Consider the following 118,789-nt stretch of genomic DNA (forward strand, 5'->3'; position numbering starts at 1 on the left):
TCATGCCAGAAAGTTGCTTCACATTCTTTCCATGTCGAATACTTCCCATGCGTGAGCTTGCTTAATCTGCACTAGTATCCTTGTTTAAAGAATTTAGCAGGTTCTGTAGGTATTTTGGGAGTTTGGTAAGTTTTATAGGTGTAAAGGTGACAAATTTCGAACATGAATTAAAGGATACAAGGAACATGAAATGAATCTAAATGTACATTGAATACTTGAGATTTTCTCCTCCATACAATTCAAATTATTTAAGCCAGTGGCCACAGCTTTGTGAATTTCTTAGTGATTTTAGTTTTTGATATATTTTTGTCCAGGCCCAAAATATAAATCAGTTGGGTTTGAATCAAACCAAAACTGACTGTAATACACTAACAGTCTATAACTAAAGTTATCAGTTCGACAATTTTGATTTGGCAATGGTTTCAGATTTGGACTAACCCACGTGTCGACCCAAGCCCAAAAGTTCAGTTACCTAGCCACAGCCAGTCCTAAGCAATCTCTAGTACTTATAAGTTATAAACGATCTAGTATTTTATTCAAACCCTGAAACAATTACTAAACTCACTTTGTAATCTTATTTACAATTTCTAAAATGCCTCAATTTTACCAACAAAAAAATGCCCGACGAAGTCATAAAGCCTCAAGTTTAGTGAATAAAGTTGATTTGGATAAAATGCCTATTGGACATAATTTTTTGACTAAAAGGCCTTTAGAGCAAGTCCACCGATTTGTTTTTGACCAGTCACCAGCTAGATTTGGTGAGGTGGTGACCAGCCAAACACCAGAACTTGCTTCCACCGGGCCTTCCTTGACCAACCAATATCTGGCCTTTCTTGACTGAGGCGAAGAAAAAGGGCAAAGCCCTGACCAAAATTATGACCAGTAGAAGGAGACGCCAGCTCGGCCCAAAGCCGGACATGGCCGACGTCAGAGATAGACAAGCAGAGAGAGACGCGGAGGAGAGGACGCGTGGAGGCGACGCACAAATGAAGAAGCACCAGCGAGCAGACCACTTCTGCCCCAATCGTCGAGAGGATGCCGGAAAACTAGAATTTCAGCCGGGTCATGTCGCACGGCTGTGGGAGGCCTTCGATCTCCTTTTGGGTTGAGTGGTGAGGTGAGGCACCATCGTGGGGAGGACGAGCGGGCCGAGGCCAGCCCGTACAACCCGGGTCCGCTGTTGGAGGACGCACGACCGCACCGGAAAACTCGGGTTGGGTCGGTTGGGACCCGGCGGGTTTGAGGAGACGCGGAGGAGAGAAAAGAGAGAGTTTCAGGGGTGAAAGTGAAGAAAAGAGGAAAAATCTGTCCTTATGAAAAAATGACCATAAATTTTTGCTTTTTATAGAAAAATTTTAAATTTTCAAAAATTCATAACTAATTCATACGAACTCCGATTTTTGTATTCCACATATGCACGAACTCGTATCGACGATCTCTATAACTTTTATGAAGTTTTCCCAAATTATGTATGTATAAAAAGTCAATTTTTGAGACCCCCCTAAATAACGTCATTTTCAAAAATGAACAGTAAAAATAAACAGTTAAACACATTATGAACAATGAAAATAAACAGTTGAAAAAAATAATGAACAGTGAAAAATAAATAGTCTTGATATGTCAAGAAAAAAAAAGGGTGGAAACCTATGTCCAGTGACAGTGAACAGTTACTTGACTGGTCGACGCCTTAACTTTTTGACCTTGACATTTCTTGACTAGGGGTGAACTTGCTCTAAGTTTTCTGGGTCTGAAACTAATAAGTCATATACCAGGCCTTTGTCATCGATAAGTTTTTGCACCCTCCATTAAACATTGAAAATTATATTGACTGTCTTGATGAGCAGAAGAGAATCACCGTCAACCTCCACGTCGGTGAGTTGAAGTCGTATTATTGGGTTAACAACGGGTTTAATAGAATTTGTCATCAGGAACATCAATATTCGAGTATTTTGAATAAATATCGTAACAAATATGGTGATCTTAGAATTACCCCAAAAAAAAAAAAAATTTGAACAGAAAAATGTCAAAATCCCAAGCCGCATTCATGGACTGATCATTTGTGTTTCTCAATGCATTTTGATTATCAGATCAATAAAAATTTGGGACCATCCTTAAGGGGTTAAACAATTTCAGAAGTCTCCAAGAGATTTAAAGTAGTCTATAAGCATCAATAAAAATTTGGGACCATCCTTAAGGGGTTAAACAATTTCAGAAGTCTCCAAGAGATTTAAAGTAGTCTATAAGCATCTGTCTAACTTCAATTAATCAGACAAGAAGCCGGACAAATGATGCAGCAACTTGTGATTTTCTGACTATATATGCAACAAAGTTCAAAGCTGAATATCCTCGTCAATATATTGCTTGAGACTTTGGGATTAGTCCATGATACTTAATTATCAGCTTCCAGCAAAGTCAAAATGCTAGTAGGTTAGAATCGGGAACATAACCAGAGAGTCTCAACTGCACAAGCATGTTTTCCAACATCAGATATATATGATCTGTTTCGGAATGTGATTTGTCAAACGCAGCGAACTCGAACATTGCACCATTGACTTCTATCCAGCTATACCCTGGTATTTTTTCAACGCCTTTCCCTTTCATGAGCTTCCTGATGCCAGCAGCTACTTTCCATTTTTTCCAAGTGGAATACAAGTTTGCCAGCAGTACGTATCTTCCACTGTGATTGGAATCTAGCTTGATCAAATGACTTCCCGCAAGTTCACCTAGCTCAAAATTCTTGTGAATCACGCAAGCACCAAGGAAAGTTCCCCATATACCAGCTGTAGGCAACATTGGCATGTCCTCGATCATTTGTCTGGCTTCCTCCAAGTACCCAGCCCTACCAAGTAAATGAACCATACAGCCGTAGTGATCTACATTTGGCTCCAAATGGAAAACTTGCTTCATTGATCCAAAAGCCTTGCGTCCCTCATCTACAAGGCCACTATAAGCACACGCACTAAGAACACCCATGAAGGTTACTTCATTGGGTAGAACACCATTCTGTAACATCCGCGAGAATAAGTTCAAAGCGCCTAAAGCATCCCCATGTGACGCCAACCCATTAATTATAGCAGTCCATGTAATGACATCCTTGCTGGGCAGCTTGCTGAAAATCAATAAACCCTTAACAATGCACCCACATTTTGCATACATATCTACTAACCCCGTTCCAAGCAACATGTTCACTTGTACTTTATGCCTATATATATAGCCATGGATCAACTTTCCTTGATCCAATGCCCCTAGGTGCGCACAAGAGGTAAGTACACTCGACAATGTAGATTGGTTAGGCTTGACATCCTCTGAAACCATACATTTCAAGACAAGCAGTGCATCTTTATATTTCTCACATTGCACATAACCTGCTATCAACGCAGTCCAAGATACCACATTTTTACTCGGCATGGCATTAAACACTTTTCGAGCATCGTCATGGCAGCCACACTTCATGTACATATCAACAAGAGCACTACCAACAAAGACATCCCATTTTACTCTGACTGCTTCCACATAGAACCCATGAACGCACCGCCCGAACCAAACATCACCGGCCATTCCAGCAGCACAAAGAGCACTAACAACAGTCACCTCATCGACCCTAATTCCCACCAATCTCATCTCAACAAAACACTTCATTGCTTCCAAAGCATGACCATTCTTAACATACCCATCAACCAACGCTGTCCAAGCAATTACATCCTTTTGAGGACTTTCAACAAACACCTGGTGTGCAGCCTCCAAGTACCCACAACCAGACAACACAGATATAAACGAATTCCCCACAAACTGATCCAAATTCCATCCAAATTTCACTGTATGAGCATAAAACTGAAATGGGTCTTTGTTTTCCAACTTGGGAAAGGCCTTGAGTAGCAATGGGAAGGTGTGCTGGTCCGGAACGACCCCGTTTCGGCGCATTGTTGAATACGAAACAAGGGATCTGTGAGGCTCTGAAGTGGTAGAAAATGCTCTGATGATGGAGTTCCATAGGTGAGTGGAGGTGGGTGCTTGTACATGGTCAATGAGGAAGGAAGCGTAGGCAAGATGGGTAGGCTTAGAGGTGGGTGCAATGGAAGTGAGAAGCTTGGGGAGCAAGCAATCGTTTTGTGATGGGCCAAGGGTAATGAGGAGGGAGTGAATTTGCTTCAAATGGTTAAAGGTTGTGTCTTTGTGGCACAGAGACAAGATGGTGCTACCCATCATGCTACCTCATAGTCTTGTATCAGTTTCCTAATCTGGCTTGGGAAGTGTTCTAGTGGTTACCCAAAACCAAAAGGCTAAAGTTTGGTCCTTTGAGAGTTTTGAGATATGCTAGAAGGGCAGGCCTCGATTTATTTGAGACAAAAAATCTCTTCAGTTTCTGCCTACTAGCTAGTTTGTGCCAAATCTTGATTCTATTTATTTTTTTTGGTTAATATGTTGATACTCATAAGCAGAAGAAGTTATAAATTCTTTGTTTGGGGCTCATTTCAAACATCTCACCATTTGAAGTTTATCCTCCACAGTTACACTGCGTTATTAATTCATCGGAAAATTTTCCGTCACGGTGTCGAACTAGTTGAGTTCTGGCGGAACAATGTCACAAGACTTGGTGCAGCTTATAAATAATTCTCTTAACAATCGCAGAATCTCATTTTCTAAATATATTCAAAACAAATGAGTGCCAAAGAGTAGGGGTGTTTACTTTTCTATTAGAAATGTAACAAAAGAAGAGTACAGGTTGATACAAACATTTTCTCACTATTTTGGTCGAGTACAGTGCTGCCTGCTTGTGAACTACCCCAAAACAGTTGAGAAAGCGTATTGTCCAATTAGAATCAAATGTTACATGACCTACAAATCAAGAAAAGAATGATACTAGCACCACACGTTGATGGGAACATCAAAGTGCCATGCCTGAGGGTCTAGGAACCAGTTTGGCAAAGCCCATTGTTAGAACTTTTTAAATTCTGAACTTTACAAATGCCTGAGCTAGCTAACCTATAAGATCTAGAACTAGCTGCCCCAACAAAACAATAAGCCCCATACATCTTGTGCAAGCTTCAACAAAAGTTGTATCTTTTCCCCAATATGATACCTAACCACCTGCATGCAAAAGGAGTCATTCGTTAGCCCCAATTCAAAGAATAATGAGGACAAAGATTAAACTTGTAATCATCAAGTATCTTCCTACAGACATTTTCATACAGATACCAAAACTTACTCAAAATACCAAGTTAGTTTTGAGCATGTCTTTTTGACATAATGTTCACCTACTATTCCATAACAAGCTGTATCTTTGAATAAAAAGGTCTAAACTCTTAAGATAACATCTTGATCTGTCAGCACTAATAATACAGCTATGAATGTTTAATAAACCCACCCCACCCTACTGGGCTATCTATCTCTAGCATTGCATATGGGAGAATGAAAATTAAAGAGAGAAATTTACTCTGCAATCATTTGGTAGGAAGGTACACCCTGATGGTGTCTTTCATTCTAAGCTTTTTACGACAAGTTGGGCATTTGTGCTGAACTTTTATTGATGCTTCAATACACATCTTGCAGAAGATGTGACCACATTTTGTTGATGTTTCTTCACTTAAAGGGCCCAAACATATTGGGCAGCTGAAGGAAGGTATCTCTTGAGGTGGTGTGCTCTCAGGAAGCTCAGGAGAAGGTACTTCCTCTATCTGCATTAAAACAAACTTCCAGTCTTTAGTTTCAAACTTCAAGAGTCTCTTAAAATAATAATTAAGAGTGAGAAGCTTAGGAAACCCCGAGTTTATAACTGAAATAATTGTAGGGCACAGTAAGGCACTGTCAATATCAAGATGAGGTGTTCATAGTAAACCATATATCAGACACAGTTTCTACTCTTCTACAGAACTTCTCTTCTATCTAATTTCAACTTCTTCACCACCTATGCCCATAGCTAAAACATGTAGGTAGGAATATTCAACGTTATTACACCTTTTCACCAAACCTATATGGTATGCATTGAGGAAAGCAAATGTTATATGTTAAGCTTACGAACCTTAAGCCTATCATGTATTCATTTGAACTTCTAGCAACTTCTTTCTAATTTAACTAATTAAAGATAACAATTGAGTCTAGTATTGCAGTTCCAGCATTCAAGTAGACAAAGCTTGTCACCCAGAGGTTAAAAAGGGCAAGCCTGTACCAATTTTCTTTCCCTAACAGTACTTCAATAGAAAGCAAATGTAGAATTATTAATTTACTTCGTGAAACAAATATCTGTGATGTTATGACTATCTAAAATACAAGCTACCAATGGACCTTCTGCCCCCATCTAACTGAAAGAAGACAAACATCTGAAAAGGTTTTATTACTAATATAAACAAAAGAAGGGATAACTATTGATGCCAATCAATAGCAATCAAAAATAAGATAAAATTGTGCAAAAGGAAATATAATGAATGAAATTTTCCAATCACCTTGTTCTTGTCACCATCGTCTGAGCTAAAGTGAAGCTCCCAATTCAAAACTGCTTGATTTCGTAAAGTTCTTTTGCGCTTGTGGCAATGAAGGGGAATTTGAGCAATCTGAGCACCCCAGTCTGAAGATTATACATGAAAAATTTAAGGCAATCAAATAAAAGCCAAGTGTAAATTCAGAAGTGTACAGTCAGAAGAAGGTCTAAGAACTCCTTTTTAAAAGTGTTTCTTTAAAAGCATTGTCCTTTGAAATAGGAGTTAACAAAAAAGTATCACAAGTATCAAACAAAGCACACGCAAAACATGTATATCCAAATTCAATTTGAAATAATAACTTGAATTGCAAAATTGACTTGACTAAGACCTTTAGTAAATAGAAAATGTAAAAAGGAGAGAGAATCAGTAAAACTGCAAAACAGTCAGAATGCTCTCTATCATGCCATACACAATTCCAACTGCATTTCCTCTATTCCATTGCAAAATTAACCATCACCTAGTTATTTCCAGAGGAGGGATTTCAATTTTCAATGTCTAGTTATTTATCCTAGATGAAAATGTAGAAATGATATCAGATTCAAGGATCCTGAAAAATTAGAACGAAAAGCACCAACATGCTAGATAAACCATAAAACATCGATTTTGCAATTACGTATTTCAAATTTGAATGTTATCATATTTACATTTTTTATATGGAAAGGTTCTCTTACCAAACATATCTGCTAGATATTACCACCCTCTAATATAATGCATACAATCATAGACAGGGATAATCATTACTCTATATTGTAAATGGCTTAGACAAAGAATCATGACAGTGTAATGAGTGTCAACAACCTACTTCCAAGCATCAGAAGTGCCAGGCATAACTGAAGAACTATCTATCTATAAATCGTTTCTCCTGAATTCAGTGGGATCCTAAGGTCTTAAAAGACTGCACTGGAGGTTAGAGGAAGCAATGTTCGAAGATAATTGGTCTGCTATAAATTAGTAGGCATCCTTTTTCTTTCTAGAAAAGAAAAATAATGAAATCCTTTCAGGCACAAGCTTCACAATTATTATTTATATCGAACAATATGACAATCAACTACATAAGAATGGGCGGCCATATAAATCATGTCCAAACAAACCTGAATGGCTACTATGCATTTCTGTATTGGTAGCTACGACGTCCCTCACCTCAAGGTTTCTTCTGGAACTATTCTTGGACTGAAAGGAAGGAGAAAAGATAAGGTAAGTATGCTAATAAGAGAATCATTACAAATAGGAAATTTAAAAATATCAAATCACAGAAGAAAATCTTCATACTTGGGCATATATCACCGGGGATATGAAAGCAATGTCCTCATCAATGACCTCACAATCATTTGAAGTTTGTGGTGCTAACCGACCATGTCCTTCATCTTGACCTTGTTGGCTATTGGCCCAGGCAAATCTGGTATTTAGAACCACCTCCTCACACGGAGCTGGATAGTTGAGGTCTATAGTTAGTGGCCTCTTCCCCTTTTGAGAACATTCCTCTGAAGTGTGTGAGGCCATGCAGCTGTTGGTAAAATCCTACAAGTCCAGAAAGATGAAGAATATTAAACATTACCAAAGGACATCTACATTCTCTATGCCAGAGCTTAAAATCTGTAAAACCAAAAGGTTGATCAAATGAACCAAAGGCAGGGATGAAATATAACATAAGCACATAAGCTTTAGGATCTCCAATATCAAAACAATATACAAAAGCCTGCCGGATTATTCAAGTTTACGATATCAAAAGATAAAGCCAAAGGAGAACTCTTGTAGTTTTGCTTGGAAATTAGAAACTCAAGTAAGAGAAATATACAACACATGACAACATCAGTAATGCTTCAATAACATATACTTATTAAGAGAGCTTTCTTTCAAGCATTGCTCTACATATTATACACATACATAGGATGCGTCTGAGTAAACTGCCTGACCATTCATGAAGTCAAGCAATTTCCTTTATACATGGAGACATCAACCCATCAGTGATTATACATCTATGGTTTCAAATGCAATTTTCAGCTGCGCAATCGAGTGTGATTGAATCCAAATCAAAGATCAAATCTTTTCTTGAAAAAGGAAAAATCAAATCTTGAAACACACCTAAAACAACCCATCCAATATCATCATTACCAGATAAAACTTAGCAATACGCTCTCTTACAAAAACCCAATCCATAAACCGAGTGCTACCCAAATGAAATCCCATTAAACCCTTCTTGTTTCATTGATTAAATCGATTGGGTTTTAACAGAAACATGTTCCTTCAAAACCATCATTATTTGATCTAATACACAAACACCCACATACATATTCAAAGATTCCAACTTTTCAATCAAAAACCCATATATTCTCACATGATAATCCAGAACCCAGAACCCAGAAATCAGAAAGAAACAATATTCAACGCAAGAAATGACAAAAAAAAAAAACCCAGAACCGAAACAAGAAAATCCGTACCTAAACCTGAAGGAAAAACCCAGAAAAAAAACGAGTCTTTCGGTGCAAAGAAGATGATGGGTTTGAATCAAATTTAAAGACAAGAGGGAGAGGAGAGGAGAGAAGCCGAAAGAAGATAAAGACAGTAAGGGCAATGATGATAGCAAATTCTATGTATCCTTCTCTTCCTGTATTCTTTATGACTTGTTTTTTTCTTGTTCTGGAAATCTCTCACAGTGAAAATGAGAAATGAAGGTCTTGTCTCTCCAATCCAAAATGGGACTTTTATGAGCGATTTCCTGGAAATTCTTGTATTCCCAATTGATTGTTGGCCAAAATTTGATATATGCAAAAGTACTTTCTGTCTTTAGGGGGGTCTCTTTTTTCCAGCATTGCCATTACGTGGACTTGCAATTTTGGAAATGGTCAAAACAATGGGTCAACACAAAACCAAAGTGCTTTGCTTTGCTTTGCCATGGTGGGTGAGAGTGTGAACCGGACCACTAACTCGAGAGCTGTGTTTTTCTTTCCTTTTACACCTAGAATCGAAGAATTTATGCAATGGGAAAGGTTGTATTGTGAAAAATTGGTGTCCCAGAAAAAGGTTCTATTGTTCTTTCGAAATTTGGACTAAAAACACCATTTGACCCCATCTCGATTGTTTCCAAATGTATAAAATTTGAATATTGTTCCCAAATTATGTTAAAGAATCGATGTCTCCAAAGGTGAGCTCAATGTTTAAACAGAAAGGTAATTTTCAATTATAGACATATACATTTTGGTAGATTAACATCTATTTCAACCGCATTGCTTTCAAAGATATCGTTGAATTCAGAAAAGTTGGTGGATGACATTACAAATTTACAATATAACAAATTAACGACAGTCATTTCATGCAGGGGTGGAATCGGGTATAATATTTTGACAGCGAAGACATATATATCTTTTTTTTAGTTTTTTTTTTTTTTTTCATACACTTCAATTATAACTATGAGCGATACAAAAAAATATGGTCACATATTAAAGACAGATTTATTTTGTTTTTGAAGTTTTTTCTTATCATCAAGATTTTGTTTTTGAATTTTTTTTTCAAATATTTCATTAATTCTCAAGTCAGAATTATCATTACATATAATTTTGTTGTCATCTACAAACAGAACAAAGAATATGTGATACATAGGAATATGCTCATTCATTAGGCAACCAATGCTCACTTATTAAAGCATAGTAGTACGCAAAGTTTGAAACAAAAAAAAACTAAATTTTCTCCTTACCCTTAGAGCTAAGGCTAGGAGGTTTGCAAGGATGGGTTAACTTTTTTTTTTTTGGTAAGATGGGGGCCTAAAAACACCCAAAAACAAGAACACTAACTTAAGGCATTACAAACTTTCCTAGATCTAGGAACTTCACTCAAATCATCAAGGAAGGCATTGATAACTTGAGGAGGAGGTTGCTCCATGTAGATAGTGCCTATGTCAATGTCCAAACTACACTTAGATAGCACATCTGCAACCATGTTAACTGCTCGATACACATGAGCCACAGTACAATCTTCAAATCCAACTTTCATTTGTAGGCAGCTATCGATAACACTCTTAAGAGGATGAAGGTTATCAACACCATTGTTCAACAACTGAACAATAAGTTCTAAATCGCATTCAACTATAATTTTAGGGATATTCAATTGATAAGCCATCTGCAAACCAAGAAGCATCCCCCAAGCCTCAGCCTCAATGACTTTGCCATATCCCATGTATGAAGAAAAACCTTTTATCCAGGTTCCATTATGATCTCTAAGCACACCCCCAGCACAATGTTACCCGAATTGGATTTAGCTCCATTAACATTGAGTTTTACCCATCCTACATCAGGTTTTGCCATTTTAAATCAATAACAGACCTCACATTTGAATCAGGTGGTATGGCTTGGGCTAAAGACTATTCAGTAACAGCGTTAGTGATAATCTTCAAGGGAAGCAGTGGCCATTGGAAGTTTTCCTCAAACACCCCTTTATAAGGATGGGTTAACTTTAGCACATCATCAGCAACATTCTTCTTTGCTTTGGGATTTTTATTTTTTAATCCCAAAGTCTTCCATGTTTCTTATGTGGCTCAAAATATTCCAAAGACCATTATACCACCTAGGGTTTCCACAAGACCAACAGATGTAGCTGTAAAACGTAATAAGAATTTAGGCTTCTTGACCTTCTTGGTTGGAGCAGAGAGACCCTTTGCAGTGTCAACTAAATTAGGTACCATAACCTTCAGCTTCTTTGGGTATACGGTATAGCACATTAGGCACACACAAAATTTATAATGTGCCTTTATAACGAGCCATAATTGATACTCATTTACAACATTCATTATTTGTGGCCTATAAATAAAGTGCCTCTTTGGTAAGTGCGAGCATTTCATGTATATTATAAATAACATACCTCTCTTAAAAGAGATGATACCTAATTGTGTGAGCCTAATTTTACAAATCCATAACTATAAGTGCCTTGGGATTAGTGGACCAACACCTGTGTTCCAAAAATTAGTCTGTTTTTATTCTAGCCTGTTATGACTCTAAGTTTCGTACCCTTTAAGGAATTAAAGGTTAGCTACATGTGTTTAATGATAAAAAATTTCATGAATATTTGTGTTCAGACCCTATTAAGAAAGATTCTAGCAAACTTCTAATAGGAGAGTCCTGGAAAAATTCATGTTGAGGTTTACTTGATTACCAAGTAATTAAGTGGCTTGTATATAAAGAGGCTAGGGCAAAGAATGAAAAAACACAATCAATATAGATTAAGACGATAGAACTTGGCATAGTTCTCCTTAAGCGTGGACAAAGCTTCCCTTGAGCTTGGGCATAGTTCTTCGCTGAACTCGGGACAAGTTCAAAAATCTCTCATTCTATTAATAGCTCTGCTAAATCACTGTGGTTTAGTATCGATTTGCTATTGACTACGCGATGCCAATAGTTGGTTAGGCCTTCTGTGGTCTTTGATGAACTTACAGGCCTGTTGAAGGAGTAAAAGTCTTTTGTCAAGCAGTCAAGGAAAGCATAAAAACCTTGCCTGGAGTTAATCCTACTCCAGATCAGTACTAGTTTGGAGAAGAGGTCAAGACACGCAAACGCATCAGCGAAGCTCCAGCGAAGTTATACCACCAAAAGGCGTCGGCATGCCCGCAGAAGCAACAAACTACAACTAGTGACCAAAAGCGACAGTTTGTTGCCTGTCAAATAACACGTCAAACACTAATTATTCAAGCTTTTACATATAATCTCATAATATTTGTTGGTTGAACTACATAAAGAATACCATTTCTTTCTAAATAATGATATCACAGTTGGAAGTTGAGTGAAGGGGAGATTCTAAAGTTTTTAAACACCAACAACAAATTACTGATCGAGTAAATCTTATTCAAAAATAATACTTCCCTACAAAGAATAAAACCATGAGAACACCTCCATATAAATTGTAATAAGTACATAGTCTCCATTTGAGATTACTTACTATAACGTAAGACTTGAGGTGTTTCTTTCAAAAACACACATGCGGAAATGCTATTCAACAACAACCAAACAACTATTTTTATTTTTAATTCGTCTACGGTATATTAATATACAGATACATCATCTATATTAGTTCAATATAGAGATAAACTAGCTATATAGTCTACACGATATAGAAATAGACTAATTTGAGATCAAGTCAAGTTAGTCTACTACTCTACTTATGCATGGAGCAGTCTATGTCTGTATCAAATCTAGTCTACTCTCGATGTATTGGTACATTAATATACGGTAATTTTTTTTTTTTACTTGAAAAACTAGTCAAATTTTACTGAAAGTTGAAGACTGTTGGAGATTACGTGGGAGGCGAAGTGTCAAATTTAAAAAGCGCAACAGACGCATCCAACAACCGGATAGCTACAACGTCTCTATCCCCCCTCCAAAAATCACCAATTTCCACGCCCCTCTTTCTTTGCTCACTCCGATACTTCCCACTCTCTCTCTCTCTCTGTGACTATGCTCCGGCTCCGATGCCTCCTTCTCTGCCTCACTATCCACTTCGCCGCGGTTGCCGCTGCGTTCTTCAAGCCGTTCAACGTCAGCTACGACCACCGCGCTCTCATCATCGATGGCAACCGCCGCATGCTCATCTCCGCCGGCATCCACTACCCTCGCGCCACTCCCCAGGTACCTCAATTCCCCCCACACACTCTCTCTTCTCATCTTCCCCTCGTTTTTCAACCTCAATTTCAAGCACAATCACTGCACACTATTCTTTGCTAGCCTGAACTCAATTTGATCAACTGCTTCTAAAAATCGAATAACATCAATCAATCAATCAGTCTTGTTTCTCTGAAAATGTAGCTTCTTAGAGGAAAATGTTGCTAGGCTTAACTGCTTAAGGTCTCTGTAATAATCAGGATTGTTTCTAATTTTCTGCTGTTGATAATTTTAACATTTATGTCAGATGTGGCCTGATTTGATTGCAAAGAGCAAGGAAGGCGGGGCGGATGTGATCCAGACCTATGCATTTTGGAGCGGCCACGAGCCGCAGAGAGGACAGGTGTGCCATGAGTTTTTGTCCTCAGCTAGTCCGGTGGCGATTGCGATATGTCTTGAATTGAATTTATTTGTTTTGTTTTTTCTTGGTGAAGTATTGATGTTTCGTTCTGTACAACTTGTTCAGTACTATTTTGAAGGGAGATATGATATCGTCAAGTTTGTGAAGTTAGTGGGAGCTAGTGGACTCTATCTCCATCTTCGCATAGGGCCTTACGTCTGCGCTGAGTGGAACTTTGGGTCTCAACTTCTTCCTTGTTATGTTTGATACAAGTTCTCTTCCTATTTACAATAACTCTTTTCCTGTCTGTTTGAGGAATACTATGCAATTTCTCTATGTCTCTATTTGTGTGTTGCATGATATACAACAGTTTTTTTTTTGTACTTTTAGTGTCATCTAGGTTCTTTGAACATATGGTAGTGGTTGGTTTATTAGTTATTTATCCCAGGATTATTGGGACACATTTCTTTTCTTGTCATTGGGTTTACACCTAAATAGAGTGCTATACTTGTAGTTGGAGGGTATTAAGTAAATGTCTGAAGTATCCAGTGGAAACATCATAATTGGGAGACTTGCATGAAAATTTTACTTAACTTTGAGTGCAGATAAGAACTTTGTCTAATGTATTAATTTGATTACCGGTATAATAGTTCTTTAAAAATTTCATCTTATAAGGACTGACTATGTTGCAGTGGCTTCCCGGTGTGGTTGCGGGACATACCTGGAATAGAATTCCGAACAAACAATGCACCTTTTAAGGTACAATCCACCCAAGAAAATGCTTCTGTACTTCAACATATGTATACTCAACATATGTATATTTCTTGTGCTTTTGCAATATCTTGTCTTGTTTATTTTAGTTGAATATTTTGCCGTATCCTGTGTATCAAAACCTATACCCAACCACATAATGTGAAAAAGAACTAACTGTTAGAGCTATTTCTAGATTTCTATTTCCATCCCTTAATAATCATCTGTTCTTTTCTGCCCTTTGTTTGTTTGTTTTTTTCTTTTTCTTTTTTTTGGTTTTGGTGGTTAAAGTGGATCACATTTTTTTCCCATATGTCTATGTACATATGTTAATTTTTGCTCTAATTTAATTTACATTCTAGCCCGGGCAAGACAAATTGGTCCCCAGGAACTGTTACTTCATTTTCAATGAATTCTTTATGGGAGGGTATTGAAGAATAGGGCTGCCAAACCGAAGCTGTATTGTTTTGGCAGCTGTATGGGTGGTCTGGTGAGAAAGGAACAAAGAAGGTATGATAAGAAGAGTTGGAGTCATTTGGTACAGGATCATATTTTGCTTCCTGTGGGCATCTTTGTCCAGTCCTAAGGATTCCCCGGAGTGTGATCCTTCTGGATTTTTTTTTGCTAAGTTACAGCAAGTACCCATGTTTGACTGGGTGGTCTTGGTGTCTTTGGCTGGTTGAAGGTGTCGTATTTTTGAAGCTGATAACATAGTGATTTGTAGTTGCTCTCCTGTCTATTTTGGCTTGGGACAAAGCGAAGATATTTTATGGTGTCATAGTGGTCAAACCAAAGTGACTGAATTTTCTCTGGTATTGTTGGGGTTTATGTAGCATCATGATTGACTTTTGTTGACTATTTAACTTACTGTTGTATTTTATATTGGTGTTTGTGTCATCTTGATGTATGTTTGTTATTCTCCAGGAAGAGATGCAGCGGTTTGTTAAAAAGATGGTGGATCTGATGCAAGAGGAAGAGCTGTTTTGTTGGCAAGGTGGTCCAGTAATTATGCTACAGGTTGTAAGCATACTTTGAATTTCAATCGAAACATCACATCACATAAATAGTTTGACAGTTTCAACTAATTTAGCTTATGAGATCTTAGCGCCTAGTTTGGACTGTGGTAGTTGTAAGTTAAAGTAGAAATATAGAAGGAATGCGATTGCTATAAATTTTCGATGTCTTATTTTCTCACTCCTTAGTATTCTCCCCCCCCCCCCCCCCCCCGGCTCCCTCCCTCCCTTTCCTTTCTGGAAAGAAATTATTCTCCTTTTCTTTTTTCTAATAAAATTCTTGTTTCTTACTTAAAGAAAGAACTACGTTTGGGTTCATACATGTAAAGGCACTATCCTCCCACTATAATTCTCAATGAGCATATTCCCTTGCTGTATTATATATTTAGCTTTCTCCAGTAATACCTCCTTGGTTCAATGCAGATAGAGTATTTCTTTAGATTAGCTTTTTGTTGTCTGCAATCTGTAATCATGTATTCCACTGCTGCAATGAATCTTATCAGATTGAAAATGAATATGGAAATATGGAAAGCTCATATGGACAGAGAGGGAAGGAATATGTTAAGTGGGCTGCTGAGATGGCTCTAGGTCTCGGTGCTGGGGTCCCATGGGTCATGTGCAAGCAAGTTGATGCTCCAGGAAGTATTGTAAGGCCTTTAACTTGTATTTGTGTCCGTGTTTGTCATGCGAGCATGCATGAATAATGGCATACATAAGTTTCTGTAACAAATGTTTATAAATATAAAATGCAATAAGGCAATTAGTGAAAAACTGAAAATCAACTAGCAACAGTGGCTAGGATAACTTGTTAAATGCATTTCCATTTTGTGGAAGACCCTAAGATGGTAACATTGCAGTTACGCTGTCTTACTTATATATGTATGTTTTGGTTGTCACAGATAGATGCATGCAATGGATACTACTGTGATGGATACAAGTCAAATTCATATAATAAGCCAATTCTTTGGACAGAAGACTGGGATGGATGGTATGCTTTATGTAGCTGTCCCGACTTCTGTATCTCTCTATTTATGGATATAAACTGCTATAACAAAGATATATAGATCTTTGTATTTCGCATTTTTTCTTCTAATTAACAGAAAAGTTTTATTAAAGTGCTATAACTAAAGGTATAAACATAGTGCCACACTGTCCAAGTGAATGCAAGCAAGAACCCTGACCATTGAATTACTATAAAAATCATACATTTTCCAACGGTAAAGTAGTTTCCCAAAACAGCTGACTAAAAACGAGAATGCAAAAGAGTTTTTTTTTTTTTTTTGACAAAAGAATGCACAAGAGTTCAGTACCTTCCAGACTTCATGAATAAGGAAAAGTGGTATATGTCCTATTTTTAGGAAATTAAGCCTACATGATCCTAACGGCTAGAGTGATCTTGTATCCAACAACCCCTCCATCTTCTCTAACTAAATTTTCAAAAATCGTTTTGTTTCACTCCATTCATGCTACTTATACTCATTTTCCATTACACAGCCCTGCAAAGTTTTCTTTCAAATTTTAGGTCAGTGACTTAAAACCGGAAAAAAAAAAAAAAATCATATTGTATTCGATGACTAGTTTCCACAGATCTAGAACAAGCACATGTCATGGAATGTCTTCAATATGCTAAATGCATCTCAAAGAAAAGCTAAAACTTAATTCTACATCTATCCCAGAGAAACTCTGCTATCATCCCCGTGCCCTCAAAGAATCTCTTACTCTTCCAATCAAACAATCCATAAAGGAGCCAAAACAACATTATTCAAAGGATCATTATCTTTTTCTTGGCCAGGACACTTTATGAGTCCAGGATCAAATCCGGGTTTTTCATAATGTGTGTTGAAATGGTACTAACCTTTTATCTTGACTTTTTAAAGGTATGCATCATGGGGTGGAAGATTGCCTCACAGGCCTGTTGAAGATCTTGCATTTGCAGTAGCACGCTTTTTCCAACGTGGAGGGAGCTTTCAGAATTATTATATGGTATAAAGACAGTCCATATACACTGCTGATTCTGCTTCATAAAACTTGAGTGGCAGAATATATTTCTATCAAGTGCAAGATAATGAATTTTGAAGCGAAACTCTATCTCACATCTACTTTAGTGGTTTTGTGGGTAAAACTTGAGATTTAGTTACTTTTCTATGACTGAAATGTACTGGTTACTCGGGGGCCATAGTTGATTCCATACTTTTGTTAAATGTTGTATATGTTAGCCAACACAGTTCATGTTTAGGAGCCTGTAGTTGATAGATTATGAATAAATAGTCATCAGGGATAATAATCAAGCTTCTAGTACAAGCCAGATAGGGTTTAGAATATATTAAAAGTAAAAGTAACCAATGAAATTGAGACTGATATCAGTTCAATGTCAAATGACAAGCCATTTTAGTATATTGACAAGCCTGCTACTTGGATGCAGTATTTTGGTGGTACGAACTTTGGCCGGACTTCTGGGGGGCCATTTTATATTACCAGTTATGATTATGATGCTCCAATTGATGAATATGGTAAGTTTAAGCTGAGCCTCAAAGAACATGTATTAATCTGGCTGCTTCAGTTTCCATCTATTCATGTCCATGTCTCCTCTTATTGAGTCATAACAGTTTCCTACAGATATATTATGATGAAAAGTTAACACAGTTCAGGCCATTAGTGATGTTTAATCAGTGGATTCAATGGTTTTTTAACTAGGACTGCTGAGTGAACCTAAATGGGGACATCTGAAGGATCTACATGCTGCTATAAAGCTGTGTGAGCCTGCTCTTGTTGCTGCTGATTCACCGGATTACATTAAATTGGGACCAAAACAGGAGGTTTGAGCCAAAACCTTTTAGTTATGTATTAATTTTGCTACACTTTTATATTTGCTACTCAACATTATTTTCTCTTTGAAAACGTGAGGTAGTAACTATTTGTATCTTCATTTAAGTGGGAGTCACTGTGACTTGCCACCTGTAGTAATGTTCTTTTTTTCTGACAACTTTTTATACATGTCTCTCAACCACTACAGCTGACCATGGTTGTGACTAATATTAGTTTGAATCAATTCTCTACTGGTCACTTCAAGTTTTGTTTCTACCTCTTAAATAATTTCTATTTTGCACAACTATTTTCAGGCACATGTATACGGTTCAACAGTTCACACTAAAGGCTTAAACTTTACTTGGTTTGGTAGAAGTCAAAGCCAGTGTTCTGCATTCCTCGCAAACATTGATGAACATAGATCAGCTTCTGTAACATTCCTAGGTCAAACATATAATCTGCCACCATGGTCAGTCAGTATATTGCCAGACTGTAGGAACGTTGTGTTCAACACTGCCAAGGTATGGTTATATTATTTGATGATTTGCTTATTGATAAGCAGAATGTTAAGCACTTCGTAGCCTAATATCAGTGCAACATGACTTGTATCATCTGCTTTTATTATGTGATAGTTTATGACCCCCTGTACAAAATAATCCTATTATTTTGAGGCTACACTCTTTGGTTTTTATTCTTAGTTTTAGCCCTATGGTTCTTAGATATAAAAACTCCAAACAAAAACATAAATAATTAACTGCACTTCATCCTTATGTAACTAACTACTCTACATTTCCATTGCTATTGTGTAAAATTCTTCTAAAGCTTTCATAATTGGCTCTGCATTTTTGTCTCAAACTGGGATTTTCATGTTCTTCCACAAGTCTTATATATTTACCAGCACTGTATACCATGGTTTGCTCCCATGTGCTCTGGGCCTTTGGGGTTTGAATCCCTCAAGGCTCAAGGTACCTATTTACCTATTTGCTAGAGTTCCCTGCCTCCTAAAGATTCTAGGGTTCAGCGGGAGGCTCCCCACCCCGCAATTTCGTGCTTGGGTTGCGCAGTGGATTTAAGCTATTAACGTTTATAAAAAGAAAAAAGAAAAAAGAAAAAAATTCATGTATTTGTAATTAATAGCGATTGTGTAGTCTTTATTAAAATATCATTGGGTTCCCTCTGTTTTTTCTCAAGGGAAGCTATTTTGCTTCAATCATTTTAGTGCTGAATCTGTAGTAGGTTGGTATTTCTGAAATTGCAGAAAGTTTAGTGATGTCTTGTTTGTTCTTTCAATGGGAAACCCAGCAGAACTTAATAATGATTGCAAGCATTCATTAATGTCAATGTGATTTTTTTTTTTTGGGCGAAACATCTCATACTGGGATGAGTCCTGAAACTCCTTAGAATCTGGGTGTTTCAGCTGTATATGGAAGAAATTTTTATTGTGACAGTTTTTAATTTTCTGATTAGCAAACTGGGAGGTTTAGTTTTACTCACATATAAAATTAACTGGGAGGTTTAGTTTTACTCGCATATAAAATTAACTCTTAAGTGGGTTTTATCTGTTTTTTTTATTTGTGCAAATGTGAAGAATTTTAGTTTTTTTACCATCCTAGTGTTTTTCTGAGTCTTTTAATTTTTGTTTTTCTTCTCCATGAATGAGAGCAGGTTGGGGCGCAAACTTCCATAAAAAGAGTAAACTCTGATTTGCCTCTTCCAGTTATTTCCGAGAACAAAAATTTGTATACCATGAAACCCTGGATGACTTTAGAAGAGCCAATTGGTATTTGGAGTGAGAATAATTTTACAGTCCGAGGAATATTGGAGCATTTAAATGTGACAAAGGACCATTCTGATTACCTGTGGCATATAACCAGGTACATCTTTATAATTGAAGAAGTTCCAATTGTATGAGATTGTTAGATGAGAATGATCTATTTATTTCCTATAAAAAAAATAGACCAAGTTTAGTACGGCATAAACATCTTATCTGTAGTCGGTTGTCTAGTTTTCAAAAAGTTCAAGTCCTTGTTCAGTTGAGACTTGAGACCAACGGATGTGGAGTCATAATTTGGGATAAAAACATGAGACTTCTGCGTTAATTTTTGTGACTTCTTATCTCTTGAGAGTCACTACTTGTGTTCAGTTCAATTGTTTTATTAACACTATAAGCTTAGTAGGAAACAATACGAAGCTATCACGGAATGCAGAGATACTGGGATGAACAGAAACTCTATAGCCACCTATTCATTAGGGATTTTACCTTTCTAATCTACTATTTCGTTCATTAATCGTTTCTATACTATTTAGTTGCAGTAGTCATTTGTAAGTTGTAACTAATATTATACTTCCAATTGTCTGAGTTGAACCCTATGTAACATAGTGCACTAGTCTAAATTCAGTATTTTGAATTTCTAGTATGTGATGGTCATCGTGAAGGTTTAATGACCTCACTGTTCTTTGTTCAACTCTTGTCAATTTCTATATTTATGTTTTTCAATACCTAAATAATGCCCTTGTGCTATGTAGAATATTTGTTTCAGATGAGGATATCTCTTTTTGGGAGGAAAGCAATATTAGTCCAGCAATTACAATCGATAGCATGCGAGATGTGTTGCGTGTATTTGTTAATGGCCAGCTTACAGGTGATGGATGTTTTGAATATAGTTATGATGCATCATCTCATGAGTAGTTTTAGGCTTTTAGCCATTGGTGAAGAAGATCAATATGGTTCTCATATTTTCTGCTGGGAGTTTCTTAATTATAAGCAACATCATGGTATATGACTTTTGCAATGTTATGTAGCCAGAGCAGGTGCTAATTATCCTGTGCTTATATATGTATTAAATATATGAATTTTCATTTATATGATCTGCAATTATTAATTACTATTATTTTCTCTACATATGATTGCATCCTTTTCTACATTGAAGGCAGTGTGATCGGTCATTGGGTCAAGGTAGTGCAGCCTGTTAGGTTTGTCAAGGGATATAATGACTTGTTGCTGTTAACTCAGACAGTTGGCTTGCAGGTAAAACAATATAGTTATGTTCAAAACTGTAGAAGTTGGAGAGTTTCTGCGTGTCTGTTCATCTTTTTAGAGAGGTCTTTAAGTAGGCCTTATATTTTCCATCCCCTTACTGTTTTGTCATTTTCAGATACGCGCTTCTGTCTATTGTAGGTTGTGGGCTCCTTCGATCTACAATAGACAACACGTCTTCTTTCCTTCTCTTATTGATATGATTTATCTTCTTCTGTTTTCTGTCAAAACAAAGTTGCCTTCGATTTGCACACATATGCTGTATGTTTTACATATATTGGCTTTGAATTTTTATGTTTCTTCTTTTTTATTGAGAAAATGTGAAAATTAAGTGCAAATTCATCACTTTTCTTGCTTGCTTATATTCAATGACAGCATTGCCTCTCATTCAGCCAACTTTGATCATATCTCCCTTGCCTTCAAGCTGATTTGGTTTTATTGTTAGATGACTATACCTCAACGAATGGTTTTACTGACTCTCCTCAATGTCATATTGTTTGCAAATGATTATACAGAACTATGGTGCTTTCCTTGAGAAAGATGGGGCAGGATTTAGAGGACATGTCAAACTGACTGGGTTTAAAAATGGGGATATCGACCTCTCAACATCGTTATGGACTTACCAGGTATGCATAAGAATTACAAAGTATAGCTCCTGCTCACTTTTGACTTAATTTACCCATAAAGGGAGGTTCTATTTGCACAAGGATAAAATGGGATTTAATTAATTCCAAGAATTTTGGGAGGTGTATATGCCAAATTTGGAGGTCTCGGAGTGGATTTGTATTCTATTGTCTCTTATCATCTTTCCTAACCTATTGTTTTTATTATATATGAGCACTTTTCAATGGAAATAGTGTGTTTGTATGTCTTCACAAAAATTAGTCTCTCTTATTTTTTTTTTTTTTTTGAGAGGACCAAAATTATTATGTAATTGATATATTTTGCTTCAATAAATTGTTATATTTTGCTGAACACTTTAGTCACTGCTTCCAAAATGAAATTGGATGACGATTTAGAATTATAACATTCTTTAAATAGCATGGCTATGAAACTTATTACCTTGATCTTTTCATAGTATGTTATCTCTCAAGAGCAAAAATTTTTCAGATGATACTAATTTCATTGATTATCCTAGGTTGGGCTTAAAGGAGAGTTTTTCAAAATATACACCGTAGAAGAAAATGAGAAGGCAGGTTGGGCTGAGTTGTCACTAGATGCTGATCCATCCACTTTTACCTGGTACAAGGTAAAATTTTCTCAGAAAAGTTCAATTTTGATAATTATTATGCTAAGCATCTATAACCGTCCTTTGCCAATCTTTTTGTTGTTTGTTGGGGTAATTTCCTTTTCATTTATAATGATAGATTGACTGATCTTGTCTTATCTTTGAGTGCATCACTTCCTGATCGTTGTTTTGCTGTAATACGACTTGTGTTCATTTATGTGTGATAAGTTTCTTGTTCCTGGTGAAGCACATTATAACAATATTATAGTTTGATTTAATACTAATTAAGCCTGTAGTACGTCGGAAAAGTATAATTAATGTATTAAAGTGCAGTTAAAGTATTATTTGTAAGAGAACCAGTTGAACACAGAGAGTTGCATAGAAGCTGAAGATGTTTTATGTATGACTAAGGGAGAAACGGAAAAATGTGGGTTCACAGTGATTTGTCAATTCTCAGTGTATATTAGATGATTGTTGGAAACTGGAATTACTGGCATATTTTGTCTCTTAGATTTGTGTTTCTCTTGTCTAGTACTGCTCTCCTATATCATCACTCGTCTGTTTCATATAATGCTATTTATTTACAAATGTTCCTTATGTCTAAGCAGACATACTTTGATAGCCCTGCTGGCACAGATCCAGTGGCTCTAAATTTAGGAAGCATGGGAAAGGGCCAGGCTTGGGTCAATGGCCACCATATAGGAAGGTATTGGACACTTGTTGCTCCAAAAGATGGATGCCAAGAAATCTGTGATTATCGAGGGGCATACAACTCCGATAAGTGCACAACAAATTGTGGGAAGCCTACTCAAACCTGGTATGTTTCTGTCTACATAAACTGCAGAAACAATTGTAGTTTTAGCCTGAAGAAATGTACATCGCTGTTAAGCATTGGTTGCAAGTCATGCGGTCAAATATTTCACTTTGCTTTAAGAATCTACCCTCATAATTTGTACTTGAAATCAAATAGGAATTGAGTGCAGTTGCCTAATATTGCCTGTATTGGCATTCTCCAGGTACCATATTCCACGGTCATGGTTGCAGGCTTCAAGTAATTTACTTGTTATCTTTGAGGAAATTGGAGGGAATCCATTTGAGATTTCAATCAACTCGCGTGCAGTTGGAACCATCTGTGCTCAAGTGTCAGAATCTCACTACCCACCTGTCCAGAAGTGGTTCAGTCCAAGTTTTATTGATGAAAAAGGCAGAATAAATGATCGGACACCAGAAATTCACTTGCAATGTCAAGACGGGTTTATAATATCTTCCATAGAATTTGCTAGCTATGGAAGTCCTCAAGGTCGTTGCCAGAAGTTTTCTCAAGGGAATTGCCATGCTTCGAATTCTTTCTCCATAGTTTCTGAGGTAATGTGGTTATTGATCCTTCCCGGTATTTGTCAGAAAAATGATTGACAATAATATGTAGAAACATGGCATCTGCTTCACAGTGGGCGTTGCCCTAGCCTCTAGTAGTACTTACAAGTTTCACCTCATGCGTTCACTGATAATCCTACTTTCTAATATTTCCCTTCTGCAGGCTTGCCTGGGAAAGAATAGCTGTTCAGTCAGAGTATCAAATCTTGTATTTGGAGATGACCCATGCCGGGGTATTGTTAAGACGTTGGCTGTTGAGGCGAGATGCAGGTCACTACCAACCTTTGGTTTTTCTCAGCTCTGAATAAGTCGAGCAGCTGCTGTAAAGAATGGAGTGGTCAGCATTTGCAACTAACAATATGGCTAACAAGTAGCCTGGTTTGATCTGATTCTCAGGGGTTAAGTGCATGCATAGATGTTGGCACTAGGCTAATTAGTCGATTTGAAGGTGTAAATAAGAATAAACAGCGATTTGGCCGAACAGTCATACCAGGTGGTGTTGAGCAACTCCATGAACCATAAAGTTCTGGCTTCCTATAACAACCTGTAGCTGGAAATATTGATTTGTATATATCTATAAAGGAATTTTTTGCTGTAGTTCCATTTATGTCTATAGTAATAAAGGAAAAATAAAGGTTCATTTCCACAACAGTTCTCTGTATATTTTAGTTTTCTGGTAGCTCATGCTCCTTGATATTTATCCCCCTATCCCCCCCCCCCCCCCCCCCCAGTCCCAAATTTCTAAATCCTGTGTTTCGTTAAGGGTAAGTTCATCACTCCTTTTCTTAGAGGCAACATGTCTGGTGAGGTCAATTAAATTAAAAGGAAAAAAATTACAAGTTCAATTTGTTTTCTATTTGGAATTAATCATTCCTATTTGAACTCATCTCATATAACATGGAGCATATCATAAAGCTTATGAAATGAAATCATATCAACACAGATTTATGTATTTGCATGCATCAGTAACAGCAACCATACCAAAATAAATAATTGGTTGATATTGAAGTATGTCTGCTTAGACTTAAGGAACATTTGTAAATAAGAAATTCGGATTCAAATTTGCTCACCACTTCAGTAATTGAAAGTGGCAACACTAGGCTTTATGCCTTTCATTGTCATGTATTCAAACAGAGAGAGTGCTTCTTTGACTTTTCCTTCCTTTCATTTACTGCTGATTAGGGCATTGTAGGTATATGCATTTGGGGAAATTCCACTATCAACCATGCAAGACAAGAATTTCCGGGCATTTTCCCACTTGCCTGATCGGCAAAGTCTATATATTAGGGTGTTGAAGGTGACAGCATTTGGGGTGGTTCCTCGATCCTTCATTGTTTCAAACAGAGTACGTGAGTACACTATCCCAATAACCCATGTTGCATAATCCATTAGTAGTTTCCCCAGCATTGCTCATCTCCTGAAATAGGGTCAAGACCTCATCTATTCGTCTTTCTTTAAAAAGGCTCATCTCTTGGAAGTGAGTCCTGGAACATCCTCACCCTCTGAGCCAGCAATACATATGCACCAGGCGGTGTGGAAGTGGGGTACTGAAGTTACGGAGAATAACAAGGTTACAAAAGGTGGTTTTTTTTTTTTAATCAGATAAACAACTTAAATACTATAATTAGTTTTTTATGAGTCAAATTCACAATTTACCATGTACGAATGAGAGACTATGCCACTAGACCAAATAATACTATGACAAAAAGTGATTTTATATTTCCTTGGACTTTATTTATTTATTAATTTATGCTCACATATTATACAAATTTTTGTATAAAATAAAATAAAAAGAGATACTTTTATATAAAAAAAATTTATAATGATTTTGAGAAAGAAAAAAAAAAATTTGTCAAGGCATTCAACTGCGGGTGGTGGCTCTGGCTCAATATCCTTTGAAGGTCTCAACGTGCACCGGGATGTGGTATTGTTATCTTAGTCTTACTCTTGGTTCGGCAAGTGCTCAGGCTTGGTCCCAAACTGGGCTCCAGCTTTAGAGCATTGCTTCGGCTTCATGGGGGTTTGAATGGTTTGTTGGATTCTTGGATATTGACAAGGGTTGGGCTAGGTGTTATGTTTTATTTTCTTGCACTATTAGAATAAGAGTTTTTGTCCATTTACCTTATTTCTAAAAAAAAAATTCCCACACGGCCACACCCCATTAAGATTTTTTTTTGTTTTTTATTTTTTTAATACAATTTTACCCTCACTCCTTTGTTACTTAGAGAGAGAGAAATCATAGGAGACTTCGCCGGATTCCGGTCACCGACCGCAGCCCACCGGATTTTTCTGAAAACCTCACCGGAAATGTTTATTGCCCCCAATAGACATCTATTGCCCCCAATAAAGGGGCAATAGAGGCCTATTGCCCCCCAATAGATGTCTATTGCCCCAATAGTCTATTGTCCCCTAATAGACGTCTATCAGCCATGTATTGCCCTCCAATAAACGTCTATTACCCCTCAATATATGTCTATTGTCCCCCAATAGAACTTTCGGTTGCCAGAATATGAACTAATTTCCCTAAATTTAGACAAATAAAACTTTGTTTAAAGAAAAAAACGAAGAGATTATATCAATTTAAAAATGTCTATTGCCCCCCAATATGCGCTTATTGCCCCCCAATATACTTTTAACACACTTCTATTGCCCCAATAGAACTTTTTTTCTTTCTTTCATTTTTTCTTCCATTCTGGGCCTTCTGCAGTTCTGCCCCCATTTAACCAAAAAAAAAAATACCAAAAATTGATTTGGGCACCCAGAGAAAAGCTCTGGGCACCCAATCATCTTTCTCCTCTGCCACAAGAATTGAATGGGGTTGAGAGATTCACGGCGTCGTCTTCATCCAGGTTGGCGACCCTGCTCCGACCACAACTGCTGGGAGAGGCCGGAAGACATGGACACGCGTCGCACGATGTACAAAATCGACCAGAACAACCCGGGATCTGACATGGCAGGCGAAACCGCCGCTGCCTCCATCGTGTTCAAGTCACGTGACTGCCGATCCACCAACGTCGGTGACGATCGATGGCGCCGGATCTACACCTTCACCGAGAATCACAGCCATCGACATCATCATCGTCCTCGCCGCCGGCCATCTAGACCAGAGAACGGAGCTGAAGGTCGTGCACTGGTTCGGAGCCTCTGTGTGTGTGTGTGTGTGTGAGAGAGAGAGAGAGAGAGAGAGAGAGAGAGAGAGAGAGAGAGAGAGAGAGAGAGAGAGAGAGAGAGAGAGAGAGAGAGAGAGAGCATTAATTAGACTAAGGGTAAAATTGTTATTTCAATTCAAATTGGATTAGTGGGAATAAAAATCTGTTGCTGAAGTAAGTGGGATAACTTTGGCTCATTTTGGGGCTTTTGGTCAAGAACCCTTAGAATAAAGCTACCGAACATCGTTTTTATGGGTGTAAAGAAAGATAAAAAATTTAGACATCTATTATTAGCCGATGTTAAGAATGACGCTAAGTGTAGCTTTTATATGCAACCAATGTATAATTTGAGTTTTAACATCAGTTTCTTAATGTGGAATTGATTTATTTTTTAATTATGACATTGTCTTAGCATAAGGAATAGCTTTACTTCCTTGTATATGATATAGACAATTCTTATATAACCGATGTACTTATTCTTCTGTGACATCAGTTATTATTATTATTATTTTTTTGAAGAGTCTGTTATTATTTCGTAAGATTTTTTTTTTCTTTAAATAGAAGTTGAATTCATTAAATCAACAGCAAAATAATTGAAGTTTACCAAAACTTACATAAGAAATCCGGCAAGAAAATTTGAAGTAACCTACCTAACCTAAAACAAACCTTTAAAGATCACTGTGGTACTCACATTTAAGCGAGCCTATACAAGAATGGAAAAACCTCGCCTCCTATGGAAAAGAAATCATTCAACTAGTCCGCACTTGCCAATCATGCAATTGTGGTACAAGCAATACACTAGAAACGTCATAGAAGACTTACAGAAGTTAATCCAACTCTCAATACGCTAATACATTAGGGCCCAGATTGCCTTGACCTGAGCCCAAGCTTGTAGGCCCGAACCCAAATCAAATCTTGCCTAGCAGGAAAGCTCCCCTACCCCACCAACCCAAGATTGAGCCCAGGCCCAAGCCTAAGCAAACAGAGGAGGAGCCTCACCGCACTGCTCCTTTGCCTTCGCCGCCGTCATGTCCTCCGGCGGCAACCCTTTGGACCACAACATCGGATTGAGAGCAGCAATTCGCCGGACTCGCCGCCTTGCCTCCCTGACTTGAACCACGCCGCTTCCTCGACCACCAACGACCAGTGATCGATCTGCCAAGAACAATCTAGAAACCAGAATCGATCGACCAACGACCTACAACGGATCGACCCTACGCCGGCCGGAATTCAAGCCGCTGCACTACGGACTACGACCTAGAAGCCCAGATCAGAGCAATCCAATCGAAGCCTCTTAGCCCGAATCCACTAACACGACCGCAACCCCTCCGACACCATCGAGCTGAACACGACTAGTCTTGCCGCGACTGCATTGTTTTGTTTTTGTTTCTTTTGCTTTAATTTCAAAGTCAAAAATGATTTGCTTTCCTTTTCATACATTAGTTCTTCATGAAAAACATCAAAATGAGCATACATATTGTAAGCCATCCAGACCCCCAAAAAAAAATATATATATTGTAAGGAAAACAATTTTCATTAATATTGATGCTTAAAGTGCATAACAACATCCCAAGTATTTCTATGAGTTTTTCTATTGGAACATCCAAATTTGCTCATTTGACCTTTATGCTTTTTACACCTCTTATCAAATTTTCAAATACTAAATTTACTCACTAAACCTCACTAAATAGTCTAAACTTTCTCAAATAATCTCACTCATATAATTTGCAAACAAATTATTATCTTTAAAATAAAAAATTTAGTCATTTCAATGATTTAATCACTCGATAAATCTTAACTAAATATACATTTCTTAATCAAACTTGAGTTTCAAAAATTAATGTCTAATCAATAAGAAAATGCCATGAACTATTATTTAAAAATTCTATTTTAGCTGTGCAAAAAAAAAATGAAGAAATCATTTGTTTTTATTCAAAAAAAAAAAATCATTCGTTTTTTTAATGTTTATTTTTCTGTATTTTTTGTACCACATGATTAATTATTTAAATATTTTATTTATTTTTTATTTTTTACAAATATAATGGATTGACTTAGATTTAAGTCATAAATCATAAGAGGAATTATTTTGCTTTCCCTCACCAATATGCGTTCAACATTTATATCATACATTTTTATGTCACATGATCTTAATACATTTTTATATATTTAATTCTTATTAAATATATATGAATGTTTTAATGAGTATGTAGTGAAATTGGAAAATGAAAATAGATAAGGAATACAATCTAATATTATTGAATTGGAAAGTCTACATAAAATAAATGTAATATTTTTTTGGTATAATTATTGTCCTTAATAGTCATTTTATAGTAGATTATATATGTCATTTAATAATTCATAATAGAGTGAGGTCAAGTGAGCAGATTTGGAGGTCCCAATAGAAACTCTATTTCTATTCATAAAATGTGGAAATGAGACAAAAGTTCTAAATCTATAACAGTTCATAAATATCTAGAACTAATTCACTAGAAACATAAAAGAAGGTGAGCCTTTGCCAAGACTTCATATCCGGTTTGTCCTACATTTCTCCTTCACTGCAGCTAATTTAGATTGCTCCTTCGCATGCTAATTTAGATTGCTCCTTTCATTCCTACACTCCTAAGCATCACAAACAAAGAGTATCAATTAATTAGCTGAACCAAAGTTCTCTCAACAAAATCAAAAACAAAACAATGGTTGAGAATCCACTATCATGAACCTCTGTTGTGTAAATAAACTAGTCAAAACAAAACACAACACAAGCAAGAACAAACTATACAGTCCTACCGGCATCATTTTCTCCTAACAGAGCAGTAACGATGTAAACAATACTAACAATAATTTCATACTACACAATAATGATGTAAACAATACTAACAGAGTAGAAGAGCAAGCCTAACCTTCAATTTTCTCCTTTACACACCCCACCTGTTTCGCATGCTTCTCATGAATCAGGTAAACCACCTCATAGTAGCACACTACACAACAAGGAAAACAGTAAGTTGTAAGACTATCCAACCCCCTTAAGAACCAAATACTTACCCTATGCCCTATACAGAAACATAGAGACAAATTACCTATTATCTCACGTATAAATTTGTACCTCCGAAAGAACCACTGTCTGAACTTCGGACAGAAACCTCAAGGCAATTAACCTCTTCTGAAATTATACAAAATATAAATACAAAGACGCGGTCCACAAATCCAATATAGGGAACCCAGTTCACTGACCTGGCAAATACATATCACAAATCCAATCCAAAATTTCAACTTATTTGTGGGGTAGATCCATAGATGTGCTCCTGTTAGAGTTGCCCACCAAATTAACAAATTGACAAAGAAACACAAACACACAATCGATGCAAAAAGGATGAATCGCTCCATAAAGGAATCTATTGATTCTCTCCTCAAATTTGATAAGAAGTTAGTCTATGATGCTCGAGCATGTACTTGATTTGAGTGCCTAGCTAAAGAAAAACACAGGAGGTAAATTACACTCGGTGAATTAAACATAATATCACTATCTGATGCGCTATACTTCTAAAACAAAATAAAAAATCCTTCCACATCAACACATGTACAGGTCCCAACATCTCCACACAAAAAAAACTTTGAGAACGAACATAAAAGGCAAGTGTAGTTGCTTTCCATATACATAACAAATTAGCATATAAAAGCTGAGAACAACAAATACGCAGAGTTTTAATTACCATCTCAAAAGGGGAGGTGACTAGCCATGGCTGGACAATTACATTACTGTGAGATCAAATCCCAAGCCATAACCTAAATCTTGTGTTTAGCAAAATGAGCAAAAACTTCTAGTCAATTCTTTTATTTGCGTGATCGTTACAAAATCATTCCTTACAAATACAGAAGGAAAAACTTTAGCAACTCTCGACTAATACAATGAACAATAAACTTATTGCCTGACCTTTTTAATTATCTCATAGATTCACTCTGCAGATGCAGCATGTCTTTTAGGACTGAAACTTCTCAAAGTTTTCAGCGTTTGCAGATCAGGCATCAATCCCTTTTGGATCATTTCCTTAACAAGCCTCAAAGCTTCATGTATTCTGTTAACTTTTATATAGCTATTGACCAAGGTTGTATAGGAAGCCATATCAGGAATATGACCCTTCAACACCATAAAACTAAAGACCTTCTCTGCCTTGTCAATTTTTCCATGCAAACAATAATCATGAAGTAGCATGTTGAATGAGATCTTGCTAACCTCCATACCATATTGAAATCTTTCTTCAAATGCTTTGCGAGCCTCTTCTGTCATCCCTTCTTTGGAGAGAGCATCAAACAGGTCTGTCAAAGTTAATATATTGGGCAAGATGCCCAGCCCTACCATTTCATCAAACAACCTTGTCGCTTCACCCCATTGTGATGTATTGCACATGCCATAAATTAGACAGCTGTAAGTGATATGGTCAGGATTTAGATCTCTTTGAGTCATTACCTGCAAAACAGTGAGGGCGTCCTTGGTCCTTCCCTTCTTGCAAAGAGCATCTATTACAGAGTTAAAGGTTACAACATCTGGTGGGACTTCTTCATCCTTCATTCTATTAAGCAAGCTTGTTGCCCCTCTCCATTGGCCAGAAAGGCACAATCCATGAAGTAATGAATTGTAGGTGACAAGATCAGGTTTTACACCTCTATGGATCATTTGTTCCACAAGATTAAGTGCCTCTGTTGTTTTTCCTCCCTTGCATAAAGCATCCAACACAGCATTGAATGTAACAATATTGGGCAAGATTCCACATTCAATCATACTTTTAAATAACTGTACAGCCTTTTCCCATTGACCAGACTTGCAATGACTGCTGATTAGGGCATTGTAGGTATACACATCTGGTGAAATTCCACTCTCAACCATGCAAGACAAGAATCTTTGGGCCTTTTCCCACTTCCCTGATTGGCAAAGTCCGTATATTAGGGTGTTGAAGGTGACAACATCGGGGGCAATTCCTTGATCCTTCATTGTTTCGAACAGATCGAGAACTTTATCCCAATCACCCATATTGCATAATCCACGAATTAATGAATTATAAGTGTAGGCATCCGGTACTACACTTCTGCTGATCATATCTTCAAATAGGGTCAAGGCCTGCTTGATATTTCTTTCTTTACAAAGGCTGTCAATGATTGGATTGTAGCAATCCGAATTCGGCTTAAACCTTCCATTACCATACATCTGCTCAAGTATCTTGATTGCATTAGTAGTCTTCCCAGCTTTGCATAACCCATTAATTACGATACCATAAGTGAATACATCACATGTGTATCCCTTATCTTCCATTTTCTGGACCAGCTTCACTGCTTCAGCAAGACAGCTATTCTTGCAAAGCCCGTGAAGCAAAGGATTCAGAGAATAACCACCAAGTTGAAAACCATGTTTAAGAGCAATTCCTAAAGCAGAGAAACCCAAGTCCACCCGATTCAGACGGCACAAGCAATTAATGATAATACTTATTGTACAAACATCAGGTTGGAAGTGAGCAGTACTCATCAGCTGCTTACACATAGAAACAACAGTGGAGTAATGCTTCATCTTGGAGAGTACCCCCAACAAACCATTAAAAGCCCTGATGGAGGGGATGGGTTTCATTTGAATCATGGAATTGAAGTAACCCAATGCTTCATCTAACCTAAGACAACCAGATTTATAACGAATGTCTACCAATTCCTCAAAATTAGTGGCGTCAATGTGAGAATGATTGACAGCAAAAGAAGAGCGACACTGGGTTCTGACAGACCCAAAAAGAGAATGGAAAGGAGGCTTACATTTGTAGAGAAGCGCTGGGGCTCTTACAGAGACAATTGTAGAGAACATCCTCGCCTTCAAAGGCATCGTGGGACTCTCTCAAGCTCTCAGCTAAAGTGGCAGAGATCACCCTCACTCTCTGGGAAGCAATTCATATGCAGCGTTCGACTAAGAAATCCAGGGGCATCTTCAACCCTTTCATGAATTTGACACTTCTAGTGTCATTACTATTCATTCAGATTTTACATCTTCAACCTCATTTGGTCAAAAGTTATAGTCATTTTAGAATTATCTCAATGAACAATAGGGTCCACCTCCTCTCCCACCAAAGTTATTTTGGTTTTCGTTCTACAAAGCTTAGCCATTTTAACTAAGCAAATGCCTCAAGGATCAATTTGACTACAGTTTCTAGTGGATTGGAGATGCTACATTTGAATTGGGAAAGCCAAAATGACTTTTGACACTAGGTGTTGAGGGTGTCCTCAACAATAACTTACCTTCTTACTGCAAATTACTGCTAGCCCATCTTCTTTGTATTCTGTAACCGACCCATTTTCATTTTGTACCTTCAGTTCATCAGTTGTGGTCCTAAACTTATGCTAGACAACTGTTATGTTTGGACTGTTGCTGGAATGCTGGTGCAACCACCTAGCTATATATTTTGTTATGGGTTAATTCATGTTTACCCAAAAATCACATTTATTGTGTCCATTTGCACCAACAAGTTTGTATTGTGCCCATTTACACAAATCTTAGAGGAAAAGACCTATAGGGCTAGTCTTTTCTAAACTAGTGCCTAATATGTCATATGCTGACTTTTGGGTTTAACCCTTGCTTTTTCCTAAAAAAAACTATTCACACTTTTGAGAAAAACAAAACTAGCCTTCAACATGCCCAAGTTTTTCACCTAACGGTTACTTTAACATGCAGAATCACTGCTGCTTGTTTCTATCTTAAGCTGAGTCAATTTTTTCTGAGAAATAGAAAGTCTAAGCCTAAAAATAGTACAGGAATAAGGCAGAAATAGATTAAATACTAAAACATCGAACTTAAAATAATGACAAGGTGGATGAGCAATCTGGAATTATTTATTCAAACATAATTACAGACTAAAAACTTCAGAGCCTCATTCTCAGGTAAACAGCTAAGAAGCTGTTTAGCTATCCATAAGAATGATTACAGATACTTACTTGTAATGAAAGCACACTACTTCATACTAGACAAGGAAGGAAGGAGCACACTGCTACTATGACATTCTTAAGAGAAGACTCTTCTGCTCAAGTTTTTTATCTAGAATTTTTCTGATGGTGGAAATTTTTCGATGCTTTACAAATGAAAATTAAGGCTCCTTATATAGGGAGCGGAACTCAAACTGGAATTCAAAACATCAAAATGTACAAAACAATTCCATGATTTTCTGCTTTCGTGAATGCTCCTGATGATGGAGGTCGGATAGGGAAAAGCAGATTTATTTAGGTGAAATGTTTTTCACCTTTCTTTTTGAAAAGCAAAAGCAGTCTTTTGGAAAAATCCAAAATTGCTTTCGGTGCTTTCTATACCTGCTGCTTCACATGTTCTCGTCTGTTTCTGAGTTGTGGCCAATGACAAGAGAGTTGTTATCCATCCGGGCCATTCAAGCAATAGTCTCATTGTCTTCGACATCTGTATCTACATACATCTTGTAGTGGTTGTCATTTTCAAGCTTTTTAACCCACTGTAAGCATGTCAGTGTCGAATCTATTTCTTTTCTCGTGAGAGATAGGAAAAGGTCACTGCTGATTACGTCAGGATGATCGTAGGCAGTGATTATTGTTTTCTCTCCTGCTGCCAGGAATGTATTTCTTGTGTCTTCTATGATGATCTTTTTGATATATTCTAGAGACATGGCCTTCATCCATGGGATGCTTGAGTTTGGTTGGCCATTGTATCCAACACAGGCGGGCTGAAGATATCTCCTTTGAATAATTCTCACATAATGATAGGGAGAAATGTATTCAACTTCACCGTTTGCCTTTTGAATCCATTCTGGAGGAGTGGATCTGAACTTTAGTCTGAGCATGTAGTCATTTTTCCTAACATTTTGGACTGTGTTGACGATGATAGGGGCCAAGCCTTTGAGATCATCATTCGTTTTGGTCCATAGATTATGGACAAAACCATTTTCAACAAGCCAAAGCTTGTGTTCTTGAGGATGTTCACTCTGAACAATTACTCCGTACCTTCCAATGTAAGGTCCTGCAATAATGAAGAGGGTTGGAGGAATACACGCCTCAGAATTATGACTTCCAATCAGATTATGGAATTCAAACCAATCTGATTCTTTTAATGTTATGATAGAAATTCTAGCACTTTGTGGATCTTCAAGATAATGAATTTTTCCACTTTGAACAGCACTCTGCTGTGTATGAGTTTCTTCAAACTGTGGTCTAGCATTTTCATAGAGTTCTTCAGCTAATGCGAAGAGAGCTGGGAACATCAGACCACTATTTCTTTCTTGAAAGGCAAATAACAGATTATCAAGGATTGCCTTCTTGTGGTAAGTTAGCCTCTCGCCAGTTCTGAACACAGGATCATCAAATGTTTGAAGTTCATAATTAAAAACATTTATTACTTCAGTTGGAGTAGGTTTGCTTTTTGGCAAAGCAACAGCCTTCAACGGTGACAGGACCCGCCCCGGATTTCATCCTGAAATCCGAAGAGGCCATGCGGGGCCCACCTTAGAAGAAATTCTACCAAAAATTTGACAGAATTTCCCCTAAAAATGGACAACCCAAAACCTGTAGAAAAACAATTACACTTCTAAATCATCCATCCTTATTCTCCTGAAGCCACCCTGCTCCCTATATCACAACATCTCTCATATCACAAAACAATTCTGAAACTTAAGAATATTAATCTCAAGAGTTATCAGAGCAATCTATTTCTCAGGCGTACAAGAAGGTAGAATACAAGATAAACGACCAATACTTTTATAATGCGGAAGCTATGACAGCTATGCCTCAACCCCAAGTACGCTCGACCTCAAGCTAAACTGGCCTGCAAACTGGGCAGTTAAAACCGAAGGGCCCAGGGGAAAACATTTAAAATCTGTTAGAGTGAGTGGACGAAAAATAAGTGATTTCAAATGAATAAATAAAACTTAATGCTTTCCCAAGTTATTCTCTAAAACCTCGCATGCAGTAACAATCTTGGAAATACTTTTAATCATCCTCTTTACTGAAATCTCAATCACGTAACAAGAACATCTTGAAATCTCTTAAAATCTCATCCTCAATCCTTATAAAAACATCATTTTCATGAGGCTCGTTTGATGACTAGAAAGGACTGCTGTCTAGTCATCTCATGCCATCTAAGAGGGACTGCCACCCAGATGACGCATCGGAAGGGACTGCCAACCGGAATAGGAGGCGGTGGATAGATGGGACTGCCAACTAGCCACATGTAGTAGACGGGACTGCCGACTAACCACAGGTAGTAGACGGGACTGCCGACTAACTACCTCATGTCATCTGGAAGGGACTGCCAACCAGGTGACGCATCGGATGGGACTGCCAACCGAGCTGTAGTCTAGAAGGGACTGCCAACCAGACTATTACCTAGAAGGGACTGCCAACTAAGTAAGATACGCATGCGCCAAAACTGGCCTCCTTAATAAACTGAATAGCCTCCTCAAGAACTGAAAATAACCTCTTTCAATCACTTGCTTTCGGAAAGAAACTCGATATTACCTCAATAAATCAATAATAATTCACCGAAAGCATAACTCAGTAATAACTCACTAACTCAATCCTCGATATCTCAATAAATCCTCGAAAGCATAATCACATACTCTATAATTCAATAATTGCTTTCGGAAAGAAAGCTCCATCTAACCCAAGTCTGATAAGTGTGGAATTCAAAACCCAATAAATCTCGATAAATCAATCATGCTCAAATATTTGCTAAATCCCTCGCACTCGTATATCTTCATAAAAACTGATATTCGAAAACAATAATTCTCATAATATTTTTCCGAATCAGTCACTTCCCGAAAATCATTTCTCAACTCAATAACTCATGAATGACTATCTCAAAAATCTACTAAAAGCCCTCGGGAAGGAATTTCAATACTAATCTCGTAATCCATAAATAAATCTCGATAAACTAAATCTCAAATATTCAAAACATAATTAAATCTCAATTGGAAGAAAATAATAATAATAATACTGCATGCGGAATTAATTTAAAAACAAATGTCCACTCACATTACTATTTAGGCGACCATGCATACGAGTTCCTTCGTCGAGCAATAGCTCGGTACATCGCCCTGTACACAATTATAATTCGCGAATAACAATCCGGAAATTAAATACAATTCCCACATCAATTCCTCATAAATCAACATTTTCATTTCTACTCCAATTTAACCCAAACTTCACCATTAGTACCAATTCATTAATTGAAGGTTTTTAGGGCAAAACTGAGAGAAATCCGATAGTGGAATTTCTCATAAACCAATAACCAAACTATTGAACTTCAGAAATTCTGATTAACATCCAAACCTCCTCCAATTTCCACCAAACACATATCCATAAATTCATAACAATATATACTAGTCAATAGACCAAAACAACTCACCAGGATAGGCCGGACGCGCTCTCACGCGCCGCCACAGGCAACTGCGCCTGGCCCACGAGCCGCCGGTCAACCACCATATCTGGCTACCAAATTTTACCAGCATCAACAACTCAATATTCTAAGAATCTTTCATAACTGTGGCCAAGTCAGAAAATACCTCTAAGTGGCCGAACAATTAAGCAAACCGAAGTAGAGTAAAATTTTCTAATTATGCTTTCTTCCTCCACGCTGCAAATCTCTTCAAGATATTTGGGGAGCTTCAAGTACGCCTCAAGACGCTTCTAAAAAGCCTGACTTTGTCGCCAGAGGTGGCCGGAATTTAGGTCAACGGTCACCTGCTACAGTAAACTTCAAGGACCCGATACGTCGTTTTCCGGCCAAGCCGCCGTGAGCCACCACCGTAGGGGCCAAGAGGAGGTCAAGACGAGTCTGTAGCCACTGATTTGACGCTTTTTGGTGGTCGGAAAGAGAAAGCAACCGGAGTTGCAGAGGAGAGAGAGAGAGAAAATGCGTAGAGGAGAAAGAGAGAGCGTGCGGGAGGAGAGAGAAGGAGAAAAGAAAGTTACCTGGCCCAACAGTAAAAATTTCAAATATATACTACTTACTGTGAACAGTAACTTTTACATTTTCGCTTATAACTTCCACATACGAGCTCCGATTTTTACGTACCACATATGCACGCGCTCGGTTTAACGTCCTCTACAACTTTCATGAAGGAAATTTTCTCAAATTTTGACCCGAACAAAAAGTCAACTTTTAGGGCCCCCTAAAAACATTGAAACGACAGTAAAAGTGAAAGTAAAAGTTATTTACCGTCCAAATGACTAGTAAACCGGTGAATTCGGGTTCGGGACGTCACAAACGGTCTTGATGAGCCTTTACCGTCTGCCATTTGAGACGGACTAGCCAATCCTTTACCCTGGGATTGATCAGTTGTGGCTAGTCCTTTTGGACTTAGCAGAAACCTTTTGAGGATTTTTTCTTTAGGATCCTCAACAGCTTCACGTTCTTTCCCAGTTCTTCTGTTTTTGGGATTGCGACCTTCGTCGTTATCTTTTCGGCTGAACATCACCATTTCTCTGGTTAAGGCATTTGAAAGATAGTTCTCGTTTCCTGCAATTAATTCAACATTATAATCATATTGGTTAAGAAATAATTGACAATTTGCTAGTCTTCCTCTATCAGCAGCTTTATCAAGTTTAAAATTTTTAAAGTTTTTTACTCTAGCACAATCGGTGCGTACAGTAAAGGGTTTTCCAAGAAAATTTGGAGAATTTAAAATTGTTTTCTTGACAGCCAAGATTTCTTTTTCCCCTGTGGGATAATTTAGTTCTGCAGGGTTGAATTTGCCGCTACAAAATTTACAGATCTTTTCGATGTTAGTTTCAGGTTACCAGAACTACACCGGACCAGTAATTATCACTCGCATCTGTTTGGAGGATAATTTCATCATTTTCCTCTGGTTGTGGTAGAGGAGGGAGATTTTTGCATAGATTTTTTATCTGCTTCACAATTTTTTCATCATCTTCTGTGAAGTTCCATTTTCTCTTTGAACTTGTTTTAGGAGATAACATTGCTGTTAATCCTGAGATTTTGGGAATGAAATCTCTCCCATAATTGATAACTCCTAAGAATCTTTCTAGACTCTTAGCATTAGGAATTCTATCTGGGAATTTCCAGATTTTCTCAAGGATATGGGGTTGGAGTTTTATCACTCCATTCTTGATGTTTATTCCTAGGAAATCAACTTCATCGAGGATAAAGAAGATTTTCTTTTCACCTAAGATAATTCCATGCTGAACTATCAGCTTTACAACCTCGTGGAGGTGTTTCATGTGTTCTTCTCTGTTTTTGGAGAAGACCAGGATGTCATCAATGTAGACGACGCAGAATTCAGCCACATGTTTAAAGATGTTATCCATCTTTCTCTGGAAGATTGAAGGGGCTTATTTTAGACCAAAAGGCATTACTAACCATTCGTAATGACCTTGTGGTGTTCCAAATGCAGTGAGAGGAATACTCTCAGGATGCATCTGGTTGATCAGTACTCTTACTTGAGCAATTTGATAACCGTCCTTGACAGTTTTTTTGTTGACATCTCTATAGTCAATCACCATTCTAGATTTTCCTCTAAGGTTTTCTGCATGATTTCTCACATAGAATGCTGGAGTATGATGAGGGCTAGTGGATGGTTGAATTAATCTCTTGTTCAGGAGATCTTCAATATCTTTTCTGAATTCCTTTTGATCTTCCTCTTTGTACTGAGGAATTGCTTTGACATGACAGATGACATTCATGTCATGCAATCTTAATTCACAGACCACTGGGTCTTTTTCTCAAAATTTCTGGGGATCTACATCGATATTTTGTTCGAGTAGTTTCTTGATTTTATCAAGAGTAGGAATTTTCTTAGATTCAAGCTTATTCTGGAAGTGCTTGAGGTTATGCTCATGTATGAAACTAGTTTCTTCTTCTTCACTAGTTTCTTCTTCTTCGTCAGAAGATTCTTCAACAAGTAATTCTTCTTGTTGTTTGATTTGGAGTATATATGGTTTCGAATTTGGGCTTGTAGGTAAGATCACCACTATTCTGTTGCCATTTCTAATATTGTGCAGTAAAGTTTGGACCTACTACACTTTTTCCTTGTGTAAGTCGGTCTGCTCAGAACACCCGTTCTCTTTTTCTGAAGCCTATTGCTTCTTCATCCTGGATGAATATCTGTTGGAGAATAAAATCATTTCCCAACAAGAAATCAGATCCTTGGGCTTTAGATTGCCAAACATTGTGGATGATAAATGTTCCTCCACTAATGGTGATATGAACATTTTTTGCTACTTTGTTCATTGTAAGGTGACTTCCATCAAACGTGACACCAGTAGCTATTCTCTTCTTTTCTTCTTTCCAGAGTTCTTCTGGAATTGCAAATTTCTTTGAAACAGTAAATCCCTATCCATTATCTACAAATGCATGTAGATGATATTTCTTGTGGTCAGGGAATTTTAATCCAATCTATATGTAGTTGCTGTATCTACTAGTAGAGACGATTTTCGACTGTTGAAGCTCATGTCCTTGAGCTTGTTCCTGTGGTATAAATGGTTTGCATTCTTCTGGAACAATTTCTGGTGATTCAACCAGTTCTATTTCTTCATCGATTTTTTCTTCCTTTAATTTTGAGGAAGATGGTTTCATAATTTCTTGGAACAAGGGCTCTAGTTCTTTCTCTTTTTGTTCAGAGAAATATTCTTCGTATTCTTGTTCAACCAATTGGCTGATAAGGCCATGCTTGGTTTTTCTTCTTGCTTCAGCTATGAAGCATTCTTTGTGATAAGTCTTTTTTGACTCTTCACAAAACATAGGGAGTCCATTCTTTTCGTGACATAGGCAGTAGTCACAAACAAATGTACCAGGGTTCACCTGATAAGAAGACATTAGTGATTCTGTCTTACTTTCTTCCCAATTTTTGACTTTAAGAACATTCATCTGTCTAGATTCTAAGTACTCTACTTCAGAATTTGTTTCAGAGTCAGATGATGATTCTTCTTCTTCATACCAGGCAGAGTATACTAACCTGTCGTCTTCTTCATCATCAGAATAAGCTATTTCGTAGCCCTTCCTATTTGTCATTTCTACTATATGCTCATATTCTTCAAAGAGAGCCTTAGTAGATCTTTTACCCTTTTCCGGGCATTCATTGGCATAGTGCCCTTCAGCTGTACATAACCAGCATCTACAAGCTTTCTTGTTCGACTGTTTATTCTGATGGTTACCTTGGTGATTCTTCTTTTTCTTGAAGAATTTCTTTTTAGGATCTTCATCTTGCTGTTTCTTGAAGTTGGAACTCTTTTTGAATGTCCAATCTCTTTTCTTATTACTCCTTTTGAATCTTTTCGAGTAATATTTTTCTTTTTTCTTTCTGTAGAACTTAGATTCATGACATCCCCAGTTGGTTGGCATATCTAGTATTCCATAACAGAAATTTTCAACTCCTTTGAGTTGTTTCGTAGCCATCTTTGCTCTAAGGTTGGCTTTGCATTGTTCTTTTAGTAATTGCCTGATTTGATAGGAGCATTTTAATGCGACGTTTTACTTGCTTTTCCCTGCATTTTCTACGTTATTTCCTTAATAAAACCCTGTTTAGGAAAGTTTCCATTCTTTGATTGGGAAAGTTCCTATTTGTAGAAAGTTTCTATTTTTGTAGTTTCTATTTATCATTTTTAGTAAGTTTCCATTTTCAGTAGTTTCTATTTTTCATTTTTAGAAAGTTTCCATTTGTCAGTTTAGGAAAGTTTCTATTTTTCATTTTTAGTAAGTTTCTATTTTCATTTTTAGAAAGTTTCTATTTTAAGTTTAGTTTCTATTTTCAGGACCTCCGAGCTAGAAAGTGGAAATGAACGCACGAATGGAAAGAGGAGCTTGCGAACATCAAGACGAACGAACATGAGAGAAAATGGCCCACACATTTGAGCAGAAATGAAGAAACAAGCTTTCCTAGTCCAACCAGGAAATCCTACAAAATGGAGGAAGGCTTCCCTAGCAAGTTTCCAACGCAACCATGAAAAAAAGAAATGGAAAAATAATGTGTTTTGCGTTGGAAAATGAGAAGGCTTGAAGATGAAGCAACGAGGCCCAAGAACTCTTTGGATTTTCGGCAAATTGGATAAAGGCCCATCAAAGCCCATGACATTAGGGTTTGTGACGCAAACCCTAGCACTAAAGTTGTTGTTGCCGTGAAATCCTAGAGAGAAACAAGGAAGATGACGTGGAAAATCAGAAAATAATAAGAAGATTTTGGTGGAGATTTTCTAGGGAGATTTTCTTGGAATGAGATATTCTTGGAAGAGTTATCTTGAGCCTTTGCCGTTTAAAGAGAGAGAGAAGCTAGGGATTGCCGTGAGAAATACAAGGAAGGAGAGAGAATTGCCGTGTGAATCAAGAAGTAAACAAAGAGATTTCGGCAAAAAGATTTCCTAGAGAGTTTTAAGGAAAGAGAAAAAGGTGGAAACCAAGAAACGGCTAAAAAGGAGTCTAGATTCATTCCTAGAATTCCTAAAGGAAGTTGGCCGAAATTAAATAAGAAAAATCAGAAATTATCTCAAGGAATTTCGGCAATATTTCTAGGGAATTAAAAGAGAATTTTGTGATTGGTTGCACCACCTCATAGGGCTTATGTGGCAAGCAAGCATTGGAGGAAATTATGTGGAGTTATGTCATTGTGCCGTGAGATTACTAGGGTTACACGGCTTGGAGAACAAAGGAAGCCGTGCTCCTATATATTCATCTCTTCTCTCAACGTCAAGGGTTCGAAGTTCCATTTTTACGTTCTACACTTTGAGAAAATAATTCAGAAATCTCTTTAGACTAGCCGTGCTCCTCTCCATCCTCTAGGGCAACCACGAAGTGCAAGCAAGGCCAAGGAAGAAGAAGACAAGCCGTGCATACCATCCACCCTCCACCTTGAAGATTGCTTTCGAAATTCAAGAGACCACATCATCATTTCATCCATCTCATCTTCATCACGGTGTAATCCGATTCTCCTTGTACCTTTGCTTTGTAATTTTCGTTGGTTTGCCTTAGTTGACACTTATGTATGAACAAGTATTGATTTCTGAAATTTTATGATTAATTGTTAATTTTCAGATTCATATATTGCGATTTATGGTTGCTTTTGTGTGAGTGTTTGATTAAATTTGCTCTATAGATAACTTTTATATTTTAATCTTATGTGGTTGCAAACACTTAGGGTTTTGATATAATTGATGCTAGGTTTAAGAACATGAAATCGACTTTTCGTTTTGTGTAAACTTAAATCAAAGTAGTAAAGGTTTTGTACAAGAACCGAATTTAATCAAAGAAGATTGCAATTAGGTGGACTTTTTCATACTAAGTTGCACATTTGAGTTGATAGCCTTTCTAGGTGCTTAATGCGTTAAACATGACATGATTGACTAGCTTTCTAGGGTTTGATTGCATGTTTGATAGGATTAATCTAGGTGCTTTCGCTTAGGTTAATTAGCATTGAAAGTAAAATATGGGAAATTGTTTGCTTTTGAACGTTTCACATGATCAACTCCTCTTGCATGACTATGATGAACAATGATGAACTTGAATCAATTTTAATCATGAGTTTCGACTTTGATCTTTGTTCTTGCATTCCATTTGTACTTTTATGTTTTTGCATTTTAATTATTTAGGTAACTTAGATTTTATTTTCGAAAATTAAAACCAAAAACCAAAAATCCCCCCTTTTTCGTAAATATGTCTATATTTTGTTATATTTTTGTAAATATTATACTTTGTTTTAATTTTAATAGTTTAATTGTTTGATAATGACAGGTGTACCCTCAATCCCCGGAATAGAACGATCCCTATTTACTTTATACTACTAATGACATTTCAGGGTTAAATTGTGCGCTTCCCAAGAGCGACATCATGATTCTGTCAGCAATTCCTCCAACTGAAAATCCTTCAATTGGTTTTTCAGCTATGCTTTCTCTCACAGCTGTTCTCCATGGTTCAGGGAGTTTTCTGTGCAACAGGTTGACTAGATCAGTATTTTCTAGTTCATCGATCGTACAGTAATATTCTTGAAATTCATTCAAGTATTCTTCAAAATATCTCATGTCACAAATTTTGAGAGCATAGATATTTGATTTGGCCATTTCTTTAGCCTTTTCACTCATATTTGAAAGGGCTCCACAAAACTGATTGTACAGGGGTACTGCAAAATCATATGGAGATTTCGAGGTTTTGATTTCTTCTAGCCAGTCTTTTCCTCTGGCAGTCTCTTTAAAACAGAAGTAATACTTTTTTGCTACTCTGGTGAGAGTAGTTTCGTAGTACACCTGAAGATATGGTGCTTCAAATTTTCCAAGGGTGAGAGCAGAAGCCATCATCAGGCTATCCACCCATTCGTCAAGATTTTTTCTCTTGTCTAGAGCTTTGTCTAGATTTAACCAGATACCATGAGAGAAAATTGGTACTCTGGGTATATTGTCCTATGGGACAAATCTTTGAGAATTTCTTTCTCCATTTTTTCCCATAGGGGCTTTCTGTATAGGGAGTTTTATTTTTCCCTTTTCTCTTATGATGGAAGTTTTGGAGCTTTCTCCTTCATCCATTTCAATATCTTGGTAGGGAAGGAGTTTTCTTTCCTTTCCTAGATTGAAGTTTTTCATTTCTTCGATTAGTTTTTCTAATCGTTCAGGATTTTCGAAAAATTCTGCTTCATCATAGAGATCATAGAGCTTTTGTGCTCTAAGCATATTTACTGGTCTGTTCAGATCAGCTTCTAATTCTTCTTCAGTGATGGGCTCTGTTGGTTCTTCAACAAAGAATTTGGAACCACTAACACTAGCTTCTCTAGTGTTGTAGCTTCTTCTAAGAAGATTTTTGTTTATCTTGACATTTTCAGGACAAATGTCATTTTTTCTGTGATCGTCGAATTTGAGACTGATATCTCCAGTCTTTCTGCTTTCATAAATTGCAGCTTTGGCATTTTCTGCTGGTTTTTTCGGACCAGATAATTTCCATTCAATAGGAAAAGTTACTTCATTCCAAGTAACCTTGTGAATCTGTTGTGAATGGTTCTTCTGACTGGTGAGGAATCTAGTAGTAAGACCCGGGATATTTGATATCCTTGTCTTAGGTTCTACTGTGGTACTTATCAGTTTATAGTATATTCTGTATACTATAGTGAGTTCTTGCATATCCTTTTTCATAGATATGCCATCTGTCTTGATTCTTAGTTTTAAACAGTGAGCTGCATCTTTCAAGCTGGTAGAGAAATTTGGGAAGCAGTTGAAATAAGCCACTTGATTGCATAAGGATGCTTCAAGTGTTCCCAACAGACTATCTTGAAAATCTGTTAGTCTATTGTCTTGTAAGACAAATAGAACTTAACAGTTTATGACTTCTCGGGAAAGAAGTTTTATGCCTACTTGGACTGCTCCAATGTGCATAAATTGATAATTTTTTGTTCTTGATCTGGCAACTTCATCAAGAGTGATCATCAAGAGATCTGTTTCTCCTGTTGTAGAGGGGGTTGTAAATTCCAATAATTTGAAGTGATGGCTGTCCATCATATCAAACTTTCCCCTTTTGTAGATTTGTTTAAAATCTAACTTTGAAATTGAGGATTTTTTTACCTCCTGTTTAATTTCGTTGAATTCGAATTCTTCAGTATTTGGGAGTTGTACTCCTTTCTTTTTCCCAAAGATGCTCATCATTTTGACATATCTTGTTTCTTTCGGGTTTTCATACCGAATACTAGTATGACTAGTAGATGGTTCCAGAAAAATCATATTTGGAACAGGATTATTTTCTGGTCTTTCTAATGGTTTGAATCCATTAGTTTTCTTTGTTTTTACTGTAGGCACTTTCTTGTCCTTCAGTATATTTTTCATAGGATCCAACATTTTTTGCTGTTCATTGATTTTTTCTACTAACACTTGTTATCCTTTCTTCTTCCGTTTTTGGAAGTTATTTGATATAATCTATTTTTTGCTCCAATTTTTCTAATTGGGCGATTATATCTGGTAGTTGTTCTAGATGATTTTGACATCTAGACAATTCTTTCTACAGAATCTGATGTTTCTCATAAGAGGATATAAGTGGAGAATCCAACTTTTCTAATATTAATTCAGACATTGTCCCCATTGGGGATTCCCCTTTGAGCTCTTTGCAAGCCCTGATACCAGTGATTTGCGGATCTAACCAATGCTCAAATAGTCAAGAGGTTTTTGTTCCTCTTTAAGAGTATATAAGAGATTTTCAATATTTTGCTCAGCTTTATAGATTCTTTTCTGAACTATAAAGATGATATCCCAGTAGTCGGGAGTTTCTCTTTTAAGCCTCGATCTATAGTCTTTCAATTTTCTCAATTTTTCTTTTTCTTCAGTCAGTTCTTTGCTAGTAATATTACAAATAGCAATTAACTCAAGTCTATCGATGATTGGTATTATGAATAGTAAAATTTAACTGCTTACCTTTGAATATAGAGGATGAATTTTGATATGCAATTATAGTCTAGACAAATAAATTCAAGATGGGTCCACCACGCTTGATCAAAAAATAATAATTATGTAAGAAAAAAGAAAAAGGATGATGGAGGAAGGAATAGTGAGTGGTTTTGAAAAGTAAGGAGAAAAAGTGGAAAGTTTTGTGTGAATGGGAATAAAAATAAGTTTGTGGGGTGTATGAGAAGTATATTGGTGGATTTGGGGTGTATGAGAATTTCCCTTTTTATTATCTCAGCCATTTCTAGCATGATATGAATGAAAGATGTTTTAGTCAATTTTCTTCTGCATTTCAATTTCCTTTTCTTTTCATTGTGTACTCCATCACTAGGGTTGGAGTTGCCCTAATGACCATCGGAGAAGTGGCGGTTCCATTGCTTTATTTTAACTCCTGAATTTTATTTTATTTTACACCCTCTTTTCCTATGCCAACAGACCATTCTCCCTTAATAATTCAGCAATTACACTAATGACACATTTACTTCTCAAGAATGGGAATGGAAAGAAATGGAATGATTCTGGTATATGAGATTTTCTGCATTTACTAACATATACTAGACTCCAAACACACCCCTATGGGTGTGGATAATTATGTGGGAAGTTATTCTACAGAATATGGAGAAAATTACTGCACATATTTTGTTTTTTATTTTTGATTTTTTTTGGTTAAATTTCTTTTGATTTTCTTTTATTGGTGAATTGACCATTTTGTCTTTGATTTGCCAGCCCTAGGAAAGATAATAGAGTGAGAGGGAAAAATATATATGGAGTATGAAATTAGATGTGGGCAAATCTACAATAACTTTGTAAACTCGTCAATGCCCAATAATTAAAATCCACCTAAAAAAAAAAGTAAATATCAATTGGACATATCCGTCTTTTCGGGTTATATAACAAAAAAAAAAAGAGGATTGAGACCGAACTGGAAAAAATCCGATTTAAACCGGATCAGACTAAATAGCAAAGTTAATGAAAATCAAACCAAACCGATCGGTTCAGGCCAAATTTTGGGTTTCTGGTCTTTTTTGCCCACCCCTATTTAAGGTCCGAACCAGGCTCTAAATTTGAAGCATATCTTCGATTCAGGCCATTGGCTCCGGGGATGTTTGCATGGTTGTCGGATATGGGGCTTGCTCCCTTAAGGGTCGGGTTTTGGTGGTATGTTTTCATCATGCATGTGACAGGGCCAAACTAGGAAGAGGCCTAAGAGGTTGCTGTCATCTCTGTAGCTACACTAACTGCTGTCACATAAAGTAAGATAGATGCTACCCATGGTTCTCTTCGAAAAAAAACAAAAACAAAAAAATAGAGATATATGCCTTAATTGTCTTGGCAGAATAGGCTGAACACCAATGACATTCAAATCAATAACTCTGTAGCATACATAAACTAGTGAAAGCCTACGCTCTACAAAGCTACTGATGTATCAATAAACTGACTAAAATTTCATAAACTGTTTGGCAAACATTTTGCATTCACTCATCATTTCAATTGCATAATCCATTAAACCTTGTAGTTCTTGTTACCATAATTGATGAAGACCTAGTGTGGATAGACCTCGTAGCTCCGTTGAGGTACCTTTTTGATGATGGCCCTCATGAGATCAAAGTAGAGTGGCAGCTGTGCAAGAGCGAAAAACGTAACTGGCAAGCAAGTTGCTGCATACAATGGATATGCCACATATCTCAGTTGATGATTTAGGAGAAAGATATGCCCTGTGCAGAACGAGACTAACATGGAAGCTATGGATGCAAACAGTGATGTCAATCCCATTAAGAGTTTTCGGGGCAAGTCCATGGAAAAATCACTTTCTTCGTATCGAGAAGTGAGGATTGAAAGAAAGAAGACCAGGGAAGTTATTGAGAAGCAGAGAGCAACTAGTGATGAAATGGTGAAGGCACTGAATGCTGTCTTGTCTTTGAGAATTGGCTCGCCTGTATGCTGATTCAGTCCTCCTGGTACAGTTGCTGAAGTAGCAAATGCAACCGTTGCAATGAGGGCTGCAACCACAGAGCATGATTCCGAGGTTTTGGTTAGCCATTTGCTTCCTTCTTTTATAAGATGTTTGTGTGTATCTATGAATATTTCCTTTGGTGTCTGGCCTCTTTTGTTGTAGCGAACAAAGTAACGATGCGGCATGGAGTTTTTGACAAACTGAGGTACACATCAAAGTTACTAGTAGAAGATTATGTTCCAAGTTTTTTAAACATATTAACAGATTATGTTACAATTAGCTGATTACACCATTAAATCAACAATATGACATACCTTATACCACTTGATTTCCCATTGCATTTGCAATGCCGCGCCTGGAATAAGCCAAGGTCGGTACCGTCCACATGTAGCAGCAAGATGTAAGGCACTGTTACCTTCGTTGTCCAACTGACGCAACAGGCTTTCTTTTAGTATCTTTCTCTTCTGAAGAAGATTGTAAACATGGGGTTGCCTGTTCTCAACTGCTAAGAGTATAACATTCTTGTTATCAGAGTCAACATCCTGGATGGCCACTGGAAATTTGTCTAGGATTTTCTCCACCATTTCAGTTACTCCCATCTTTGCTGCAATTAAAACAGGTGACTGATTTTTCCCTGCTACAAGAACTCCATTCTTCTTACCTCCCAAGGCATTATTGTTCTTTCTCTCTGTGCAATTAGTAGCATGATGAGTGTGGAAATCTCTAAGTCTTGTGATGTCAATGAAGAATGCAGCGTCAACAAGAAAAGGGCGAAGAAGTTAACTCACCTTGTTCATTCTGATCACTCCCTATCGTATAATTGTTCTGGTTTGAGGACAAGATAGTCGTCTCAATACTTGTATCTCTACTTTTAAGTGCCGCATGATCAGATGATAAGGGTGAAGCTTGCTGTAGCATTGTAGGATTAGGCACTTCACATTCTTCTTTATCTTTGCAGCTGGGTTGAGTTTCTTGGGGATTTTTCCCAGTATTTCGATATTTGTATAAAGAAGTACGGTCAACCAATTCATTCATGACCTGATTTGCCCATATATGTCTCTTTTTCTTTTCTTGGATTTTTCTTATCCCCCAAATTCCTAAATGACATTAATTAAACACACAGTTAGGGATACTGAGACAATGTTACATTGATTTTCTTTTGGTTAGAAAATGATGCTGGGATGGGAAAGTGATGATTGTAAAGAAGTTTCCACATCTAACTAGGATGTATGTTGATTGGGGAATGGAACATAATTAACAGTGTGCGATTGGATTCAATACATAATTAAGTTTGATACTGACCAATTCCCAGAATGATTAGCAAGGCCTTCATCATAAACTTGAAGAACAGAACAAATGAGACATAATTGGGAGGAAACAGGTGATTTTCTCTCCCCTTTCCCTCTGGATGGTTTGCCTCTGATAAGAAAAAGAAAAACGGACGCTCAAAGTCATGATATCTCAGCATAGTTAAGATGCTAACACTCATAAACAGATATAACTAAAAAAAGTTGAATAGTAGATGTCCCCGTGTTCATATTTCTAGAACATAATAAATAACTGGTATTGAGTTCTTAAAATATGCATATTTAATACCTCCAAAAGCTTACTGCGGAAGAAATGATTGAAGTTCCAGTTTTTTACCAAATGATATAAATCCAAAGATTATCTCACCATTGTCTTATATACTTTCTTTCTGTAAGACATGTGGGAATGATTCTTCTCAACGAGCTCGTGACAGTTCCATCAGTCGTAAATTTCAAACTGTAATTTACAATAGACAATTTCTCAGTAAGGAAATTACCGTTGGTTGATCTTGAACTCTTTGCATTTGATATTTCTTTTGTAGCATCTCTTGCGGAAGTTGATGCTCCTGGAGTAGCCTCTGCGATAATTAGGCTAATCATATGACTATATAACTTCACATCAACATCGAAAGGTTTCCAGAAGAGGTTATACCTTTTTGCGGATTCTCTTCGTCGTCGGCAGGACCATTAGTACCCTTTCCATTTCCTCCATTAGCTTGAAAGAGGGAGCTGTGCTTCTTATGCCAGTATTCGTGCCACACTTGCATACAGTTCTTATCTCCCCTCTTTTTACCTAAAATGGAGAAACTAAATTAAATTTGATGGGCATATTGTTGGTGAAAAGTGAAAACTGAACTATAAATAAAAATTTGAAATGTTTAACATTAACTCACTTAACACTTGAAACAAACTTCTGAAAACTTGGAAGAAGTTCATGCATGTTTCGTAGTTTTCTGGGTATGAAGAACTGTCTCCGTCTCCTGCCTTAGAAAGACACGCTTCATGGTTATATGCTTCCACTTCGAGTTCTTCAACCATCAAACCTGACCGTTAAAATGTAAAATTCTTTTCAAAAACGAAGCACGAACAACTTGAAGAACATGAAATACTATTCCTAACCAGAATAGGAATTTAAGATTATTCTAACAACACATGCATATGCATATCCATAATCCAGGTGAGTATAAAATTGATAAGAGTAGAGATTTCTTACATTTGTATATAAGAAGATCACAGAGTCCAAGTCGACAGCTGCTTTTGAATGCATTGGGCTTACTAGCTAGAATATGCAGCGGAGACGAACCATTTTGATTGATAGAGTTCACAAGTTCCGGGTACAACCGAATTATCTGAAATGCCAAACCTATCAAAACCAAATCAAACAATTAATCAGCCCTGCTCCTTCTAGTTTCAACATTGAACCACTTTCATCATGTGGTATCACTTTGTTTCAATGACCCACAAAAAAAAAAAAAAAAAAAAAAAACTGACTCCATCATAACAGAACACAAACCGAACAGACCCCAAGCAATCCAGTTTCGGGTTTCGTTCTCAAATGGCGGTTCGGTTTCCGGCCGGTTTCTATATTTCTCGGTTCTGATGAAAATTCAAGTTTGTTTAATTTCGTTTGTTGTTAATCTGCAGTAACATAGACGAGATGGGAATTCATTCATGGGAATGAGACAGTGATTTCAGAACTGAGTAGTTAGGAGATTGAGCTTTGGATCAAAGATTAGGAGGTGAAAATCAAAAACCCGAAAAAACCGACCCGACTCATTTCGGTTCTGCTTACATCGGTTTCACATTTTTCACGACGTGAAACCCGAACCGAACCGTAGACCTGTTCGGGTTTTGTTTCGGTTCCACCTATTTCTGACCCAACCGGACTTCTCACCCATCCCAGGCCTTCTTCGATTTGTGGAGATCGAAGTTGAATACAGATGTTCAAAAAAAATTGAAACCAAATGACCAAAGTGAACGGAGAACCCATTCGGGTTCAAAGCATTTAACCCGAACCGAACCGAACCGAGAACCCATTTCGGGTGCGGGTTTCGGTTCCACCTATTTTCTGAGACCAAATAACCAAAGTAAGAAACAGAAACAGATGAAGGAGTTGCACTTACTGAAGTATTCACCGGAGATTGCAGCGTGAAGGATGGTATCACCATTGTTGTCTCTGATAGAGGAATGGGGTTTTTCTTGGCAATGGAGATGAAGGCAAAGAAAAGCCTTTGTGTTACCATTAAGAGCTGCCAAGAAGAGAGGTGTCTCACCCTCCACATTTCGAACGGAGACGAGGCTCCCCGCCTTGGCCGCAATGCTGTGGCACACTCGTACATTCCCGAGCCAAGCAGCTAGATGTAGAGGCGTGTTGCCTCTATCATTTGCTAAGCTGAGTATTGCGGTTGTTGCATTGTCATCTCCTTTACTGAGAATAATGCTCACCAAGTCTAGTGCGATTTCGGTTCGGTCATCTGCTATAGCTATGTGCAGAGCAGTCTCCTTGGATCTGGTTATCTTGGCTACTTGAGCAGTAATACTTTTTTTGTAGGCCTCCATGACCTTTTCCCATTGTCCTTTCATTGCGTATTCGAACAAGCTATCTATTTCCTCATCTGAAGCCATAGTAGCTGCTCTCTAATCTAGTGAACTGATCATATGAGTGAGCTATTATATATGTTATGTAGCGAGGAAGATGAATCTGAATGGAGTGTTGAGCAAGTATGCCAACCATTTTTCTAGTGTTATTGCATAGTGTTTCACTATTAATCAAATATTTGCAATGCCTTCACTGTTAGAGAAAAGAAGATTAAAGAACAAAATCTAGATCTGCTTGATTCTTATTTGGCCCTTGTTTTATTATAAAAACCACTCCAGATAAAGCTGGTGGAGGAAGAATGGAACACGTGAAGATATACAGATAAAGTGGAGTATACTGCTCCAGCTCTATGTTAAACTAATTTCTTCCTCCTCAAGTTATCTTTTGGTTACTTTCAAGTCCTCGTACTTTAATCAAACACACTCTTTGTTAACACTCCTTTTTCTTTTCAAAATTCTTTTCACCCTGTAGGACATGCCTAGAGTGAGCTATTATTATATATGTTATGTAGTGAGGAAGATGAATCTGAATCTCTAACCTAGCTTTTATAGAGATTAAAGACTACATGCCAACTTGAGTATTCCTTGTCCCTTGAAGAATTAGTCTATAAGTTTAATATGGATTAGTATTTAACTATGGGAATTGATACTTGAACCAAATGCCAAAATATGAGATTCGTGAGGCTGAACTTTTTTTTGGCCAATGGTTGCATCAGCTTTTGAATTTCGACTTGTGCAGGTGTATTGACTGTGCAGTGCGGTGCGGTTCAGTGTAAGAGCAGGATTCATTAAAAATGAAATCAAGGATGTTAGAGAATTTTCCAACACCTATAAAAATAAAATAAATGTTTGTAGTGAGAAACTGAGAATGTAGAAATTTGAAAATACTTCACCCAGTCTTTCATAGCACAAAAAAATTAGGAAGGATAGTTTAGCTTATACATTATCACTCGTAAGTAATTCTACATGTTACAATTCGAGAGGTTTGTAAAATATGGGCAGATTTCATGCACCTCGTATGTCTATATCCAAATTTTCTATGTAGATCCAATGCAACTCTTTTTTTTGGTCAGAAGATCCAATGCACCTCTAATACAAGCTACAGATAACATTCTCATGAAGATCATGATAGGTTGAGTGACCCAAGCAACCATTGAAACACCTGAACAAGAGAGAGATCCAGTGCACATTTTCTCTCCGCCTTTCAGTCACAACTACCTATCTGAGAAAACCTGCTCTGAGCCTCAGATAGATATATTCGTAAATGGCATCGCTCCTAAGAATACTGGAGGTCTTCGAGAAATGGAGTCACTTCAGATGTCTTATCTTCTTTGTAGCATCTATAATGCTTTGGCTTATCTCCGGGTGCTCCAATTTTAACAATTTCTCAAGTTGAAGAGTGGCTTTGGTGAAGCCATCCTCCTTGATACAGGAAGCTGAAGGAAGGGCAAAAATAACTTCATTGACATCTTCTTCAAGCTGGAGGCAGAAGAGATGGCTAAACACCTGAAGATAAAGATCAAATTGCAAGTCAGAGCTACTGGCATGTGATATTTCATGAGAACAATGCACACTGGTTACTATGAAAACAAAGTTCCGATTGTAACAACAATTGTAGATGTTCTCAAATGTGGATTTACGTTGCTGCCAATGTTGCATGGACATCCAATATGGTTTGAGAATTCCAGTCATTTAAGAAGAAAAATCTATTAACATAAATAAATTCCAGTCAATTAAAGGTGCACAAACTGTAACAACACAATACTAATGACCCAGAGAAAACCTACAAACCTACAAAAAATCGAACTTGTGCAAGTTTTTGTTCAAGTGAATTAAAGGAGTCCCAAAGCACAGATATGTACACAAATCTTCCAGATGTAAGAGATATATAGTAGGTATAATGAAAAATAACACATTAGTTTCCTTTTCTTACCATTTGCATCCTTGAAATAACAGTGTCTTTAATGTCTTGGGACCGTGAAACCAAATTTATAATAAATAGACCCTTCTCAGTAAGGGCATCCTTCACAGTCCGAAGAAACGACTCGTCCACAAAATCAGCTGCAGGGCAGGTCATTCCAGAACTGTACGCAAAATGTTAAAGTAATTTAAAATACGTCCATCTTTAAAACCAATATTGCTTCTTACTTGAAATTAAGTGTAGTCATTATTCACCTTGAGTCGGCAGAATCCACATCAATAATGACTATGTCTACCTTCGAAATTCCCTGGCCTTCTACATGAAATGCCAAATGGCTTCCATTAGAAGATGGGGGGTCAGAATTGCAGTGACCATCCTCATTTCCTCGAACAGCACACTTTTCATCCTCCGCAGCAAAATGTACAGCTTTTGTGAGATACTGAATCCCATCAGCAATGTGCACCTGATACACCGAATGAAATATAAAAAGTGGTGTATGTTGAATTCAATACCATATCAGCAAAAGAACAATCTAAAAGGACAACCTTAGTTAAGCAAGTTTGTTATGTTGTTGAATGTCGAGTAACGCTGCCTAAACTTACATCCAAGTTTTTCTCAACATTCGAAAAGACACGCATAAAATTTGAGAGTTCTCTTTTATTCAATTGCTTTGATACGCTTCTCCATCAGTTGTTTGCACTCTCCTTTAGGTGTTTTATTGTCATATTCTATTGAAAATGCAGTAAAAAGAGATTAATTTGAGGCATACAAGTCAACATCGTGACACTAATTTATTATCAAAACCTGAATGAGCAATCTATTTCCACCCAAACAAGGAAAGTTTTTATACTGAAAGAAAATGAATAGGTATACTCCATTCAGCTATCATTTTGAAACACCATTGCACAGGAACATTCTTCCTTATATTGCCCAGGCAAGGTCTAGCACACAGTTACATCTGTTTAGCTTCTCCAGAATTATTCTTGGTGGCCAAAGAACCATACTCAATTCAACTAAGACCTATAGTTAACAGTTCTCTAGACTACTCTAACAGTATAGATAGCACACTAGTCTGCTCGAAATGCTTATTAGATAGTATGAAAAGAAGGAAGCACGATGTACAAAAAAATTACCTGCAAGTGATCATCTTCGATGAAACTAAAGTATTCTTCTGCAAGTTTGATGACTATGGGATCCAACTCCACCGCCTGTAAATATAACTTTTAGTTACTGCATTTGTGCTAAAGTAAATTCATGATTGTAGTCTTGTAAAAAGAATTTAAAAAAATTATGGGAGATGATTGGAAACTCTTTCTTCTTCTTTTTCTGGGAGATTTGGATCAAGTCTAAAATTACCTCAATGTGCATAAAGGGCATACATTTATGAAGGAACATAGGAAGTAAACCTGCTCCAAGACCAATAACAACTGTTTTGACCTGAGAAAGCATTCATAGTGTTAAACAAAGAAACCACCATATAATAGAGAAAGAAGGAGACAGTTGGAATAATCATTCAAACATTCAAATGCAACAAAGTATTAAACACAAATGATATGCAGCTATTGATAGACAAACAGAACTGGACATTGTGCTTAACATCAGGTCAAGTTTTCAGACACAGTATTAAAATTCATTCATTTAACTAAAGCTTTATGCCAAGCATACATAAAAACTTCTAACCATTAGAATATGCAAAGGGGATCAAAACTCTATTGAAAAAACATGTGACAAATGAAAGGAGATGAACAACAAAACCACCTAGGACAAGCTTACTACAAATGACCATGCAAAAACTCCCACCTGATTGAGATCAATAACACCAGAACAGAAGAGTGTCCCTATTTTGCAGGAACCTAAAACTGTCACAAATTCACATCTCCTTTTGCCTATCGTGGAAAAAATTCAAACGCTTTTTTTTTTTTCAATTTTCAACCAGAATTCTAGAGAGAACCAAAAACTACACAATACCAAAGAGTAGCAATCCTCTTGTTGACCTCAACCACAAATTGAGATCACTCGACAAGAAATAAAAGTCTCTTATCCACACCACAATCAACTACAGCCTACTCAAACCTTGCAAAGTAAATGGGAAATGTGTCTGATATGTTCAGCCGACTAATATTCAGCTTTACAAAACATGCAGCACTCGGGAGAAAAAGTATACAACATCCTTTTGGTAGCATAATACAATTCAGAAGTATTGAAGTTACTGTAGTCCATGAGCCACTGACTGAGACAAGAATTTGAACCTTAGTAGGTATACTTTCAAAATATTCTACAAGGAACAAAATGAAACATCTGCCATAGAAAGAAAAAAGAAAATGAACAAAAAGACCCAAGAGCCATTAATACACTGACATCCTTTGTTTGAAGAGGTTAAACTTAACAAACATTACAAATTCTAGAACAAATTAACAAAATTCTTTAAATTCCATATCATTAAGATTCCTCATAAAGATTAAACTCCTACAGTTGAAGAGAACCAAGGGGTTAACTATAATAGCACCTAAAGAATTTAACTCTCATTTTATTTGTGTCAAAAATTTAGTGCTTAAAGCTACCAGATATTGACCCATTAGAAAATCACCAAAAACCATACACACACACACACACACACATTCTCATCTTAGACCAGGCAAACTTTTCATTTCCCTACCCACCACAGTAATTTCTGTGCAGTATTTACTGTAAGAAAATAGATTGCATACACCATAATTTGCGGGAAAAAAAAAAATCATGGTCTAAATGGGATAAAGATCCCATTGAATGACCTCAAAAAGAATTAACCCTTGATTTTAACAGCAAACAACACCTAGGGCATAAAGGTAGTAAGAAATACAGTGCTTACTGATTTTTGTGTTGACACCATGCTTTCCAAATAAGATGAAATCAACATTAATCCAGAAATAATCCCTGTATGATAAGAACTAGCCAAATACCCATGATACACCTTCAGCTGGTGACTCGTCCCTGAAAAAGTTAAAATAACTGAATAATTCTGAATGACAATAATTAGGCAAGCATAAGCACAACACAAGCAGCAACAAGGATGTTCCTTTATTATAATGGTGCAATACAGTATACAGTTATAAAACTACAATGAGTTGGAAAAATAAAATTAGATGTAAGAAGTGTATAGGAAAGTGTTGAGCAGTGAAATGTTGACTTTTATGAATTTGCATTTTGTGTGCAATTTTGAACATAACTGAATATTGTACTGCGGAGAATATCAAGTTTATGAGGTCATAATTTTAAGCACTGCACATGGGTTCAAATGTTTGAGAACTGCAAAGCTATAACGGGAACAAAGACCAGTTATCCATTTTCTACAGAAGTGCAGGATGTTTTCTTCCCAACTAAGAAGCTAATAGTGTAGCAAATAGCATGCACAAACTTCATGATATAAGCAAAACGAAAGGAACTTAAATTAAATTTACAACAGTAAAGACATATATTACCATCACTTTGTCTCTGGATTCCTCTTTTTTTAGATTTGGAAGATGAATTTGTTTTTTTCTTCTCACCCTGACCAACAATTTTATATTTCGATCCTTCCTCTGACAGAAGAGCTTCAGACTGAACCAGACCCTCACTTCTTTGGAAGACAAGGCGACGAAATGTCAAATCTCTGGATGGTAGAATGCGACTGATATCACCATTATCAGTTTCATAAATCACGTCCTCAACTATTATTGGTCCAGTTATTGAGGATGTGACCTGCAAATGGATGCAAGCAGGCAAGGATAATGAAAATGCTGAGCATCTTTTCATTTTTTTTTTTTTTATAGACCAAGAAAGAAAATGAAAGTTATGAAATTTTCGTACTTTGAAGTTTAAACTACAAAAATGACAGCATTTAAAAAGAAAAAGAACCTGGTGCACAATATCTCGTTGTTTGATCCCATCACTTGCCATCATGAATCTGCAGAAGTAACCGGCCAATATAAACATATAAGAGAAATGATTTGAACCATAGAGTAATCAAATGTGTCATGAACAAAAATATATCTGCTTAAACTTTTATATTGCGCTTAACATATAAAATCAATCAGAAATAACAACTTAATCAGTACTAGAAAATCCCCAATGTCAACAGTGTTGGATGACATTGAGTTCTGCATAATCAAAACCCAAAGCCTATGCTTGAGAAGAAGTAACAATCCTTATGGAATAGGGGTAATAATAATTTTCTGTTTTTGTTTAGAAGAAGAGGGAAGTAATGATCTTGTATAAGCAAGCCGCAGACCACCAAAAAAATTCAAAAATAATTGGCAGGGAAAAAGCTGTATCTAATGGGCTTCATACCATTTGAAAATTTTCCACCATGCAGTTTAAGTGTTTTTGCAGTTGTGACTTGTGAGTCTTTAGCAAATATATGGACTAGTAATGTAAAAATTCATCTCCAGCTGTTAATTTTTCTGTCATGAAATCTTTAAAAACATGCTTTAGTACAGTATTAACATCAATCAACAGCCTTAAGCCGAGGGCTTCAACCCTAAGTTGTGAGGAATTTTATTGAGAGAAATATAAGATCTTATGATGATAACTATGTTGTATAAAATCAAGCTGACATTCTGGAAAATTAAAAGAAAAGAAAAGGGCTGCAAGTAACACACGGAATTTGAGCTCCATTGTCATCTTTTCCAGGCGCCAATTGTTTAACCAAAGGCGATAATTCCTTCTGAAAGAGACAGACAAAAAAGAATTAATTAAAAACACAAAATTAATAGCTAAACCGCCAAAATTAATAATGCTTAATATATACAATAAGAAAAAGAAACATTACCTGAATATCATCCATGCTCGCACTAACATGGCTGGCATCTAATAAAACCTTAATTCAGCAGATAACACACATTAGAGGAGCAAAATGAAAAAGAGAGAGAAAGAACCCTGGAAAATAAGGATCATAAAGGAAATGTGATGAAGAGGTACCATTACTAGACGAGCTGCCTTTGAGCTTTCTACTACCATCCATTGTCCTTCTTCAGAAGAGAACAGCCATTCATGAGCCCGAGTCTGCAATCAAAGATTGCAGAACTGATTTTTAAATATATGACAAACCCTTATGAACAAGTGGAGAATATGGAGAAACTAATAAGTGACACATGTATCAGGCAGATCAGAAAGTGTTCTGAATATGTTTGAGCCCCCCATGCATATCAATACAAAACCCAATGAATCATACCAGATAAATAACTGATTCTCATATAATAGACAAAAAAAAAAAACAGATAAATAAGTAAATAACTTTGTCCTCTACATGTAAGAAATGAAATCTATAAAACTCAGTGAATTTTCATTTTCATAAAACTTCTTTTCCTCTTCTTTGATATGTAGAAATGCTCCCTCTAGTGCAGAAAAATTTCCATTTCCTTTCTGGTGTGTGTATGGGCAACTAAGGAACTATAGAATGCATCAACCAGAGAAGTTCAGTAGACATACCTTAGGCACAATAAAAACCCCACAGTGATATACAAAGGGGCCAGAGTTTTCCTTAGCATCAAGAACTACAGCTCTGCAACTGAAGTGGGAGCCCCCACACAAAGTAAGCTGAAAACAACGACCCGGGCGAAGCTTAGTTAAATCTCCTCTAGCTCCAAGTTTTAAGTCTTCAAGAGAGTGCTGTATATCTGAAGCAGAGGAGTATTCTCTACGAATTTGATTCTCATTTTCAACAGCTTCAAGAAGTCCACGACCCTAAACCCACAACCAGCACTTCATGTCAATCTTTTGAGAGACTAGGCCCCCAAGTTCTAAGTAACCTAGTGTTACATCATAAAAAAGAAAGAAATTAACAAAGGATGGAATCTGTTTGATAGCCTAAAAAGTAAACACTCTTCCTTAGCAACTAGTTATTCAATTGGGACTGTCTACTGTGTTAAGATACAGGCAATTAGGATGTATTATTACTAAATAGAATATGTTTATCTTCAGGAAATACATACACACAAGATATTTTACCTGACTTCCTCTACAAGCAAGAGAAGACTTATTGAATGAGGATGTGATCTCCTGCAACTCAGAGGACATCTCTTTTACAGCAACCACCATAAACGCTTGAAGACTTGGCTTACTAGACGGTTTGTGAGGTATTGCATGGACACTAATTTTCCACCCAAACCGGAACTTCGGGAAAAGCAGAGCTGGAATCAGTAACCGAGACAATTAGCAGTTATTAATTTCCTTCAATTGAACTAAAGTGGAAGATCAAGATAGTACCCAGAACATGCGACTCCGCCAATGTAAGGCAAATAAATTTCCCTCCAGACTTCAAAACTCTTCTAACCTGAACAATGCAAATACAGTTCCACTCAAAACAAACACTTCTCTACAAAAAAGAAAAAAGAAAAAAGGAAGTAAGCTATTGACAGCATAAAGCTAAATTCCATCGCACCTCTGATAAATATTGATCCCCTAACTTAGGGCCAAGCTCCGGCTCCATTAACGCATCCAATCCACCTTTGTCAACCACAGCATCAAATGCCTCATCCTCAAGCTGTAAATTCGCAACAACAAGCCAAAGCACTCAATTCAATTGAATTCCTAAACCCTAAGCATTCAAATGCAGTAGAAGAAGCTGAAAAAGATACCTGCATGGCGGTCATGTCCATGACGCGCCACCGCATTAGGGGCCTGAGGCGCACATTGCGGCGGAGGCAATCGGAAATGGCGACCTTGGAGAAGTCGATGTTGGTGATGGAGGTGAAGCCGGCGTCGTAGAGGTGCTCGGAGAGGCGGGAGCTGCCGCAGCCGGGGACGAGGATTTGGGGTTTTGGCGGGAGGTGGGAGAGCAAAGGGTCTCGGAGCTCGGACCACCCGGCGTACCACTCGAAGGCGTCTTCGGTGCCTCGGATGGTGAAGAACTTGTCCCAGTTCTCTTTGCTTGTGAAGTCGCCTAGGGTTTCCAGAAGCTCCGCTAGCTGCTCCTCCTTGGCCATTTTTTGCTTCTGTGATTTTGTCACTGCCGGGTTTCTTTGGGGCTTTTCAGGAGGGTTTTTGGTTTGCTTTTTCAATAATCGCACTAATGCCACTGAGTTTTGAGACTTGTTACACTTTGGTCCTTAAGACCTCTTATGGGCCAAGCAGCCAAGGACCCTATCTCTAATTTTTCTCTCTTCCAAATAATTTTTCCTTAACTTTCAAGACTTGGATCCTCTATTATATATTTTTAATAAGCAGTGCTACGATCTACTTAAAAATGAATTCGTAAGTTGTTACATTATTTAAAATCAATCCAAAAGCTAACTGTGGAAGTTTTCCTAAACACAAATCAAATACTAGCAATTAATAGCCAACAACAACGGCTTTGAACAAAACAGAGAAATCAATTTCACCTCTGACGGTCATTATCACCGTTACTGATGCATTTTTTGTCATCATGAAAGTGGAATTTCTCTCATCATCTAGAAAGTACAGACACGATGACACGACATGATAACATTTAGAATATTAGAACACGTCACATTGTTGACACAATAATCAAAATAACATATAACATTTATAAAATAATTTTAAAACATTTTATATGAAAAAGTTCACAAAATAACACACGAATGAATTGAAATATTACATTCATAATACAAAGATCAAAAATAGTATGGTTTATCTACCGTACCAAATAATTAAATAAAATAACCATAAGCAAATGTTAGAAGCGAAAGAAACAAAATATGCAAAGAAGGAAAACATCCTCCCATATCGTAACTGCTTCATTGATTGGCATTACATCTGCCCTCAATTATGACATCTGTTTCGCATGGTGTGTCAAAAAAAGTGTTCAAAAGTCACAGTCAATTGGACTTCATTCTAAAACTCTCAAGTCTCTCAAGTAGAATTGTTTCAGTTGGATTTGATAATGTAGTTTTGTACCACAGCAAATCCCCAAAAGATTGTTCACATTCGCAGTCTACTAATTTATCCTCCAAGATGATGAAATTAACGGAAGTGAATCAAGGGCCCAATTATCCCACCCCTATCTCCTTTACATTTCTACTTTCTACCAATTTGGTTATTTTAAGTTCACAGAATATTGGTTTTGCAGGTGATATGATATTGGGCGGTTATGAATTCCATCTGTTGGTTATGGTTGTCTGAATAGACAACACATCACCCACGTTCGCTCCCTCAGGGAGATAGTGTTCAGTCTCTGAACAGTGTTCTGTTATAAATTGTTCACTGTTAATATTCTCAAAATATCGTTTTGATCTCTTCATCATGAATGAAACAGAAGAACAGACAAGTACGGAATCTTTTCTCAATCTAATTGAGAAAACTGGAATTTGAGGCTCTCAATCAGTCCTAGACGACCTCAGTAAGGATTTCAGTTCTGTCTAGTTGCGAAGGTGGTTACGGGAAGAGGATATGGCAAAGGCCTATGATAGGGTGGAATGATGCTTTTTGGAGGCAATGATGTTAAGGTTGGGGTTTCATCTCTTATGGGAGAAACGTATTATGGATTGCTTGATAACGGTTTCCTTTTCAGTGCTGTGGAAAGGGAATCCTTGAGGGTACTTTGTTCCATCACGAGGAATCAAGCAGGGCTGTCCTTTGTCACCATGCTTGTTTCTCTTTGTGGCAGAAGGCTTCTCACGGCTGCTCCAGCAGGCAAAGGCTGCAGGAAAGATTTATGGTGTTTGAATTTCAAGGTTTGCGCCCTCAATATCTCATTTATTTCACGTTGATGATAGTCTTTTTTTTTTAAGAAGCGAATCAGGCCTCTCCACGTACAAGTCATAAAAGATATTCTTAGCATTTATGAAGAAGTCTTAGAGCAGCAGATAAATCTTCAAAAATCAGCTTTGTCTTTCAGCCCAAATGTGAGGGAAGATTATCAGGAGTTTAATTCTAAGTGGTTTTCCGGGAATTCCAGTAGTAGCCTACCACGAGAAATATTTGGGTTTGCCAACTCTAGCGGGAAGAGGCAAAAGATGTTTGTTTAAGACTGTTCAGGACGGAATTTGGCACAAGATAAATGGCTGGAAGGAAAAGATTCTTTCTCAGGCGGGTAAAGAGATTATTCTAAAATCAGTGGTTCAAGCTATTCCATCTTCCTCAATGAGTGTGTTTTGGATGCCTGTGACTTTGAGTCATGAACTATCAAGTTTATCAGCCAGGTTTTGGTGGGGGAGGCAGAAAGGTAAACGTGGTCTTCATTGGCTGCGGTGGGATTCTTTATGTAGAAACAAGTTGAAAGGTAGGCTAGGCTTTCGAGATTTTGTTAAGTTCAGTCAAGCACTCTTGGCCCAACAATCTTGGAGATTGTTCTCTCTTCTTGATTTGTTGGTCACGAAGGTGTATAAAGGGCGTTATTATCTTTCTTCCTCTCTTCTATCTACACCTGTTGGGAGGTCAAGTTCACTGATATGGAGGTCCCTCCTTTGGGGTAGGGAACTATTAGCTTCTGGTTTGCGATGGAGGGTGGGTGATGGTAGGTCAATTTTCATCTATCGTGATGCTTGGATTCTTATTCCATACACATTTCGCATTTACTCCCCACCAAATTTGCTTTTCAGTTCTCTTGTTTCTGAGTTGATTACTCTAGATTAGAGGTGGCAAACGAGCCACTAAGCACGAGCACGGCACGGGCCCGGCATGCTTAAAAGTGGCACGACACGGCCCAAGCCCATTAGTGGCCTGGCACGACCTGAGCACGTTAGAATAACGGGTCAGGCTAGGCCTAAGAATATTGGTCCATTGGCCCAGCCCGGCCCGAGCACGACATATTGTGGGCCGGCCCGTTACAAACACAAAATTTCATTTTGTTTTTAAAAATATTAAAAAAACTACAATGATGAGATTTGAATATGAGACCTTTTTATTTAAAATCTCATGACAATTCCACCAATGCTTTCTTTTATATTGTCAAAATAATGAAACAAAACATTATATCCTTGTTTTGACATAAGTATTTTTTCTAAATATTAAATATATGTTTATTAATAAAGACTAATCTCATAATAATACAACTATAGAATGAAGCAAAGAATAATAGATACTAAATTTTCATTATATTAATAAAGATTAATCTCACAATAATATACTAAAAACAATAAATTTTGAGTTTTTTTTTTCTTTCTTTCTTATAGTGGAATATAAAAAATTATTAGAAATCTAATCTTAAAGAGTTTTTCTATTGGAACCTCCAAATTTGCTCACTTGACCTCTATGCTTTTTACACCTCTTATCAAATTTTCAAATACTAAATTTACTCACTAAACCTCACCAAACTTCCTCAAATACCCTCAATCATATAATTTGCAAACAAATTGTTATCTTTAAAATAAAAAATTTAGTCATTTCAATGATTTAATCACTCTATAAATCTTAACTAAATATACATTTCTTAATCAAACTTGGGTTTCAAATATTGTTTTCCTATTTTATAGATGCGTTTGTGCATCTTGTTATGCTTTTTTGTTTTTCTTTCGATGTGTTTGCATCGCTCTATGTACTTCTCAATTTCAATTAATATAGTTTGTCATCTTTCCCTTCAAAAAAAAAAAAATAAGAAAATGCCATGAACTATTCTGTTTTTTTTTTTTTTAATTTTTTTTTCTATTAAAAAATAAATCATTTTTTTTTATTCTAAAAAAAAAATCACTTGTTTTTAATGTTTTTTTTTTCTCTATTTTTTTTGTACCACTAGGTCATAAATCATAAACTCACCAATATGCGTTCAACATATATATCATACATTTTTATGTCATATGATCTTAATCATATTTTTAATTCTTATTAAATATATATGAATGTTTTAATGAGTATGTAGTGAAATTGGAAAATGAAAATAGATAAGGAAAATAATAAGAAATACAATATAATATTATTGAATTGGAAAGTCTACATAAACTAAATATAATATTTTTTAGTATAATTATTGTCCTTAATAGTCATTTCATAGTAGGTTATATATGTCATTTAATAATTCATAATAGAGTGAGGTCAAGTGAGTAGATTTGAAGGTCCCAATAGAAACTCTCAATCTTAAAAAGCTAAGATTAAGATAAACGTTGAAGAACTTAATTTATTTTAATTTTCTAAATAGTTGAATAAAATTAATTTTTATTTGTTCAAATTAAGATTTTAAAATCGTATTTTATAGTGGGTAGGCACGAGCACGGCTCGTTATTGACCCGGCACGAGCACGGCCCGGCAAGATATGGGCTCAGGCCATGGGCCGGGCGAGGCTTAATGTTTAAGTAAATGGGCCGGCCCAAGCACGGCACTAAGTACGACTAGGCCCGCTTAAAATGGACCAGGCCGGACCTGGCCGGCCCGTTTGCCACCTCTACTCTAGATGGCTATTGGAACATTGAGTTATTACATCACAGCTTTTGGCCAATAGAGGTTGAAGCAATTTTCTCTAGGGCTGGGCACGGGCCGGAACAGATAGGGATTGAGCTGAAACCGAGCCCGATCCCGAATTTTCTTTTCGGTACGAGACGGGTCGGGATAGGCAATTTTCAGAGTTGAAACCGATTGGGACCGAACCGATCGGTTTCGGTATGGGACGGGATCGGTTTCGGTTTCGGTTTAGGTTTCGGTATTTGAAGCTGTAAAAAGAAAAAAGAAAAAATGATCGAACCCAGATACATTTGGTCGAGATCTGCACCTTCTCTCTTCTTTTTCTTCTCTGCTTTGACGGTTACAAAACCGACGGAAGACTAAAGATTGAGGGAGATTATGGTTGGATTTATGAATTAATGGTGATGAAAGTCCCTCGTTAAACTGTAAAGAAATCGTTGATGGATTGGTGAAGGTGATTAGGGAATGATGGTTGAATTGAGAATTACATTTTCTGGGTTTATCAAAATGAAAAAGAGAGAGATAAGAGACGTCTGAGAAAGAGAGGAGAGAGAGAGAGAGAGTCTGGAGACTCGGGTCTGAGAGAGATGAGAGATTGAGATTAGGTAGAATTTGGTGTGGTAGAGTCTATAATAGAAGTATAGGCTTAACCAAAAATGATTACACTCTCTGACTCTCATCTCATCATGCTTGCTGTAGGGAAATTTAAAAGAAATTGGGGATCAAGTGTGGTTAGTCCTCTATGTTCCCACATATTTGACTAAACTAGCTACCCAATCAAAATCAGCCAAGTAATATAAAAAAATTAAAGATTTAATTTAATTAATTTAAACTGGACGGGACAGGACTAACCGGCATTGATTGAGCTAGTACCGGTACCGGGTCCGTTTGGGACGGGACGGGCCCAAACAGTAAATTTCAGATTTTGATCCCGGCCCGTACCGACGGATTTCGGGACGGTTTCAGGATGGGACCGGGATTTCTGTTTTGAGTGCCCAGCCCTAATTTTCTCCATTCCTTTGCCGATAGCTCCTATTCCAAATAGATTATGCTGGCACTTAGAGGTGGCAAACGGGCCGGCCCGGCCCATTTTAAGCGGGCCTAGTCATGCTTCGTGTCGTGCTTGGGCAGACTCATTTATTCTCGTGCCGGCCCATTTACTTAAACATTAAGCCCAGCCCGCCCATGGCCGGAGCCCATATCGTGCCGGGCCGTGCTCGTGCCGGGTTAATAACGGGCCGTGCTCTTGCCTACCCACTATAAAGCACGATTTTAAAATATTAATTTGAACAAATAAAAATTAATTTTATTTAACTATTTACAAATTAAAATAAATTAAGTTCTACAACGTTTTTCTTAATCTTAGTTTTTTAAGATTAGATTTCTAATAATTTTTTATATTCCACTATAAGAAAGAAAGAAAAAAAACCTCAAAATATATTGTTTTTAGTATATTATTGTGAGATTAATCTTTATTAATATAATGAACATTTAGTATCTATTATTTTTTTCCTTCATTCTATAGTTGTATTATTATGAGATTAGTCTTTATTAATAATATATTTAATATTTAGAAAAAATACTTATGTCAAAACAAGGATATAATGTTTTGTTTCATTATTTTGACAATATAAAAAAAATCATTGGTGGAATTGTCATGAGATTTTAAATAAAAATGTCTCATATTCAAATCTCATCATTGCAGTTTTTTAATATTTTTAAAAACAAAATGAAATTTTGTGTTTGTAACGGGCCGGCCCACAATATGTCGTGCTCGGGCCGGACCGGGCGAATGTGCCAATAACCAGCCCGACCCGTTATTCTAACACGCTCGGGTCGTACCGGGCCACTAACAGGCTTGGGCCGTACCGGGCCGCTTTTAAGCTTGCCGGGCCCGTGCCGTGCTCGTGCTTAGTGGCCCATTTGCCACCTTTACTGGCACTACACCAGACATGGAATTTATACAATCAAGAGTGGTTATCAATTGGCACAAAAATGCAGATTTGGAAATGAGGGGGGTGAAGCCAGTTCTAACCCACAGGAAGACCCGGTTTGGAAGTGTGTGTAGAATCTGAAAGCTCCAACTGCTGCAAAGGTCTTTTTTAGTGCGCAATTCATGACATCTTGCCTTGTGCCTTTAATTTACATTGACGACATTTATTATCTTCTCCGTTTTGTTCTCGCTGCAAAATGGGCTATGAAACTACTATTCATGCCTAACGGTCCTGCTCTAAGCCAAAGAGGTTTGGTTGCTCACTTCTTTTCGTACTACCGTGGGAGGGTGGAAACATGGTTCTTTTCAAGATTTATTCAGATTTAGTATTTCTATTCTTTCTAAATTTGAATTGATCTTTGTTTTGATGTGTTGTTGTCGAATCTGGCAAGCACGGAATGAAGAAATTTTTCAAAACAAATATATCCCTGCTTCTGTTCTCTTCTCACAGCTTCAAGCTTCAGTTTCAGAGTGGGTTTCCCTACACACTCGGCCTCCTCAACATCCACTTTCAACAGGTGATTCTTACAGATGGGTAACACCAAGCTTCCATTTCCTCAAATTAAATGTAGATGCTACTTTGGATGATGTACATAGTGTTAGAGGTATGAGAGTAGTCTTACGCAATGAAAGAGGTGATCTCCTGATTGCTACTTCTAAAGGATTTCGCGGAAGATTTGGTGTTAAGGCAGCTGAGATTTATGTGGCTGCGTTGGGTTTGCAGGTCCTATCCCAATCTGATTTTCACATTTTTCATCTCATTATGGAATTAGCCACTTTATCTGTAGTTAATGATCTTTGCAAGACAAGTGATGACTGGTCTGTGGAGGCAATGCTAATTAAAGAGGTCAAAGACTTGTTTCACATTTTTTCCTCTGTTATTTGTACATATTGCCCTAGGAAATGTAATCAGGCAATGCATGCTTTAGCTAGAAACGTGCTTTTGTTTCTTGCATTTCAAATTTGGGTAGAAGACCGGCCACAATGGCTCTCTGATGTACTTCAAGTTGATGTATCTATCTAATTTGCTTATCAATGAAAGTTCAGAGTGTTGAGGGATGCAGTGTGTCAAACACAAGACACACCACCATCTTGAAGTGTAGGTGCTTTGGAGCTCATCGTTGTTTTAACTAATGAATTTTTCAATGATGGCAGCATTCTATAAAAATAACACAAGATTTATGTTGGCGATTACATGATGGTTCTCTAGAGCAGGGAAAAAAAAAGGGATAACATGATAGTTCTCTATGAGCTTTTTTCTTTTCTCATGAACTATGGTGGCATCCCAAATCCGATTCTCACCACTACATTATGGGTCTATGGTGGCATCTCCAATATAGGTTTGTCTCCAAAATGAGTCCGTAATGGAGAAATGACTTTTGATTTAAGCTTCTAAATTTTTCTTGTTCTTTCCTAAGGAGGCGTGAAGTTCTAGAGAGAATGGGTTATCTACTATATATGGATGGTTAAAGATTTGATTTGTCAACCTTCCACCCTTGAGCCTTGGCCTTTGTATTGATTTTAAATGGGGTCTTTCATAAATCCACGTGCTAAGGTCCATAATACCAAAGCACGGGTAAGCTGCAGCATACTGAGGACACTACCAAAATATGTATACTCAAGGTCGGCACTTCCTTCCTATGAGTATAATAGTGCACTATCTGAAGGGACTAGAGCCCACATCTAACTTCCACATAAAACACTTTACCAGTAATTCACTTAAGCACGGGGTAGTACTAATCACCCGACTTCACAACTTCTCAGACATAATCAAATTCGCAAAATACAATCTTTATGAATTATAGATCGTAACATATGTATATGTATGCACACACATACTTAGGAATAATCTCATATATATGAAAACATATGTAACATAATCGTATAACACAAATAAGTAAATTCACTAGCAAACAACATAATTAAAATAAGCTTATACATAACTGAAATGAAGTATAATATGTAATAATAAAGCACAAGCATTAAATGAGTAACTATATACAATTTAAGAACATTATATTAGTCAGTATTTCAGTTCTTATGTCCAAATCCAATGAAGTTCATCAAAGGTGTTCATGTTTCTCCGATTAGAGTCATCAAACTTCAAAATGTATTATGTTGTCCATCATAAATCCGAATTAATCAAATGAGTACACCATTTCAAAGGGTTTTTCACAAGGAATTCAATAGTGAAGTCCATGTCTAGTCAAATAGAGCAAGGTTGAGAATGAATTTTCAGATATCTTATTCATCTCACAATGGAGGTATATTAAGAGGATTAGAGGAATATAATTGACTTACGTCTCTACTCTCTACTACATATAGAAAAGGTAAGTACTAAATAAGATATAATTATAATATATTATATTCCTAATATTAAGCTATGACTCACGCTAACACTCCCCCTCAAGTTGGCGCATACACATCAACCATGCCCAACTTGCTTAGTGAGCCATAAAACACCTTCTTGGAAACTCTTTTGGTAAGTATATCTATAAGTGAGCTTCAGTTGGAACAAAAGGAAAGCTAATAATCTTGGCATCTAGCTTCTCCTTTATAAAGTGACGATCAACCTCCACGTGCTTAGTACGATCACGTTGTATTGGATTCTGTGATATGTCAATAGCTGCCTTGTTGTCGCAATATAACTGCATGGTACTTTTGAGTTTGAAACCTAGATCGTGTAACAGATTCCTCAGCCACAGCAATTCACACACTCCGTGAGCCATACCTCTATACACAGCCTCAGCACTAGAACGTGCCACAACTTTCTGTTTCTTACTCTTCCATGTAACCAAATTACCTCCCACAAAGGTAAAGTAACCAGATGTCGACCTCCTGTCTGTAATATTTCCAACCCAATCTGCATATGTGAAGCCATAAACCTCAAGAATATTGTTGTGTTTAGTAAACAGTACTCCCCTTCCTGGAGCTGACTTTAAGTATTTCAAAATCCTCATAACAGCAACCATGTGACTCTCACTCAGGTTATGCATGAACTGACTCACCATACTTACTGCATATGCAACATCTGGTCTAGTATGAGCTAAATAAATCAAGCGCCCAACCAACCTCTGATAGCGAGCTCGATCAGTAGGAACCTAATCTGGATACTCAGCTAAACAATGATTCTGCTCAATAGGAGTATCAATAGGTCTGCAATCCAACTGACCTGGCTCTGTTAGCAAGTCAAGAACGTACTTCCTCTGGCACAAGTAGATCCCTTCTCTCCCCCTGGCTACCTCCATTCCTAAGAAGTACTTAAGTTCACCCAAGTCCTTCATCTCAAATTCAAAGGCTAGCTGTCTCTGTAGTCTATCCATCTCAACAGTATCATTGCCAATGATTACCATATCATCCACATAAATAATTAGAGTTGTTACCTTCCCTTGTTGATGCTTGAGAAACAAGGTATGGTCTGAATTGCTCTGTCTGTAACCAACCTTCCGCATGAATTGTGAAAATCTTCCAAACCAAGCACGAGGTGACTGTTTGAGACCATACAGAGATTTTCTCAATCTGCAGACAAAATCACCAGGAGGAGCAACTACATACCCAGGTGGAAGGCTCATGCACACTTCCTCGGCTAACTCTCCATGAAGAAATGCATTCTTGACATCAAACTGTCGGAGTGGCCAGTTTAAATTAGCAGCAAATGAGAGCAGAACCCGAATAGTGTTCATCTTGGCAACATGGGCAAACGTTTCATCATAGTCTATACCATACGTCTGAGTAAACCCCTTTGCTACAAGGCGTGCTTTGTACCGATTCACTGATCCATCTGCATTATGCTTCACGGTAAACACCCAACGACAACCTACAGCCTTCTTGCCTTGTGGTGGAGGCACAAGCAGCCAAGTATTGTTCTTTTGCAACGCCTCCATTGCCTTCCTCCACTTTGGATTTCCCAACGTATCTTGCACTTTGTTAGGTACTGACACAACAGATATTTGATTCACAAATGATTCATATGACTTAGACAACTTCCTAGTGGACATATAATTGGCTACTGGGTATTTTGATTTGGCAGCAAGAGTAGGTTCATATCTTTTGGCTGATTGACCCTGAGTAGTCCTATTTGGTAACACATATTGCTCAACATTAGACTCACTACTGCTAGTACTAGTGGGTGGACATACCTCAAATGAGTGATCTTCAGTACCAGGAAGCTATGGGTCAGGGGTAGAAGCGATGGCAGGAGGGACAGTTGTGTCTTCAACTTCATTTTCAGCCATAGAAACTGGTGCGTGGATGTTTGGAGCTACTGCTTCAAGAGGTGGCAAGCTGATGGTCTCAACTGGAACAGTCAAAATACCTCCTACCTGTGTGACGTCTTCTCCTCCTCCTTCTGATTCCTCCCCCTCTCCATGATATAAGTTCTTCAAAATATGAATTCTCCCCCGGAAGAGCTGTATCTGAAGAGGAAAAATAACTCATGTCCTCAAAGAAGGTAACATTCATAGTGACATAGTATTTCCTGGTAGGTGGATGATAGCACTTGTACCCCTTCTGATACCCTCCGTAGCTAACAAACACACACTTAAGTGCCCGGGCATCCAACTTAGACCTCTGGTTTGTAGGAATATGGACAAAGGCAACATAACCAAAGACACGAGCGGGAAGATTATGAAATGAAGGTAAGGAGACATGAGATGCAAGAACCTCAAATGGAATTTTTCCCTGAAGGATGCTAGATGGAAGATGATTGATAAGATGGGATGAAGCATGTACAGCATCGCCCCAAAGATACTTAGACATATGAGCACTAAAAAGAAGGGCACGAGCCATATCAAGTAAATGACAGTTTTTCCTTTTAGACACTCCATTTTGTTCTGTTGTTTGTGGACATGTAGTTTGGTGAACAATCCCATGGGTTATAAAAAAACTCTTGGAAAACATGATTAACATATTCTCCCCCCCCCCCCCCCCCCCATTGTCAGAACAAAGGACTTTAATGGTGCTATGGTATTGTGTTTGAACGAGAGTGCGAAAATGTTGAAAAGCTGGAAAGACTTCATCTTTGGTTTTAGAAGAGCAACCCATGACAATCTCGTACAATCATCAATGAACAACACAAAGTATCTCATACCCGAGACAGTGGGTTCTCTAGATGGCCCCCAAACATCAGAATGAATCAACTCAAAGGGAGCAACACTTTTATTAGAAATTCTAGGAGAATAAGTAGCATAATGACTCTTGGCCAAAACACATGTTTTACAATGTAAAATAGACTCATCCACACCAATAAACAAAGTAGGCATGGTTTTTCTCATAAGACTAAATGAGGGATGCCCTAAGCGGCGATGCCACAACCACAATTCACTTAGCTTATCAGAACTCGAAGTCAAAGCAGCGCGGGACTGTGCTCCTGGTTTCTCTCCTGCGTATGTCGGATCCAGATGGAACAACCTGCCCCTCAGATACCCTCGACCGATTATCTCCCTGGTGAGAAGATCCTGAAAAATCACATACAAATATGGGATAAAAGGTTATAGAGCATTTAGATTTAGTATTCAATTGGGGAACATATATCAAATGGTGAGACAAGTCAAGCACATATAACACATTATGAAGTTCTAAAGTGGGAGTAATACGAACTGACCCTGACCCTAACACAGGAAAGGCCTCACCATTGGCATTGGTTACATAGGACACTAGTGGGGAAGACAATTCAGTAAAATATGATTTGTTATAAGTCATATGAATGGAGGCACCAGAATCAATAATCCATGTATCAGAACCAACAAAGTTAGAAACCTTTAAAGCCATACCAATTTTACCTCGACCAGCTATAGAGGCTGTAGGAGTAACTCCGCCTGCTGTATGATGATCTTGGCCAACCACGCCATAGAAATCTGATTCTTGGACCAATTGAACAGCTGTTGCTTTCGCCTTAGGACGATAGCCTTGCTTTTTAGGTTTAAGGTGTGGGTTCAACTTCCAACAAGTCTCTCGAACATGCCCAAGGTCGTTGCAATAAGAACATTGAGGACGAGTGCGGTTGGTGAAGCCTTGTAGGAAACCTTGTTGAAGAAGTGGGGCTGAACTCTGTTGATGAAGGAACGGTGCCGGTGACTTGGCCTGAATGGCTAGGCTAGATACTTTAACCTGTGCATGTTTGACACTCTCCTGCTGAGACTCATCCTTGCGGATGTATGTAAAAGCCGTGTTCAAACTAGGCGGGTCTGTCATTCTGAGCAATTCTCCCTTGGCACTGCTATGCTTCTCATCAAGCCCTCTTAGGAATACATGAACCCTTTCTAGCTCTTTCTCCTTCTGGTACCACATAAGATCTTCCTGATTCTTGATCTCGCAAGGACGTTTCTGATCAATTTTAGCCCATACATTCTTCAGCTTGGTGAAATACACAGCTACTGGTTGCCCATTCTGTTGCATACTAGCAGCTTTACACATCAATTCATGAACCTGTATAAAATCAGACTCGTTGGTATACAAATCCCCCAATGTCTTCCATATCGCCTCAACAGTTTCACATTCTTCCACCATCTGTAGCACATTATCAGTCATGGCTCGAAATAGAATTGACATTGCAAACCCATCATCATCTTCCCACTTAGCATAGGCCTCCACATCATCTTCCCTAGGAGCCTTGATTATTCCAATCACATGCCCCATTTTGTGGATTCCATGAAGATAAACTGACATAATCTTCTTCCATGTTTGGAAATTGGTAACAGTGAGTTTGGTACCCCCGAAAGAACCACCTTCTGAGCTCTTGACAGAGACCTCAACCTTCTGCACCTCATTGGCCTTAGAACTTTGACTGTCATCACCACCCATTGCAATAGTACAATAGCAAAAAACACACAAATCCCAAAGTATGCAACGGAAATAAGAATAGAAACGGCTCCAAAAATAATAACATATTCTTCTTTTCCTTTTTTTTTTTTTTTTTGGGAACCTGTTGGAGTTGATTGGGTTGAGTCGACTGGGTCGAGTTGACCGAGTTGAGTCGACTGGGTTGAGTTGACCGAGTTGAGTCCGATCGATCTGGGTTGCGATTTGTTTACCGCTGTTCTAGGCCGGAGATTGGAGCAGACGACCTGAGGTGGGTCGTCTGGGCAAGGCCGGTGTGAGGGCTGACGAAAAGAACGTAGCGGAGAAGAGGATCACGATCTGGAAAAAAAACGGATCTGGAGAATCGATCTTTGGGTGGGTGCCCAAAGTAACTTGCTGGGTCTGGTCTGGGCAAAGCGATGGGATGAGAACTGCGACTGGGATTGGAGCGGCTTGTAGAGATGGAGACGTTGACTTGAGTCTGGGCTGAAGACGAAGGCGATCTGTATTGAAAAGATCGCCGGTCTTGGCAGGTGAGCAACTGGACAATGAAGATGGTTGTGCGTAGAGATGGTTGGACGGTCGTCCTTGGATGAACGACGAAGTCAACCTGGACAAAAGGAGAGCATCGGCGGTCTCTTGGCTGAAGACAAAGCCGACCTGGAAGAGAGATTGACGTCCGCCAAGGTGGAGAGCGACGTGGTATAGAGACCGACCCAAATAAATGTGTTCAAAACACAACTATCTTCTTTGGATTGAGAGAAGACTAAAGGAAAAGACGAGACAAAGTCCTTTTCGGATCTTTGCTCTGATACCAAGTCAAAGTCAAATAGAGCAAGGTTGAGAATAAATTTTCAGATATCTTATTCATCTCACAGTGGAGGTATATAAAGAGGATTACAGGAATACAATTGACTTACGTCTCTACTCTCTAACACACATAGAAAAGGTAAGTACTAACTACGATATAATTACAATATATTATATTCCTAATACAAGGTAAGTACTCACGCTAACATGTCCATGGTGTCCAAGTACAGAAATGATGAAAAACCAGAACTGCGCAGAAACCGATATTCTTGATATTAACTTTTGATGTCTAAGTCTTTACGTGCCGTATATTTTACTAATGCTTCTCAAACTTTCCAGATTAAAATTAGAGGTCTTAATCTTCAAACTGATATAAAGTTTGTAGAAAATGGTTAAGAAATGAGGGAGATATGAATTTTTGAAGTTGTAATAGCTGTATGCAGATTTCCAGTGAGTTTACTAGTTGCAAAACTTTGATTAGTCATAACTTCTTCATTTCTCAACCTTTTTTAGTGATTCAAAAGCCTAAACTGAAGCACTTTTCAAGAGGAATTTAGTGCTGTAATTCTTTTTGACAAAACAGACTTTATTATATACGAAAATATAGGTTTGCAGCAAAGCAGATCCTTTTTCATTTTATCATTGGTTATGCATTTTGATAAATCTTAAAGACAAAAGAATATAGAAATGTATTCATGTACTTATTTAAGGAACTTAGAAGTGAAGTGTAGATTTTGATCTTGTAATCAAGGTTTGGACTTCTTTCACAAAAAGAAAACTTCTTAAGAGAAAAAGGGTGAAGGATTTGTGTGGGAAGTTTTAGTTGAGTTTTCTCTTCAACTAAGAGAGCTTTTGATCAGTTTTGCATCTGATCTTAAAGCTTGAAAGAAATATGATGCAGATCATATGTTTATATAGGCTAGAAACAAGCACTAAATTCTCAAAAATATCTTTCAAGCTATTAAGGTGAGTTGCTAGTCTAGTAAGGTGAGTTGCTAATCTAATAAGGTGACTTGATACTCTAATAAGATGAGTTGATACTCTAGTAAGAAAATATCAGCTAGCTATCTATATGTATGACATTTGGATTGTATGTATACACACACACACACACATATATATATATATAATTATACATACACACACATTTACTCAAACTAATAGGCAAGGAATATTTGGTGCTTCCTTAAGGTTCAAATATGGGCTTGCAATAATTAGTAATAGCATGCATCATAAAAAAAATACTAATATAGATAATAGCATTGAACTGAATAACAAATATCGAGTGTACACAAAAAATACAAACTAAGATATTTTTGTAAGTTTACTGGAAGTCTAATATTGAAAAACTTACCTATCTTGTAAGCGCGGTATGTGATGGCATTGGTTTCTAAAAGGAAAATGTTCAAAACAAAGTAAGATATTACCATATAATTAATAATATAGTGCTCTATAATTTGATAAAGTTATTATTGGTGAAATTAAGATAGACAAGATAGTCTATTAAAAAAAGAGTGAGGTGGCAAAGAGAGAGAACATGTATTTGACATGGATTGCAACATCAAGTTATGGCGCAAAATCATTTTCCTCTTCTATATTTCGATAGATTAGTCGGGGAAAGGTGAATTCTCTACGTCTGCATATAACTGACTAGTGGAAGTGATGACACGACTTGATCGATGCAAGCCTTCAATGTCACAAATTATTAGTGCTAGACTGCTAGTATGCATGCGTATGAGATTCCTGACATATAAATTGTTTGGATGCTCTACGTGGGAGGCAGTATGTGTTGGTGGAGTGACAAATAATTGGTGCAATTGCAGCCAATTCCGGACATTGGAAAGGTACGTACTAGGTGGGAACTGGGAAGTTGCTCTGTTGCCACATATGCCTCATGTTTAAAATTGCAGGAATGGATGTATAGACTCTTTTCAGAGTTCGAATCATTCTTTTCTTTGAGCAATGATATTCTATCAAATCCAAAGAAGGCAATTCCTTCATCAATATGGTTTACATAGTCGGGGTGGTAGAAAGTCGTCTTGGTTCTATTCTCATCCAAACATGTATGCTCCTAAAACTCAAAACGAAATAAGTGAATCTTGTTCATAATACTATAACTTTAGGCATAATCCTAGAAAAAGATAAAAGAAAAGAAAAATTACCAATCACGCCAAGACTTTTTACGTCCTTCAAATTATCCAGGCCAACACCACCTCTAATTAATTATTCTCCACTTTAACACTGCAATATCCATGGTGGAAAAAGGGGTCATAAAAATGGTTACTTTTAAATAATTTTAAGTTGAATATATTCTTTTTCTCAATCATTCTACTCAAAATGCCATAAAGATAGATGTTTAAGCTAGTCTTAAAATTACTCGAGTGTTACGTATTTTGACTCACAAAGACAAATTGCAAGTGTCTGGTCCGTGCCGATATATTTTCGCTTCTTCACATCATTTACATGTACATTGGTCCCACAAAAAAATATTCAGGTAGCATATAAAAACTGCGTGTTTATTTCCTGCATTTCAAATTTGAGTTAGATGGTTCTTCTTTTCTATCTATTTCTAACGAACTAAAATATGGTTGTAATTATTTAATATTTAATAAATTATTCTTTTCTTTTTGGTATAAAAAGATTAAAGAAAAAAAGTACCTCCAATCTAAACACCCAAATTTCTTTTGTTTTGAGCACACATGAAAAAAAAAAAAAAAACATTCCCATGCATGAAGGAAACCCGGCGAGGCAGTTAGTAACAGCAAATCTCTCGGTAGGAGCAAAACAGAAAACCAACAAAAAAACCCCGCATTGGGATTTGGGAATCAGTCCGACCTCGAAACGAGTGTGACGCACCCACCCATCACGGGCCACGTCTCACCATGCCCCCGCCTCTCTCGTGATCTTCCCCTATCCTTCTCTCCACCTGTCACCCTCCCCGACCCCACACCTTCTCCGCCACGTAGTGCTCCTCTCTCTCCGCTCCCATCTTAGCTCTCACTCTCCCACCACCCACCACCACATGCAACTCCTTCACTTTCTTTTTGCCCTAATTTGATTCAAACCTGCAGTGGGAGATTTCTTGGAGCGCAAGGAAGTGACTGACGATGGCGGGAAATGAGTGGATCAATGGCTACTTGGAGGCGATACTTGACACCGGGGCGACGGCGATTGAGGAGCAGAAGCCGACGCCGGTGAATCTGAGAGAGGGAGGACATTTTAATCCGACTAAGTATTTTGTGGAGGAGGTAGTTACTGGGGTGGATGAGTCTGATTTGTACCGGACGTGGATCAAGGTGGTTGCTACCCGCAACACACGAGAGCGTAGCTCCAGGCTCGAGAACATGTGCTGGCGCATTTGGCATCTTACCCGTAAGAAGAAACAGGTTCTTGTTTTCCCTCCTCTGATTTCTTTCTCTTCATGACTTTGTTGGTTTTGATCAGAAATAAAGAACATCTGGATTTGATTTGAAATTTGTTCTAAAAATTTACTAGAAAAACGGAGCTGTACGTTGGTATTTGAAATGTTATATTTGTTATGGAGATGATGATTTTGCTACTGTTAATCTCCACTGATTTGCTAACATTTGTGGAAAAAAATAAATAAATCCTTTTGGAGCTGTATATTGAAAGGGATTGACTGATGAATCTTGGAGATTGAGGCTAAAATTCATTACTTGTGCATAAGAATCTGTGATGTTTTTCTTTGAATACTTTTGCATAATTGTCCCAAAAAAAAAAAAAAATTATAGTTTGCATAATCTTGGAGGATTTGCCTGACCTGTTCATAGACTATTTGAAGTACACATTCTTATACTCTTTTATTTTGAACCAACTATGTTTTTGAACTAGTTTCTGGCTGAAGTTCCCCTAAAATAAATCTTTCAAAAGAAAAGGCCAATTCATATTTTGCTGGTTATCTGCTCAAAGATTCAGCTGGGGCATAAGGTTCTTTCCGCTCTAGTTTTTATCCTCTGCCCCAGCTGCCATTACTTTTAGCGGTGGAGGGGATAGCTGGACTAGTATTATGCATAAAATTGATGGTTCATGCAGTTGGAGTGGGAGGAACTTCAACGGTCGGCAAACCGCAGATGGGAGAGGGAACAAGGACGGAGGGATGCAACCGAAGACATGTCAGAAGACTTATCTGAAGGAGAGAAGGGTGATGCTTTGGCAGAGATGCTGCTATGTGAGACTCCAAGAAGAAAGTTCCAGCGAATGGTTTCTAATTTGGAAGTATGGTCAGATGATAAAAAGGAAAAGAAACTATATGTCGTTCTGATCAGGTATAGTTCTTCTATGCCATATATCATGGTGTAGTTATTTTTTATTGACATGGCTTCACCACTAGTTTTCGGTTAATATAGAATTTTCTCTTTTAACTTTCTGCTTTCACTGAAATAGTTTCCGACTTTTCTGCATCCAGGTGAGTTTTAGTAATCATGACTTCTACATTTGCTAGAATGATGTCTAGCTTGGTCTTTGTTTCTTCAGTGCTCTCTCTAAGCCTCGAACATGGATGAACAGATAAATAAGATAATTTTGAAATTTTGAAGAAAATTTTACAGTATAAGCTAGGATCAATAGGTTTCTCCCTTTTGCAGTTTTGTGGTGGGTTGTGGGGATGTCCATCAGGGATAAAAAAAAAAATAATAATAAAATAAAAAGTGAAATGAGGTACATAATGCTATGAGAGCTGGATACTCAGCATGCAATGATGTTTCTGAACTGTAACTGTCCTGTTACAGATTGCTTTTGTCCTACAGATTGCAGTTTATTGTTTATCTCCCACCGTTTTCATTTGGAATTTCAAAGTATAGATTTCTCTATTTTCGTCCTTGAAAGTTTCTCCTTAGTGCTTATTTTATGCAACTATAACAGTTTTGTTAAAGACATTTAAATTTGTCCTCTAATCAGTAATTCAAACTTACTTCATGGACAGTTTGCATGGTTTAGTCCGGGGAGAAAACATGGAGCTTGGTCGAGACTCAGATACAGGTGGACAGGTAACCGTGGCCATGGCATTAATTTTTCTATTTGAAAATGAAGCTAATTTGTTTTCCTATTCTTGGCATTTGAATTTATGCTTCATAGCTTTACGAAACAATATCAGGTCAAATATGTGGTAGAGCTTGCCAGGGCACTTGCAAGGATGCCTGGGGTTTATAGGGTAGATCTCTTTACTCGCCAAGTGTCATCTCCGGAGGTTGATTGGAGCTATGGTGAACCAACAGAGATGATAACTGCAGGTCCTGAAGATGGTGATGGTGATCTAGGAGAAAGCAGCGGAGCATATATAATCAGAATTCCTTTTGGTCCTCGCGACCAATACCTCAGTAAAGAAGTACTCTGGCCCCATATTCAAGAATTTGTGGATGGGGCTCTAGCTCACATTCTTAATATGTCCAAAGTTTTGGGTGAACAAATTGGGAGAGGCCAGCCTGTCTGGCCATATGTAATTCATGGCCACTATGCAGATGCAGGGGATAGTGCTGCTCTTCTTTCTGGTGCTTTGAATGTCCCAATGGTTCTAACAGGACACTCACTTGGAAGAAACAAGCTTGAACAGCTTATTAAGCAGGGACGACAATCAAAGGAAGACATTAATTCAACATATAAGATTATGAGAAGGATAGAGGCGGAAGAGCTTTCCCTTGATGCTGCAGAACTTGTTATTACAAGTACAAAACAAGAAATCGAAGAGCAATGGGGACTTTATGATGGGTTTGATGTCAAGCTTGAGAAAGTTTTGCGTGCCCGGGCTAGAAGAGGAGTAAATTGCCATGGTCGTTACATGCCAAGGATGGTGGTAAGCTAGTAGCTGCTTTCGCTCATGGCACACACACACACACATAATTATTTTCTTCACCTACCACTGCCTTATGGAGGATTTTTTCAAGTGTTGGAGAAATAGAAAGGAAGCAATTAAATATGATATGGATTCTATTTCAATCTTGCTCATGACGCCACAATTAATTCACTTCCAATCCCTTTTAGAGTTGCACTCCTGTTCTATAAATATGGGCAGAGCTTCAAGATGCAACTAGATACCATAAGATTTACAATATGGGATTGTTTCTTTTTCCAATTAAGCACATTTTCTGTGCAGGTTATACCTCCTGGCATGGACTTCAGTAATGTTATGGTCCAAGAAGATGATGCTGATGGGGAACTTAGCCAGCTTATTGGTGGTACAAGTGATGGGTCTTCTTCCCCGAAAGCAATACCAACAATATGGTCAGAAGTGAGTGTTTTTGTGTTATCAAATATTAGTGAATTAAACTGTGACCATGCTGTTAATTCACATCCTTTGGCAGGTGATGAGATTCCTTACAAATCCTCACAAGCCAATGATCTTGGCTCTGTCACGGCCAGATCCAAAGAAGAACATAACCACTCTTTTGAAAGCCTTTGGAGAATGCCGTCCTCTAAGAGAACTTGCTAACCTTGTAAGTAGATGTGTGCAATAAGTTGGTTATACTATTGAGCAGTGTTGTTATACATTTGAATAGCTTACTAATATTCTCATACACAGACACTGATAATGGGGAATAGGGACTATATAGACGAAATGTCTACCGGAAATGCAAGTGTGCTTACTACAGTGTTGAAAATGATTGATAAGTATGATCTTTATGGGCAAGTGGCCTATCCAAAGCATCACAAGCAATCAGATGTTCCAGATATTTACCGGCTTGCAGCAAAAACAAAGGTTTAGTTGATGTTTTTAGATAAAATATACAGAGTTTAACAAAGATTCTGTTCTAAAGGGTTTAAACCTTGGCAGGGAGTTTTCATAAATCCTGCATTAGTGGAGCCTTTTGGGCTAACCTTGATTGAGGTTAGTTTTTACTGCATACCATCTTTTTCTGTGACCTTTGTCTTCTCCATAAAGTGACAATTCTCACATTCAATATATATTTTTTGTATGATTTAGGCAGCAGCACACGGGCTTCCGATGGTGGCTACAAAAAATGGTGGACCGGTTGACATACATCGGGTATAGATTACCCAACTTTCAAATTCATGCAACATATACCTCCTTTTTTTTAGTTGTTATAAAGTGAATCTGTCCTACAGCTCATTAACCTAGTAGGAAGATGGCAACATAATGAGAAGTTTCAAAATTTGTTGTATAGTTCCTACTTTTCTACTTTCTGCACTCTACTATTTAATTCATGAAAGCTAGGAGAAAGTAAATAATAGTTTCATTTATGATCAGCAGATTATTTGTCTTATGTCATGTTGTGAATTTCAGGCGCTTAGTAATGGTTTGCTTGTGGACCCTCATGATCAGCAATCAATTGCTAATGCACTGCTGAAGTTGTTATCGGAAAAGAATTTATGGGTTGACTGCAGAAAGAATGGTTGGAAAAACATACACCTTTTCTCATGGCCTGAACACTGCCGAACCTACTTGACTAGAGTAGCAGCCTGCCGCATGAGACATCCACAGTGGCAGACTGACACCCCGGAGGATGAAATGGCTGCTGAAGAGTCCCTCAATGATTCTCTTAAGGACGTGCAAGATATGTCTCTTAGGCTCTCAGTTGATGGGGACAAATCCTCACTGAATGAATCTCTTGATGTGACTGCAGCTTCTGGTGACCATGAGGTGCAAGATCAAGTGAAGCGTGTCCTAAGCAAGATCAAGAAACCAGATTCTGGTCCTAAAGACCATGAAGAAGGAAATAAGCTGCCGGATAATGTAGCAAGCAAATATCCCTTGTTAAGACGTAGAAGAAAATTGATTGTCATAGCACTCGATTGCTATGACAAATCTGGAGCTCCTGAAAAGAAAATGATTCAAATTGTGCAAGAAATATTTAAGGCTGTAAGACTAGATTCTCAAAGTGCAAGATTTACAGGGTTTGCTCTGCTAACAGCTATGCCAGCATCAGAAACAGTAGAGTTTCTGGCATCAGGGAGGGTACAGGCAAATGAGTTTGATGCGTTGGTTTGTAGCAGTGGAAGTGAGGTTTACTACCCTGGTACTTATACAGAAGAAGATGGAAGACTTTTCCCAGATCCAGATTATTCGTCTCACATTGACTACCGATGGGGTTGTGAAGGATTAAAGAAAACCATTTGGAAGCTCTTAAATGGCCCTGATGGTGAACGGAATTCCACATCTTCGAGCCACATTGAAGAAGATATAAAATCAAGCAGTGCCCATTGCATTTCATACTTGATCAAGGATCCTAGTAAGGTAAATAAAAGTTGTTAGTCTGAGTGTGGGAAATTTAGAAAGGGCTTGGTTTTACTTTTGGACCAAGTTTCTGAATGGTTTGCTTTTGCAGGCAAGGAAAGTTGATGATTTAAGACAGAAACTCAGGATGCGGGGACTACGCTGCCATCCAATGTACTGCAGGAGCTCAACACGAATGCAAATTGTTCCTCTCCTTGCTTCTCGAGCACAGGCTCTCAGGTATTGTTGCTATGTGCAGCTTGGGGATGGTGTTCCATTTTTCTTTACATACTGTTCTGCCATTTAATAGTGTACCATATCTTCTGCCTGATTGTTAATAGGTACCTTTTCGTACGCTGGAGATTGAATGTTGCAAACATGTATGTGTTCCTTGGAGAAAGTGGAGACACTGATTATGAAGAAATGATAGCAGGGACTCACAAGACCATAATCATGAAAGGGGTGGTGGGAAAGGGTTCTGAAGAGCTACTTAGAACATCAGGAAGCTATCTGAGAGACGACATTGTTCCTCCTCAGAGCCCACTGGTCGCCATTGTAAATGGGCAAGCTCCAACAGCTGATGAGATTGCCACTGCTCTGAAGCAAGTCACCAAATCTGCTGCTGGAATGTGATCATGTGATGTGGCTTGAATGTGGATTTATGTACCTTTTGAGAAGAAACGAGGCCTCCATCAAGAATAAAGGCGGACAATGAAACACATCTAAACAAGGCCTATTACTAAGAGCTCAGCTAACCAACTGGGGCGGCGCCACTGTATTCCTTTCATGATATATTGCTTAAAGTAGCAACATGGTAGGTGAGATGATAGAAGAGCAATAGTCTCTATATATGGATGTACACATGATGTGCTGTTACTGTCCGCCAGCCATAATTATCTGAGTTTTGATTGATGTCAGGCTAGCCTTTATTTAAAGTAAACAGCAAACTGCTAAATGAAAAAGGCATATGGTGAAACGTACAAGGATGTAGATTAGCTTTTCCCATTAGATGTTCATTCCTTGCCAAGAAAATTAAAAATAGAACCAAAGACAACACCGTCAATAAGATGAAAGGTTTTAATGCGGTTCACCCCAAATAGGGTTACGTCCACAGCCCATGACGATAATTCACTACTGTCAAAAGAAGATTTAACAGAGTTCGTAAAAACAAAAAACAAAAAAAAATTCTTTGAATCGCTCAGTCATAGGTAATCTCATATTCTCTCTCAACTCTTCTCAACAGAGAACCCCAATTACACCCAAAGCTCACAAGCACTCAATCTTTCAGTCATCTCTCCATTCATTTTTTTTTTCCCTTTCAACTAAGAGCAACGCTCTGAAAACATAAGATCCTCTAGAGCTCTACCATAATGCACAACAAGATCATACCACCATACTGAATCTCATGAACATGGAAGCACCAAGACGCTTGCAATACACTTCTAAAATCATACTTCGAGTTCCTCCTAAACAAGCACAATACATAACTGTCTAGCTTATGGCCTCCATTCGTTATAATTCAAGCTTTCCCATAAGAAACACCAAGTGAGCACACAAATGCGGTGTGACCGAAGTCGGTTCATACAGCCAGCAGATAACTGAATTCAGTTTTCACATAGTGCACTTCAGTTGCGCAACTTGTTCTTCCATTTGGCCTAGGATAGAGCCTGGTGAAAAATTGCAAATTATGCCAAAACAATAAAGTCAGCCACATCAGGAATTCTTTAAGTCTCTAGTTTTTTTTCTTTTTCTTTTTGGGCCTCTTGGCTCCCATTAGCCAGCTATCAGGAAAAAATGCCGCAAGTAAATAACCTATAGAGCAGAGACTACAGAAGAGTACACTGCATTTGAAAACTGGTTGAATCTAGTCAAAGAGGAACACTAAAAGGGAAGAGGAAGCAGTGGTTTGAAGAACTTACAATGATTTCAATAATTGGCTGTACTTGTACTTAGAACTTGGATGGGAATAATCATGTGCAACTGCAACTTCAAACACGTCTCAAGGCACATGTAACCCCTAAAACTTGGAACCATAATTATCCACTTGTGCTAGCTAGTTGAGTGAGACGTTGCATAGCTTCAATCCAGACCTGCATTTCAAAAAGATGGTTGGTTGAGGGTAAGGAAGAGAGAAGGATAAACAAGATTGATTCATTTTTTCAATGCTTCAAACAGCTTTTCCACAACACACGTATAATTGCACGCTAGCTACATCTTTATAAGCAAGAGCTAGCTTTATTGTCATCCCTCTTCTTTATGTAAGAATTACTAATGCAACCTACTTTTCCCTTAGTTGTTAACATTGGGGTTACATATATATCACCACTAAAACAAAAACCAAAAGTTAACAATTGGAACTCTGTTGAATCATAAGAGGATGATTAATTTATCTTCAGAAACAACCACTAATCAATTCAGAAAGACAAACTCTTGATACTGTTGGATACTTATGACATGACATGAAACTGTGAAAGTACGCGCTAAATTAATAACTCATGGGGGTTTGCAAGCTTACTCTGCTTTAAGAGAGGAGAAGTGATTTAACTTGCACAACATGAGACTCCCACACAGGCGCACTCCCAATGGTAAATCTTTCTCTTGAAACATGAAAGCAATTGCTGAGGCATTGCATGGCTTCAATCGAGTAACTGAATATTTTTTTATCCTAGAAAACAATGATCAATCAATGCTGAGTATAAGAAAAAAAACAACATTTCTATTATTTTTATAGACATGCTTCAGAAAGCTTTTTCCAGAACGAACAAGACAATCATTTAGTGGCTAGTTTGAATTTCTGTATAGTGAGCGAAATAGTAATGGAGCCATGCGCGCATAAAAATTAGTTTGTAATAAACTGAGAAATTTGAAAACCGTTCAAACAAAGAAAAATAGTCAGAAAGAAGCCTACAAATGACGTATGTTCACGAGCTATTCTGCATTTAGAACAGGTTATAATGACTTCTTCAGAAGCAATGCCTCGATCAGTAAATCAAGCACATATATCACCAGGTTTGTCCTGAAAAGTTGAAGAGATACACATTAAAAAAGAAAATCCAGAAGAGATAATGGATATCACAGGGTTTTTTTCTGAAAAGGACAGTATGCACATTGATATTCTGCCAATTTGACATGGACTTTCCACAATATGCACAAGAGCCATTTAATTTCAAATTTTTTTTTCGGATACTACAAAAATGTTACATCTGTTGAAACTTCAAACTGTGTATAACCTGTTCTTTATTTGCTTAATTAATATTATTGGCCATGCCTCTCCGATACATGCTACCAACCATGCTATTTGAAAATTAAAATGTGAGGAGTATTAGGAAGTGACATCGCCCAACTTCAGCTAAATTCAGTCTAACAATTTGTTTCATGTGAGACAAGGAAGTAGTATGACTGTATAAAACATATGTATCGTAAATCATAATTAAGTTTTACATGAGCTTTCTCATACTAACTTGAGCAACCAAAGAAAACCTTTATTTTCTTTTATTTCTGTCTCTAAGTCACATTCATGTTCTTCTATATATGAAGTTTACCATGTTAGTACTTGCACATTGACAAAATCATATTCCCCCCAAGAACCCTCAATAACTCTCAATTAGAAAACCCTGAGGAGTTTACTACCTGTTCCAACTTCCAAATGAACACTTCTGGGCATTGTGGTAGTGGCAACAGCATTCAGTAGTGGAAAACATAAAATTCAAAATTACACAAGGACAGTCAGCTCACTAACTTCCATGACTTCGAATTTCAATAGGTCTTTCATGAATCATAATCATGAGATTACTACCATAATCATCTAAATAAAAAGAAAGAAGTAAACAAGTGGCATTGGAAACAAAATTGGACAAATTTGTCACTGGAAACAAAGGCACAGGTTCTTAAGAGCACATAATACAACTATACAAGTAAAATAATCTAATCAACTTTGTAGTTTGTACCCTGCTGTAGTTCTTAAACTTAATGGGTACCAAACAGAATCAAATAAATACCTATACAACTTCTTTCTGCCTTTTCTTTTAGTATGTGCTTGTGTAGAGGCTGTAAGCTTATCCATTTTGCAGAAATGCTAATAATCAAATTACTCCAATGCAACCATTACATATTGCAATGAGAAAAACGAAAAAGAAAACAAAATGACTCACCCATCTCAATGCTGTAAAGATTAATTAACATATCACACTTTATAAAAGTCAACCAATAATAAAAAATAAAAAATCGCAGCACAATATACGCCCAGATAAAATGAAACTACCATCATATTTCACAAGCAATAATCACCACTCAGCTAAAAATTAAGAACACCCAGAAATAAAAACTATTCCTTCATAAAATCAAAAAGCAAATATCAAACAAAAAAAACTTACAGTAAACACATTGAAAAAAGAAAAATGCAAGGATCGCTCTGTAACTCATTCGCTCATTATAATTTACAAGAATGAAGAAAACCCAAATGGGCTTGAGAGAGAGAGAGAGAGAGAGAGAGAGAGAACAGAGCAGGGCAAAGAATTAATGGAACTCTGAAAATGTGGGTGTTTCTGGTTTTCTGAGAAGCAAGCATCAAAGAAATAAAGAAATAAACTTACTTGATAGAGAGAAATCTTCAGCCATTTGTTATAGCTTCAATCCAATAGTGCAAGCTAGTCGAGTGAGACGTTGCATAGCTTCAATCCAGACCTGCATTTCTTGAAGATGGTTGGTTGAGGAAAAGGAAGAGAGCAGGATAAACAAGTTTGATTCAATTTATAAATGCTTCAAACAGCTTTTCCACAACAAACAATCGCACACTGGCTACATCTAGACAATTTATAAGCAAGAGCTTAATTGTCCTCCATGTTCTTTATGTAATTAGAATTACTACTGTGTTAACATTGGGGTTACATATATTTCACCACTAAAACAAAAACCAAAAGTGAGCAAGAGGATGATTAATTTATCTTCAAAACCAGCCACTAATCAATTCAGAAAGATAAACTCAAGATACTGTAGGATACTTTATGACATGACATGGTTTGAAACCTTACTCTGCTTTAAGAGAGGACAAGTGATTTAACTTGCACAACATGAGACTCCCACACAGGCGCACTCCCATTGGTACATCTTTCTATTGAAACATGAAAGCCATTGCTGAGGCATTGCTTGGCTTCAATCATCATCTGAATATTTTTTTATCACAGAAAACAATGATCGATCAATGCTGAGTATAAGAAAAAAGCAAAGGTAACCAAACCATTTCTATTATTTTGTAGACATGCTTCAGAAAGCTTTTTTCCAGAACAAACAAGACAATCATTTAGTGGCTAGTTTGAATTTCTGTATAGTGAGCGAAATAGTAATGGAGCCATGCGTGCATAAAAAGTAGTTTGTCGAACAAAAATGAACAATTGGAAATCTGTTGAATAGTAAGATGATGATCATTAATTTATCTTCAAAACTAACCACTAATTAATTCAGAAAGATAGATCTAGATACTGCTGGATACTTTATGACATGACATGAAACTGTGAAAGTGGCAAATTAATAATTCATGGTGGTTTGAAAGCTTACTCTGCTTCAAGAGAGGAGAGTGATTAAACTTGCACAACACAAGATTCCCACACAGCCACACTCTCAATTGTACACTTACTACTAAAGCCATTGCTGAGGCATTGCATGGGTTCAATCAAGCAACTGACTTTCTTTTTGCCTAGAAAACAATGATGGATCAATGCTGAGCATAAGAAAAAAACAAAGGTAACCAGTCCATTTCTATTATATTTTAGACATGCTTCAGAAAGCTTTCTGCAGAACAAATAAAAGAATCATTTACTGGCTATTTTGAATTTCTGTGTAGTGAGCAAAATAGTAGTGGAGCCATACGCACATAAAAGGTAGTTTGTATACAAAAAAAGTAGAAGACCTTTCAGAACAAAAAAAAAGAACAGTGAGAAAGAAGCTTACACTGGAAAGTTGGAATGTGAAAAACCTTGGGCCATTCTTCGCCGCTGTCCTTCCTGCATCTTTCTTTTAGAAGTGGACAGCCAAAAATTCGGAGAACCTCTAATTTGGTGAGGCGTTGCATTGTTTTGAGTGAAGGTAGATACTTGAGATTCTCATAACCTGAAATAATCAGGATCCAGAGAAATGCAAGGTTGCCCAACCACTCTGGTAAAGCCTCCACTCCATTAAAGGAATTTATAGTCAACCATGTCAGCGAAAACGTAGTGTTGAAGTTGTTGAGGAAGAGACTTGAGCTTAGGCCACCCATGTAACCATAATGAGAAAAGTTGTTGTGATGGAACTTGAAAATCAGGGAAGGAGTTGAGCTCCATCCAAAAAGGACCTAATTCCAATTTCTCCAAACGAGCGAGGCAGCGCAGCCCTGTAAAAAAGATGCATGATTTTAATGCGGTTCACCCCAAATTGGTTAACGTCCACTGCCCATAACAATAATCCACTAGTGTCAAAAGAAGAAGATAACAGGGTTGGTAAAAAAAATAAAAAATTCTTTGAATCTATCATAGACAATCTCATACTTTCTCTCAACCATTCTCTACAGAGAACCCCAATTACACCCAAAGCTCACAAGCACTATCTTTGAGTTATCTCTCCATGCCTTTTTTTATATCCACAGAAATCTGTTCATACAGTCAGCAGATAACTGAACTCAGTTTGCACCTAGTGCACTTCAGTTGTACAACTGGTTCTTCCATTTGGCCGACGATAGAGCCTGGTGAAAAATTACAAATTATTCCCAGAACAAAAAAGCCAGCCATCAGGAAAAAATGCATGCAGTAAGTAAATAACCTATTGAGCAGAGACTACAGAAGAGCACAATGCATTTGGAACTTGTTAAATCTAATCACATAGGTACACTGGAAAGGAAGAGAAAGTAGTGGGTTGAAAAACTTACGATGGTTTTAGGAATTGGTTGTACTTGTACTTGGAAATTGAATGGATATAATCATGCGCAACTGCAACTTCCAACACTTCTCAATGCACATGTATCCCCTGAAACTTGGAACCATAGATATCCAATTGTGCTAGCTAGTTGAGTGAGACGTTGCATAGCTTCAATCCGAACCTGCATTTCAAAAAGATGGGAATTGGTTGAGGAAAAGGAAGAGAGTAGGATAAACAAGTTTTATTCAGTTTATAAATGCTTCAAACGGGTTTTCCACAACAAACAATTGGACACTAGCTACATCTAGACAATTTATAAGCAAGAGCTTAATTGTCATCCCTGTTCTTTATGTAAGAATAACTACTGCGACCTACTCCTCCTAAAGTTGTTAACATTGTGGTTACATATATATCACCACTAAAACAAAAACCGAAAGAGAACAATTGGAAATCTGTTGAATCATGAGATGATCATTAATTTATCTTCAAAACCAACTACTAATCAATTCAGAAAGATAAACTCTAGATACTGTTGGATACTTTATGACATGACATGAAACTATGAAAGTCCCAAATTAATAATGCACGGTGGTTTGAAAGCTTAGTCTGCTTCATAGCCCCAATCGTACATCATTCGTTTGAAACATGAAAGACATTGCTGAGTATTGCATGGCCTCAATCGAATAACTGAATATGTTTTTTAACCCTAGAAAACAATGATCGGTCAATGCTGAGTGTAAGAAAAACAAAAGGTAACCAAACCCATTTCTTTTTTTTTTTTTTAGACATGCTTCAGAAAGCTTTTTCCAGGACAAACCAGACAATCATTTAGTGGCTATTTTGAATTTCTGTGTAGTGAGCAAGATAGTAGTGGAGCCATACATGCATAAAAGTATAGAGTAGAAAAACTTTCAGACCAAACAAAGAAAAAGAATAGTCAGAAAGAAGCTTACAAATGACTGATGGAATGTCAGAAATCTTAGGCCATTCTTCGCCGCTGTCCTTGGTGCATCTTTCCTTTAGAAGTGGACACCTCCAATTACACCCAAAGCTCACAAGCACTCGATCTTTGAGTCATCTCTACGTGCCTTTGTTTTTTACTTCCACAGAAGTCTGTTGATACAGTCAGCAGATAATTGAACTCAGTTTGCACCTAGTGCACTTCAGTTGTGCAACTGGTTCTTCCATTTGGCCGACGATAGAGCCTGGTGAAAAATTACAAATTATGCCCAAAACAATAAAGCCAGCCATCAGGAAAAAAGTGCATGCAGTAAGTAAATAACCTATAGAGCAGAGACTACAGAAGAGTACAATGCATTTGAAACTTATTAAATCTAATCACAGAGGTACACTGGAAAGGAAGAGAAAGTAGTGAGTTGAAAAACTTGATGATTTTAGGAATTGGTTGTACCTGTACTTGGAAATTGAAGGGATATAATCTTGTGCAACTGCAACTTCCAACACTTCTCAATGCATATCCCCTGAAACTTGGAACCATAGATATCCAATTGTGCTAGCTAGTTGAGTGAGACATTGCATAGCTTCAATCCCGCCCTGCATTTCAAGAAGATGGGAATTGGTTGAGGAAAAGGAAGAGAGTAGGATAAACAAGTTTGATTCAGTTTATAAATGCTTCAAACAGGTTTTCCACAACAAACAATTGCACACTAGCTACATCTAGACAACTTATAAGCAAGAGCTTAGTTGTCATCCCTGTTCTTTATGTAAGAATACTGCCACCCACTTTTCCTAAAGTTGTTAACATTGGGGTTAAGAAAAAAGTGATCGATCAATGATGAGTATAAGAAAAAAAAACAAAGGTAACCAAACCATTTCTATAAATTTGTAGACATGCTTCAGAAAGCTTTTTCCAGAACAAACAAGACAATCATTTAGTGGCTAGTTTGAATTTATGTATAGTGAGCGAAATAGTAATGGAGCCATGCGCGCATAAAAAGTAGTGATCTTGAAAACCGTTCAAACAAAGAAAAATAATCAGAAAGAAGCTTACAAATATGGATATTTCGAATGTGAGAAATCTTGGGCCATTCTTCGCCGCTGTCCTTGGTGCATCTTTCCTTTAGCAGTGGACACCTACAAATCTCTAGACTATATAATTTGGTGAGGCGTTGCATTGCTTTGAGTGAAGGTAGATACTTGAGATTCTCACAATTCGAAATAGTCAGGTGCTTGAGAGATGCAAGGTTGCCCAACCACTCTGGTAAAGCCTCCACTCCATTGAAAGATCTTATAGTCAACTTTGTCAGCGAAGTGAAGTGTTGAACTTGTTGAGGAAGAGACTTGAGTTTAGGCCACCCTTTCAACTCTAATTCGTCAAGTTGTTGTGATGGAGCTTGAAAATCAGGGAAGGAGTCGAGCTCCTCCCAAAAAGGACCTAAATCCAAATTCTCCAGACGAGCGAGGCAGCGCAGCCCTGTTGACAGAGACTTCAGTTTCTCACAATCACGAACCTGTAACCGACGGAGGGATGTGCATTCATCTAAACTTGGAATACTCTCTAGGTTATGGCATTCAGAAATCCGCAACTCCTCCAGAGACACCGGGATATGAAACCCACATACCAGACTCGTACATTCTTCAATCTCCAATACAAGGAGGGATGTGAAACTGCGGAAATCTGGAAGGGATTGTAGACCATTGCAATCATCTATACGCAACTCCTTAAGACATGGATTCAAATCCGCAGAAAATGAAATGGGTGCTAGGTTGGGGCATTTGCTTACACTCAATTTCTGAAGCGAGGGACAGTATTCGAGGACAGCCAAGCAAGATAATTCATCGCATCCCGTAACTTGCAACATGCGGATAGATGGGAGGACACGTGTAAACGAAATGGTCTCTAGACTTGAGAAACCGGATATCATTAAATCCTGAAGAGAGGGGTTTTCAATCCCGCACGGTAGGCCCGTTAACCCACCACACCTGTAAATACCCAATGTGCGGAGAGATGCAAGGCCTTGTGAGATTGGAATGGATGTTAGATTTCCACATATGCTTATCTGCAATTCCTGCAGAGAGGTGCAGTGATCGAGTATGCCAATACTAGATAATCCATCACAATCTTCTATCTCCAATTTGCGGAGAGATGCAAGGCCTTGTGAGATTGGAATCGATGTTAGATTTCCACATCCGCTTATCTCCAATTCTTGTAGAGAGGTGCAGTGATCGAGTATGCCAATACTAGATAATCCACCACACTTCCAAATAATCAATTTGCGGAGAGATGCAAGGCCTTGTGAGATTGGAATCGATGTTAGATTTCCACAACTGCGTATCTCCAATTCCTGTAGAGAGGTGCAGTGATCGAGTAGGCCAATACTAGATAATCCATCACAATCTTCTATCTCCAATTCGCGGAGGGATGCCATGTCGTGGTCAATCGGAATGAACTCTAGAGTAGGACATTCTCTTATGGTCAACTTCTGAGAAGAGGGAGCGTGTCTAGACCCTCGGCTAGCTGCTCCAGTTTTTTACAACCCCCAATGGTCAGCTCCCTAAGATTTGCGCAGCAGCCAAATACATTTGGAGCAATATGAATCATCTCATCACAACTCCAGATCACCAAAGATGTGAGATTCTTGTTCTTCTTCAGCATCCCTGAGGACAGCGAAGTAAGCCCCTTGATTTTTTCTATATAGAGAGAAGTCAGAGTGCTCACTTCATTGCATATACTTGCCATCGGCTTCTCGCTGCCCATGACCCATATCCACAACTCCTTGAGAGATGGGAAATGACTTGGAGCATTTCTCAATAAGGGACAACCCCCGAGAGCCAACTCCTCCAAGCAAGGGAACACCACTACTTTACTTGTTGACGATGTCATCGTTGTGGGTGCTTCCATCCATTCAGTTAGCTCACCGCACCCTACAATGCTTAATGTTTTCAGTGCTGGAAATAAGACCTTCTCTCGGGTAGCCACAGCAGCCTCGTAAACATGATTGTAACCATAAAATTCACTTCCCAAGAGTTTTAGGTTATGCATTCCAGAAATCTCGACATGTCCAAGACCCGGTAGATGGCCTAGTATTGGGAGCCCTTCGCATCTGCGACAGCCAAAAAGGAGGACCTTCTTCAAATTGTTGAGAGGCAAAGGGTTTCTCATCATCCATGAAGGAAATTTATCACCCATGAAGTTTTCAATGCTCAAGCTCTCCAACTTGGTATGTGGTTTGAGTCCTTCTAGTACATTCTCGTCATGAAAGTCGCTGCTTGGCCTACTCTCCAAACCTTCTGGATTGCTTCTGCTTCTTGCCCATACATAACTTAGCTCCAGTACATTTTTCTTGTCCTCTAATTTTGCCTTCTTCGCTTCTTCTTCATCCCTTATATTTTCCAGATTACGAATGATTAATTCACCTTTCAAGTGGTTCAAGCCAACCAATTCCTCAATTCCAACACCCATCTCCTTACCCACATTAAAGTAAGACAATGTTCGGAGATTAGTTAATCCCCGCAATAATCCGGCTGGAAATTCCATTGTCTTATCAAAATAAAGATGCCTCAAGTTGATCAAGTTTTGCATTTCCCTTGGAACCTCTTTGAGATAATCAGTTTCCTGCATTCTCAATGTTTGAAGGTTATACAGCTTGCCAATTGACTTGGGAAGTGCTTTGATTCCTGTATACGAGATGTCTAGATACCTCAAGTGCTTCATCTTGCCAAATGAATTTGACAACTCTTGAATTTTTGCCTCTTGTAAACTTAAGACCCGCAATGCTCTAAACTTGGAGAAAATGATATCTGGGACCTGATCATTTGAAAATAGTGAGTGCAATCTCCCAACAGTTACTTCTGACATGTTTGCTAGTGTTGAAGTAGGAATATGCGCAACATGTCGAACCCCACATTTATCTTTCAAATCTCGTGTCAAGCTCTCACTTTTGGATACTTCTTCTGCTAGATCATGCACAAGATCGTGCATTGTGTACTTGGTAATACTGCCACCTTCAGTTACCTCTTGAAATAAGGAATTTTTCAATAGAATACTAAAATACTCATCGCCCGTGTCCTCTATTTCATGATGAATTTTGTCGGTTGAAGGTTGGAGTAATCCCTGAGCCATCCAAAGTTGGATCAAATTATCTCTTTCAATTTCAAAATCTTTCCTCAACAGCGAGCAATATGCAAAACATTGCTTCAAAGGCGGTGACTTCAAATTATCAAAACTCAACTTCAATACCAACATGATTTTATCCTCTGCTTTAGGTAGTTTCCATATTTCACTTTCTTGAATTGACAACCAATCATCTCTACTAGTTTTAGAACGCATTATGCCTCCCAAAACCTGCATTATATGTGATTGGAGTTTAGATTTTGGATAACTTCTCATATATAAGATCAGAATTCAAAATCTAATGTTAAATTAACATACTTATGAGATGAAAATCATACTATTATGTTTTCTATCTTTTTCTATTTGAATTGTTTCTTTTTTTGTCCACAATATTTATGTTGTTTCAGAAAAGACAATATTCTCTACTAAAAGCTAAGGCCTCTCGATAGTATGTTGGAACTATTTTCAATCTAGAGTACACAACTAGGATGCTCTCACCGTTTTCATGGCTCCAGCACAGAGCACAATCTAATCAATTTCTCTACTAACATAATTTCGCTAAAAAATAAGTTTTTTATATAAAAAAATCTATGATGAAGATTCAATAAGAAAGTTGATTTCAACTGTTGGTGGATGGATAATTTGAAAGATACTGTACCAGCTCTTTGAGAATAGACGGATGAGGATTTAATATAGTATGTGGATGTTGTTGGTGGATGGCCAGCTCTTAGAGCTCCCTTATATTATCTTTTCTAAGGTGATGCATTCGAACTAAAATTACAAAGCAAATATATCTTTTGTTCTCAATGAAAAGAAATAGGGGAAATTTTCGTTAATATAATATAAACATAGTACCTTTGCCACTAAGGGTATGCCTCCACACTTTTCAGCAATCGCCCTCCCAATTCTTTCTCGATCTGCATCAATGACATCATTCATATCTAAATTCGTGTTTAAGTATAATGTATTTGAGAGAGATTGATGAGAGAGATGTATATCTTATTATTGAGAATAGGAGCCCTATATATAGGGATTACAAAGTGCTAGTTCTAATGTTACAAGGAATACCAATCCGTGTAGGATTGGGAAATCTAGAACCTTCTCTCCTATTGCTACTCCTAGTTTGATAAGGCACACTAAATCGATATTCCTTCAACACTCCCCCTTGTGCCGCTTCAAACTTGGTGGTGACGCTTCATCCGTTGCCTCGTTAAAAACCTTGCCAGGTAACAAAAACCCTGTGGGATAAAAATAACCCTGGTCGAAGGACAAAAAGAGCACAACACGTCCTTAACTCTTCGAGATCGAACATGTAGACATCATAACTCCCCCTGATGTCGATATCTCCCCCTGATTGCTATAATCGTGGGAGTTCGGATAACTTTCTCAATCCGATGCTCTTCACATGTTTCTCGAAGGTGGATTTAGGTAACGACTTAGTGAATAAGTCCGCTACATTATCCTCTGATCGGATTTGATTCACTTCAATCTTTAGGAGTGATTGTTGTTGCTGATTATAAAAGAACTTAGGCGATATATGCTTGGTGTTGTCGCCCTTGATGAAACCTAACTTCATTTGTTCAATACAAGCTGCATTATCCTCATAAATGCATGTAGGTTCATTTGTGGTAGACTTCAAACCACAACTTCCTTGAATGTGTCGAATTACGGACCTTAGCCATACACATTCATGTACAGCTTCATGTAGAGCAATAATCTCTGCATGATTTGAGGAAGTAGCAACAAGGGTCTGTTTTGTAGACCTCCAAGATATCGCAGTGCTTCCCATGGTAAAGACATAACCAGTTTGGGAGCGACCTTTGTGAGGGTCAGAGAGGTACCCTGCATCAGCAAAACCCATCAAGACATCATTGTCGTTTTGATGGAGGGAGATAGGAGAATGCCGGCCACCATGAGCGGTGGCGGCGCCGGCGGCGGCAACATGGCCGGCGGCCATTCCATGGACGGGGGCGTTTTGCCTCTTGGGGTCCAATCCCAATTTTCCGTCATTCCTTTTCTCTCTGTAGGGATAGAATAGGCCCATATCAATCGTACCTCTTAGGTATCGAAAGATTGTCTTTATACCAATCCAATGGCGGCGTGTTGGCGCAGAGCTATGTCGAGCTAACAAGTTCACTGCGAATGAGATATCCGGTCTTGTGCATTGAGCTAAGTACAATAATGCGCCTATTGCACTCAAATAGGGCACCTCGGCCTCTAATGGTTCTTCGTCCTCATCCCTTGGACGAAACGGATCTTTTCCGGGCTCAAGACTACGGCCGATCATGGGAGTACTCGTAGGCTTTGCTTTATCTTCATTAAAGCGCCTTAGGATTTTCTGAGTATATGCAGACTGATGGATCAAGATTCCATCACTACGGTGCTCGAGTTCTAAACCGAGACAAAACCGTGTTTTCCCAAGATCTTTCATCTCAAATTCGGATTTCAAGTATTTAGCAGTTACCTTCAACTCATCTAGAGTTCCAATTAGGTTCATGTCATCGACATAAACTACTACGATTGCAAATCCGGAACTTGTTCTTTTAATGAACACGCATGGGCATATTTCATTGTTAATATATCCCTTCCCAATCAAGTAGTCACTTAGACGGTTATACCACATCCGTCCGGATTGTTTTAATCCATATAGTGAGCGTTTTAATCTTATTGAAAACGCGCTCCGTGGTTTAGAGCCACTTGATTTGGGTAATTGAAGTCCATCTGGAACCTTCATATATATCTCTGAATCTAGATCCCCATAGAGATATGCTGTAACCACATCCATAAGCTGCATGTCAAGTTTTTCGGAAACTACCAAACTGACAAGGTAGCGGAACGTTATAACGTCCATTACGGGAGAATATGTCTCCTCGTAGTCAATTCCAGGGCGTTGTGAGAAACCTTGCGCCACAAGGCGGGCTTTGTATCTAACAACCTCGTTTTTCTCATTACACTTTCTAACAAAGACCCATTTATGGCCAACAGGCTTTACACTTGGGGGTGTCTGCGTTACAGGCCCAAATACCTGTCTCTTTGTTAGTGAATCCAATTCAACCTGGATTGCATCTTTCCATTTAGGCCAATCCGCTCTTTGTTGACATTCTTCAACAGAGCGAGGTTCGATATCATCATATTCTATAATTCCTTTTGCAATATGATATGCAAATGCATCATCAATCGCCATAGAATTTCTATCCATCATCTCATGTACACTAGTGTAATTTATGGAGATCTCTCTATTCTCTGGAGTTGGTTCTGACATTGGAGCGTCCCCCAATGATGTCTCTTGGACATAACCATAATCCGGAATATTCTCATGAGATGGATTATTTACATCGATGATTAATGGATTATTTTGTGCCGAACTCGCTTTCTTTCTTGGGCGAGAATCCATCGAACCTATGGGCCTCCCGCGCTTCTTGGCGGGAGCCGTGGGCCTAGCCACAACGTCACCATCATTGAGAGATGGGACGTTGGCGCCATGCTCATGCATTCTTGAGTTGGCGTCATGTCCTCTACTTTTAGGGACATCAATCCTTGCAGGCACGTTTGCAGCAGGTATGTGTGATCTCGTCACTTTAGCGATATCAGAAAACGCATCAGGCATCGAATCTGCTACGTTCTGAAGATCGAGAATTCTCCGCACTTCAATTTCTGACTGTGCGGTTCGGGGATCAAGATGAGACAGAGTGGGGACAGACCACGACAATTCCTGTCGTTCCTGTTGAACATTGATGTTCTTATCTCCCCCTAACGACGGGAAGACTGTCTCATCGAAGTGACAATCCGCAAATCTAGCGGTAAAGAGATCGCCTGTCAAGGGTTCTATGTAGCGGATAATTGTTGGAGAATCATATCCAACATAAAGGCCTAATCGTCTTTGAGGACCCATTTTGGTGCGCTGTGGCGGCGCAATAGGCACATAGACTGCACACCCAAATATGCGTAAGTGTGAGACATCAGGCTCATACCCAGTAACCATCTGGGACGCAGAGAAGGGTTGAGTGGCAGTGGGCCTCAGACGAATAAGCACAGCTGCATGCAATATTGCATAGCCCCAAGCAGAAATAGGGAGATTGGTGCGCATCACCAATGCTCGAGCAACCATTTGTAGTCGTTTAATGGTGGCTTCTGCGAGACCATTTTGGGTATGAACATGAGGAATAGGATGTTCAACATCAATCCCAATGGACATGCAATAATCATCAAAAGTCTTTGATGTAAACTCCCCAGCATTGTCTAATCTTATAGACTTAATGGGATGATCAGGGTGGTGAGCCCGTAACTTAATTATTTGTGCTAGGAGTTTAGCAAATGCAGCGTTCCTTGTGGACAATAGCATGACATGTGACCAGCGTGTCGATGCATCAACCAACACCATAAAATATCTAAATGGTCCGCATGGTGGTTGAATAGGTCCACAAATATCACCTTGGATTCTTTGCAAGAATGGTATATTTTCTTTGGTGTCCTTTGCATAGGATGGTCTCGATCCTAACTTTGCTAAAGAGCAGGCTTTGCAGAACGAATGATGGGCTTTGGAAACAACCAATGAGGATTTTGGTTGAGCCATGAAGTCACAATGGACTTTAGAAGTCGAAATTTGAGTCAGAGGAGCAGAGGTGGCGTCAAAGCCACCCTTGAGCCGCAGGGGGATGGCGGCGCCGGCTAGTGGTGGCCGGACTTGAAGGGGGAAGGCACCGTGAGGCGCAGGTGCTCCTCCTTGATCCAAATTTCGAGTTTTACTTCCTTTCGTTCTGAAAAAGGGATGTCCGGGTGAAGTCTTTAATATACGGATCATCATGTCACGACCTGGGTGTCCCAAACGGTCGTGCCAAAGCCTATACGTGTCGGAATCCCATAAATCATCTCTCATGACATGGTTGGATTCAATGACTCGAATAGTGGTTGCATACAACCCACTAGAGCGACACATAAGTTTCTCTAATACTCGTTTATGTCCGTAGTCATTAGAGGTGATGCAAAGGAACTCTTGTCCATTCTCACAATGTGTTTCCACATGAAAACCATTGGCTCTTATATCTTTGAAATAATAAAGTTAGAAAAACATGTCTACGACATGAGATAAAATAAATCGATACTTTATTAATAATATCCAATGATGACACCAAAGTTTCGTGACCATAATCTAATCCAATATAAAAATCAAATCGTAGACAAATCGTAGTCACTCTATCCGTTCGGCAATTTCAATTTAGTTGTGACCAGGTAAGGTAAGGCGAGATTTTGGTGGAGCGTTGCTCACTTTTAAAACCGTTCTCTCAGATCAAACCTTGCCTAGACATCACAAGTACTCTTGAGTACGCTTAGAGGGAAAGAGTTAATACAATAAGTCATTTTATTGATATAAGGCATAATTGCCATGACATAATTCTTGGAAAAATAAAAGACTATAAATAAAAATCTGCGGTATTTTGTCTTCATCGCCAGATTTTAAAGTCTTTGTGAACTCGAAGTCTTGATCACCATGATGCGACTACCTTCGTAGGTACATTGGAAATTCAGGTCCATTGATCAGACGTTCCATATCAGAAATAGACACCATAAAGAGGATTCTCCCTTGATTGAGGCGCATTGGCGCAATATGCATAGTCCCTAGGACTGGTGGCGTTGGAAAGTGGTGCCCATGGCCAACGTTGGCTCCATGGTTTCCAACCCTATTTCCCTCAAAATCACGCCTCCTACGGTCGTGGGATTGTCGCCTTGAGCGATTACCTTCTTGAGCATTTCGATCGTATGGATCATGACGTCGATGGCGACTTTCTCTAGCCATAGGACGATGCTCTTGATAGCTATCTTGAAGCCTATCAAATCTTCTTTTCACAAGTTCATTGCCATGTCTTTCAGTAGTGACCATAGCTTCAATAAGCTGTTGAAAACTTGTGATTCGCCTTGCATTTACATGAGTCCGGAATAAGTCAGAGGACCTCATAGCATAGACGGGGAAGGTATTGAGGGTTTTCTCAATCAATTGGTCTTCTGTGATTGTTTTTCCACAGAGACGCATCATTGCTTTGATGCTGAGAGCTTCCGAATAAAATTGCATGACAGTGTCAAATTCATAGAAGCGAAGATCGTTCCATTCTGCTTCTGTATTCGGAAGAATGGAGTCACGAACATTGCCATATCGTTCGCGAAGCGCATGCCAAAGCTTTATGGCGCTATCCTCATTTATGAACTCAAACTGGAGGTCACTATCCATGTGACGTTTCATAAAGGCAAGTGCCTTGGAATTATCTTTCTCAGTTTGAGGGTCTGGAGCTGTTTCTATAAGACAAAGCTCTTGGATTGTATGCAATAAATCACGGGCAATGAGGTGGATCTCGACATCAGTGACCCAAATTAAGTACCTTTTGCCTGCATAATCCAATGGAACAAAATCGAGTTTGTTTGTGTTTGACATCCTGAAAGATGAAACAAAAACAAGTTAGTTTCGGAGTCAATGCTTCCACGAAAACTAAATAAGATTTCCGAGCTATGCTACCAAGAAATCGATTTCCAAGAATAATTGGATTAGACCGAAACAATGATGTTTAAATGGTCAAAATCTATGCTCACGAACGCTCTTAGTCCGTAGCTTACGAACGCTCTTAGTTCGTTAAATCGATGCTTACGGACGCTCTTAGTCCGAAGTCTTACGAACGCTCTTAGTTCGTTAATTGCGTGAATCCCCACGATTCCGCTTTTCTCAAAAATCGAACCCACGTTATAAGAAAGGTGGGATGTAGAAGAAGGGAGGTTTTCAAGTCCCCGAGAAAAGAAGAAGAAATATAAATTCTGAAATTATAGGAACTTCAAAACTTACTCTTTTGAATACTTACTTGTATTTGGATCACGCGCGTGTCGATGCAGGCGTGATGGAGCGAAGCAATCCGAGTAGATTCTGTTCTGAACAGCTTGTACCTCGATTGGTGTACAGATCTCAATATGACTCCGATAAGGCTGAAATTCGGAGGTTAGATGGAAGAGACAGAGACGAACAACTTTGATGAAGAAAGTTTTTCGATCTGAGCTTCCGAACTAGACGTTTCGAGGCTTGCAAGAAGACGGATGTGCACAGGAACGGGAAAAAGATGCAGTGGGTGTGCGTTGGCTTGTTTGCGCAGCAGGGATGCTTCGGTGGCAGCAGGCTGGAACGCAGGGCTGCAGGGAGGGGGCAGCAGGGGCTGCTGTGCAAGGTTGCAAGCGCACGGGCGCTCGGGCTGCAGCGAAGGCTCGGCTAGCTCGGGCTAGGGGCTGATTTGTGAATGAGTTTTGGTTTTCTGTTTTGTGGTTAGAGTCGTGCTGATAACGTGTTTAAGTATAATGTATTTGAGAGAGATTGATGAGAGAGATGTATATCTTATTATTGAGAATAGGAGCCCTATATATAGGGATTACAAAGTGCTAGTTCTAATGTTACAAGGAATACCAATCCGTGTAGGATTGGGAAATCTAGAACCTTCTCTCCTATTGTTACTCCTAGTTTGATAAGGCACACTAAATCGATATTCCTTCAACAATTCGCTCTTTGCTTCAAAATGGACCAACATTCCCCTGTTGATAAAATTGTCAGTTCAAGTCTGGGAAGTGTTTCAGCAATAGCTGTTTCAGCAATTGATGCCACATCGGCACTGCGGGTGGTGATGATAATGCTGCTTCCCGGAGAAGAATTCAGCTTTGACAAACAACTCTTCAAACTCTCCCATTTTGATTCATCCTCGCTCCATACATCATCTAGTATAAGAACATATTTCTTCCCTGTCAACTCATCTTTAAGAGAATCAATCAATGGACTTCGATTTTTCATTCCTGTATTATGCCTCGTTAGTGATTCTAACATATGGCTTAAAATCACATCGACATCAAAAGTATTAGATACGCACACCCATATTTTCTTATTGAAATGTGTATCTATGGCAGGTTCATTGTACACTGATTTAGCCAAAGTCGTCTTTCCCAGTCCAGGCATTCCAACAATGGCCATAACCGAAAGATCCTGCTGTTTGTTGGAGTTGGTCAAGCTCTCAACTATTTTTGACACAACATCCTCCCTTCCAAAAACCTTTTCATCCTTCTCAAAAGATGAGTCCGTTTGTCGATCCGGGCCTTTCCCTCCAGGGGTTGAATCTCTTCTCTTTGCAACCAAGTTGATGAAAGATGCCTCCTTCTTAAGCTCCACCAAAGAGTCATTGATCTTCTTAATCTTATGCGCCATTTTGAGACGAAACAAAAGGGGATTAGAGGCAGAAAGGAAGTTGAGTACCTCTCTTCATGTGGTTTTGCAGTTCCACTTTGCGCCGGAGAACTTCATAGTTGAATTCATCCAAAACATCATCAGCCTCGTGAGCTATGTCTTTCAGTTTCTTGACCCACTCCTCTACTGCCTTGCCCTGATGATCTTGTGGTTTCTGATCGGCAGCCCCGTGTAAGAAATCTTGAATAATGGATAAGGACTTCCCGAGCTTCTTCAGTTCGGCCTTGAACCCCCATGCAAGAGTGAGTTCTTGAGAGGCAAGTGAAGACACCTTGGTCAGAATTCCCTCAGCAGCGAAAGTGAGCAGAAATTCAGCTGCCATATTTGATAACAATTAATTAAGTGATAGATTTTCTGATCATTGGTCTCCTGTGGATGTATGAACTCTCAATTTATACACAGATAGATGGTGTGAGAGTAATCATTAAATTCTTTGCTTGACATATAAATGTAGAAAAGCTCGCCGCAATACTTTACTTGGCTCTATCATCGTCATATTCTATTTCTAAAAGCACACGCACTTGTACAGTTGTACATAACCAGTTTAACAAAGAATAATACTCAAAAAGAAAGAACATAGAAAGAGAGAATAATACTTGGATTGAGAGTAACGCAATTAGAGGCATCCTTCATATGTGATGTAGGACGAGATTTTAGCCAACTTCAACAAAGAATCACGAAAAGAAAGAAGCGTTTGCACATTAAGAAGAATGATTTGAATATTGAAAATTGGTATTCAAATAGGCTTCTTAATGATGGAATTAATCATAAATTACTATTTTGGATATATCGGGATTCTCGAGCGAAATCTTGGTTGGGATTCCAAATATATGTTTGCGTAATATTCTTTAATGTCTAGGATTTTATTTCCGATTTTTATTTAATTAGGTTTCCTAGTTTTAGTCTATAATAAATTGTTCTTTTTGTTTTCTAGTTGTATTAGGTTTATTCTATGTGCCCTATATAAGGCACCTCTTCGATTGTAATTTTCATTCAAGTTATCAATAAAAACCCAAATATTAGAGAAGTTTCTCTATCTTTCTTACGGCTGTGCCCGTAATTGCTAGTGGATTCTAGCTCATCTCATATGGCTTTCGACGCTTGACGGAGCCTCTTACTATTGTGTTCACGCTTCCCGCATCATTTGGTATCAGAGCCAGGTTTCGCCCGCTTCTTTGCAGACGACGATCCAAGGGAGAAGTTCACTACCACCAACCTCAACGACGCTGGTCGTAGAGTATCTATCAAAGAAAGTTTCGTTGAAGAGGAACATGCCAAGGGATTCGCCCTAGGACAACCTCATCAATCCAAAAAAAAAAAAATAAAGAGAGAGAGAGAGAAAAAAAAAAAAAACATGGAACGTTGGATATTCACAACGCCGGATTACGACGACTTCCGAACTACATGTGTCATCAAAGACAAGGTATGCTCTGTAATAATTGACAGTGGTTTACGAGAGAACTTTGTAGCAAACAAAGTTGTAGATTATTTTCAATTACCGACAGTGAAGCTGAGTGATCCATACTGGATTCCATTTGGAGAGGATGAATATGCACAAGTAACAGAGGTTTGTAAAGTTCCTGTCTCTATAGGAAAATTTTATAAAGAAGAGATTACTTGTCATGTGATTGACATGGACGACACTAATGTACTTTTTGGAAGACCATGGCATGAAAGCGTCAAAGGTGGTTATTGCAAGGACAACACATATTTATTTAGGTGGGAGTCGCATAAAATTAAAATCAAGCCTGGAATGAAGAACATCAACAATGACCATCCTGAGGTCTGTGAAAAGGAACATGAAGATGCCACTTTGAAGATTGAAGAGAAACTCATTAAGGACAAGGAAGCTAATTCATTCATCACATCGATATCCATGTCATGCATGCCTAATTGTGTTCAAGATCAACCCAAGGAGAAGTCATTGCCCATTCCTTTTCAAGTGGAGGAGTTCAAGCTTCAAGATGCTGATTCTAAACTTGTCTACGGTATTGGATTCATGGTGATACCTTTTAATTTCGAAAATATTGAAGTTGATGGCTTATCATGTTTTATTCCTACTAACGATCGAGCTGCATACAAGAGGAACTCGAGGTCGAGTTCTTTTCAGGTGGAGGAGACTGATGTAGGACGAGATTTTAGCCAACTTCAACAAAGAATCACGAAAAGAAAGAAGCGTTTGCACATTAAGAAGAATGATTTGAATATTGAAAATTGGTATTCAAATAGGCTTCTTAATGATGGAATTAATCATAAATTACTATTTTGGATATATCGGGATTCTCGAGCGAAATCTTGGTTGGGATTCCAAATATATGTTTGCGTAATATTCTTTAATGTCTAGGATTTTATTTCCGATTTTTATTTAATTAGGTTTCCTAGTTTTAGTCTATAATAAATTGTTCTTTTTGTTTTCTAGTTGTATTAGGTTTATTCTATGTGCCCTATATAAGGCACCTCTTCGATTGTAATTTTCATTCAAGTTATCAATAAAAACCCAAATATTAGAGAAGTTTCTCTATCTTTCTTACGGCTGTGCCCGTAATTGCTAGTGGATTCTAGCTCATCTCATATGGCTTTCGACGCTTGACGGAGCCTCTTACTATTGTGTTCACGCTTCCCGCATCAATATGCTTGGCTTGAGGATAATCTCATGTACCACACACACCTGGCAATATTGATCTCCTTCAAAGGATAAGCTTTTTTCTCATGACCGATGAAGCAAAAATAATTGAAAGTACAGAGGATAATTTATGTAATTCTGGCATTCTGCCGTGGAAAAAGATCATCACAACAAATGATTTACTGAGTTTCATTTTTTTTTTTTTTTATCATCATCACTCGGCTACATCAGATTTTGTTCACTACATTTCTCTCTCAACGGGGTCCTTCGACTCCAATTGACATTGATCAAGTTACACATAATCATTTACTTTTTTCTTTTCAAAATTGATGCCCTATTCTCTGCTACCAAATTAATTTTATAACAAATTACATATAAGTTATTGACAAAAGATAACTTAACAAATACATCCTTTAAAGATTGAATTAAACATATAAGGACTAAATCTTACAAATAAGGACAATGTGCTCTCCACTTGCCACATGTCATGAGTTAATTTACCTTTTTACCCTTAACTACTTCTTTTGACTTCTAATCCATTTATAATGATTAAATATTACAAATAAGGACAATCTGCTTTTCACTTGCCACATGTCATGAGAAAATAATAAATTTTTATCCTTAACTACTTTTTTTTACTTTTAATTCCTTTATGTTACTTTTTTTTTTAAATAATCCATTTATATTACTTTTTTTTTAGAATAATATTTTTATGTAACTTTTTTTCGTAAGATAGCTTTATTGATATTTTAAACTCTCCAAAATGTCTTCAAAACTAGTTTTAGATACGAATATTTACCCCATATATCAAAACTTCAATCAAATTTTCTAAATTTTAATTTGCGCAAAATATCTATTGAAATTTCCACAATTTTGAAGTACCAAAATTTTCTAAACTTCGTCTCACTAGTACGTTTCCCAACACAAATCCCCTCTTCCGGTAATGCACTCGTCATTGCGTAATCCTACTACTACATTCGCTGCACTCATACTCGTCCAGTTCTGCTACTGTACTTGTACTCGTGTTTTGCTACTGCACTCGTCATCGCCTAATCCTGCTACTACACTAGTCAAATCCTGCTACTGCACTTGTCATCACCTAATCCTGCTACTGCACTCGTTGCAGTCATACTCGTCCAGTTCTGCTACTGTCCTCGTACTCGTGTTCTGCTACTGTACTCGTCATCGCCTAATCCTGCTACTGCACTTGTCCAATCCTGCTACTGTACTCGCTGCACTCATACTTAATCCAGTTCTGCTACTGCACTTGTACTATTGTTCTGCTACTGCACTCATCATCACCTAATCTTGCTACTGCACTCATCCAATCCTGCTACTGTACTCACACTCAGTCCAGTTCTGCTATTCAACTTGTACTTATGTTCTGCTACTGCACTCGTACTCGTCCAGTTCTGCTACTGCACTCAATGGAAATCATATAATTCAGTCTCTAGTTATAATTGGCCCCAAAATACACAGTATTCCACCAAAGCTTGAACTTAAAACAAGGCTTAAGAAGCACCTGATGCCTTGGTATATGACATGATGGAGCCAAGAGATTTCATACAACTCTGATTATAAAGATGGTTAATGTAAAGTTACCATACATATGATGGAACTTCTAGTACTGAATTAACCTTTGTCTAAACATTCCAGATAATTTTTTACGTATTTAGTATGTACTGCAATGTCTAAGTAACTATTGGTTTCACCACGATAGCTGCAAATTCAGACAGTGCTTCCTACTAATATGAGCCAAACTTACAAAAGCAGAAGAAAAACATAATGAAATGAATCTGTACGATTATCTATCCAACTTTCCCAACATTTCCTAACCACCACCATGTTAGGAATGTCAAACAAAAATTAGCATACAACAAATATCGTCACTTTATACAATAAGAGACGGAATAAGCTATACCCAACAAGCAAAAACCAAAACAAAATCGAATTGTGCAAGAAGCATTGTAATTCCATGAACAGAGAGTAAAAAAAAGATGAAAACTTTACCTGTTTGAGAATATGGGTCTGCTGCTTGAGAGGTCTGAAGCCTCCTCTGACGCTGATGAAGTAAAGATCTCTACTTTCACTTCTTCTATGGAGGTTCACAGAGTTCTGAGGCTGACCTAGTTGAAAAGCAAGGTAGAGACCAAAGCAGAGACACACTTGTGCCACAATAGTGGGAACCCATAAACGTTTCTTCTCCAATTTTTCACATACACGGAGAGAGAGAGCGATTGAGATCTAACCTCTCTCTCTCTCTCTGCTCAATGATGGCTCCTCCACTTATAGATCTGAATGAATCAACACCTGAAATAGAAATATCCCGATCCGAAGCAGTTGGCGGATCCCCTTGATTTTCGACCGGGAGGCGCTCGAAGGTCGGAACGACGTCAGATTTGAAGCAGAGGTCGAAGTCGGAGAGCATGATGTGGTCGTCCTCGCGGAGGAGGACGTTCTCAGGTCTGAGGTCGCGGTAGACGATCTGGAGCGCGTGGAGGTTTGGGTATTGGATATTGGTCAGTGGCAATGCACGTAAATTGTGATGAAACTCAAGCATTTTAGTCATTTTCTATTAAAATTCGAAGCAGGCCTGATTCATTTGGTTTTTGGGCCTGAGCTTGTGTCCTTATTTGTATAAAACAAATTGAATGTGAGTTTTCTGTGTTTATATCTTTGGTCAGGTGCTACTGTGTAATTTTCTATTAATTAATTTCACGTGCAAACCTAGAGTTAGGTTGCACGTGAGGGGGCGTGTTGGAGAGGAAAGATCCCACATTAGAAGAGTGACAAATAAAATATAACTTATAAGTGGGTAGATCTCACCCAATTGTACTTTAGGTTTGCACGTGAGGGGGCGTGTTGGAGAGGAAAGATCCCACATTAGAAGAGTGACAAATAAAATATAACTTATAAGTGGGTGGATCTCACCCAATTGTACCGAGGCCTTTTGTGATTAAAACCCAACACCTAATAGGTGGTTAAGTTGGGACAGTATCGGTACAATGGTGGGCCACGGGCCACGCTTGTCGCTGTTTAACATAGAAAGTAGAGAAATAAAAGAGATTTTTGAAATTTTTATAACAATCTCTTTTATATGAAGGTGCACTTTAAGAATTATTGGGATTTTGGAGTCAGTGATTATATTATAAATGACTAAATTCAGTTTAGTCCCTCGAACTTTAAGCCTAAAATCACTTTGATCCCTGATTTTTTTTTTTAACCCCAATTTCCATCAACCTAGTCCAAAATTTAACTTTGACTCTGATCGTGACGTCATACGCTGAATTGGCACCGACAAGCATGGCTCACTGTTCAAATTTTGACTCTCAGTTTGAGGAAATGTCCAAATTACCCTCCTCTCCTCTCTCCTCTCCCAAATACCACAACCCTCTCTCTAACCCTAAAAACCCAGATCTCTTTGTAGCTCTGCTCAACCGCCACTATCCTCCTCTCCTACCTCACTTCCTGCTCCCAATCCTCTTCACCATCAAAACCAGTCTCCGACTACGCTCTCTCTCTCTGTTCTCCCTCATCTTCCAATCTCCCCAAACCCACCATCTCTGTACTCTCCAGAGGCATTCCCACCACCACCCAAACCATCAAAACCATATTTCACTTCATCTTCGCCACCTAAAATCAAAATAGTAAAAAGCATCCAATCCAACCCGACCTTGTGATAAAACCCAGATGAGTCAGATTACCAAAAACCCATCAAAAATTTCCAAGCTTTCAACAGACCCAACTCAGATTATCAAACACCCATCAAGATTATCACAGGAAATAAGAAAACAAAAAACCATAACTGAATTTTATGAGCAAAAAGAAAAAATCACAAAACTCACCAACCATACTAATAAAATTCAAAATCAAATCAAATCATGAATGAGTGAACCTCTATAATCAAAAGCAACCCAGCTCAAATCACAAGATGCAGTGAGAATTAGCACCAAATCGGAGCTCGTTTTGCTGAAAATAGAAAAAAAAAAAAAAAAAAGGGTTTTGGGATCGCAAAGGGTGGGTGGGTGGGGTGGGGCCTGGGAGGGAGAGAGAGATAGAGGCTTCTAGGCATCGCCAGACGACATGGAGGCTGGGTTTGACTCGACGGAGACCGCGGAGCATGGTTGTGGTGGAGGTGAGCGCTGTGGTGCTTAGAGACCAGCGGTGGAGGAGAGAGAATTCTAGATTTACTTTCTCTTTCCTCGAACTCTCTCATACAGAAACCCAGCAAAAGTTGCTTCACAATCTGTTCTCTTCTCATCATTCTCCAGCTTCTCGGTGCATCTTCTGGGCGTCGTCGTTGCTGCGCCTACCTACTTGAAGACAAGCGGTGGTGTTTGGGGATGTCTCGCTTCTTGGAGCCGCCGATATGAGTGGAGAGGTGGTGAGTGCCGCTGTCGTAGTCGACAAAGACATGCTTCTGGAAGAGGACATGGGTTGGAGTTATTGTGTCGTGATCTGAGGCCGAAGAGGACGTGGTGGAGGAGGGAGGGAAAGGGAGAGAGAGAGAGAGAGGAGCTCTCGGGTTTCAGGAGAAGAGATGAGGAAAAGAGTATGAAGGGGTAATTTGGACATTTCGTTCAAACTGAGAGTCAAAAACTGAACAGTGGGCCATGCTTGTCGGTGCCAACTCAGCGTATGACGTCATGATTAGAGTCAAAGTCAAATTTTGAACTAGGTTGATGGAAATTGGAAATGCAGGGACCATCTTGATTAAAAAAAAGTGAGGGACCAAAGTGATTTTAGGCCTAAAATTCGAGAGACTAAACTGAATTTAGTCCTGTCATAAATGTAAAATGCATTTGTGGGTGTTCAATTTTTTCTAAGCATTAATATCTTCTGATTCAATTGAAATCGTATCACAGTTGTGAATCCAATTGGGTAATTAGTTGTCTTGCTAATTATTGAACCTGCCTGACTTCAGGAGGCAACACTTTTGCTCTGAACACAATCATTCAAATGATAGAGAAAGAGACCACCTGAATAAGTTTCCTAGTGTCCACTCGTATTCTCCTGCTTTACATGCTACTTGGAAGTGAGTAACTTGTCCCGTTAAGTTGTTGCATTCTCTATTCATGATCTTGCAAAATCGCATATTGAGTTGAATACCGAGAATAGAAGTGATCCTGGAGTTTCAGTTTTAAAAACAGTACTTTCCAGGGCCTCTTGGCTACTGTATGACATATAGAGATCTCATAAAGTTTCATAAAAACTCTTTTCTGAAGCTCTATGATGTGTGTAATATAAGGTTGTCACCTTGGAACTAATCTATCCAACGATCACCGATTTCTTTTTATCTATAAGTGTTTTTAATATAAATTTCTGGTAGTTTTATCCCATGAGTTAAGGCATACCGCCAATTAAAAGAATGATTCTACTACCATTTTCAGGTCAGCTGGATATATACAAGATTTAATAATGTATCATTTCCATTTTTCAAAAGCTTAATTGGTGTTTCTTTCTTTAGGGGAGGCTTCATCATTCTCGATTCAGAAACACCTGCTCAATTCATTGGTGGATTCCAGGCACAACCTCCTTGTACTGTACATCATAAAGCCTATGAGTTTTCACGAAAAATGCCTCATGTCTTACCGGACAATTTGCTTCCTAGATTGCTTCTTTGGGCTGATCCCTTCCGAGAGGAATGTCCTGATCTTCAAGATGTTGACTTTACTTTTTCCCTGATAATAACATTGCCAGGTCTGTTTTGTCTTCAAATTGCATGGTTGTTATCATGTTATGTATGAAATATGTTGTCCATAGAAGTATCTTATCTGAGCATATTTTTTTTCCTGCTGATTTGTAGATCAAAAGAGACATACGCTTTGTTGTTGGAGGTCATGGATACCCAAAATTCAGTGATGATGATTTACTTTGATGGAGTGGATGTTGTGGATTTGTTGATAGTTACATCTAAACAGCTGCATTTAGACTCATTTGAGTAAACTTTCTTATAGAATGCTTCTTCTCTTGCAGAGATTTCGCCCTTTCAGATGACTTTTAGGGAATTTTTATTTGGTAGGTTCTTTATTGATATCGTACATTGCTTATCAACCATCAACATATTGGTAATTATAACTGTAGCAAGAAAATGCGTAGAGTTTCAAGGAAGCTAGGGGCCAGGTCACAAAATATTGTGTCTCAAATGTAATTAACTAGGATGGCTTCTTGCATTGTGAAGTTGGTGTCTTTAGTAGCTTTTATCATCTAGTTACATGCACACAATGCTATGTGTGCTTCTGCTTGTAATTTTTTACTTGGTGCCCTAATACGATTGCCTGGAATTTTGTTATTGCAGATACGGTGACAAGTCCAAGTACAGAAAATTTCTCATGGGGAATTTTTGCGTGACAAGAATCATTGTTGAGCTGACATGGGTGACAATGGAACTACTGTTGATATGGAAGTTGACATGGCAGGTGGAAAGATGGTGGGAACCGTTGATATAGTCGTTCCGAAAGGTTCATCCACCCGTTGTAGAAGGCCTGAGCCTATCATGAAAGTAGTGCAGCAACTTTTGACTATTAAGAAGGAGGAGCATTCATCCTACCAGACCAGATTAAGGGTTCTAGATTCTACTATTAAACAATTGTTGGCATTTAACTCAGAGGAGCTTATCATGAAGGATGAGCATTCTGCATCATCGGGTATTAATTTTTTAAACTGTCATTATATTTTTTCATAAAAGGGAACTTCCTCATGGTCTGTCATATTGATCGATGCTTATCTTCCACCTTGATCCTTATATCAAAAATGAAGACGGCATGTTGCATGCAAGTGAAGCTGGAGAAAGATGAGGATGAAATCTGCCTTATAACGGACAAGAAAACACTCCCACCAAGCTTTCCTGAGCTTAACCCTCAAAAGTGTTGCTGGCTCAACTGATGAAATGGTAGGGACAACTTCAACTGTAGACGAGATAACCATACTTTGGATGCTTTGCAGCAGAGATAACCACACCAGAATATAGCTAGAAAGAAAATACAGAGACAGTTTGTTAACTAACTTGTCCTTATCCTCTGTTGTGGATGTGATACCGTCCTATTGTGTTGATAAGTCTAAGCTAGCTGGCATAATTATCTTTTACTTGTTGATAGATGTTTGTAATCTTAGAGTTCTAATTGTACTACGTTTGGTATACAGCAGCCGTTATATTATAAATACAATTATTCAATACAAAGAATATATTCAGTTCCAGTAATTCTTCATGGTATCAGAGCCTGCCAACTTCTAAACGAGGTTCTTCTTTTTTTTTTTTTTTTTTTTTTCCCTACTTTCACCACCATGACTTCTGAAAACTCCTCCCTTCCTGGTCCTAATATTGCTCACTTCCTCAAACTCACCGAAACCAACTACTTACTCTGGCTCCGTCAAATGCGTCCTTTCCTAAATGGCCATAACCTCTTCAAATACGTTGACGGTTCCTGCATTGCTCCATCTCCCACTCTTCCTGCCGTTGGAAATGCTCCCCCTCAACCCAACCCTGCTTATAGCAAGTGGTTTCAAGAGGATCAACTTGTGGTCAGTTATCTCACGACCACTCTATCTGAACCAATTCTCTCTGTGACAGTTGGTCATGACACCTCCAAGGCTATATGGGACTGCTTGCAACAACACTTTGCTCAACAAAATGTAGCTAATGCTGCTAATCTTCGCTTCCAACTCCTTGACATGCACAAGGGTTCCAAAACCGTATCTGAATATCTCCAGCACGCCAAGTCTCTTTCTGACTCTTTGGCTGCCATAAATGAGCCCGTCTCCAACAATGATCTTGTCACTGCTATCTTGCGTGGTCTAGGTCCTGATTATGCTATGTTAGTCACTGCTATCCTCAATTTTCCACCACTACCGGCCTTTACAGAGCTTCGCTCTCGCCTTCTTTCATTTGAGTCTCAAACAGCCCGCTCTTTCTGTTGAGAATATATACATCCCACATGGGAAAAATGGGACCTTGCCTATGGATTTATAAGGATTTGGGCCACTCCATCCTCCAGCTGCCCTCCTTCCTCTCCTCTTTTGTTCGACACGAATACTGCTGTCCTCAATCCTATTGACCAACCTGTTGTTCCCATCGAACAACCTGCCATTGAACCTCCTCCTTTGGCCGACCCAGATCCTATCCTTGCTCCGCGACGCTCACAACGCCCACATGTTCCTAATGTCCGTCTCAAGGACTACGTCTGCTCGCAAGTGATTTTGCCTCCACACACTTTGTCATCTCCTCCGCCGAATCCTCTCAAAGGTACACGCTTTCCTCTCTGCAATTTGATCTCTTATCAGCGTTATTCACCGCTGCACCTATCCTATGTTGCTTATCAGCGTTATTCACCGCTGCACCTATCCTATGTTGCTGCTATTAGTAGGGATGAGGAACCTACTTCTTATGCTCAAGCTGCTTCTGATCCTAAATGGCAAACCGCCATGGATGCCGAGCTTGCCGCTCTTGTTGCCAATAATACTTGGACTCTTGTTCCTCTTCCTCCTGGAAAACGCCATATTGCATGTAAGTGGGTATACCGGATTAAACGTAAAGCAGATGGTTCTATTGAGCGTTATAAAGCTCGTCTAGTTGCCAAGGGTTTTACACAGGCTGCAGGCATTGATTACCATGATACCTTTTCCCCCACTGCAAAGATGATTACAGTCCGTTGTGTTCTTGCTCTTGCAGCCTGTCAAGCCTGGTCCCTTCATCAACTTGACGTTAATAATGCCTTTCTAAATGGGGATCTCAATGAAGAACTGTATATGTCACCTCCTCCTGGTCTTCGGCGACAGGGGGAGAATTATGTTTGTCGCCTCAACAAGTCCTTGTATGGTTTGAAACAGGCATCACGGCAATGGTTTGCTAAATTCACTGAGGCAATACGTTCTGCTGGATTCACTCAATCAAAGGCCGACTATTCCCTCTTCATTCAGAAGGTTGGTAATTCCCTTACAGTATTGTTGATTTATGTTGATGATATTCTCATCACTGGGAATAATCTGGACTCTATTAAGGCTCTTAAACAGTTTCTACATACCCGTTTTAGAATTAAAGACTTGGGTGATCTTAAGTATTTCCTTGGGATTGAAATTGCTCGTTCAGGAAAAGGTATATATTTGTCCCAAAGGAAGTATGCGTTGGAAATCATCAAGGATACCGGTTTTTTGGGTGCCAAACCTGTTGAGTTTCCAATGGAAGAAACAAAATTGTCAAATAAGGGAGACTTGCTTAAGGATACGGCAGCATATAGGCGTTTGGTTGGCCGCCTCATATATCTCACCATCACCAGACCTGACATTACCTATTCAGTTCATGTTTTAAGCAGATTTATGCATGAGCCACGTTTACATCATATGGCTGCAGCACTTCGGGTTGTCAGGTATTTAAAGTCATGTCCTGGTCAAGGCCTTCTTTTGCATAGTGAAAACGATTTAAGTTTGAGAGCTTTTTGTGATTCTGATTGGGCGGGTTGCCCCATTACTCGCCGTTCTACCACTGACTATTGTGTGTTCCTGGGAAAATCTCTTATTTCATGGCGCACCAAAAGGCAGAAAACAGTCTCTTTATCAAGTGCTAAAGCTGAATACAGAGCTATGGCAGGTACATGTTGTGAGCTTACTTGGTTGCAAAACTTGTTTGCTGATTTGCACATACCTATTGCCAAACCTGCCATGTTATATTGTGATAATCAAGCAGCTTTACACATTGCTGCAAATCCAGTTTTTCATGAAAGAACTCGTCACATTGAGATGGACTGTCACTTCATTCGTGACAAGATAGTTGATGGGTCCGTTCGCACTAGATTCGTTGGAACCTTGCAGCAATTGGCAGACATTTTTACAAAAGCGTTGGGCAAAGAAAGGTTTAAGAATTTGTTGCACAAGTTGGGAGTTCTTGACATCCACTCTCCAACTTGAGGGGGAGTGTTGAGAATATTATGTAATTAGTTAAGAATATTATGTAATTAAGAATAGATTTCTTGTATCTTTATCTATATCCCTAGATTATAGGGTTTTCTTGTTGATCAAGGTTTGTATATCTGTATATATTGGTGATTATCAATAGAAGGAAAACAATTCAGTCACAATTATAATTCTTTCATGGTATCAGAGCGGGTTACCCACGTGTGCATGCCTAATGGCCACACGGGCTCCACGTCACCCAAAGTTGTCCACGTGTATGGCTTGAAAATTCGCCACACGTGCGGGGGCGTGTTGAGAATATATACATCCCACATGGGAAAAATGGGACCTTGCCTATGGATTTATAAGGATTTGGGCCACTCCATCCATTTGCCAATTGGTTTTGGATGTGAACCCCAGATTACTTTATCACTTTCCATGACAACTCCACCTCTACGGCTTTGTTAGCAACTCAGTCCTCCTCTGCTCCACCTCGTGTTTCTCAGCTCTCTTTTCATCCCTCTACTCGTGGTTCTTTTCGTGGGTCCCCTTGTAACCGTGGAGGTCGTCCTGGTCGTGGTAATTGGCATAACCGAGGTCGTTGGAACAATTCTGCCTCTCATCCCAATCTTTGGTCTGCTCCTCCTCATACTGGCACCTGGCCTCCTTTCCGTGCTCCTCTTACCCGTAACAACAATTGGAATTCTGGGCCTGGTGTCTTAGGTGCTCCACCCTCCCCATGGTGTCCCACATGCTCCACCAATCAACATGCTGCTGCTAATTGTCCTCATCACTATGCTGGTCCTGATTCTCTTGCACCACCTTTTGCTGGCACTCATATCGTGCAATATCATGACCCAACTAGGTATCCTGACACTGGTGCCACCCATCATATGACTGGAACTCCTTCTGCTCTTCAAAACCCAACACCTTATAATGGTAACACCTCTGTTATAGTTGGTAATGGTGACTCTCTTAACATAGCCCAAAGTGGTACTATTCCTCTGTCTCTTGGTTCTGATTCCTTTCTCTACGTCATGCTCTCCATGTGCCCTTTCTTACCAAAAATCTCTTATCTGTGGCAAAATTTACTCGAGATAATTTTGTTGGTTTCGTTTTTCTTCCTGATAGTTATTTGATTTTTGACTTACGTACCGGTTCTTTATTGTTTCAGGGCCCATGTAAAGATGGTCTCTATCCACTCTCGCTTCCGCCTCCTCAAGCTTTCCTCGCTTCTTCCTCTAGTGTTTGGCACAATCGTCTTGGCCACCCATCATCCTCTGTGCTATCTCGTTTAGGTCCTAGTTTAGGTTCCCATTTTCGTAATAATAATTCCTTTTGTAAAGGTTGTGCTCTTGGCAAGTCAACCAAACTTCCTTTTATCAGTAATGTAATTCATTCTTCTTTTCCTTTTTGTTTAGTTCACTCTGCTGTATGGATGTCTCCCGTGCCTTCTGTTTCTGGTTTTCGTTACTATGTTCTTTTTACAGATGATTACTCTTGCTACACTTGGATTTATCCCATGCGTAGAAAGTCTGAAGTATTTACTCACTTTCAAACTTTTCTTGCTATGGTAAAAAAATAGTTTTAACACTTCTCTTAACTATTTTCAGAGTGATGGTGGTCCTGAATATGTTAACCATAATTTCTCGAATTTATGTCGTTCGTTAGGTATTCAACATCGTCTATCTTGTCCACATACACCTCAACAAAATGGTCTTGCTGAACGCAAGTATCGCCACATTGCAGACATGACACGTACTCTCCTTTCTTCCTCTCATGCTCCTCTTCATTTATGGGTTGAGGCTGCTCTTACCTCTGTTTATCTCATAAATTTACTTCCCACACCTCTCTTAAAGTGGTCATCTCCTTTCTCTGTTTTATTTCAACGTCCGCCTAATTTTTCTCATTTACGTACCTTTGGTTGTGCTTGTTTTCCTCATCTTGGGGCTTATGTTACTAACAAATTAATGTCCCGTTCTGTAGAATGTGTGTTTTTGGGTTACAGCTTGCAACATAAAGGTTATAGGTGTCTGGATCCAAGTTCTGGCAAAGTTTATATTTCCTGTCATGTGATCTTTAATGAGACTCATTTTCCATATGATCATTCTCAGTCAACCATTCCTACTCTACCCACTGTGGAATTGGAATTATTCCCTATTAATCCTTCCCCTCCTCCCCATGTGGCACCTGTCCCTCCTTCTCCTCCAGCCTCTCCACCTCCACCTCCTACACCTGAAGCACCTCCTGCACCTTCCCCTACCTTCCCACCACCCCCTATCGACCCTCCTGGTCATCAGATGGTTACTCGCCTCAAGGGTGGAATAAGTCGTCCTCTTATTCGCACAGATGGGACTGTGCGAAATCCACTCTCTCAAGCTCTTACTGCAGCTCTTTCTTCCTTTCCTTCATAACCTACTTGTTATTCCCAAGCTATCAGTCATCCTAAGTGGCGACAAGCTATGTTGGAAGAATTTAATGCTCTCCTTAAGAATCATACATGGTCTCTTGTGCCTCCATCTTCCTCTCAAAACACAGTTGGGTGTAAGTGGGTGTTTCGGATCAAACACAAGTCTGATGGCAGCATTGAACGTTACAAAGCAAGACTCATTGCCAAGGGTTTTCATCAACAACCAGGTGTTGACTACGATGAAACCTTTAGCCCAGTAGTGAAGCCTGCTACAATTCGTACTGTGTTGAGTCTTGCAGTCTCCAAGGGCTGGTCTATGCGTCAATTGGATGTTAAGAACGCATTTTTACATGGTTTCCTTCAAGAAGAGGTATTTATGTCTCAACCTCCTGGCTTTGTTGATCCTCTTCGTCCTCACTATGTCTGTAGGCTGCACAAGGCTTTATATGGGCTCAAACAAGCTCCCCGTGCTTGGTTTCATCGCTTTAGCTCATTTCTTATACGGTTTGGATTCACTCAAAGCAAGGTTGATTCTTCCTTATTTATTTATCGATGCCCTACT

At 38.3% G+C, this 118,789-nt stretch overlaps 11 protein-coding genes across 24 annotated transcripts; 3 read left to right on the forward strand and 8 right to left on the reverse strand.

The window, feature by feature from the left end:
- Positions 1 to 2,089: 2,089 nt before the first annotated feature.
- Positions 2,090 to 4,416, reverse strand: LOC112197561 (pentatricopeptide repeat-containing protein At1g50270). The gene has a single exon (XM_040517868.1). It carries the CDS (start codon positions 4,204 to 4,206, stop codon positions 2,413 to 2,415), a length of 1,794 nt encoding a protein of 597 aa, XP_040373802.1. The 5' UTR covers positions 4,207 to 4,416; the 3' UTR covers positions 2,090 to 2,412.
- Positions 4,417 to 4,660: 244 nt separating this feature from the next.
- Positions 4,661 to 9,309, reverse strand: LOC121048803 (pre-mRNA-splicing factor CWC24-like). Its single transcript, XM_024338291.2, has 6 exons — positions 8,915 to 9,309; positions 7,746 to 7,994; positions 7,568 to 7,646; positions 6,441 to 6,562; positions 5,435 to 5,675; positions 4,661 to 5,088 (listed from the first exon to the last, which is right to left on the reverse strand). Exons 2-5 carry the CDS (start codon positions 7,974 to 7,976, stop codon positions 5,442 to 5,444), a joined length of 666 nt encoding a protein of 221 aa, XP_024194059.2. The 5' UTR covers positions 7,977 to 7,994; positions 8,915 to 9,309; the 3' UTR covers positions 4,661 to 5,088; positions 5,435 to 5,441.
- A 950-nt stretch (positions 9,310 to 10,259) lies between these two features.
- LOC121052843 lies at positions 10,260 to 10,646 on the reverse strand. Its single transcript, XM_040518741.1, has one exon. It carries the CDS (start codon positions 10,644 to 10,646, stop codon positions 10,260 to 10,262), a length of 387 nt encoding a protein of 128 aa, XP_040374675.1.
- A 2,167-nt stretch (positions 10,647 to 12,813) lies between these two features.
- LOC112196789 (beta-galactosidase 9) lies at positions 12,814 to 24,313 on the forward strand. Of its 2 annotated transcripts, XM_024337228.2 has the most exons (19): positions 12,814 to 13,084; positions 13,365 to 13,460; positions 13,584 to 13,696; positions 14,150 to 14,216; positions 15,132 to 15,224; positions 15,724 to 15,867; positions 16,120 to 16,208; positions 17,098 to 17,203; positions 17,643 to 17,730; positions 17,915 to 18,036; positions 18,340 to 18,546; positions 19,691 to 19,899; positions 20,552 to 20,667; positions 20,956 to 21,053; positions 21,578 to 21,688; positions 22,201 to 22,311; positions 22,899 to 23,107; positions 23,307 to 23,655; positions 23,828 to 24,310. In XM_024337228.2, exons 1-19 carry the CDS (start codon positions 12,914 to 12,916, stop codon positions 23,966 to 23,968), a joined length of 2,640 nt encoding a protein of 879 aa, XP_024192996.1. In that variant the 5' UTR covers positions 12,814 to 12,913; the 3' UTR covers positions 23,969 to 24,310. The 2 variants fall into 2 exon arrangements, with proteins under 2 accessions (XP_024192996.1, XP_024192997.1); XM_024337229.1 differs by lacking the exon at positions 13,584 to 13,696 and having other exon boundaries at positions 12,943 to 13,084; positions 23,828 to 24,313.
- Positions 24,314 to 29,171: 4,858 nt separating this feature from the next.
- On the reverse strand, positions 29,172 to 32,788 carry LOC112200049 (pentatricopeptide repeat-containing protein At1g62720). 4 transcript variants are annotated; one of them, XR_005809200.1, is made up of 4 exons: positions 30,745 to 32,788; positions 29,891 to 30,115; positions 29,714 to 29,791; positions 29,172 to 29,432 (listed from the first exon to the last, which is right to left on the reverse strand). XR_005809200.1 is itself a non-coding variant. In XM_024341049.2 (2 exons), exon 1 carries the CDS (start codon positions 32,668 to 32,670, stop codon positions 30,766 to 30,768), a length of 1,905 nt encoding a protein of 634 aa, XP_024196817.1. In that variant the 5' UTR covers positions 32,671 to 32,788; the 3' UTR covers positions 29,476 to 30,115; positions 30,745 to 30,765. The 4 variants fall into 4 exon arrangements, 1 of the variants encoding a protein (XP_024196817.1); XR_005809199.1 differs by having other exon boundaries at positions 29,172 to 29,424; positions 29,714 to 30,115; XR_005809198.1 differs by having other exon boundaries at positions 29,714 to 30,115.
- A 14,700-nt stretch (positions 32,789 to 47,488) lies between these two features.
- Positions 47,489 to 52,106, reverse strand: LOC112200423. The gene is made up of 9 exons (XM_024341455.2): positions 51,599 to 52,106; positions 50,689 to 50,838; positions 50,369 to 50,518; positions 50,128 to 50,268; positions 49,973 to 50,053; positions 49,471 to 49,587; positions 48,957 to 49,265; positions 48,483 to 48,856; positions 47,489 to 48,368 (listed from the first exon to the last, which is right to left on the reverse strand). Exons 1-9 carry the CDS (start codon positions 52,098 to 52,100, stop codon positions 47,757 to 47,759), a joined length of 2,436 nt encoding a protein of 811 aa, XP_024197223.2. The 5' UTR covers positions 52,101 to 52,106; the 3' UTR covers positions 47,489 to 47,756.
- Positions 52,107 to 52,950: 844 nt separating this feature from the next.
- Positions 52,951 to 61,026, reverse strand: LOC112198104 (eEF1A lysine and N-terminal methyltransferase). Of its 2 annotated transcripts, XM_024339154.2 has the most exons (16): positions 60,588 to 61,026; positions 60,392 to 60,493; positions 60,217 to 60,283; positions 59,959 to 60,140; positions 59,440 to 59,694; positions 58,930 to 59,013; positions 58,781 to 58,828; positions 58,611 to 58,675; positions 57,868 to 57,916; positions 57,453 to 57,711; positions 56,843 to 56,964; positions 55,351 to 55,431; positions 55,128 to 55,202; positions 54,249 to 54,457; positions 54,007 to 54,157; positions 52,951 to 53,579 (listed from the first exon to the last, which is right to left on the reverse strand). In XM_024339154.2, exons 1-16 carry the CDS (start codon positions 60,933 to 60,935, stop codon positions 53,382 to 53,384), a joined length of 2,295 nt encoding a protein of 764 aa, XP_024194922.1. In that variant the 5' UTR covers positions 60,936 to 61,026; the 3' UTR covers positions 52,951 to 53,381. The 2 variants fall into 2 exon arrangements, with proteins under 2 accessions (XP_024194922.1, XP_040374344.1); XM_040518410.1 differs by lacking the exon at positions 60,588 to 61,026 and having other exon boundaries at positions 59,959 to 60,123; positions 60,392 to 60,435.
- A 16,711-nt stretch (positions 61,027 to 77,737) lies between these two features.
- Positions 77,738 to 84,007, forward strand: LOC112196398 (probable sucrose-phosphate synthase 2). The gene is made up of 12 exons (XM_024336723.2): positions 77,738 to 78,288; positions 78,956 to 79,188; positions 79,845 to 79,908; positions 80,016 to 80,711; positions 81,012 to 81,146; positions 81,220 to 81,351; positions 81,438 to 81,614; positions 81,690 to 81,743; positions 81,840 to 81,902; positions 82,161 to 83,111; positions 83,203 to 83,330; positions 83,432 to 84,007. The coding sequence occupies exons 1-12, from the start codon at positions 78,010 to 78,012 to the stop codon at positions 83,721 to 83,723; spliced, it is 3,204 nt and encodes a 1,067-aa protein (XP_024192491.1). The 5' UTR covers positions 77,738 to 78,009; the 3' UTR covers positions 83,724 to 84,007.
- Positions 84,008 to 84,153: 146 nt separating this feature from the next.
- Positions 84,154 to 94,539, reverse strand: LOC112199246 (putative adenylate cyclase regulatory protein). Of its 9 annotated transcripts, none has more exons than XM_024340286.2 (13): positions 91,990 to 94,539; positions 91,390 to 91,532; positions 90,932 to 91,183; positions 89,989 to 90,159; positions 89,612 to 89,805; positions 89,037 to 89,457; positions 88,644 to 88,782; positions 88,121 to 88,252; positions 87,683 to 87,773; positions 85,999 to 86,106; positions 85,606 to 85,755; positions 85,010 to 85,180; positions 84,154 to 84,757 (listed from the first exon to the last, which is right to left on the reverse strand). In XM_024340286.2, the coding sequence occupies exons 1-2, from the start codon at positions 93,365 to 93,367 to the stop codon at positions 91,522 to 91,524; spliced, it is 1,389 nt and encodes a 462-aa protein (XP_024196054.2). In that variant the 5' UTR covers positions 93,368 to 94,539; the 3' UTR covers positions 84,154 to 84,757; positions 85,010 to 85,180; positions 85,606 to 85,755; positions 85,999 to 86,106; positions 87,683 to 87,773; positions 88,121 to 88,252; positions 88,644 to 88,782; positions 89,037 to 89,457; positions 89,612 to 89,805; positions 89,989 to 90,159; positions 90,932 to 91,183; positions 91,390 to 91,521. The 9 variants fall into 9 exon arrangements, with proteins under 9 accessions (XP_024196054.2, XP_040373319.1, XP_040373320.1 ...); XM_040517385.1 differs by having other exon boundaries at positions 87,683 to 87,781; XM_040517386.1 differs by having other exon boundaries at positions 87,683 to 87,781; positions 88,091 to 88,252.
- Positions 93,415 to 103,796, reverse strand: LOC121048853 (putative disease resistance protein RGA3). Its single transcript, XM_040518742.1, has 3 exons — positions 102,574 to 103,796; positions 95,908 to 95,993; positions 93,415 to 95,283 (listed from the first exon to the last, which is right to left on the reverse strand). The coding sequence occupies exons 1-3, from the start codon at positions 103,268 to 103,270 to the stop codon at positions 93,415 to 93,417; spliced, it is 2,652 nt and encodes an 883-aa protein (XP_040374676.1). The 5' UTR covers positions 103,271 to 103,796.
- Positions 103,797 to 112,124: 8,328 nt separating this feature from the next.
- On the forward strand, positions 112,125 to 113,117 carry LOC112196712. Its single transcript, XM_024337127.2, has 2 exons — positions 112,125 to 112,579; positions 112,692 to 113,117. Exons 1-2 carry the CDS (start codon positions 112,306 to 112,308, stop codon positions 112,727 to 112,729), a joined length of 312 nt encoding a protein of 103 aa, XP_024192895.1. The 5' UTR covers positions 112,125 to 112,305; the 3' UTR covers positions 112,730 to 113,117.
- The last annotated feature ends 5,672 nt before the right edge of the window (positions 113,118 to 118,789 follow it).

This window comes from Rosa chinensis, chromosome 4, assembly GCF_002994745.2.
Source record: "Rosa chinensis cultivar Old Blush chromosome 4, RchiOBHm-V2, whole genome shotgun sequence".
Taxonomy (NCBI): domain Eukaryota; kingdom Viridiplantae; phylum Streptophyta; class Magnoliopsida; order Rosales; family Rosaceae; genus Rosa; species Rosa chinensis.

Bases quoted from the DNA above. Each gene is read 5' to 3' on its own strand.
- LOC112197561 (XM_040517868.1), bottom strand. From the start codon at position 4,206: ATGATGGGTAGCACCATCTTGTCTCTGTGCCACAAAGACACAACCTTT.
- LOC121048803 (XM_024338291.2), bottom strand. From the start codon at position 7,976: ATGGCCTCACACACTTCAGAGGAATGTTCTCAAAAGGGGAAGAGGCCA. The intron at 7,647-7,745 runs GTATGAAGATTT...CCTTCCTTTCAG, and splicing joins CCCCGGTGATATATGCCCAA to TCCAAGAATAGTTCCAGAAG. The intron at 5,676-6,440 runs GTGATTGGAAAA...GTTTTAATGCAG, and splicing joins ACGATGGTGACAAGAACAAG to ATAGAGGAAGTACCTTCTCC.
- LOC121052843 (XM_040518741.1), bottom strand. From the start codon at position 10,646: ATGGGATATGGCAAAGTCATTGAGGCTGAGGCTTGGGGGATGCTTCTT.
- LOC112196789 (XM_024337228.2), top strand. From the start codon at position 12,914: ATGCTCCGGCTCCGATGCCTCCTTCTCTGCCTCACTATCCACTTCGCC. The intron at 22,312-22,898 runs GTAAAATTTTCT...ATGTCTAAGCAG, and splicing joins CCACTTTTACCTGGTACAAG to ACATACTTTGATAGCCCTGC. The intron at 23,656-23,827 runs GTAATGTGGTTA...TCCCTTCTGCAG, and splicing joins CTTTCTCCATAGTTTCTGAG to GCTTGCCTGGGAAAGAATAG.
- LOC112200049 (XM_024341049.2), bottom strand. From the start codon at position 32,670: ATGCCTTTGAAGGCGAGGATGTTCTCTACAATTGTCTCTGTAAGAGCC.
- LOC112200423 (XM_024341455.2), bottom strand. From the start codon at position 52,100: ATGGCTTCAGATGAGGAAATAGATAGCTTGTTCGAATACGCAATGAAA. The intron at 48,857-48,956 runs GTGAGTTAACTT...CTAATTGCACAG, and splicing joins GAGTGATCAGAATGAACAAG to AGAGAAAGAACAATAATGCC. The intron at 48,369-48,482 runs GTATGTCATATT...TGTGTACCTCAG, and splicing joins GGGAAATCAAGTGGTATAAG to TTTGTCAAAAACTCCATGCC.
- LOC112198104 (XM_024339154.2), bottom strand. From the start codon at position 60,935: ATGGCCAAGGAGGAGCAGCTAGCGGAGCTTCTGGAAACCCTAGGCGAC. The intron at 55,432-56,842 runs GTAAGCACTGTA...ATGCTTTCTCAG, and splicing joins TGGTGTCAACACAAAAATCA to GTCAAAACAGTTGTTATTGG. The intron at 53,580-54,006 runs GTAAGAAAAGGA...CTTTATCTTCAG, and splicing joins TTATTTCAAGGATGCAAATG to GTGTTTAGCCATCTCTTCTG.
- LOC112196398 (XM_024336723.2), top strand. From the start codon at position 78,010: ATGGCGGGAAATGAGTGGATCAATGGCTACTTGGAGGCGATACTTGAC. The intron at 79,189-79,844 runs GTATAGTTCTTC...CTTCATGGACAG, and splicing joins CTATATGTCGTTCTGATCAG to TTTGCATGGTTTAGTCCGGG. The intron at 81,903-82,160 runs GTATAGATTACC...TGTGAATTTCAG, and splicing joins GACCGGTTGACATACATCGG to GCGCTTAGTAATGGTTTGCT.
- LOC112199246 (XM_040517389.1), bottom strand. From the start codon at position 93,367: ATGGCATCCCTCCGCGAATTGGAGATAGAAGATTGTGATGGATTATCT.
- LOC121048853 (XM_040518742.1), bottom strand. From the start codon at position 103,270: ATGGCGCATAAGATTAAGAAGATCAATGACTCTTTGGTGGAGCTTAAG. The intron at 95,994-102,573 runs GTTGAAGGAATA...ACACGAATTTAG, and splicing joins TTTGAAGCAAAGAGCGAATT to ATATGAATGATGTCATTGAT. The intron at 95,284-95,907 runs GTACTATGTTTA...CATATAATGCAG, and splicing joins GCATACCCTTAGTGGCAAAG to GTTTTGGGAGGCATAATGCG.
- LOC112196712 (XM_024337127.2), top strand. From the start codon at position 112,306: ATGGGTGACAATGGAACTACTGTTGATATGGAAGTTGACATGGCAGGT. The intron at 112,580-112,691 runs GTATTAATTTTT...TCAAAAATGAAG, and splicing joins TGAGCATTCTGCATCATCGG to ACGGCATGTTGCATGCAAGT.